The sequence below is a fragment of the Schistocerca gregaria genome, chromosome X (genome assembly GCF_023897955.1).
Source record: "Schistocerca gregaria isolate iqSchGreg1 chromosome X, iqSchGreg1.2, whole genome shotgun sequence".
NCBI lineage: Eukaryota > Metazoa > Arthropoda > Insecta > Orthoptera > Acrididae > Schistocerca > Schistocerca gregaria.
Genome location: NC_064931.1, coordinates 389,268,151 through 389,390,046, shown reverse-complemented (window position 1 = coordinate 389,390,046; position 121,896 = coordinate 389,268,151). Strand labels below are relative to the sequence as shown.

Here is a 121,896-nt window from a genome sequence, read left to right as displayed (position 1 = left end):
AAACATTTGTTGAGAAGTAAGATGATATGCAGAAAGTAAGCAATGTCCTGTTGGTGCCCCATGTGTTTATACCATGCCACTCCCTTTTTGGTTTCAGGCCTCTGCTTATGTATCATTGTTACAACTTTGCGGTCTGCGTCTGTATGTAAATACTGCATTTTCTGTCAGTTAAATTGTAGCATCGCAGAGGAAGCGAGGTCATTAGAAAAATATTACTGTCTCAGATCTGATAATGATGGTGAAGGAATTGGCTAAAACATTATTCAAGGAATCATTCTAAGATTAAACTAGGCTGATTTTGGAAACTAGAATAAAGTATAAACCATGGCAGTTTCAGATGTACTTGGACTCCATTCCTCTCATTTTACTGGTGTGTAAGCACACCCAGTGCACTTGGATCTCTTCTGTGGCCAAAATCAAAATTTTAATATTCTTTTCAATCATAACAATATAAAATTTAATTTGAAATGAGTCTTACTCAAGTAACTCTCTCTTATTTCTCATAACCAGTCAAATATTTTCATAAGATCTTAAAACTATCTCTCTTTCTCATTCCATTCTCCCAAAAATATCAATCAGTTATGAGGAAATTGGCACACTGTAGGCATCAAGTCAGTAAAACTGCTGTTATACTAATACTTGCACTGAAACTGGGGGAGATGAGAGGCAGAACACAAACACAGTGTATATTCTTTAAGCATAATAAATGGAGCACACAAAGCAGAACAAACATATGCAGTTCAGTTTTAATTGATGAAGATGTCAAGACAAAAAAACCATCACATATTTATTCTACAAAGTAAACAGCTTATTTGTGTTCACACATCATAAAGAGGCATTAAAGAAAATTACAAAGTTGATAACACATTGCACTGCGTTCCATTTGCCCATGGATTATTTTGTAGAGCAATATTAGACATCTTAGACTGTATAAGATTATACAGGCTTAAATGCCATATACAAAACTTGAAATATAATTAGCTCCACCCAGACTAGTCCACAATTCTTGCTTTGCCTGGCTCTCTTGGGACCAAACAGATCAACAACTGCAACATTTATACACATAAAATATATAGTGAAGCATGACTGAAATACCTCTCTGTTGGATAAAGTAAAAAAATAGAAGTTAACATTGCACAGATATTATTTGACTATGAAACCTGATGATCTACTTCTGAATGTTTTATTGAGTACATTTGCATGCTGTGATTGTCCAGGTGTGCCTGCTTTTTTATAAAGCATATTTTTCGGGGGCTGATGTGAAGGGTGATGATAAAACTGTAGGCTATAGCAACAGACACATTATGTTTGCTAAGCATGATGTATATTTTTCATTACTTCTGACAGCTGGATTTTTTCTTTGTTTAAGGAACACTCCACAGTTTCTTATATAGACTATTTGCTTTCCTAATCAATTAATGTACACTCATGGGAGTCAGCTCAACTCACTTCCCACAAACTCCTCTGCACACTAATGTGGTGTTTGCGGGCGGGAAGGAGCGCTGGTCCCCAGAACGAATCCGCCCGGCAGATTTGTGTTGAGGTCCGGTGAGCCAGGCAGTCTGTGGATGGTTTTTAGGCGGTTTTCCATCTGCCTCAGCAAATGTGGGCTGGTTCCCCTTATTCCGCCTCAGCTACACTATGTAGGTGATTGCTGCGCAAACAAGTTCTCCGTGCACGCATACACCACCATTACTCTCCCATGCAAACATAGGGGTTACACTCGAATGGTGTGAGACATTACGTGGGGGGTCCATCGGGGGCCGAACCGCACAATAACCCTTGGTTCGGTGTGGGGCGACGGAGGGGTGAAGTGGACTGCGGTAGTCGTCGTGGGGTTGCGGACCACTGCGGCTGTGGCGGGGACAAAGCCTCTCCATCGTTTCTAGGTTCCCGTTAACATAACATAACAATGTGGCGTTCCTGTGTAGGGGGACTATTAATAAAACTGCAGGGATGTATTACTGACTGGAAATGGAGGAGGAGAGGTCCTATGAACATGTGCCTGGAAATGCATCATTGGCATGGTAGATGGCACTGATGGATGACAGTTCTTCTGACCATATGCCATGTGTTCCTCATTAGCTGTGTGAGTGATGCAGTATACCGTAAGCAGCAGAATGGTCCAGTATTCATGTTGGAAACAAGCCGAGATGGTGTCTGTGTACAGCCAAGCAGATGGAAAGGGTCGAGAGCCTGCTCACCTATACCGAAACAAGTATCCTTACAGACACCAACCACATCAAACAATGTTTCAAGCCCTGTTTGAATGTCTGTGTGATCATGGATCCTTCCAGACAGATGAACATGCATGGAGGTGGCAGACTGTGCGTACACCAGATTTCGAGGACCGGGTTCTACAGGATATTGAGAAAAACCCTAGTACAAGCTCCAGGCAAGTGACCTGCCATAATTGGTAAGCCAAAGTATGATTATGTGTATCCTGCTTGACAGCTGCTACTATCCCTGCCACCTGCAATCCCACAGAGGCCACTTTGAACATCTGTTGTGATGTGGATGCAATGCAGTTCTGTACTGTGTTCCGTGATGATTTGTTGTCATTGCACACACACACACACACACACACACACACACACACACACACACACACACACACACACACACACACACACACCATCCGTTTCAGACATATGTTCACAGGGCCTTTATTCTTCCATTTCCAGTAATCCAGTCCTGCAGCTTGTTGGTTTTATTAATGTTCACTCTGTATATCTAGTGCTGACATTATCAAATTGGGTTTGGACTCAATAGCTACATCTAAAGTCAATTGCATCCAAATTTACTGTCTTCACAGAGGATTGTTTCATTATATAATTATCTACTGCAACACTGATTGTGTTCTTACGTTTTGCTAATTGCAGATGTCCTCATGCTCCCAACCCTACTTTACATGTATTGAAGTTATGTCTGTTTGTAACAGGATTTTGCTGTAGGCAAGCAAGTGTACTACACAAATGCACTGTAATTGTACAGTTCCCCAATTACTTGTTGTTTACTGAACTGAAGGTAATAGTCTATATGAGTAGTTTTTCATTATGAAAAAACTTCAAAGATTTTAGAAATCCCGCGTCTTTCAAGCCCTTTTTCAATAATATTCACCTGTTGAAGTTATTAATGCGTACATCCAAAATTCTATAATTTCACTTCATTTATTAATTTTCCCTTTGCATTATAAGTTGGAAGACATGAGGTCTCTAGTCATGAAGCATCTGCTGCACTAACAGCTCAAATTTTGGTAGCTAGTTCATGTAGCTCTATAAAGAAGATGCAGTTGATTCAGTTCATTGCATATGATACCTGTCATTCACTGCTTATCAACAGAAGATATAATACTGTTTATACTGTACAGAAAATATAATTGGTATTCATGAGATGTGAATCGATTAAAATAACACAAGAACTATTGTATTGTCCATTTTCGCACTCCTTTTACATAGCTTTGTAGAAAAGAAAGCACTTATCACCTTAATGTGGCATAATCTATAATGTCATCAGTATAAATTTACCCAATGCAAATGCAGTACATTATTCAAAATGCAGAGCCATCAAATATCTCTTCTTATTTCCTCTGTTTAGTGCTTTTCAGATAAAGCTGACAATGGTTTACTATTGTTCATTTTTGCTTTCCCTCACTGTTTACCTAGTGTTGGAAATGTCGACACTGAAGTACGCTTCATACATAGGCCACTTCAGCCAACAGTTTTCAAATGGTCACATTTACAGTTTCAAATCATCAGTCATAATAAGTTTAGTAGAACAATATTACAAAGTAATATATAATACACTGTGACTGGCTGTTCACTTACAAATTATTAAAATCTTCTCTCTGAAAGTTTATGAAGGAGTTCTGCCAATTCAGAGACTTCTAAAATGCAAACACATTACATTTGTCTCACTAATAGGAAATAGCAGGTAATACGGAAGCTTCCATCTTGTCAGAAAATGGAACACACTTCATTAAAATGTGACATACTGAAATGTGCACATCACAAGCACAAGAAGCTGGTATGTGTTCCCATAGGAAGGAAGCCATGGGTGCACAATGGATGCTTTGTAGTGTTGCAAGGTGACTGAGAAACATTTCTTTCCATTCAGGTGGCTCGAGTGACGTGTGCCACAGATGTGTGGTGAATTTCACTGACTGTAGAACATCATGTCTGCCTTCCAAGCACTCTTGCTCCAATCAGCTCATGGTCTTGTAACTCCACAGTGAGATCAGGAGATACAAGAGAACAGTACATTCATTGCAAACATGCTTAAATGTTCATCAGTCAATTTCATTCATATGTCCTGGTACCAAGCAGAATGATCCCTCCTTCCCAGAGCTGTTTTAAAATCACCTGGGGACCATAGCATTGGGACTGAAGGGTTCTTATTCATCAATACATTCTCATATTTTTTTCAAATGTATCATTTTGCCTCCATATAATATTTAAGGTTGCATCTAACAAAATTTTATTTCACTAGTGTAAGTACTATCAGGTGCATGCACCCTGATTTTTGAAACATTATCACAGCAACAAAATTAGCATCACTTGAGAAACTAAAATACCTGTCACAGTTGACTTTTATTAGCTCCACTCACATAGAAAAAAAAAGGAATCATGATTTACAAATAGTAAGTCTCTTCATCACCAAACTGAAATAAAATTTTTGGACCACTACCTACTTCTTATATGTATACATCAAAACTAAGCACATGATCAGCATGCCATTATTTATATTTTCACAAAATGAGAAGCGCTGCTTCAGACTTCTACCATCGTTCAAATCACCACAAACAGAAATGGAAGTTGCCCACCACTTCAGATGCTGACTTGCTAAAATTATTATCAATTACACTGAAGTGCCAAAGAAACTGGTACAGGCATGTGTATTCAAATACAGAGATATGTAAACAGGCAGAATACAGCACTGCAGACAGCAGCACCTATATAAGACACCAAGTGTCTGGCACAGTTCTTAGATTGGTTACTGCTGCTACAATGGCAGGTTATCAAGATTTGAGTGAGTTTGAACATTGTGTTACAGTCGGCGCACAGCATCTCAGAGGTAGCGATGAAGTGGAGATTTTCTTGTATGACCATTTTATGAGTGTGCCATGAATATCAGGAATCTGGTAAAACATCAAACCTCCAATATTGCTGTGGCTGGAAAAAGATCTTGCAAGAACAGGGCCAATGACGACTGAAGAGAACCATTCAACATGACAGAAGTGTAACCCTTCTGCAAATTGCTGTAGATTTCAGTGCTGAGCTATCAACAGGTGTCAGCGTGCGAACCAGTCAATGAAACATCATTGATATGGGCTTTCAGAGCCGAAGGCGAACTAGTATACCCTTGATCACTGCACAACGCAAAAATTTACGCCTCGCCTGGGTCCGCCAACACAGACATTGGACTGTTGATGACTGGAAACATGTTGCCTGGTCAGATGTATCTCACTTGAAATTGTATTGAACGGATGGACGTGTATGGGTATGCAGACAACCTCATGAATCCATAGATCCTGCATGTCAGCAAGGGACTGTTCCACATTTGGAGGCTCTGTAATGGTGTGGGTCATGTGCAGTTGGAGTGATATGGGACCCTTGATACATCTAGATATGACTCTGACAAGTGACATGTAGATACACATCTTGTCTGATCAGCTGCAATCGCTCATGACCAATGCGCATTCCTACAAACTTGGGCAATTCCATCAGGACAATGCGACACTCCACACACCCAGAATAGCTCCATATTGGCTCCGGGAACACTCTTCTGAGTTTAAACACTTCTGCTGGCCACCAAACTCCCCAGACATGAACATTGTTGAGCATATCTGGGACACCTTGTTACATGCTGCTGAGAAGAGATCTCCACCCGCTCGTGCTCTTGCGGATTTATGGACAGCCCTGCAGGATTCATGGTGTCAATTCCCTCCAGGACTACTTCAGACATTAGTCAAGTCCATGCCACATTGTGTTGTGGCACTTCTGTGTGCTCGTGGGCGGCCCTACACAATATTAAGCAGGTGTATCAGTTTTTTTGGTTTTTCAGAGTATTACTCTCATTAAAATGTAAAATATGTTGAATTATACAGCAGCGATTTTTAAAACTCTGGATAGAATACTGTGAGAGTCTTCATAACTCTGTAACACACATTAAAATGTTATGACACACCAGTTAGGAGAGAATGATCTATGTTGTGCTCAATGGTGTAAGTTGGAAACTTAACAATGCAACATCCAGCAGCACACTTGCGTACCTGAATGGGTTAAATGTTAAAGCATGCTGGAAAACCATACAGAAATGCTTTGAATTGTGGTAGATAAAGATGCTGTAAGGGCACACAGTGGCCAAACTCAAAATTAATTACAGTAACATAAAATTTGACCACAAAAACAGTGCTAAGTGAGCTACATTATAAATAATCTTGATTCAAATAAATAGCAGTTAGAGTGTTGGAAGATCCTGATTGTCAGACAATTTTTCTAAATAGTCTACAGTGTTTGATTTGAGTGCATATTAACATAGAATTTTACATGAGCTTTTTTTTCACTACAGGTATGTAAAGCAAATGATTTCTTACCATAATACTGTGGTGCAAGTTCATAACAACGCACAGCAGACCACAGTGAAACAGAACATGTACAAAAATTCTAGAGCCAATTTGTAATATGAGAGATGTAGTTTAATGAAACATATTTATGTTGAATGTATTCTTCAAACATAAAAAATACATGAACCTTTATGTTCCTGACATATTATTTCCAGATCTTCCAAAACAGTGCACAGTCATGCTCACTTAGTCCTAAACAATGTAATTATTTTCAATTCAAAACTGTTAGCTGTTAATTTTGTCCCAAAAAATAGAAGACTGCTGAATGGGGTTCCCGCCAGCATGCGGCTTGTAGCGTATGCTATCCTAATAATTCGCCTCTGCTCCTTTCCCTACCATTGTTAGCGGGTTGAATTGGAATAATTGTGTCAGAGGTGGTTTGGACTGACTCTTCTGGTACATAAATACATTGTATGGCTTATGAAGCAGTCTTAGGGTCAGAGTACATAAATGTCATGACAGTCACATCTCAACTGCACTAATGTCCTCAAAATCAGATGTAATTGTGCAAACCTCATAGTAAATTAAATGAGCAGTCAGATCTTAATTCAATCAGAAATAAACATGGATCAGCTGTTGCAGTGTTTAGACCCACAGGAGTGTAAACAACACAGCTGCAATGCTAATTCAAAACAATATGCAGACTGATTTAAAAACCGGATTGGAACAACACTATATCTTCCTCTCCAAAACTTTCTAAAATGAGTCTTGATAGCCATGGTGGCAAACATCCCTGACCTGAAAAAGGAGTGCAATTTGGTCCACATTAAGGATCACTAAGTCATGCTCAAAGCAATTTCAAGAGGACTAATTGCTTATAGACAGTTTATGATGAGTTCCATTCATGAGTGAGAAATAGTATGACACACCAGTAGGTATGGAACTCTCAATTGTCCAATATCAAACTGTGCAACTTCTTGATGTTTGTACATGTGGTTGCTCATTTGGGATGGTCTTCATATGAATCTACATCTACATCTACATCCATACTCCGCAAGCCACCTGACGGTGTGTGGCGTAGGGTACCTTGAGTACCTCTATCGGTTCTCTCTTCTATTCCAGTCTTGTATTGTTCGTGGAAAGAAGGCATGTCGGTATGGCTCTGTGTGGGCTCTAATCTCTCTGCTTTTATCCTCATGGTCTATTCGTGAGATATACGTAGGAGGGAGCAATATACTGCTTGACTCCTCGGTGAAGGTATGTTCTCGAAACTTTAACAAAAGCCCATACCGAGCCACTGAGCATCTCTTCTGCAGAGTCTCCCACTGGAGTTATCTATCATCTCCATAACGCTTTTGCGATTACTAAATGGTCCTGCAATGAAGAGCGCTGCTCTCCATTGGATCTTCTCTATCTCTTCTATCAACCCTATCTGGTACAGATCCCACACTGCTGAGCAGTATTCAAGCAGTGGGCAAACAAGCGTACTGTAACCTGCTTCCTTTGTTTTCGGATTGCATTTCCTTAGGATTTTTCCGATGAATCTCAGTCTGGCATCTGCTTTACCGACGATCAACTTTATATGATCATTCCATTTTAAATCACTCCTAATGCGTACTTCCAGATAATTTATGGAATTAACTGCTTCCAGTTGCTGACCTGCTATATTGTAGCTAAATGATAAGGGATCTTCCTTTCTATGTATTCACAGCACAGTACACTTGTCTACATTGAGATTCAATTGCCATTCCCTGCACCATGCGTCAAATCGCTGCAGATCATTCTTCATTTCAGTACAATTTTCCATTGATACAACCTCTTGATATACCACAGCATCATCCGCAAAAAGCCTCAGTGAACTTCCATTGTCATCCAAAAGGTCATTTATGTATATTGTGAATAGCAACGGTCCTACGACACCCCTGTGCAGCACACCTGAAATCACTCTTACTTCGGAAGACTTCTCTCCATTGAGAATGACATGCTGTGTTCTGTTATCTAGAAACTCTTCGATCCAATCACACAATTGGTCTGATAGCCCATATGCTCTTACTTTGCTCATTAAACGACTGTGGGGAACTGTATCGAACGCCTTGCGGAAGTCAAGAAACACGGCATCTACCTGGGAACCCGTGTCTATGGCCCTCTGAGTCTCGTGGACAGATAGTGTGAGCTGGGTTTCACACAATCGTCTTTTTCGAAACCCATGGTGATTTCTACAGGGTCAATTTCTAGTCTCCAGAAAAGTCATTACACTCGAACATAATACGCGTCCCAAAATTCTACAACTGATCGACGTTAGAGATATAGGTCTATAGTTCTGCACACCTGTTTGACGTCCCTTCTTGAAAGTGGGGATGACCTGTGCCCTTTTCCAACCCTTTGGAACACTACGCTCTTCTAGAGACCTATGGTACAGCACTGCAAGAAGGGGGACAAGTTCCTTTGCGTACTCTGTGTAAAATCGAACTGGTATCCCATCAGGTCCAGTGGCCTTTCCTGTTTTGAGTTGTTTTAATTGTTTCTCTAGCCATCTTGTCATCTATTTCGATATCTACCATTTTGTCATCTGCGCGACAATCTAGGGAAGGAACTACAGTGCAGTCTTCCTCTGTGAAACAGCTTTGGAAAAAGACATCTTTAAGAGAAATGTGGTCACATTTGAATTCAGGTGCATATTTTGTAACTGTTCAAAACAAATGGGTGGACACTTCAAGAGCTTTCTCTGACTCTGAAATAATTTTTATTGGTTATCAACTGCCCAAAACAATTCAAATTATGATGACAAGGTACTCTGATTTACCCATTTGAATGAGACATGCACAACAGGATTACCACCAAAGGTTGTACAAATCAATCTATTCTAAAGATTAAGATGACACTTCACTTACACAATTGTAAAATATGTGCCAACATAATAAAAACTGAAATCAGCCTCACAGGAACCACGAAATTTACAATGAACACACACACTTCTCACAGCCAGTGGCTTTAATAGGTTTACAACTGGTGATACATTATAAATTTATGTTTAAATAAATGAACAATTATTTTTCATATTTAAATTTATTGTAGCTCTGTCTCTCTTTTCATGCTGGTTTGCATCCCTCAACAAAAAGTCAATACTGCAACACCAACAACAGTGACTGCAGGCAATAACAGAGTACAGACAACAATAATAATTTAAACTGTGAAACTAAAGTGTTAGTGTGTGAATATGAATAGTACTTCTTTATGCCTGTGAAACACTATACATGCTACTCCTCAATGCTGTAAAATGTAAACAGGTTTGTGTGCATGGATATGAGTTGCACATATATAGCCAGTAATGTAATTTTCTGCGCAATATAATTGCCTTCCACACAAATAAATTGCTGAATAAGTGTTTAGGAGTTACATGCAAATGGTTTTTGTTCAGTGGTCATCATCACATCTTTTCAGGCAAACAAAATGCAAACAGTCACTAAAATTTGTTTATGTTCCTTTCTTCTTCGCATACCCCTAGGGAACTTAACATTTTTAAATTTTTATCCCCTAACAATACATAAGCTTAATCAGTTATGTGTTAAGAACAAATTAATCCACAGCAATATATTAATCACTTTTAAATTACGAAAAGAAAAATTAGTCAATTCATAACATAATTAAATCAATATGTACAAGGGCTGTTCAAAAAGTAAGGTGACTTTTCAAAAGCACACCAAGTTCGATGAAATGTCAAAGTTTTGCTAACTGTTTTTTTTTTTCCTATTACCGTGGTGAACTGCATCATGAATTTTTGCCTCAAGGTCGTTTTGGTCAAATTATGCACCATTTTCGAGAAGCAATATGCAAAAAATGTCCAGAATTGTGGAAAAACAATTCATGGCTTTTGCATCACAACAATGTACCTGCTCATTCATCGTTGCTTGTGAGAGATTTTTTGGCCAAAAACAACACGGCAGTCATGCCACAGCCATCATATTCACCGGATTTGGCCCCTTGCATCTTTTTCCTGTTCCCAAAACTGAAGAGACCTATGAAAGGATGAAGATTTTCAACAATTGAGGAAATAAAAACTGCATCACTGGAAGTACTCAAGCCTGTACGAAAACATGCTTACAAGAATTGCTTCGAGGATTGGAAGAAGAGTTGGCACAAGTGTATTGTATCTGGGGAGGGGGGCAGGGGGATTACTTTGAAGGGGACAACATGAATATTGATGAATAAATAAATATTTTTTCATGAAAACGTAAAGTCACCTTGCTTTTTGAATGCACCTCATATAATGCTTATATGAACTTTGATGTACCCCATAGGAAGGGCTTTTCCCAGGGGATATATGTACCCCAACTGTATACCACTGCTCTAGTTCAACTAATGAAAGCACTACAGCATGATTTCAGTCAGAAGAATGAATACATGGTTCCATCAACTAAAACACTAAAGAATGGTTTCAGTTGAAACAACTAACACATGGTCCAACTGACAGGAGAATTAGAATGGTAACACTTGAAATGGAAAAATGAGTAATTCAGACAGTATGCAAAACTGCAGCAAAATGTGTTAACTGTTTCCATTCAGTTGCTTGCACACACTGGTTTCAACCAAAAGAAATGTATGAATAACAGTCCAACTGCTACATAAAACTACAACCAGCTGAACTGATTGTTTTCATTCAGTTGCTTCCACAGACTGGTTTCACTCAAAAGAATGACACATCTGACACATAAAACTACAGATGAATAAGTCAGCTGTTTTCAATAACTGACTGTTGATTGTTTTCATTCTGTTGTTCTCATCACTACTGCGATACAGCATTAGGAGGCTTCTTCGGTGTTGGACAGAAGGATTAACACTGCTCTAAAACTCTGATATACACGGTCTTTAAAAAAGTGCAAATTAAGTGACTTAGCTCTTTTAGCTTTACTTGATCTGCTTTCCTAATCAGATGATTAACTCTTTTATGCACAAGGATATGAGATAAATTTCAACCCTTACTGCACAAGTCTTGTAGATGCTGAAAATTTTTATAAATAACTAGTGAAATGTTATACAGTTACATTAGACTAAGAACATTAATAGACATTATGCCACTCTTCAAGTCATGTGAAAGTAATGTATGCAATATTTGTTCTTGCAGGAATGCAGAACCTGCCACATCTAACACTTTCAGTAGTGTGGTAGTCTTGGAAGCAGTTTTTTCCTAAACAGAGAGGTACCTGGCACACACAACACATCCATTCAGTTTGTATCTGCTTTTCCTTTGTGCTCGAATTTTCACATCTTCATCATGAAGTAACTTGAGGCTGGTGTGCTGGACTTTATTGTCATACTTTTGGGCATACAAGTTTTCTTTTTGCTAATCTACACAGGACTGCTCATACACCTGCTGTTCCTCCTTGTTGCAACCACTGCACTGTTCACAAGACTTCTAGACACTTCCCTAACAAAGTCCACTATGTGTGGAATATGAGAGGACACACAGTTTTGAAAGTCATTAGTTTATTAAAATGTACGGTGGCAGAATTTTATGAATAGGTAATTTGTTGACTCTTTAAGGGATGTGGTAAATGCTTACATCTGAATGGTGATTATGTAGACAAGTTATCCAAATGTTTACTGTTAAAAATTTTTAAATGGATTTGGTTTAACTATTCCGGTATTTAATTTATAGCTATAGCTTCTGAGAAGCTCTTATATTTCAAATTACAAGCATTGTAGCCAAATTTCATGTGGTCACTATAACAGTCATTAGTAAAACGCATCCTATTTCATTGAATATGTCCTGGTAAGTCTTTCGGGGCAGGTGGTACGACATATGTACTACCATTCCTCCTTGCTTAAATGGATGATAGTACAAAAGTTGTACCACTTAACTGGGAAGTTCTGACTCATCCAGCATGAAGTTACATTTGTCGAACCACCCATTATACGTAATGTGGTAGTTCCCACTATGACCCAGAAGGGTCAGAAGTAGCAATGTTTCAAATAGTCTGTTAGTGGCAACTGTTATTCTCTGTGGTGAGCACAGTGAAATCTGGCAACCTTGCTGGTCAAGGGAAGGTTTGGCAAGCACAAAGGCAAGCAATAGAAACTCTCGTCACATGCAGATGGGCATTATCTTGCTGAAATATAAGACTGGGATGGCTTGCCATGAAGGGCAACAAAACGGGGTGTACAATATTGTCAACGACCTGCTGTTCTATAAGGGTGCTGTGAATGACAACCAAATGGGCTCTGCTACATGATGAAATGGCACCCCTGACCACTACTCCTTGGTGTCGGGCCGAATGACACACAACAGTCCTGTTGCTATCCTACTCCTGTCTGGTGTGTTTCCAGACATGTCTTTGGCCTGGAATCCAGCTGAATGGAGTAGAATTGTCTTTAGTGATGAACCCCACTTCGAATTGAACCCTGATGACCAACGAAGAAGTGTCTGGAGATGTCCCAAGCAGTGGTGGGATACCAACCTGACTGTTGCCTGCCATAAGGCTCAACAACCAGGAGTATTGGTCCAGAGTGACATTTTCATTTCCTGCTAGGACCCCTTTGATTGTCATCCTCAGCACCCTTACAGCACAGTGGTACATCAACGATATTCTACACCCTGTTTCATTTCCCTTCATGGCAAACCATCCTGGGCTTACATTTCAGGAAGATAGTGCCTGTCTGCATGTGGCGAGAGTTTCTACTGCTTCTCTTTGTTCTTGCCAAACCCCACCTTGGCCAGCAAGGTCACCAGATCCGCCCCAATTGAGAATGTTTGGAACATTATGGGCAGGGTCATGCAACCAGCCTGGGATTCTGATGATCTATCTCGCCAGTTATACAGAATTTGGCACAGTAAATATCAGGAGGACATCTAACAACTCTGTCCACCAATTCCAAAGTGATATAATTGCTTGTATATGGGCCAGATGTGGACCAGTGCATTATTGACTTGTTCCACTTGTGAAGCTCTTTCTCTTGAACATATCGTCCAATTTTTCTGAAACTGTAATCATTTGTTTATCTGTTAAAGTACATCACATCTATAAATTTCTGTCCCATTTGGTTAATTCCTTTGTGGCGTCTTTTTTTCTTCGTTTGCTCACAAATATGGTTGCTGGTAAACAGAGCCTGAATGTTATGTAATATCAAATTAAGAAATATGTACATAAATATGCAACCAGAAGTGCTGTAATACATAAATAATGATGTAATGAAGCAATCATATGTAAAATCCATAATTTTATTTTTTGTCACAAAATATAAGTTCACAGGAAAGCTACTCAAATATCTATGTTACAACTTAATCAGTCCACTTCTGCTACAAAGTAATGAAGCACAAGTATCTCCAATTCAAGTCACACTGGAATGGGATGCACAGTTATTATAATATACCTTTCCAAATATTCTGTTGCTATACACAGTCTTCTGCCTGACAATATGTTTTGCAAGAAGTAAGCGGTGAATATTTTTAGAAAGGGATTGTGCTAGGAATAATATTCTCAGTGGATTCTACAATTTCATCATTAAATAAGCGAAACAAAATAACAAGACTTGAATATCCTGAGTTCTTATTCAGCACTGACTGCAGTTTACTGGAAACTACACCACCCACTTCACCTAGTACAACACTGACCTTCCAAACTGCATTTTCCATTATTCCCACAGTCTCTTGGGGAGGCGTACTTGAAGTCTCCAGTTTCTTGATGCTGTGAGGAAGGCAGCTGAAGTGAATTGCAATGTACGAAACTGAAATGAGCACTTTAGAACTGTTGAATTCTGACAAGCATTTACTCACAGACACTGCAAGATCAGAAGGAAAGTTCTACATCACTGACTTCACAGCTTCAGAGTACTTACTGTAGAAAATCACAGCTTCAGTCCATGTCACCCACCTTGCTATCAATGTCTCCAGAGGCAGAGGTATACCATGTAGCTGCTGATTGTAGTGTTGCACACGATAAAGACATTCTGAGGAAACCTTTGTTGCTGTTATCATGGCATTTACTTCTGGGAATTGGTGTCTCTCTCTCTACCACTCATTGCAACGCATGAGCCACACATGTAACATGCACTAAATTTGCATAAAATAAGTTAAGCAACATGTCTGGAGCTGCATCTGCATACATCAGTAGTACCCTCTCTACTTTTACACCCTCTGGCCAAAATGACTTAAGTCCATCATTAATGAATCTATCAGTAGTTAAACTATTTGTTGCCTCCAATGGTTCACAATAAATTAAATATGATTTAGATGCAGCCTCAGAGTCCAACGTACACATAATTAGATTAGCAATGACATGGCCTACAGCATCCGTGATCTCATCAGCAGACATCCATATAAGTGATTTGCCAATGTCAGCCCTGATTTTTTTTTTTATTTTTAATATGTCCATATGGCAAGAATCTGCGTAATACTTCCTTAGAGTGGACTTGTTGGGAATGTTGAGACTTCAGTATTTCTGTAAGAAATGCTTAAATTCAGGTATTTGAAGTTTGTTGCAGGGCATGTTTCCCACAAGCAATACGAAACATGTATTTTTTGTTGTTGTTGTAAAATTCACTGTTAAATGATGTAGGCTGTCCCTGCAACTGTGTAAGAAGAGCCTGTTTCTTTTCTTTGAAGAGATCTGTTGTTTATTCCTAATGTGCAGACTGATTCAAAAATCTTGGTCAGTTTGAGATTTCATGATACATCCCGTATGTTTATCACAAGTTTGGCAGAGGACTATTTCACCATCGGTGGTTAAAGCACTGTCAATAGAAATCAACTTTTTCAGCTCTGATTACAACAAAGATGCAATTGGTGCCATGGTTAACTAAAAAGCAACTAACTGTTACACATCGGAAAGTGTTTGGGAACAAGAAAGGAGAGCATTTAACCAACTCATTGTTGTCCACATCAAACTTGTGAAATTTAGCTTTGAGTATAACTGAATGGATGACAGTATTAGAAACACAATAATAAAACTTAAAATTGTTGTTCCTTTCTTGCTATGTACTGAAAATGCAGAATTATTCTGCAGAAGTATTAAAATATGTAAAATTATGTAGTATAATGTGAAATTTGTGTTTTATCCCAAAACATTTAATTTATAACTTAGCAATAATGGCTCTTTTGGTGTAATTTGGCGAGATTTTAGTTTTTCTTGTAAGTACATATAAAGGAACAGAATATATAGTTACATGAAATCTGAACTCTACTGGTAAATATCACTATTTCACATCATATAATCACATTATATCCCTATTAGACAATAATTTACTATAAAACTAAATTAACCCTTTCGCTATTGTCCATATTGTGTGTTTTGCCACTGTTGAACAGTGTATGTAAATATAACAATGCTTTCTGGAAACGGACTGAGAATATCTCCTGGTAAATTGTTCTACTTTTTCACGCCACTGTTGTTCCATGATTTCACACTTATTTTGTACTTACAGTTTTTTCTTCCCTTACATATTCCATTAGTAGACAATTTATCTCCATTGTTGTTCCATGATTTCACATCTATTTTGTAGTTACAGTTTTTCCTTCCCTTACATACTCTCATTACTGACCAGTCGTATGTCCTCCCAGGCATCCTCATCCAAGTGTCCTTGGCAAATTCCCACAAGTGTTGCTCTTATCCTTCTCTGTGCAAGACTTTCCTATTTAAATTTCTTAATTTCTGTAACACTAGTTGTTCTCCTGTAATCTCTCATTATATACCTGTCTGCCCTCCATTACACACTTTATCTGCTTTGGCAGATAAATAGATTTACAACATAAAGTTATGGAATTCTTACCATCATCTCTTATTTCTCTTATGAATATTTTGATGAATTTTAGCTCTTTGTACTTGAAAGGCTGCATGTTCATTGAAGCTGGTTAGAATTACAATCTGTGCAACTGAGCACATTGGGAGAAATAGAGGTCAAATCCATGTCTGAGCATTCAGATTTATGTTTTCCTACACTGCTTCAAGTTAATTCTGGTATGGTTACTATGTAAAGGACACAGTTGATTTCCTTCCCCAATACAACTTGTGTTCCATCTCAAATGACCTTCTTGTGAATGGGACATTTAAACACTAATCTTATTTCCATCTTTCAAACTTATTCAAAACTACATTCCAGTCCAAATGCAGAGGGCATTTCTGATTCCACCAAATGATAAGACATGTCCATAGTAGTCCTGAAGACCTTGGAATCTATGTAACAGTAGCCTGACACATCATATCTGTAAAGTGACCCATTTATTCGTGCTTGATGTATCGACAGTGAATCCAGCTGACTTCGCTGCATACCCATTTTGCGGGGTTTCTTTTGCGTACTGCTCCATTGATCTAATGTATCTAAACAGGGAAGTAGTCAATGAGTTGCACTCCAGTGATCCTCCCCATTAAGCAATGTTGCTGAGAACACAAGAGCATATCAAGATATCAGTGGCAGAGACCCAACAGCAGGTCTGAAGTGTGCGCTCTGCTTCAGGTTCAAAAGACACAGATACTCTGACAAAAAGAGGCTCTTGATAGCATAGCTCAAGAACCAGGTTGTAGTGAAGCCCCACAGTACATGATAAGCATTAAAATTCCCTCAGAGGAGGAACAGGCAATGGAACTGTGTCATAACAGAGCCTCATTGTTGAGTGCAAAAAAGGAGCAGGCAAAGTGAGCACACCACCACTTTCTTTGGAACATGCATGGATGCAATGAATGCCTGTACCTTAGTAGACACAAAGTTAGGAATAATATTTATCATTTATAAAGAAAGCCACATCATATTTACTCTCTCATCACTGAAAGTTTGCTTTCAATGGAAAGTGTAACCTTTTAGCAAAGGGGTGTCAAAGTATACAAGTTTCTGGCAGATACAAGAACATATATCTTCTATGTGACAGGGGTCTCATTTCCTACATGCATCCTGATCCCATTAATGTTCTACTGTAATATGGTGACCATTTGATCAGTGAAATTTTTCTCTGTCTCCCTTCTCCCTCTACTTGGAGTATTTGCAACAGATATGGTGGAACAAAGTTACCCTTTGGTGCCCTCAGACACACTTCCAATTTTACAGCCCTAGCAGATAAGTCTTCTTTAGACATAAACAGTGTTCAACTGGCTGATGGTGTTCTTTTGAGTACTGATATTTGAATTGGAGTTTTTTTTCTGGAGCTGTCAGTGGTCTCCTATGTGTAACACTTCTTCCTTCCTTTGGCAATCTGGTTACTGCTGCATTGGCATATTCCATTTTTTATGTTGTGGGCTTTTGAGCAAAATCACTTTCATGCACAGGTATTTATGCTGGCATTATTTGTATCTCTCTGAGTGGATATGTCAACTCTGTTGGGTTTTCGTCATTGATCCAACAGATGTCCCAAAAGTAGGTGACTGTTCTGTTTCATAAACTTTTGTAATTCCAAGCAATATGGTCGCCAAGTAGACCACACAAGAAGATAGTAACGAGTACGCATTCCTGGTTTGTGAGTGGCCCATTCACATCTCTAAAGCCACCTAGCCATTGCACGAGAATACAATGTGACTGAAATATTAACATCTTCATTGACAGATGGAATTTGGTACATATCGCCACACTTTAAGATGAAGGAGGCATGTCCTAACATATTCTTTTAATACAGGTGAATCACAAGTTAGTATGGGACATATTTGAAAAGTAAGTACTGTTTGGTCCAAAAATATATATAAAAAAGGCTTTTAGATGTAGTTTTTGTTTCCTTAAAATCTACTTCACTTTTCCACATAACCGCCATGCATATCAAAGCACTAGCTTCTTCAACTTATTTGCATTGAAGTTCTCCACCTTGGAATTGACAATAGAGGTCCTGAGTTCACCACCTTTAAATGATTCCTTCAACTGCAAGAGGAGATAACAGTTATTGCAGGATCAGTGGATGACAATTTCTGCAGTGAGTGGACATGGACTGTCATGGAGGGAGCGGCTATCCCAGGTGACTGACATATGTACCATTGATTTTGGATGTCCCACCCCAGCTTAGGGAGCATTTTGCAGAACATGTTAGCTGTATTTGCTGACCCACCTTCCATTAGACCAACCAAAACAAGCCCCACTTTTATCTCAAAAATGGTAGCCACCATTTTATGAATCAAGATGATTACTTGATTTATTGTTTAGTTTTTACAAAGCTGAATGGTGCCACTGCATTGACTGTTGTTTTAATTCTGCATTGATCAAGGATTTCCACATCTCAGCATTCATGTGTGTGAAAATAAATCTTCTCCATCTTGCCAATACTGCTCCACAAAATCTTTGCTTGAGATTCTTTGCTGTATATTTTGGTTGATAAGTATTTCTGATATTCACCTTGCACACAATGTGCAATATGAATAAATTCATCAGGCAGAATACAATCATCAATTGTTCCTTTATTTTGCAGCTTTTGATACCAATGTTACACAGTTTCAGTATTACAGATACTAACTGAAGCACTCAGCTCTTTGTCCTGCATACTTTTAGATCTACTTTTGAAGTCTCAACAACATTGCCTAACCTTCACTTCACTCATAACACTGTACGCCCAAAACTTTGCACACCATCTGATAACTTCGAGTAGCTATAGATTCTTTTGCATACAGAAATTTAATTACAAAATGCCCCTTGGGAATGGTGGGAACAACAATTTTTTAAGCCCTTGTTTACTTTCACCAGCTGTCAGACAACTACTAACTCAAACCAATGACTTCTGTGACTTTATAAGTAATCAACAGATGGCACTGCACTTGTGCAACTTTGCTTATATTTAAATGTTGACAGCTCAAAACAAACAACCCTTACTTTTTGAATACACCTCGTGTAAAGGTAGATGTTTACTTCAGCTTCCAATTCAGTATTCTCATCATATTTCACAACTCTAACACTTCCCTTACACATTATTTGTAGAAACTAAGTATGTTGTGTTCCTAGAAAACAAGAGAATAATCATGCAGCTGCTTGCATTTCAGAAGTCATTCTACTTTCTGCTGGGTAGAAATTTCAATTAAAGCACCATTACATAGCCTTTATATGGTTTTCTGGATGTAAAATGTGGATTGTTTCTCAGATCTACCCTCCTCTTCTTTCTCTTCACTATTGTGAGAGAGAGGAGCTCTTTCACTGTTTATATTCTTTAGTGTGCAATGGAGGGTTACCCACTTGAGCCTTTTTTCATGATTGGGTGTTTCAACTCCAATACAGTACACCCACACAGTTGGAAATTAATGGCCAATTAGTGTCCATGTGAAGCTAGATATTATGAAGTGACTACAGCACAGCATTAGATACTTGAACATGCTTACTACAACTGTTATGTAGCAGGTGTCCCAGAGCTCTACCACTAACAACTGTTTTCCTTGCACAGTCATCCACCTCCTTAAGCTGATGGCACACCTTTAGGTTGAGAATTTTTTGTATAAAGGTATGTACCATCTTCATGATCTGGTTGCTTCAGCCAAAATTCTTGTTCCATGCATATGTAAAGCTCCAGTGGCACACTGCATAGTGGCACCTGAAGCACATCATTTATCTGGGGAAGAGGAAAGGTCTGGTGAGTATACAATGGGCTTCAGTAATGTCACTAATCCCATGAATATATTCTCCTCAAGAAGTTAACATATTATGTAACTAAAGATCTTGCTGGTAACTGTTTTTAATGCTATCTATCTAAAAGGTTGCAGCGTGTTACATTAAGAAACTCAGGGAGTGTACATAATGACAAAGGTGCATCCGTTCTTGTAACATATAAGACCTTCCATCATACATCTTACAAGCAGAAATAGTTCTCTTTACTGCCAATACAAATTTTATAATTGGGCATAATGGAATAACTTCAACAATTGAAAATGTAAATCATGTTTTCTTCAAATTTAACAAATGGCCAATCACTTAATTTAGACAAAACATAATATAAGCTATTTGTTATTGTACAAAGTCTAACCACACCTTTAGAAATAATGTGCAAGGGTAAATTGCTAAATGAAACAAAATATTCTAAATTCTTGGGTGTTAATATAGATAATAACCTGAACTGGCAATCACACGTTATAGATCATCTAAAACATCTTAGCTCCGCAATTTTTGCATTAAGGATAAAATCGGATTTTGGAGACAAGAATGGAAAAAAAGATGACTTCCTTTTTCCACTTACATTCACTTGTGGCATCATGTCCTAGGATAACTTGTCATTGTGGAGTAGTATTTGTCGCACAAAAGTGTATAATAATGATAATGTGTTGGTGCCTGCTATAGGAACTATTGCAGACTTCTCTTCAAACAGTTGGGAATACTGACAACAACTCCACAGTGTATTTACTCCCTTATGAAGTTTTCTGAGAACAATCTATCACAGTTTGAAAACAACAGCAACTTCACAAATATATTAATAGATGGAGAAATGAATTTACACTATCCACTAACCAGCCTTTGGGTGTCACAGAAAAAAAATGTGCTTCAAAGTACTATACATTTGGTTGAAAAAAATATGTTTGTCTTCAGGGTTTCAAAGTAAGTGTGTTCCACCAGTTGCACTGCAGCCATCAGTTTCAACTGCACCAAGCTGTGGAGTAGTTTTACCTAAACAAATTGCATAACTGTTTCAGAACTTGTAGATGAAGTGTCTAATATATCCATTATGAACAAAACAAGTAAACAATGCAGACTGAAGAAAATAGGAAATGTACTCTTCTTCCCTGAACTTAGAGACTGATGAAAGTTTTACTACAACAGCAGCATTAAATTTTCTATAACACACACATCATAAATAAGGAAGCATGGAAATTAGGTTTAATGTCCCAGATGTAACTCAAAACAGAACACAGTGTCAGAATGCACAATGATGGCGAATAAAATTGCACTTGTTCATTACAAAACCATTCACCTTAATCAGTTAATGGAAACAATTAAAATCCTATGTCTGTATGCCACAAGAAATGTGAATCCCACTACTTCTGTACACATGGTATGCTACACACAGGGCAGACTAGCATTCAACACCCATTAACAACATAGTCATTAGGGACTGCCCACAAGCTCAGACTTTCGCCTAGTACATACGAACACACCACCGTCTGCCACTCACTCTTGAGTGAGGAAGAACAGTCAGATGTTGCCAATCTGAATACGTAGTGACAACCAAGTCACCATGGGATTCTGACAGCACCAAAAATGTCGCAAGTCTCCTTACTCGCACCCTGATGTCACTGCAGCTTTGAGCAGCAGACAGAAGCATGTTGACCTGACAAATATGGCTTCCAGGTGCGTACAGACGACAGTCAATTCTTCTTGTGTCTGCTCACAAGCACAGTCCTAGCTATATTGTACTTTTTTTTTTTGAGCCATTTCAAGCAAAGTATTCATGTAGATGTACATATTTCTAGTGTCAAATGTGTAGCTATTGATGGATGCACAGAAATTGACAGCCCAGATGCAATTCATAACTTATGTAGGAATCACACTGCATTCTGTATGAATGTTGAGGAAATAACTGAAGAGTGGTAGTGTAAATATTTTTCTTGGAAGTGCATACCAACTGCTGCTGCAATCCTAAAAGCATAAATAAGATTGGTAGACTGCCACCTGCTGAAATTAATATATTGAGTGACTGTATTTATGGTTATGCAATTTATACTTTTGTTGAAAGTTTGTAGTGACATCATGCAAATAAGTATCTCCCAGTGAAATTGGGGTTATCTTTAACATTCATAAACTATATTACTCAGGAACACTATGGATCTATGTTGGGTAAAAAGGAACTCAAGGAGGTAGTCATACAATTCCAATAACATTCTTCCTTTATTTGGAAGCAAGCAACTGACATTGATACAAAATCACAACAACAAAATTAATTGAGAAGATTATAAAAGGCAGCTTTAATTTTAAACCAGAAATGAGTTACATAATTTAAAATGTTGCAGTACATCAGATCACTCTGAGTAAGTTGACAGTCATGATATGTCCTTTACATATGCCTCATTAGTTTGATTTTATACAAAGATGTCTTTATTTAAGTAGGTTTCCAAATCTGAAGTAAGACCGGAATGTTCCCTAACAGATGTGATGCGACTTAGTTCAGCTGCTGCTCATTTGCATCTTGTTCACCCTTCTGAAAGTTGACTGGCATCGTGGCCTTGGAAGCTGGCAGGAGTTGGTGGACCTGGTGTACTTTGTTCTGCTCAATTACTACTAACACTCCTCACTGTGTGCTATTCACAGAATAGGATTTTTAAAATAAAAATAAAATAATTGACCTTAACTTTATTCTGATTATTTCACCATTGAAATATAAACAGCTGAAATTATAGCCATTAACATGCACTGCACACAAATGCCATGAGGTATACTTTTATCAAAATTTTACTTCACTACAGTAAATAGACAAATATCCTGTGTGTACAATAACGAAGTTATATTCTATTAGATTTACAAGAATAGTGCAATGAGCTAACCTTGTGTTTTGTTACTGATGGTAGCTATCATTCCAGTATCACACATGCAACTTTGCCATTTTCTTCTTGTGTGCACATTTCTCTAAGTTTTCATCAGCCTATTAAATTGCTTCAGACCGCTCTCAGAAATATTACTTTTTTTATGCACTAAGTTTCAGCAAGACACAAATTGATCAGTCTTCAACAGTTGCCAACTTCTTAGGGGGAGAAAAAAGAAAAAAAAAAGCAAACAAGATGGACCAAAAGCAGTTTTAAATTCCATTCTTTGTGGATGGCAATAAATGTGCACAATCATTGTCTCTTGTATGCACTTTTTCTGAAGTGGACAGTAATACATCTGTAGCCATGGTACAAATGTAAATCAGCACTCGTTTCAGAATATTTCAAAATGTTTTGCAACATTGGTAGAAAAGGGGGAAGTATTTATAGAGAAAAACAGGTTTTAAAAGTGGGTATTTTACTTACATATTTTTTGCATTCATAGCATTTGGTTAATATATTTTATGCAAGTTCTAATACAAAAGTAGTTGGTGTGTGAACAGTTACTACAGAGAAGTATATGGGCTTTCTATGAATCAAGTGAGCAATGCTTTGGCCACAGTTCCAGGCAGACTTCCTCTGGTGATAACATGAGTGGTATCATTGCAACCCTATGTCAAGGATTTGGAAAAAGTGGAGGGGGAGGGGGGGGGGGGGACAGATGTAATGCTTCAAGCTGGAAGGATCTGATTACAATTTATACTGGTTCTCACAGCATGATTTGGTAGAAGTTACTACTGGGAAAATGCTGCTAAGACATTTATTGGAGACATCTAAAAACTACCAGTGCTTCCTGCTCCTTGAAGTGTTATGTTTATTACAGCACAAGGTGTGTAACTTGACAAGTTTTGTTGCCTATTGCTCACTGATATCTATGACTGTAAGAGTTTGTCATTATTATTACATTTACTGTTTGACAGGGGTTTCGTTATTTCAGTGGCCTTTCTGATCTTCTGTGCCCTTTTTACCGCAAATGAGATGATTAGGTAAGTTGTTGAGATGCACTTGTCTTCGAGATTATATGAATGTACATGCACAAAGACACCCTATGCTAACGGCCCCCTCACTTCTCTGTAATATACTAAATAATACAAACAAAAACTCAGAAAATACTACAAGAACAAGAGCAAATTTTTATAGCTTGAGAAAATGAGAAACTGATGTTTTTTCATATAAATTAAAGAAAACTATTTTAAAAAATATGTTGTGCTACTGTCTGTACTTAGGAACAGTATCAGTTACAACTACCACTGCACCTTCATGCCCTTAGACATACACACTAACGACTTAACACTACATGCTCACTACAATCATCCTTGAGATTAATTATAAAATGAGAGATCTCAAGAACGTTTTGTCAACTGTATACTACGTTAACATGTGACGAAAGCTCAAAGTTTCAACAATAAAATTGAGCCACATGGAATGAGTTTTTAAAGCTGCGCAACAATTTTTAACATTTTGTTTCTGTGCCCTCTACCAATCAGAAGTTCCACAATATGGGGAGTCAACATAGTGCAGATGCTGTACAGTACTTTTAAGGTATTGGAAATTTAAAATTCGTTTTTGAAGCTAAAGTTTCTTAAATTATAGTTTTGATATTCAATTTTTGTGAAGATACAACAGAAAAAGAAAGGAAAAAGTTCAGGAGCGAAAAACACAATGAACAGATACACAGTTCCAAACTGAATTGTTCCTGTGAATTTTCCTCCAACACGTTTTGACTGCTGATATATACTCCAAATCCTCTTCCTTAGCACTGGTATCTTTGTGAATAGTGTAGTGCATCCTCTTCATGGGCAGACCTGTCATAGAACAACTGTCGAATGCATTAGTTGTATCCTGCCTTTGAGACGATCCATCTTGTGAATCATTTTTGCAGCAACTTTATCTGCTTCCACAAAGCCATAATGAAAACTATTTGTCAGAACAAAAGGGCATCATCAAACTGGACCATGTATCACAGAACATGTTGAAGACATCCTCACTGAGGACTTCATCAGCTACTGTTACATAGTAGTCAGATGTGTTGTGACAAATCTTGTTTGGAAACAAAGATTAAGCCATGCCAAGTACAAGTGATTTACGAGAAACAGAAGTTTTAGACTGGCTGGTACACTGTTCTAAGTTGTAGGAGAAAGATGGAGCATGTGTCACTCATTTCGAGACTATCCACTATTCAGAAAAGAAAAGAGCATTGTGTGTTTGCTTATGATCTATTTGTCCTAAACGTTGACTATGTCTTTGCAACACAATGGATATTGTGTCTTATTTTTAATTGTACATCTTCAAGTCACAAAATGATCCTACAATCGGTTCCAGCTTTTAAAATAACATTAAACATTCTTTAGAAGCTTCCTGGTCCCGATTTGGCAACAGCTGAAAATATCACCACTATGGGATATGCAATCATCAGGAGACTGAGGCAATATGCACACTGTCTACAGATGAGATAGAAGTGTCACACATGGATTTAAAATTCCATTTACGTCAAATGATGCCATTCCACCTGACCAAAGATAGGGAATGCCCTCAATGAGAATACTTTGCTGTTTGTATGCAAGTGATCTTTAAATGACCCAAATGAAATGGTGTTTATGAGCAGTGAGTGGCATTTTCACTTAAACTGGCCAGTTAATAACTGGAACTAACATTTTTGGAACCTTTAAAAGCCTTACATAGTTCATAACAATGAAACTGTGACAGTGAACTCCAAATGTTATCTACACATCCTGAACATTTTCTTTCAGCCAGAAATGCAGAGTGAATGAATAAACACAAGAGTGTTTATTTTCAATAGGATGGTGCAATATTATACACTGCAGAAGCATTGATGGCAGTTGTAAGGGACAGTTTCCAAAGACACTTCATTTGTCATTTCGGCGACATGCTGTGGTAATCAACACGCCAAACTACCCATCGTGACAATTTATTTTGAGGATATCTGAGAGTGTGTCTATGTCAAAAAACACCAAAGCCCAATGGAATTGGAAGCTGACCTTAAAGGAGAATATAGATTTGATCACGCAACGTTTGTTGGGCCATGTTATGAGTAACTTCTGACAGAGTTGAACACAACATATTATTCGTGAGACTGGCTGCTACTTGGACAACATGACCATTTAAATCACACAGCATGTGTTAACATTTGATTCATATAAATTATAAGTTTTTCCTTAAACATCAAAATACTTTCATTCATTTGAAAGACATCAATTTTCTAAAGGTCACCCCCTCTTAATTTGATTTTAGATTGTCCACAGACTAACATTCCTAAACCCGAAAGTAAAATATGATATCAACTTCCTTAAAAAATGCCAAGAAAAATATTTTCCTGGTAGCAAACTTGCTGTAATACTAATTACATTCTACCATGTTCTTCAAGTTTACTTATTTTTGGTTGGTGGCTTTGTGGGGGTTGAAGGGCCCAGATTACTTATTTTCCAGTACCAATCAAGTCATTGGCCGATATTATTCTAAGTTAACATTTTCATATGTGTATGCATTTTAATACTGTATGCAGACATGCTGTGGGGGTACTTATTTTCCATAAAGTGTGTTAACACCATATGGCACACAGACATTAGTTATTAACAATACTAACACAAGAAATGCATATGGACAGAATCTACAAAAATCTCTGCAAATTTTTCTACAATCCCAGATGGGAAATTGATTGTTAGTCATCTTGTATGGCAGCTATAGCATTCTTCCAGGACAGGTAACTTCCCCACCATGAGCACGGCTCATTTTTCAGTTCAAAGACCGACTACACCTCCCCGGAGTTTCCTTCCCACTTCCTTTATGCATGCAGACAAAAACTTGCCTGAGTCCATGTTTATATAGTGGTGTTTTTTCAGTTTAAGTGAGCATTTATTAGAAGTTGTTAACTGAGATTTTACATAAAATATGTTCCTATGAAAAATGGATGTGAAGTGTTTGATTTTTTAAGTGTAATGGTGTCAGTGATCTATGTAGTGTTGCTGGGAAAGGGACTGGTTAGGTAAATGTGGCACCTTGCTGCTCTCTATTATTGACCGCAAGTCGTAAGTAAGTGTTGTAGCTGATAGGTGGTGAATTAATGACTGGCCAGAAAGTTACTTCTATCATAATTAATTTAGTTACTGGTAAACCACATAAATATCCTCCATCCAGGAATTGCTGGCACTTGTAAAGTGGGCTGCAATGAGTACAGCCATTTACCACACAGTCACAGTGTATCTTCCAAGGTGGACGTGAATATGTCTGATGGAACAGACCTGATCATGTTAAAACCTACAACAATAATCTGCTGTAATGTGTTGCTTGGCATATGATGAAGTATTTAAGTTCCAGAACACCCAGGTGACCTACTCCGTTGCAGAGGGAGACAGTTTAACCCTCTGTGCCTCTTCAGATGTTGGAAACGCTGAGACTGAGATGAAGCATTTGATACCCTTCCCGCTGTGAAAAGTATTCAAGCCATTAATAGTGGAGACAATGAAATTAACGTTGTTGAATACATGTTGACAGCATGTTACACTTTGACCAATCTCTTCAGTGTGATAGACAGCTGACACCTCCAGCTGTTCAGCTTTTTTTTACATTGCATTAACAATTGCAATTAAATACTCAATAAACTGAAAATAGCTCCATTATATAAACAAGAACTCAGTGAAGTTATTTTGTCTACTCACGTTAGAAAATACTGGGGAGGTGTAATCTGCGCACAAACTGAAGTGAGAGCACTCGTGAAGAGCAAAACTGCCTTTCCCACAATAATGCTACAGCTGCCATACAGGATGACAAGAATCAATTTTTCCTCTAGTAGTGTAGAACAGGGCGCAGATATTTACGTAGAGCCTGTCCACACAAATTTCTTGTGTTAATATTACTAGTAACTCATATCTGTATTTCATGTAGTGATAACATATTTTGTGGACATGAACAACCCCACAGCATGTCTGCTCACTGTGTTGCCAGTGATTGATAAAGCACACTGCGGAAGGGTTGGTATAACTTTGTCACACACTACACTTGCTTCTTTTGATGTAGTGGGATAGAGAATGCGGGGATGATCTGCTTGCTGTTTAGTTTGAGTATCTATGAAGGAGAGTAATGCACAACCACAATCTGGTGACCTGTCTTCCCTTATGCTTTTACTCTCTCCCTCACCCTTCCTTATTCTGTCACATACTGAGAATGTATTTTATCCGTCAATATTTAGTATTTGTTGTATTAAATAGCTGTTCTATTAAAATACTAGTTTCGTTAATCTGATTTTTGCATCCTCTGCATCATGAAAACTGTTAGTCTCAGAAAAGAAATATAGTTTAAGGATCATTTTTGCTAAAAGCCACAGTTTTCCAGTTATTCCAGAAAACCATCGAAGGTGACCTTTGGAACCAACCCCCCCCCCCCCCCTCCCTGCCCCCATTACCCTGCTCACACTCTACCAATCAGTATTTTTAGGTATGCTGCTCACAACACTCCCTCCTACCACTGAACAAATGCTTAACTAACAATTTTTTTCCTCTTAATTTTGCTTTGTTGACTGGACTATATTACAACATGAGAAAATTCAATGCTCTGAGCATAAAGTTGCCTGCAACAAAAATAACATATTTCAAGGCAGACATCCCACTAGCATAAAATGTATGAACTCTTTGACAGTGCAGTAAACTTAGCTTGAATAAATTTTAATATGATTACATACAAAAACCGAAACTACTACCAATAGTCTGCCGTAACCCCAAAACAAAATAGTATATAGATATCAAACTGATACCTATTATTATTCTTTTATGTACTAAACATCAGTAAATAAATCTGTGGACTCAGCCAACATATTGACAAACTTTAGGTCACTCTTGCAAAACACAAATTCCATGGAAGTTTCTCAGACTGTATCATTTTATATACAACTTTTCAGCATTAATATCTAGTTAGATAACTTATAGCTGAATATGGAAAGCTTCATATGCACACCCTAGCCTCACAAATTGTAATTTCTGAATGAAACCAAAACTTTATGGTAGAACAAAAGCAACACAATGGGCAGTAGATTATCTTCTCACTAAATAAGACTTTTGAAAAGAGAGCCAGATAAAATTAATGAAATATTTTAATTTAAGTAGATTTAGTTTTGTACAAACAAAACTATGCAACATAGTTCAAGAAATCCTTAATCAAGAGAAGAATATTGTATCACTGTGCAACTGCTGATTTGTGCAACAAAAATACTTACGGTATGAACTCATTTTCATTTTCAAAAATAAAAAACCACACATACAGTAAAATTAAGGAAGGGGGAAGAAACAACCACTAAATGAAAATGTACATAATCTTTATCACGATCTAACTAATACATATAAGTACACCAACAAACAGAAAATATTTCAACATCACAAAAAAATCAGTCAGCTGCCTTTTTAAAATGTAGCTACTGCAACACAAAAACTTAGAATCTAAATAATAACTGCAGACAATTAAAATCAAAATTAATACATCTAGTACACATTGATCACAATTAATACATTCAGTTTTGCTTACTAACACAATACAGCCCCACATAGCACACAGTTCTCAGAATAACAAAGGGTTTATACAGGTACTATTTACATGATACATACATTGTACATAAATATACATTTAATTTTTAATCTTAGATGGGTAGCCCCCAATTCATTCCTCTTAACTTGATTTCTACTATACAACACTTATCTCACATTTATATTTTCACTGTCTCTAGCATCAGATGTGTTAATTATTCTAGCAAGGGGTTAATTAATTTTTATGGTTTCTGTTAATTTTGAGGTGGGGTACCTCACATGGATTAGCAAGACCTCAAGACTTATTTATCATGTACTGAACAAGGCACATGGTTTACTACAAATCCAATTCAATCACTTCCAAACATTTTCTTATGCTGTACCATTTTGAATATGCTTGCACCAGACAGAAAATGTGATCAGAAATAGGAAAGAGGATGGTGACTAATAGATTTATTAATAAATAAGAAACAAAACTAACACAGATATCTCTTGGATCCACCAGTTATTAGTCAATGGCTGGGTATCCTGTCACAGTTGTAGAACAAGTCGTCAACTTTACTCTGTTACACACACACACACACACACACACACACACACACACACACACAAGGCCTATTTTTGGTTGGGCTATAGGGTCCCAGAAATAAAATACAAATGGTTCCAATTCCCAAGTTCCAACTAATGGTTTTGAGATATTTCCATTGTTAGTAAGGAAAATATAACAATTGGTAATCCCTAAAATATTCCCATTTGGGAATACCCCTTCATCAGATCACTGGGATTTTGCTGAAAAGACAGCAACTCTAGAATAAACATGTCTTAACAGCTTGTCTGTTTTTCACTGTAGGCAAGCATGTAGGAAAATTCATCTTAGATCAACTGTATGACTTTCCTCTTGGCTACAGCTTCAAAGAAACAAAATACCATACAAAGAAGCAACCAACATAACTTTAAATGTTACTTGCTGACTCAATTATGAGGAATTGCTTAAAATGGTATACTGGCTCACTTTTCTATGCAAACTGAAGGGATGACATCTAGATGTGCATCACATATGGTAGCATGTCTGTGGTCCTGGAATCAGTTTTCCGGATGGATTGAACGAAGTGCAAGGGGCGTAGCAGGATGTTCATGGTCCCGAAGTCATCAGTGGGTTTCCTTAGAGTAGGCAGTGACAGTGTAGGGGGGGAAGTAGGGAACTACTTTTGTATCGCTATTTATCTTGTGCAAATTATGTATGAAGAAAACATTGCACAATAGGGACCAACCGAAAGAGGCAGTGCAGTTGTTGAAGTGCTAACATCATATTCAGAAGGTTTGGGAATTTTTTCCTTTTTTCCAGCCATTCTGATTTAGGTTTTCCTAAACCATTTCAGGCAAATGCTGGGATGGTTCATTCATCAAGGCCATGGCCAACCATATGTCCTATCCTCAAAGCGTACTTATATATTCTGTGTGTATCTGTATTTTTTGAGGTTCCTATTATCATTGTATTTTGACAAATCCTCTATCATTTCAAGATGATCCCTGGATGAATAAATAAATGACATGCTTTCCAGAAGTAGCAATTTTTCTTTGTTATAATGAAGCAGAAATGATTCACATGCCACACCATGTGAAAATTAAGGTGACACTATACTCAGTCCAATTCAATATGAACATAGTAACTTCAAAATACAGGAAAGGAAAGTACTTACATTCATTTTTTAAAATGAAGATTCTTCAAAGCATTACCATTCCTCATTTATACTGACTCTTGTCAAGATATCCAGTAATTACATTGTATGTTGACACTTGTCTGTAAAACTGCTATAATACACATTCTTCCCATCAGATCACTGAAGTTAAGCACCATCAGGCATGGCCAGTACTTAGATGGATGACCAGCCTTTGCAGCAGAGGCAATAGGAGGGGTAGAGGTGTAAGGTCCCTGGTCAATAATCTTCGTGCTAATGGTCTGGATTGAATTAGAAACCTCTCCTCAATGTCTCATGAAGTGAGAGCATGCAACACTGTTGTGGTGATCTGTCCATCGGATGGGGTCGTTAAGCTCGGTGGCCCTCTTGCTGCTCTTCGAGAGGAGTAGGCTATGTGCCAGCTCCGGGTTTCTCTCTCTCTCTCTCTCTCACACACACACACACACACACACACACACACACACACACACACACTTCACTCACTCCAGTCACCTACACTAAACATCTACACTTACACAGACAGCTCTTATACTTCATATAAGAAAGGTGCCTGCACCTTTCCTTCAGGGTCTCCCAGTCATTCATGTTCTATGACTTGACTTTACTTTGCTTTGCTTTCTTCCTATGTGTATTAGTTTTGGAGTCATTTCTTCTGTCATAACTACACACTAACACAACTGAAAAGTTATTTTCACTGTAAGAAAGACAGAATCACTAGTTTTTAGGAACTGACAACTAAAATAATAATGCATTTCCTGAAATAATCTGGGGGTTCATTTCTTAGTCACTATCTCTGTATAAACACCTGGACTCAAAATACGAATGCCATCTAAATAAACAAGATAATACTCATTAGAAAATCAATTAATTCTAGAAAACTTCTTTATTAAATGCAGCATGTGTGCCCCGTTCTCCATGAAATGTCAAGTGCCTTGTTGGTAGCCGTCTCAGTGCTTCTAGAATGCTTTCACTCAAATATGAATAATTTTTGGTCTACTGTCAGACAGCAGACACACAAAGCCACTGGACTCACTGCTACCGAAAATGTTGACTACTCTAACTTATTTGTCATGATCACAACAGTGCATTGTTTGTTCAGCTACAGTAGAAAGGAAGTTTAGGCGTTAATGTTATTACAGACAGTTCAACAAGGGAGTCGTCGTACCTTCCATGTAAAGGCTTGAAAGTTTTTACCCTCCTAAAGTAAGGGCTAACAAACACTTTTTTAAATATTAATTCACGAACTTGTATGTTCCATACATGATCAATTCAAGCCAAAAATTGGAGGCGGCATACGTTCAGGAGGGAAAACTGCAGAAAAGCATACAGCATTATATGCCCAATAATTCAGTTTCTAAGGTAAAATTGCCTGTATGATTAATGACAAATTATAAATACATATCTTATGTCAAGGGCATTTCTAAATGATGCTCATGTATAACACCAAAGGAGGATGAAATTAACAAATTAATGAAAAAAAATCAGAATATAATTTAAATGTGAGATAATGATGAAACATGTTTGAAAATTGCAGCTGTCACAAAGTTTTGAAATTATTTAGCTGAAAAAAACTCATGAAAATAAATTTCTTCCCCCTAACTGAAGTTTTCCTCATTATTAACTTGAGATTTAAAGTGAGTGGTCATATGTCTTCCAAGTTTGTCTCTTCGGGTGAAGCTAAGATCACAATATTCACACTGATAAGGTCTGTCACCACTGTGTGTTGTTTTATGTCTTGTCAGTTTATCTCTCCTATTAAATGCAGCTGAACAAATTTCGCATACATACGGTTTATCAGAAGAATGTATTTTTAAGTGTCGATTAAGTCTGTCTTTTGAAACAAACGATTTATCACATAAGTCACAAGGCCAAGGTTTAACATTCGGGCACGACAATTTGTGCGCTGACAATTCCTGACTCGATGCAAACTGAACGCCACAATCTTTACAAAATGAATGGGTCAACTTGTGCAAATTTATGTCCTCTTCACGCGTAAATACTCTAGAACACTCATCACAAACATGAATAAACTGGCGCCCAGAATGAATAGCTTTATGTCTTGCAAGAACATCCTTTCTTGAAAATGATGATGGACACTCATCACAGATATATGGTTTCTCTGTGTGGACTTGTAAATGATTATGAAGTTTGTCTTTACTGCTAAAGGTCATTCCACATGTTTTGCAACTCCAAGGTTCTGCTGCACATAACATTTTGCAATGTTCGGTCAACTCGTCAACCTCCGTGAAAGTCTGACCACAATCTATACAACTATAATGAGTCTTTAGATGATTAATCATTTCTTCTTCAGTTCCAAATGGTTCCTTACATTCTCGGCACACGTGAACTGCAGAATTGCTTTGCTCTGATCTTTGCTCTGCAGCCGACTGCATATCAGTTTCACTTTCTGAAGCTGGTTGCGTATCAGTTTCACTTTTTGAGGCCTGTTGCATATCATTTTCACTTTTCGGAAGATCTCTTTCGAGTCTGCGCCGAAGAGCTTCAGGGTGGAATGCACTTACTGGTTCAAATTCTGTTACCAACTGCCCATCGGAGTCGATACCTTCATTGACAAATAATATTGGAGCTCCCTCGGCGAGATCTGGCGAAGAACTGCCAGGAGTTCCCTGATAATGCAACAGAAGAAAATGCTTTTAAGAGTGTAGAACAGAACGAAAGTAATAAAATAGAATTTCACTAGTTCAGCTCTCAGATAACACTGTTGCCTCTTCCACATTTAACACTGTGTTTTACAGTAAAAAACAGCTATCAAGGGTAATGGCAAGGAGGTAACAAGGCACTGTCTTCCAATGTTAAACTTTAAGTATCAGTCTGGCTTGACAGGAATTCATCACAGCTAATTCTTTTAACAACAATTTGGACTGAAAATGGCAAAAAATCATGATTAAATTCAAATTTTCTTCATTTCAATGTGTTTGAGGAGATGTAGCTAAACAGAATTACAGTTCCATTTTAAAATTCTTACAAACAGTCTGAATACTATCAGTACTGCTGACTGGATCTGTTAGCTCCTTGGTCCTTCCCTCAACACTGGTCACATTTCAAGATAGCTCTAGGGCAGCACAAACTTTTCTTATCTGAGAGTGAGCCTTAGATCCTGCAGTGCACAAATGCACCACAGCACTACATTTATTTTGTTACATTACTGCCATTACATCCTTTTTTACCCTCTTCTACTGAATTTATTTAGAGAATCCACCATGAAATCCATTGGCTGAATAAGCAAATTGCTTTCTTTCAATTCATTTTATGTTCTGTACTGAAATTTAGTTCTCTGGAGCTACGTATCTGAAAACTGATAATTGCAGCATCAAACTAAGAAATGTGGATTTCTTATTAATGAGTGCCATGTCAACAGAAAACACAATATTAACGAGAAGAAGAAACATCAACTTACAGGCATTATGGGCACATATGTGATCTATAAAACTGAATTATTTTAAACATAAATTCAATGCTATAAGAGCTTAGTCAGCTGAATTATTTGGAAGAAGAGAATTGCAGCAAATATTTATTTTGCTTGGATTTAGCAAGGCTTCAAGCTATAAGATAAACACCCTGACACTTTTTTGGCTAGCATTTACAAAACTTTCTCAGAATGATGGAAACATTATGGGTAATATTGACTTTTAATTACATAAATGAAGATCGACAACACATTACTCTTTACACTTAGTATGAAAAAAAAAATCACACACATTTATATCCCTTAAATCAGTAAATACCACTGAAAAAATACAGTATCCATATGTATTCTTCTGCTCACAATGGAAGCAGTAATAGTAACCCCCCTCCCCCACAAACACAAACACAAACACAAACACAAACACACACACACACACACACACACAAAGGAGGGGGGCTAAACGAAAGATAATTTCCACCTGAAGTACAGTAAAACCCTATATTAATGAACCTAGTGTGCATAAATTCGTGCATTAAACAAGTATTTCGGTTGGTCCCGGTGAAACTGTCACAAGGCCTATGTTACTGAAAATCATCTATAATGAACACTGCCCTCAGAAAAAGCTGCTTTTAAGGAATAAATATCTATAGCCTGTGTTCAAAATTACTTTACGATTGACTGGTGTGAGAGAAGTAGTAGGGGCGGGGAAGGGGGGCGCAGAGGAAGCTCACGCAAGAGGCATGGACTGCATTCCACCAATCCCACGATGTGTCTGCAACAACCACCCAAAGCTGTCAAATTTTCTACATCTACAAACATACTCCACAAGCCATCATATGGTGCATGGCGGAAGGCACCTTGTACCATCACTGGTCATTTATTTTCTTGTTCCACTTACAAACAGAGTGAGGGAAAAATGACACTCTACATGCCTCCATATGAGCCCTGATTTCTCTTATTGTCACAGTCCTTATACAAAATGTACATTGGTGATAGTAGAAACATTGAGCTTCAAAAGCCTGCTCTACATTTTTCCAACAGCAAACCTAGAAAGGAATGTCGCCTTCCCTCCAGGGATTCCCATTTGAGTTCCAGAAGCATAGTTGGGATGAAGTAGGAAAATTCTGTTCTGCACTGATCTCTCGTTCAAGGTCCAGACAAGAGACTCAAAAGTTAAATGGTGTCTCGTTGCTCTGGGTTAGCAATGTAATTGACAGATTTGCTGCAGCTCTGAACACAAATGAAAACACTACTGCAAAGATTTGCACGGAAATGTTCAAGAAATAAAACAATGCTGGTAAAACACGCTTGAGAAAAAAAACTGCAGTATTGATAAATGGATTACCAACATAGATTTGTTTGCTGAGGATGTGAATAGTTATGTTTATGATTATTACTGCAGAAAGGAAAATCCAACACCCATCAACTTGTTGGTCACCCCAAGGAATCAAGTCTTTTTTTCAAGGGAGTTGCACAGTCCCCCCCCCCCCCCCTTCCTTTCCCTTAAACAACAACAGTAATAGTTACAGTGATACTTCCACAGTGATATTCAAGCATCTAGCATAGCAACAGGAGTGATGTCAGTGGAGTTTTGTCCTTATCACCACACAAATTAAGTACAGGTAGACACAGCTGCACGTCCGAAGTGCCCAATTTACAATGGTAAATAATGAAATATTTTCGTAAGTTTTGACATTTTGATAAGAAAGCTTCATCAGCAACTGACTCCAAATAAAATTCTTCTCAGGAATTCAGTCCATATCATGCAAAATAAATATTACTGGTTACAATATAACTGCTGCAATTCTGAAGTTATGTTTTCTGTATCATTTCTGTTCTTTCTCCCAAAATGGTCGGCGTATTTAAGATGTGTTTCCTTGCTGCGGTAAACACACACGAATCTTACACTTAGTTATGTCATAAGTAAGTAGGTTAATCAGAAAAATTAATAACAGGTTCATTATAAATCTAGTGATCTGTTTCTCATTACAAAATCATACGAGTGACCACTTAGTACTTGACGTGTGAGCAGACCATAGTACATCACATTTAACTGAAATTATCTTGTGTTGTGTTAGAAAACTCCGAAAGATTTCAGTTTGGAGTAGATGACGAAAATTTGATAACATCAGGAAATGTATTTTTTGTGAACTGTCAGCCTATCGTATTAATAACAGGAACAGTTTGTGAGTTTGAGTTGCCATTTCGTGAGGGACATGACAACTCTAGTCTGTACCTCCACATGCTTCAGCAGAACTGTCAACTCTAAAGTAACTTTGTGGTGACAGTAACAGTTTTTTTTAAAAAAATTAGTTGGACCTAATGAGGACAAAATTAAGTAACTTATCTCTTCCTTTTGTTCTCCTTTCTTTCTTTTCTACAGTTTTTCATTCTTTGCCTGTGTTGTTATCTTCTTCCTTCTGTCCATATTAAACCCCTCTTTCTCTTTGTTTTCTTCTGGAAACACTTGAAATTTTACTTTTGCTCTGAACTTTTCTCTTTCTCCTATTTCTTCCTCCATTGCTTCCATTTCCCTATAGTCTGCTTTAGTTTCTTTGATCCCCATTGATGTTTTCGGGTTTCTGTCAAAAGAGTTAAAAATTCTTTTCGTTGTTCTTTTTTCATTTAGCCTTTTTAAATGTCCATAGAATACAACTCTTCTCTTCTTGTTGTAGCTAACATTTGTTCTATTCTTTCATAAACTACTTTATTGTTTCTTGATTTCCTTTTCTCATTGTCATATTTTGGTCCAAAGCCTTTTATGATTATTTTCCGTTCCTTCTTTTCTATTTCACCTAATTTTTTGGCTGTACTTAATGAAAAGCATTCTAAAACGTGAAAGCATTCTGGCCTAATGACAGTGTCGTAGTTCTGAGTTTTGCACTTATGGATGAAGATTTCTTGTTATTTTTGCGTGTTGAAGAGCCACTTCGATTTTCCTTGCTCATGCTAAGTTAGTTTCTTTGTATAAAGCATTTGGCTGAATTACATCAACAAAATATTTAAATTTTGTAGCCCTTTTTATTCTTATGTTATAAGTTTCCCCTCATTTTGGTGCCGCCCCCCTCTCTCTTCCCCCCCCCCCTCTCCTTTTTCTTCAAAATGATACACATAGACCTGCTTTAGGCACTTTCTCTTGTAAAGGATTTATCTACATCATTGCATCTTCTATAGATCCAGGTAAGATTGCAAGATCACCTGTAAACATCAATTATTTGATTATCCCATTTTTGTCCAACTTACGATTTAAATTCTGTCTTCTTCTGTTATTTTCCTCTATTCCCTGATTATCTTTTCGAGAACACAGTTGAATGACAGTGGGGATAATCCATCTCTTTGAGTTAAACAAGTTTTGATCTCTCAGAAGCCTTGGTGGCTTCATCTGAAAATTTAATTCTGCAGTTTGTATTTGTTAGTGTGTCACTTCTACTAATTTGCTGTTACCTCCAAACTCATTTAAGGTGTTGAGCAATGTTTCCCTGTCAATCAAATCAAATGCTTTTTAGAAGTCTACAAATCTTATACAAATGGTTTTGTTTCTTATTCTTCTATACCTAATTATAAATTTCAAATTTAAAGTTTGTTGCACACAGGACCATCCTTTTTTGAATCGTCCTTGCTACTCTGCTAACTTCTTTTATAATTCTTTTAAAAGAATTTTGTAAATCACTGGAAAGAGGGAAATCCCTCTATAGATGTTGGGTCCGTTTGATCTCCTTTTTTGTGGACTGGGTGAATTAATGTTACTTTCCAATCTTCTGGTATAGCTTCTGTTTCCCAGACTTTCTGAAAAACTCCTTGAAGCTTTGTGACTGTTCCACTATTGATATGTTCAACTTCCACCATGCAGGCAAGTTCTAAGTTTGTGTTAGTGCATCCTATATTTTGTTTTAGAAAGTCTGCTCCTGGTTCCTAACAATTTAACAGCTTCTTGAAATAACTTGTTAATATTTCATTCTTTTTGGTTGTTTAGGGCTAATTTTCCATCTTCATTTCTAAAGCACAAGTTATGTGGTTTGTACGATTGGAAACCTTTTTCTGTAAAGTTTTGTAATAGTTCCTGACATTGCCCTTTTGTAACTCTCAGAATTAGTGATAGCTGGTTCCTTTCAAACTCCTTTTTCACTGCCCTTATTGATTTTGATGTTTGAAATCTTTGTCTTCACTTGTTCTGGTGGATACCATTTCTGCCAAGCCAGTTTTGTAAACAGTAACACTTGTTCACACTGTTCATTTCATCATCTGTGCTTTTTGCATCTTGAGTGATGCTGTTTCAAGGGGCTGTTTTGACTAATTTTGGTTTATTTTCCTTCCAGTCTTCTGGGTCTATATTTAGCCATTCCTAAAATTTCTGTTTCTTCACTTTCAGAGGTTCATGACGTTTGGTTTGTGGGGCACTCAACTGCACGGTCATCAGTGCCCGTAAAAAGTTTCAGTTTTTACACAGATCAATCTAGTCACTGCCACAAATGATGATGAAATGATAAGGACAACACAAACACCCAGTCCCCAGGCAGAGAAATTCCCCAACCAGTCCAGGAATCGAACCCAGGACCCCATGATCTAGATGCAGCATTCAGAGGTTCAGCATAAATTTTACGAATCGTATGCCCTTATCTTGTAATCGTTGTATGTGGGATAAACTTCATTTTTATTGTGGTTAGATACTGATCAATTTCTATATTTGCACCCATTCTAACTTTTATGTTCATGATTTCTTTTCAACTGTTAAATGACAGCTACACGCTCAATTTGAAATTCTCCTCTGTTTGTATTATGTGATTGCCTAGTTTTCTGTTTCCTCAACAGTTTTTTGAAATTTTTGGACATTAATTTGAGGTTAAAGCCTCTGCATAGTATTATTTGTCTTTCCCCATTTTTATTTGTTCTTTTGTGTGACAGATATTTTTCAACCGTTTTTACAACTTATTTTCTTTTCCAATCTGCACATTGATGTCCCCTAATAAAATTTTAACGTTATTTGATGGAAACTTTGACATTTCATGTTACAGTGATTCCCAGAAGCTTCCAACCTTTTTGGATGCCTCTTATTTTCCTCATTTATCAGAGCATGACACTTTATTAAGGTGTACAACTCATTTCCGCTTCACAAATTAACAATCTAATCTTTCACTTGGTGAATAATAATCTATGACTGAAATTACTGTCATTCTGTTTACAATGTAGCCTGTTCCTAGATATGGAATGGCTTTTCCCATTGGAATGACAGTCTTTGTTACCTTTGAGAATCCTATGTCGCTCAGATTTTGTCTTCATCAGTGTATTTAGTTTCCTGAAGAGGCAAGAGTTTTATTTGGTATTTGTCTAATACTTCATTTAGTTTTTCAGTTTTCCAGTTTTCAAAAGTAAATTTATGTGTAAGGTGCCAAGGAAGTATTTCTATTTTGTCCTTAGTTTACTTGTAGGGCTTCCAGAACATTGTGAGTCCTTCACTTTGTGTGTTATTCTGGGCTCCTCAGAATCCAATGGCCAGGTTGTGTCACTTTCTGCAATGGTAGATTTCCTTTTTAGGTTACCTCCAGCAGTAGTCCCATTTTAAGAAATTTCCGTCACATATAACTTATCTGATATTCTTCTTGGGGAATTGATGTTTGCCAATTCACACTTGAAACTAAGATTGTAAGTCCCAGAGTGTTTGTTATTTCGGCTGCCCCTCACATGGGGTACTGGTGATGACTAAATGCCACCTGATATGGGTACAGACATTTGCATTTTAGTTTGTAGCCTTTATATTATCTTTATAAGCAGCTATGCCTCTTCTGTCGGTTCCGCTATACAGACGACCATCATCTGTGTCTTCACTGCCACTGAGTTTGTTTATTAAATTTCATTTTTAATTAACTTCATAACTTGTATAAGGGTTTGCTGCTGGTTCTTTTACCTTCAGACAACAGTATCTCCTAAGCATTTGTTACTGAGGATAGGCAGATTGCTTTTTCATCATGAACAGGATGTGAGATTTTTATGTTTATACTTCATTTGTGCAGATGTGAGATTGTTACGTTTCTAGTTCATTTGTGCACTAAGGTCAAGAAACTCTTTTGAACATTTTTCTTTCAGATTCAAATTTCAGAATACAGAAAAACAGATTGGGCCATGATATCAATACAAAATTAACACAATTATTTCAATTACCATTCCCTGTGGAGAAAAACATTAATCAAAATGAACATTTTACAAGCTATGAACACATTGAAGTTTTTTAAATGCTCACTGTGGTACACAATGGTTGAAACAAAAGGTGATGATTTCTTGAATGACAGAAAATAATCACATATGCTTTTACCACATGCGATATTTTATGACTTTTTAAGATACTCTTTCACACACCAGATGGATGCAAGATGTGTGATGCTCTTGGTGAAGGAACAAACTAAAAATGGTGGTACGAGGAGAATAAGAGAATAATAAAGAACAAAAGGACTGATTTGCAGGTATTATTTTTAACTGTGCAATGACTTAATAGTGTTACAAGCTATTTTTCTTCAGATGAGTGAAGTCTTGCAACATCAAAGCAACTGGAGTGACAACTGATGTCAGCACACTAATCGGGAAACAAGAATAAATTTTTTCCTCCTTTTTTTTTAAAAAAATTTTTTAGAGTTTTTCTTAACTATCAGGTTAATGCTGTATCATGAATTGAATGGAGCACTTGAGCAAGCACAATGCCCTCCTTTCCATGAGCAAACACAAGGCCCTCCTTTCTGGGTGAATTATTTACATCACGACACTGGATGGTGATTTTACACCTGACTTAAAAATGGAAACCTGCTAAGTTTGAGCTAAGTATATTTTAGTTATTAGCTTGTGATTGAAGTGTATTTACACAACCTAAAACCAGTCCAAGTTGTGAATCACTTCTTCAGTGTAACTGAGCTAAAGCCCTATTTAAGGAAAAAAATATTTTAGTCCCCAAAGATGTATTAAAAAAGGGGTTTCACTATATTGCAGGACTAATATCAATCAGAGTGTGTGTGTGTGTGTGTGTGTGTGTGTGTGTGTGTGTGTGTGTGTGTGTGTGTGGGAGGGGGGGGGGTCTTTGACACTCAACAGTTATATTAGTGTCCTATTGTGAGGTAGTGAGAACTCAGCCTGGAAGGGTTGCAGAAGTATTAAGATACAGTTAATTCACTTTACTTTTTCCCTTTCATTACCTTGTAATTAAGGAAACCCTATACTGAGAACACACCTTTTGTCAGTGTGAGAGACAAAGATGAAGGATATTTTATATTATGTCAAGACAGTATACTTGTGAGCAAATGTTGACGATGAAACTAACTTTTACACGATATGCTACTGCTAAGTAATCTAGCTCAATGAAATTGAGATCATATATAAAAAGAACTACTATGATACAGAACAGAAGGTAATTGAAAGAAATATGCAACGAGACAAACAGAAATGACACTTTTATTCACAGACAATAATTATGAGGCCTGTTCAAAAAATTCGGAACATTCATAATTTCACGCCAATGGTGCATTGGACTGAAATGCGGTTGGGATCCCTGCACACACCCGTGTTTAATGTGTAACTGCCGGAAGTTTCATCACTGTATGCCTGTTAGTTATTGTTCAGTGCTGTGTTGAGTAGAATGTTGCATCACACAATTTGTGAATTTTGAGATGGCAGAGTTACAGGAGCAATGCATCTGCATTAAATTTTGCGTGAAACTCACAAAAACCTTTACATGGTCACACCAAATGATGTAGGAAGCCTACGGTGATGTGTGCTTAAGCTGTATACTCAGTGTCAGAAACAGTTCACACGGTTCAAAAATGGCGAACAGAAGTAACAGATGATCCTCATTCAGGATGCCCTTCAACGCTCATGTCAGGAACATCAATGAAATTGTGCATGCCAACTGAAGACTGACAGTCCAAAACATTTAAGAAGAATGTAACGTTTTTGTTGGATCATGTCTTGTTAGAAGGAAACAGGTCTGAAATGTGGCGAGACACTTCATAGCTCTTGCATCACGATAATGCACCCCCACACTCATCTCCATTGTTGCACGACTACTGCACAAAAATGAAATCGCTGTGCTTCCTCATCCTGCGTGCTGTCCAGATCTGGCCCCTGCAGACTTTTTCCCATTTCGAAAGTCGACAAACCCATGCAAAGGAGATGATAGATGACATAAAAGAAAATTTGCAGACAGCACTTTGCATGATCCGGCAAGATGCGTATAAGACTGTTGCTGGAAGTGTAAACATTGTTGGGAGCAGTGTATCAATTGTGGAGGAGAATATTTCGAAGGAAGCCAAGCACACAATAAGTGAATGGTAAAAGTAGAAATTTTTTGTAGACAATGTTCCGGAATTTTTTGAACAGACATTGTACACCGTAGTCACCACGATTCAGTATGGACCCCCTGGGCATTATAAGCAGAGGGACAAAGTTCTTAACAGAGTGTGTGATCACCATGGCCAGTCCATTCGCTAAATATTCTCTTGCTCCAAGAGATCCTGCATGTGCATTGTTTGATGTAGTCACGCATTGTCCTCCCCGAAAATGAAGTAAGCATCAAATGCAGTTCTGCAAGCATACACACGAGGAAGGATTTGGAAGTCAACATGCACAGTCAAGATTATGCCTTCCTACAACGTAACAACTGGATCAACAAACTAACTTGTTTGACGATTTTCATTAGTGCATTACGTGTTCCCACCTCTTGCCATGTGGGGTACATCCATCATTGTTGAACTTCATCATTTTGGTGGTCCAGGGTGATAGCACTGGAGAGGCACGATTACACACAGACCTCCTGACTTCAAAACCTATGAATACAGTAAACTTGGCACACAAAGTTATTGTGGCATTCTACTCCTTCCTCATGTCCATCTTTTTATGGGTGCATTCAGCCTTGCTTTCATTTTTATGGACGATAATATAAGACTGTACTGAACAGTGTGGAATGGAGTCAGCTGTCCATTTCCCCAATTTAAATCTCATCCAGCACCTGTGGGATGCACTGTGCAGATGCACTGCAGCGCACCTACATGCATGAGCAACCATCTAGCAGTCGTCAACTGCACTGGTTGAGGAATTCAACACCCTACCAAAATAACTCATCAACCTTGCGACCAGCAAGGGAGCATGATGCAGAACAGGCACTGCTGTGCATGGTGATCACACACCCTATTAAGAGCCATGTACCGGCATCTGTAATGACCAGGAAACCATCAGGAATTGCTTCTGTTAGTCTCACTGTGTATTTCTTTCAATTTCCTCATGTACTACATTGTAGCAGTTCTTTTCACGTAGTCCAAGTTTCACTGAGCTACGTTATTTGGCAGTGACAACATGTAAAAGTTGCTTTCATCCTCAAGTTTTGTACAATGAGTACAGTGCTAAGTTTTGACATAATCTGATGTCATTCCTTTATCTTTGTCTCTTGTACACTCTACCCCTATTTCCACCATGAAATGGAACACCCAAAGTCCAAAAGCTAGGATTACTACTTTGTACCATAAGTATCTACTGAATAAGTGAGGTGGCACAGTGGTTAGCATGTTGGACTCACATTTGGGAGTACAATGGTTCAAATCCCCATCTGGCCCTCCACATTTAGGTTTCTTGTGATGTCCCTAAATTGTTCCAAGCAAATGCTGGGATGGTTCCTTCTCAAGGGCACAGCCCATTTCACTTCTCATCCTTAAACAGTCCATCCTGTACTCCACCTCTAATGATCTCTCTGTCGACGGCACGTTAAAACTCTAATCTTCTTTCCTTCCTTCTTGTTTCTATTGACAGTAATAAGAGTATCAGCTCCTGAAGGTAAGCACTTGCTATCCACTATGTCTCCTTGTAATACTCCAGTTTTTGCAGCAGAATTTTCTGTTCAATACAAATAACATTACTAAATGGATAATGCTGCGACTGTTCAACAACAAAATTTATACTATGTGACCGAAAGTATCCGCAAACCCCTAAAAACATACTTTATTCATATCAGGTGCATTGTGCTGCCACCTACTGCCAGGTACTCCATGTCAGTGACCTCACTAGCCATTAGACATTGTGAGAGAGCAGAATGGGGCACTCTGCAGAACTCTCAGACTTCAAATGTGGTCAAGTGATTGGGTGTCACCGAGTAATACACGTGTACGCGAGATTTCTGCACACCTAAACATCCCTAGGTCCACTTTTTCTCATGTGATAGTGAAGTGGAAACGTACAGCACAAAAGCACAAAAGCGTACAGGCAACCTCGTCTGTTGACTGACAGACAGCAGACAGTTGCAGAGGGTCGTAATGTGCAATAGGCAGACATTGATCCAGACCATCACACAGGAATTCCAAACTGTATCAGGATACACTGCAAGTACTATGACAGATAGGCGGGAGGTGATAAAACTTTTATTTCATGGTCGAGCGGCTGCTCGTAAGCCACACAGCCTGCCAATAAATACCCAACAATGCCTCGCTTGGTGTAAGGTGCGTAAACATTGGACAACAGTGGAAAAGTGTTGTGTGGAGTGACGAATCACGGTACACAATGTGGTGATCCGATGGCATGGTGTGCATATGGCGAATGCCCAGTGAACGTCATCTGCTAGCATGTGTAGTGCCAACAGTAAAATTCCGAGGCAGTGGTGTTATGGTGAGGTCATTGTGTTTTACAGAGGGGTCTTGCACTCCTCGTTGTTTTGCATGGCACTATCACAGCACAGGCCCACATTGATGTTTTAAGCACCCTCTTGCTTCCCGCTTTTGAAGAGCAATTCGGGAATGGCGACCGCATCTTTCAACACGATTGAGCACCTGCTCATAATGCACGGCCTGTGCCTGAGTGGTTACATGACAATAACATCTCTGTAAAGGATTAGCCTGTTCAGAGTCCTGACTTTAATCCTATACAACACCTTTGGATTTTGAAAGGCCGAGTTTGTGCCAGGACTCACCAGATACCTCTCCTCAGTGGAGCACTCTGAAGAATGGGCTGCCATTCCCCAAGAAACCTTCAAGCACGTTACTGAATGTATGCCTATGAGAGTGGAACATGTCATCAAGGCTAAGGGTGGGAGAATACCATATTGAGGTGCAACGAATGTTTAAGTCATTTTCAGCCAGGTGTCCGGATACTTCTGATCACATAGTGTACATCATCAGTAATTGTTAATGAAATGCTTCTTATCAAGAGTTAAGTCTATACAATGAATAAATAATATCAATTTTGCAGATCTTAGCTTGTCACAGCTCTAAATGATTATATTATCTATATTATTCAACACTTTAAGTTTATATTATGTAGCGTAATTTTTCATACAAAAATTCAGTCATTTTCCAGTCACTGCAGGATTTCTCTCTCTCTCTCTCTCTCTCTCTCTCTGTCTGTAAGAGAGAGAGAGAGAGAGAGAGAGAGAGAGAGAGAGAGAGAGAGAGAGAGAGAGAGATCCTGAACCTCATTTATTGTTATTGATAACAAAACCTCAATAAGGAATTTATGTTGCGCAATGCCAATGAGTAAATCGGTTGGGATCGCTGGAATATGGGGAATGAGATACCTCTCCTGCTGCTGGATCTGTAAGGACAGTTGCTCAAATGATACACTTTCGCATAGTTTTAATCTGCAAACTGGTACGCTTACAAAGTTTTTGGACAATCCAGATTTCATAATAGTATTCTAATCATAAGCTGATAAGACATAAATACAACTTTCCTGTTTTCTGGTACTACCGACTTAATTAAAAAAACAGCACCTAGTTGTGAATCCTAGTTTTGTCTAAAGTTACATGTAAGAAGAAAGCATATACAGAGGAAAAGAATTTGTCTACATCTACATAGATACTCCACAAGACACCATTCGGTACATGGCAGAGGGTACCCTGTACCACTACTTATAATTTCCTTTCCTGTTCCACTCGCAAATGAAGCTAGGGAAAGTGACTGTCCACACACCCATATGAGCCCTGATTTCTCGCATCTTTGTGGTCCTTACACACAATGTATGTTGGTGGCAATAGAATTGTTTTGCTGTTAACTCAAATGCCAATTCTCTAAATTTCCTCAATAGTATTTCTCTAAACGAATGTCGCCTTCCCTCCAGGGATTCCTATTTGATTTACCGAAGCATCTCTGTAACACTTACATGTTGTCTGAACCTACCAGTAACAAATCTAGCAGCCCGCCTCTGAATTGCTTCGATGTCTTCCTCCAATCCAACCTGGTAGAGATCCCAAACACTCGAGCAGTACTCAAGAATAAGTTGCACTAGCATCCTATACATGATCTCCTTTACAGGTGACCGATCTTACCTAAAATTCTCCCAATAAACTGAAGGCTATCATTCCCCTTCCCTACCACAGTTCTCACATGCTCATTCCACCTACTAGTTGTGAGATCACCTAGACTATGAGAAAGAAAATGAAGCCATACTTTTCACAACACAGCATTTTCTTTCTCAATTTGTGTAAACAGAAAACCTGAACATCAAAAAAAAATTTAAAAATAGCTAGCCTGTCTGAATGTTTATTGGAGTATCATGTAAAAATTGAAAGTTGGGAACTTTTCAAGGTTCTTGCTAACAACTTTAAACAATGACTTGTCTTTATACAGCGTAAGTCGCTAACTGTTACCACCTAGAATAATATCGAAAGTATGATAGTAGCTGAAAAGTTTGTGGGGCAAATGTTGCATAGGAAAACGAGGGCCATAATATGGCGTCATTTTTTAATTTTTTTTTTTTGTTGCTAGGTGGGGTTGCTTCAGAAATATGAAGGTCAACTTTGTTTTTTTTTTTTTAAATGGGATACTATAGTTTGGTACTTATTTTCTGATAGCAGCTACCGAGACAAATCTAATAATGTGCAACAGTAACGTCAATGAAGGTCAAAATGTGGCACGAACGTCCATTTACAGAAGGTGTTCGAAGTGATGACCATTGGTAGCAATACAGTGCTCCAATCTTATCATGGATTGAGTGGTATTCCTTATTACTTCAGTACTTATCAAAGCACACTCTCTGACAATTCTCTCTCATATATCTTGCTAGTATTAAATATTCGCTAAATACGGCGTAGCCATCTACTGTGCCACTGATATGCAAATGCCATTCGACGGTTTCACAATGCAACATTAATAGGAATGGTAGGACTAGTATCGTAAAATCAAGCGAATGTGAATGATGTATTACTTCACAGAACAAGTCGATATGCTTCTCATTTATGGAGAATACCAACGAAATTCAGTGAGGGATAGAGACTTATACGCTGAAAGATATCCTCAATGTACTCACCCTACATGTCTTACATTTAAATAGGTGTACGATAAACCGAGAACAACTGGATCTTTAACATATCGGATACGTATCTGGCAAAGGAAGGTTACTAATGAGGAAATGGAAATTGGCACTATTGCCAGAGTGGTTCGAGATCCTTGTGTTAGTTCGCGTCAAATTGCAAGGGAATCTCGCACAAGACAGAGTAGTGTTGTTCATGTTCTGCATCACCATAAATATCATCCTTACTGTATAGTTTCCACCAAGAATCAAACTCACACAGAGGGATGGCACATTTATTAGTTTGACTTTATTTACTGACGAGGCTACATTCATGAACCATGGAAATCTTAATTTGCATAACATGCATTATTGGGCACCTGAAAATCCATGTTGGCTGTGGCAAGTTGCATACCAAAGACTGTGGTTGGTGAATGTACGGTGTGGGATTCTGGAGGACAGAATTATAGGCCCCTATTTCATTGAAGGAAATCTTAAAGACATCAAGTACACCACATTCCTGCAATAAACATTAGGTCTGTTATTGGAAGAAATACATTTAAGAACAAGGAGCAGAATGTGGTATCAACATGATGGGAGTCCAGCACATTTTTCCTTGATGGCTACAAATGAGTTGCAGAGACAATTCCCAAATTGTGGGATTGGACGAGGAGCAGAAGTGTCGTGGCCAGCTCGTCCGCCAGACTTGACGCCTCTGGATTTTTTCTTGTGGGGATTCATAAAAAACATTGTTTATAAAGATTTTCCATCTACACCTGAAGATCTGCAAGAGAGCTGTCAGAGCATGTGCTTCGATAAGTGCCAAAGTGGTAAGGAATACCATTCAATCCATGATAAGAAGATTGCAGCACTACATTAATACCAATGGTCATCACACTGAACACCTTCTGTAACTGAATGTTTATGCCACCTTTTTGATCTATATTGACCTACAAAGACCTTACTGTTACACAGCATTGGATTCATCTCTACAGCTGCTATCAGAAAGTAAGTACCAAACTATAGCATCTCACTTAAAAATTTTTCGGCTACTATCATACTTTCTGAGTTATTCTTGGTGGCAATGGTTAGTGATTCACCCTGTATAGTAGTACACCTAACCAAACTATTCCATAGTTTACATTATAGCCACAATCATCAATTTAAAAAATGAAATACTTCTGATTTAGTCATCATTCACACAAACACTACTTAAAGGGAAATAACTTGTAGTCCAAAATCCCAGAAAACTCTAGCAGGATGTCTGTGATTACTCACCCCATAAAGAGATCTACCATCCACTGAAGACTGCATATCATGCTGTAACAATATAAGCAAAACATTAGGCTTGAAGCAGCAGCAAATACAGGTTGCTGTATGTTTACAAACCACTCACTCACATAAACTACCAAAGGAACTTTTTAGGTAATATTGGGGAGGGGGGAGGGGGTTGGGAGGACATGATTTAGGGCACATATTCAGGAACAACTGACATTGTGGAATGGCAAAAACTGTACACTAGCATATTTACAACTAATTAAATTTATATGGCAGACTGAGCTACAAACCCAGTTCTCTGTTCTTTCGAAAGCATAGGACTATTAATGCATGTTCCATGTGTGCATTGTGATGCAACTCAGAGTTTTAATTTATCACTGGACATTGCACTGCCTGGCAGAGGCCAGAGTATGGACTTACGCCCTGGTCTGGCACAGTTTTAATTAGCACAAATGATCAAAACAAAAACTTCATCATTTTGCCGTAGAAGACAGCCTAGTTTCATACATTCAGCTATGACATAGTAAGAAAAAGGATGCACAACAGGGTCACAAAAAATCGGATCAAATCATCATTTGCGATACAGGTTCAACAACATATTCAACTAACACTTTAATCCAAAAATTACTCTCTTTGGATTTTAACGCAACATATAATTTCAGTTTTACCCAGTGTTAAAAAAAAGAAGAAAAAAGATATTTCATCTACTTTAAAAAGATTTGACCAGATCTTTCACCTACACCTTCCTTCATGTCACTATTCTACCTGTTACCATACTGTTACGACATGCCCTCCTAATGTTCATGAGGAAACTGGAGCATTTTATTTTTTATATTTTCTGATGTTCTCCTATTTAAATGGCTTCTCTCTCATTAAAAATGTTTCATCAGGTATTTATTTCAGCCGAGAATAATAAATCATCATTTAGCTCACGAAGTATTACCTACAAGCAAATATGCCGATATTCATTCACATAGAAGTAACTTTTTGGTGGTAATGAGGCGAGAGGTTAACTAAAGGTTTTTAAAAATTAAAACACTTAGATCTTAAACCAGCAAAAAGACTGTTCAATGATAACATAAGTACGGACTGAAGTTTTCAACAACAGAAAGTGTACTTTGAAAGCAACAGTAGGGAACCCTTCCACTAAATTCTGGTACTGAAAGTGGAATGTGTTTCCATTCTTCCTTAACATACTTAATAGCTGTTATTGCATTTTTAGCTGAACTGATCTGGCACATAGCTGACACCGGTTCGTCCCAAAGATGCCTAAGTTTTTGAACAACTACCCTTACAGCATGTTTCCGTGTAGCGAATACTTTGTATCAACACATCGAATTGCCTGAGGCAAATATTCCATATGGCATCAAAGAATGGAAATATTAAAATTAAACCAATTTTATGATGTTTCATCACTAACATTAGTAATTATACATAGAGCAAATGTTTGTGAACTCAATCACTTGAGAGTCTCTATAATATGAGATTTCCAATTTAAGCCCTGATCAATATGTACACAAGCAGGAATTTTGAATTATCAGTTTTACATCTACCCATTCCCCCATGCTGTGTTGTTATTGATGATGAAACATCTTGCCTTGTACAGAACAGACTGAATTGAGTTTTTTATAAGTTAAATGGTGCAGCATTTACAGAGAATCAAACAACAATACTTTTGAATATTGTATTTCATTTATTGCTTGTTCTCTTGTTGCATCTCTTCTGGATTTGGTTACTACATTTGCATCATCAGCAGAAAGCACTAGTTCTGCATTATGAGTGTAAGATGGAAGATAGTATACAGCAAAAACAGGAGTGGCCCTGATATGAAACCTGTGGAATTCCAGTAGTAAACTGTCCTCATTCAGAAAAATATTCGTCGTGTGGGCAGCATGAGCTATCTAACATGGCCCTTTGATTTCTGCCAGTTAAATAAGAAGTGAACCACGTAGCATACCTCAGAAGTCAAAATTTAAGCTTCTCCAAAAGAACATAGTGAAATTCACAGTCAGATGCCTCAAGCTGTGGTTCCACCGTGGCAGCTGTGGTGGGACAAGCACTGCAGCAGTTCCTGTGCATCTGTCCAATGAGACTCTTTACTGTAACTGAACACAACTCTTTTCAATGGTGTCTCCGCAGTCACACTACATCTGACACCGAAGCAGCAACTGACAGAACTATTTGGCATAAATATAATTATCACAAGTTCCACAACCAGTTAGAGTAGGCAATTGTGTGTGACTAACACACACATTTGTCAGAATGACTTCTTTTATTCATCACAAACAGGTAGTGAGAGCCCACAGATTTATCATGAACTGTGTACTGAAATTTAATTCCCCTGCATGTAACTACACTTTATCCCACAGGTACACAACTAGCTCAACAAGACCTAATGGTCTGGACTCACTAATAGTTGCAGTGACAATTACTGAGTGACCTTCACTATTCCACTAAATAATCATGATTGTCTCTGACACTGTTTGGTTACTTTGGAATGCATGTAGTTAACCTAGTCTTAGACTACCAATGCACTCAAAAATGCCATCTGGTTGCACAATAGTCATTTTACTCTGTTCACCAGCCATTTTGGTGTATTCCTTTCAAAAGCTGCCCCCCACTCCCTTTCAGTCAGGTGACTCTAGGTTTACCATTTTCTTGCAAAATATCCTGTGAACCAAGGATGAAGAGCAACAAGAAGATTCATATCCCTAAATTTCCAGAAGGCATTTGACACAGTTCCCCACTGCCGAGTGTTAATGAAGCTTTAAGCATATAGAATATTTTGTCATGTATATAGGCAGCTCTAAGACTTCTTAAGTAATAGTTCCGCGTTGTCCTGGACAGGTAGTGTTCATCAGAGACAAAATCGTCAGGAATGTCTCAGGGAAGTGTGATAGCACTGCTCCTGTTCACATACATGACCTGATGGATAGGGTGAGCAGCAATATGCAACTCTCTGCTTATAATACAGACAAGTAGGTAAAACAATCCTATAAAGTTCGAATACAGTATTAATGGTGTGCTGCTTGACACAGACATTTGCAGCTGACTGCACAATTTCTCCAATGTCACTGATGTACATATCGCATAAGGAGTGCGAAAACAAGTTAAGAAAAATTTGGGTTCATATGGAGGCATATACAGTTTTTATTCCCTCATTCCACTTGCAAGTGGAATAGGAAAGAGAATGACCAGTAGTTGTACAATGCACCACGTGCTGTCTTGGTGGTGCACACACATACATATAGCATCAAATAAGGAACTGGTTGCAAGAAATAAGATTGGAACCCAACTTCTCATTAAGTGGTGCAGGAGGGCAAAGGAGTAAAATTAAAAGTGTATGACTAACAACAGCCACATTGTTGAGCTGAAGTGCATTAATAGTTCATAGAATTTTCAAAAAATACTTGAAACAAATGTGACTGATGGAGGTCAGTACTTATAGAACGATGCTCCCTAAATCAGGGCTTTAATACCATTGCTTGTTCATGTTAATCTTTGAAACAAAATGAATAAAACTGTACCTTGAGGCATAAACAACTGGGATTCTGAGGGTTAATAGCATACAGCTGCCCACATAGGTTTATCACATTGTGTTTATTTCATAACAAAAGGCCCTATCAACATCAGTGAAGGAGCAGTGACTGGCACTGGTGTAGATGACATCACATATTTCGTGATAACATTCTTAACTTGAGTGAAGAACAGCAATGTGCAAAACTAAAAGGCGTACTCAGCAGCATAATATCAATTGGATTTTATCAACTGTGAACAGTATAAACTTTCAACTGGTTAATATCAAGCAGTTCATACTGAAAACTAAGAAAGGTTACAGTACAGCAGTAAGTTACATCTACTTGAGGAGAAATACTGGAGTCACAATGCTCTCATCAAAACTGCTGTCAAACGAATTATTATAGCTATTTTTGTTTGTGACAGCAGTTATTATGAGGGATCAGCCATCAACTCAATGTCTATAGTTAATATAAAATTTTGCTTTCTTGTCAGTCACAGAACACTCAAAAAAACTTCCATTTTTCCATGTAACAGACCATATTAAGCGTATGATGAAAAATTCTGGTAAACATTTTATTGCTTGTTCCCTCTACAGGCCAATTTTGATAGTAGCCATTAGTATGAAGTGCAAAACACTGGTTTCAACGTCTCTTTGCCAGCACTACATGAGGAGGATGGAGTTCACTATCCTCACTATACTTCGCTGCTATGGCGGGCTTGGTACAAAAATGAGCTACAGTTTGATTGAAAATTATGTGTTTTATGGTTTGAGTGTGATTGGCTGCTGGGATGACAGGGGAGGGGGGATGCAGAATCACCAGGCAGCATGAAGTATGCTATTACTGGACATTATCATTGCTTGTTTGTTACTTACATGTTCCATAGATAATTTGAATGATTCTTTTATCAGAATGGTGTGGAATGAGTCAGCTTACAGGATATGTATGCAGGATTAGTGTTAACATTAATTAACACATTTTTAAGTGCTACTCGTGCAACTACACTTAAAAACAAGTTTATTTTTATTTTTAAATGAGCTATCAGTTTTTAAATAGAAATCTTACAGGGGATAGAATGAGATGGCCATGAGAAATGATTTTAGGTTGTATTTAAAACTTGCTACTTGTCAAATTTTATGTTATTCAGCAATAGATTTTAAATATTTTTGCTGCACACTGAATTCCTTTCTAAGCCACTGGCACCCTTAATAATGGGTAACAAAGGTCATTTTTCCCCTGTGTCGTAGGTATGGACATCACTGTTCTCCTCAAATTTAGTGCCTGCTTTTTAACAAATTATACTTTGTGAGTGAGAGTTGTCCCAGAAAATTATTCCATAAGACATTACTTAGTGTAAATATGCTAAATATGACATGAGGATGATTCATTTGCTTCCAAGACTAGCAATTATATGGAGAGCGAAAGTAGCTAAACTTAAGTGATGTACACCCAAAATTTTGGAGCATTCTACCCTATTTACTGATTCCTGTTCATGTGCTACATCAGTTGTTGTACTATTTTCACCAACTGCGACATAATCGCATATACAAACAGTGATCCGATACTGTAAAATGCTTTTTTATTTCAGTCTCTGATCACAATATGAATTTGCAAGCACACAAAAAAACTGCAATAGGAATGCATTTAGCAGAAACAGGCCACACTGTGGACAATATCGAGAATTGTATGCGTATTTTACACAGGGCAGAGAAGGGTCGCGCTCTCGACTTGTTGGAAATTTACAAAGCCAAAAGTCATGAGCCAACTAGTGTGCTCAATGGACAAAGCGATTTTGTACCCAACGCCTACTTTGCTTCATTTGAAAACATACTACAATAACCTAATAATGCCTCGCGGATTTATACCTAACTTTACTTGATGAGTTATGTTGAGAACAGAAGGCATTTGCCTTACTTCCAGACAGTAGTCGCTCTAATCCTGTAACTGATTATCTCCTACCTACTCATGGAATGTATAGCCAAACTACATAATTTTATTTATTGAATGCTTATACGTTGTTTAAACGTTTTCTGTGGGAGACATGTCACGATGTATGTAAAGCCTTCTATTGGTTAAATTCTCACGATCCGTGCGAGCCTGCGTAAGATCCTAGCGGCCAACTCAACAGAGGGCACTGTTCATTGATCTGTCTCTCTTTCAGCTGTCATATAGACATTTTATCTTTCATAAGCAATTTATAGGTTACCACAGGAAATTTATTACACTATATTAATTGTTGACCGTAAATTCACCATAAAAAAGGGTCAGATCTATACTCTTTCTATATTTCCTTTTAATAATTTTACATGGTAACTGCATTCATCTTTTAATGTATCACAATTGGTTTCTATGATACTCATCAATTTTAATAAGTCTGCTACATGCATTTTATTTAATGTGCTTTTATCAGATTCTGTTTTTACGCAAATGATGACTACATATAAGCAAGCCCACAGTAGCGTCATCTAGGTAGGGTATAGGCGAACAGGTTTCTGGATGCTACTGTACTTCAGTAGCTAGTTGGCAATAATCACTATGTGAACGATGTGGCCTATTCTACATCAAATTTTAGATACATGTGACGATGTTATGCTGATTATATGTTTTGACGATGCCATTATGGCCGTATCACTATAGGACATTATGTAAAAAAAGTATGTTATAGCATATTCTATTTGTACATTTCCCTGTTTGTATGACAGTATATTGTGATACATATTGCTGTTTTATGTTAAAAGACACACTGCTCACTAGATGTATATATTTATATATTTTAGATCTGAGGATTGTCAATACAGACTGAAACTGGTCATCGTCTCAAGAATTCATATTGTGATCAGAGACTGAAATAAAAAAAGCATGTTGTACTATTTGTTGTACAGAAGTGAATACAGCGTATGTTCTCAAAATTTAGGAAGAGACCATTTTCAGAGAACCATACAATAATTATTTGAAAAACACTGTTAACAATCTATTATCTTGCTTTCCTCCTAAAGGGATTTATAACAACACTATTATGCCCTGCAAAAAGTGCCAATTCTGCTTGTCGAATGTTAAGAAGAAGGACATTCACACATATAAGGAACATAGTCTGAAGTTTCCATTGTCTGAATTTTATTTTTTCTGTGAGTGTAACATGATCTCCATAATCACATGCCTTGTAAAAAAAAAGTGATGTTTTATTATTTAAGGCTTGTAGTGTGAGGGTATAAGCAGGATTGTCAGTCAAGCAATCCTTTTGGAATCCAAACTGTGGGACATTAAATAAACTGTTTATACTTAATTTTGAGACTACTCCTGTGCAAAATTTTTCAAATATTTTGGAAAATAATATCAGTAAAGCAATTGGATGATAATTACTTGAGTCTTTTTAGTCACATTTCTTATGAGAAGATTCAGCAATATCCAACACAACTGTGACAATACATTTGTAGCTGCAAATTTTCAAAGTGACTGTGAATCAAGTGGATAAACGATCATGACATTACAAAGAGTTACTTCAAATAAAAGGGTGAACATTTTTGCACTAGCACACGCGGATGGCTAAGATCCTCCTCCTGACAATTATATAGGCGCTTTGGGCTCAGTTCCCATGCTCCACCATACCTAAGCTTCAGAAAACTTTTACTGATGTCCACAGGTCCATCTTAACTGAACAAAAACATGTTTGGCCCACAAAAACAAACTTCTCACAGCTCAGGACTAGCCAAATACTACAATGGGTAAAACCAAAAATGGGCATATGCCCCAAGTTTTATTTTGAACATGCATTTCAAAGGTATAAACAAAAATACAGACAATTTTTAAATATCCCTTAATACTTATAGGCAACATGGTGTACTAATAATTTAGACCTACGGATGATTTCAGTTGGCAGCCACAGGACACACAAGGTAAAATAAAAAGTGCATATACACACTGAGGTGACAAAAGTCATGGGATAGTGATACGCACACATCCAGAAGGTGGTATTATCGTTTAAACAAGGCATAAAAGAACAGTGCATTGGTGAAGCTGTCATTTGCACTCAGGTGATTAATGTAAAATGGTGTTTGACGTACGCTAACAGCCAAGCAACACTGCATGAAATAACTCCAGAAATCAACATGGGAAATAATACATGGGACATATCCGTTAGCATACCATGACGAAATGGGGAATTAATGGGCTGCGGCAGCAGACGACCGATGTGAGTGCCTTTGCTGACAGCACAATATCACCTGCAGTGCCTCTCCTGAGTTCATGAACAATTTCAGTTGGTAAGAGCTTTGGTACAGGTCCCACACACCGGTGGACCCAAATTGGCAACAAGGTACTGTGCAAGCTGATGACGGCTCCATAATGGTGTGGGACGTGCTTACATGGAAGGGACTGGTTCCTCTGGTCCGACTGAACTGACCACTGACTGGAAATAGTTACGTTGGGCAACTTTGAGACCATTTGCAGCTGTTCATTGACTTCACTTTTACAGATGACAGTGCACCATTTTGCAACTGTTTGCAACTGATCTGAAGAACATTCTTGGCAATTTGAGAGAATGATTTAGCAACCCAGATCCCCCAAGAGCTCAGTTTGTGCACAAAATCCTGCACCAGCAACACTTTTGCATTTATGGACAGCTATAGAGGTAGCATGGCTCAATATTCTGCAGCGGACCTGCAATGACTTGAGTACATGCCACATTGAGTTGCTGCACTTCACTCCACAAAAGGAGGTCCAACATGATTATAGGAGGTATCCCACGACTCTTGTCACCGTCGTGTAACTTAAATAACAACAAAATCCGATGTAAGTCATTTCCTAACCTAAACATAATATGTATGTATTTATTTCAGAAAAATGAAAGACTAAGAAACCAGAGGATGCTACAACTGCGGTGAAACACGTTTGGGTGTTAGTGTTTTGTGTACATGCAAAAAGTTAATTATCATTCTTCTGCTTCTTTTAAGCTAGATTCATTTCCCCAGGCACACCTGTCACTGAAATTTTTCTCCTCCATGAATATGCTGGAGAACTAGGTTTAACGAAAGCCTTGACTTATCAATCACCACCAGCACTATTTACTATTTTGTCCAAAATTCTTGGTCTTGATTTTTCGTTACTTATCAATGCAAGAAAATCCTCAATACAAACTTCTGTCATTTCCCAGAGTACTGTCAGCTGTCACACAACAGATCTAGTGGACTGACTGTTTCATTACATACTTTGTTTCAAACATGCATTTATTTGCTACTATATTAATTTCTTGCATCCAACAATGCCAGAAAGTTATACGGTGATTGACAAATATTTGTAACTGCTCTAATTTTCCATTAAGATTACAGTATCTTCTTGAATTAATTTGTGCCGTCTGGCATCTGGAAGACTGCAGCAGTCACTGTCACTCAACTGGAATGTGTTACCTTAATTTCACTGGTATATGTAGAACATGCACTGCACTTGATTCAGCCTTCATATAAACATTCACCAATATTTCTTCATAACTCAATAATGTTTTCCCTATTAGAATGCGACATATAAAAAATTGATACTTGCCGGTTTCATTGGGTCAGTCCAACCACCAGATGTATTCGATTTTGTACAATCCCCAGGTGCATTGGGATCAATGACTGTGATAGCTATCACCTCAGGCCCCTTTTGCACCAAGAAAGTTTCAGGCCCCTCAGCAGGAGCAGCATTGTGATATCCAATCAGATTCTTGGCCAGCCTTGCATCAAGATTTACATCAGGATTTGTTTCATTCATCAACTTGTATACAGGGCCCACAAATTGCTGAAATTGTGAGATTTATTAAATTTACATGTTGTTAAGGTAAACAGCAACAAAATTAATGCAAGTTCCACACTGAGTTAACTTAAAGTTTATTTTCCAAAAAATATAATAAATTTAGCAAAATAAAATATTAAACTACTCTCCCTAACTTATGTTCAACTCTTGAGTGATTGATCTTTGGTTCACTTTGTCAACTGTAAGCCAATCACACTGATTTATATTCGTAGGTCCCAGCTGTCTCCATCCTTCAGACAATGACTATCAATAAGATCTCAATTGACAGGGTTCACCTTTCCAACACCATGCACTTAAAGAAGTAGTGACGATACAATCAGCAGACTTCCTAATCAACTAGATGTGGGTTTTAATTGATATAGCTTGAGAAATTATAGTGTCAAACTTAAGGAGCTAAAATCTGCATCATAAACACTGGTCTGGCCAACTCCCTGCCACTGAACTCCGAAATTAGCCAGAATTAAGGACTTGTGTTCAGGTGAATATAGGGTATAAATACAAAATCAAATAGAGGTAGTGTAGGAGTAGGTTTAATAATGAATAAAAAAGAGGAATGTAGATAAGCTACTATGAAAATCATAGTTAACACATTATTGCAGCCAAGTTGGACACGAATCCCACACCCATCACAGTAGTACAAGTTTATATGACAACTAGCTCTGCAGATAAGGAGGAGATAGAGGAAACGTATGAGGAGATAAAAGAAATTATTCAGATAGTTCAGAGAGACGAAAATTTAATAGTCATAGAGGACTGGAATTCGATAGTAGTAGGTGAATATGGATGGGGAGAAAGGAATGAAAGAGGAAGCTGCCTTGTATAATTTTGCACAGAGCATAATTTATCATAACTAACACTTGGTTTAGGAATCATGGAAGAAGGTTGTATATGTGGAAGAGACCTGGAGACAACGTAAGGTTTCAGACTGATTTTATTATGTTAAGATAGATATTTTGGAATCAGATTTTAAACTGTAAGACACTTTAAACTGTAGGACATTTCCAGGAGCAGATGTATACTCTGACCACTACTTATTGGTTATGAACTACAGATTGAAACTGCAAAAAGGTAGGAATTTAAGGAGATGGGTCTTTGATAAACTGGAAGAACCAGAGGTTCTAGAAAATTTCAGAGGGAGCATTAGGGAATGACTGACAAGAACAGGGGAAAGGAATATACTAGAACAAGGATGGGTGGCTTTGAGAGATAAATGGTGGAGGCAGCAGAGGACCCAGAAGATAAAAGGCAAGGACTAGTAGAAATTCTTCGGTAACACAAGAGATACTGAATTTAATTGATGAAAGGAGTACATACATAAATGCAGTAAATGAAACAGGTGAAAAGGAATACAAACATCTCGAAAATGAGATCCACAAATAGTGCAAAATGACTAGGAAGGGATGGCTAGAGGACAAATTTAAGGATGTAGAAGCACATATAACTAGGGGTAAGACAGATGCTGCCTCTAGGAGAATTAAAAAGACCTTTGGAGCAAAGACAACCACCTCTATGAATATCAAGAGCTCAGATGGAAAACAAGTCCTAAACATACAAGGGAAAGCAGAAAGATGAAAGGAGTATAGTGTGTGTCTATACAAGATGTCCTTCAGGGTAATATTTTGGAAATGGAAGAGGACATAGATGAAGATGAGAAGGGAGATACAATACCGCATGAAGGATTTGACAAAGCACTGAGAGACTTAAGTCAAAACAAGGCCCTTGGAGCAGACAACATTCCATTAGAATTACTGATAGCCTGAGGAGAGTTAGCCATGACAAAACTCTTCGATCTTGTGAGCAAGTTGTGTGAAACAGGCAAAATACTCTCAGACTTCAAGAGGAATATAATAATTCCAATTCCATGGAAAGCAGGTGCTGACAGGTGTAGAAATTACAAAATTGTTAAGACTTTCGTGGCCACTTGTTGACAAACTGCTTATTTGCTTCTGTCTCGGGTTCTTCGGCCGACGTTCGTGTGATGATTTTGCTGACGTTTCGCCAGCACGAGTGGCTGGCATTGTCAAAGCTTCACCCTCCATTGCCGGAGGTGAACTGGAGCCGGGCTCGCGGCCGCAGACTATATGTACCTTGCGCGCCAACGTCCGAGGGCTTCTCCGCGGTCATTTCCGGTGCGTTTCTCCTCTTGCTACCTGCTACGGTCGTTCTCTGCAGTACGGGAAGCCAGGAGCCGTTTACCTTAAGGCTTTCTTCTTTCTTGTTGAAGCTGTTCCCGTGTTTGTGTATTTCTACAGCTTCTCTGTACAAGCGGGTGTGATAGTGCTTCTCTACAGCCAGAACTTCCGTGTCGGTGAATTTTATTACATGTACCTGGTCGGTCTCACTCAGTGCGTGTTCTGCCACGGCCGATTTTTCCACCTGTCCCAACCTGCAATGTCGCTTATGCTCTTTGATCCTGGTGTTGATTGATCTTCCAGTCATTCCGACATAAACTTTCCCGCATGTGCATGGTAAGCGGTATATTCCTGACATTGCAAGTGGGTCCCTTTTATCCTTTGCCGATCTAAGACATTCTTTGATCTTCCTTGTCGGTTTGAAAATTGTCTTTACGCCGTGCTTGTGTAATATACGGCCGATTCTGTCCGTCACTCTGGGAATGTATGGCAGAAAGGCCGTACCCGACATTTCTTTTTCTGGTTTCTTACTTCGCCGGTGGTTTGGCTCTGTTACACTTCTAATATCATTTGTGGAGTACCCATTGCTCCTCAGAACACTTTCCAGGTGTGCTGGTCACAAGGGATGGCCAAAACCTGGGACATAGCGTGTACCGAAAACCGACGCACACGGACCGATATCTGCACAAACTGCCGAGCCAGAAAAGAGGCATGATTCAGACGCTCGTAACGCGAGCAGCACGAATATGTGAGCCGCAGCACCTTAAACGCGAAATGCAACACCTGGAAAGTGTTCTGAGGAGCAATGGGTACTCCACAAATGATATTAGAAGTGTAACAGAGCCAAACCACCGGCGAAGTAAGAAACCAGAAAAAGAAATGTCGGGTACGGCCTTTCTGCCATACATTCCCAGAGTGACGGACAGAATCGGCCGTATATTACACAAGCACGGCGTAAAGACAATTTTCAAACCGACAAGGAAGATCAAAGAATGTCTTAGATCGGCAAAGGATAAAAGGGACCCACTTGCAATGTCAGGAATATACCGCTTACCATGCACATGCGGGAAAGTTTATGTCGGAATGACTGGAAGATCAATCAACACCAGGATCAAAGAACATAAGCGACATTGCAGGTTGGGACAGGTGGAAAAATCGGCCGTGGCAGAACACGCACTGAGTGAGACCGACCAGGTACATGTAATAAAATTCACCGACACGGAAGTTCTGGCTGTAGAGAAGCACTATCACACCCGCTTGTACAGAGAAGCTGTAGAAATACACAAACACGGGAACAGCTTCAACAAGAAAGAAGAAAGCCTTAAGGTAAACGGCTCCTGGCTTCCCGTACTGCAGAGAACGACCGTAGCAGGTAGCAAGAGGAGAAACGCACCGGAAATGACCGCGGAGAAGCCCTCGGACGTTGGCGCGCAAGGTACATATAGTCTGCGGCCGCGAGCCCGGCTCCAGTTCACCTCCGGCAATGGAGGGTGAAGCTTTGACAATGCCAGCCACTCGTGCTGGCGAAACGTCAGCAAAATCATCACACGAACGTCGGCCGAAGAACCCGAGACAGAAGCAAATAAGCGGTGTAGAAATTACCAAACTATCAGTTTAATAAGTCACGGCTGCAAAACACTAACACGAATCCTTTACAGAAGAATGGAGAAACTTGTAGACGCTGACTTCGGGGAAGATCAGTTCGGATTCCGGAGACACGTAGGAGCATACGTGGCAATATGACCCTACAACTTATCATAGAAGATAAGTTACAGAAAAACAAATCTACGTTTATAGCATTTGTAGACTTAGAGTAGACTTTTGATTATGTTGACTGGAATATTCTCTTTCAAATTCTAAAGGTGGGACGAGTAAAATACAGGGAGTTAAAGGCTATTTACAATTTGTACAGAAACCAGATGGCAGTTACAAGAGTTGAGGGCATGAAAGGGGTGTGGTTTGGAAGGAGGCGAGACAGGGTTGTAGCCTATCCTCAATATTATTCAATCTGTACACTGAGCAAGCAGTAAGGGAAACAGAAGAAAAATTTGGAGTAGGAATTAAAGTCTGGGGAGGAGAAATAAAAATTTTGAGGTTTGCCGATGACATTGCAATTCTGTCAGAGACGGCAAAGGACTTAGAAGAGAAGCTGAACGGAATGGACAGTGTCGTCAAAGGACGATATAAGATGAACATCAACAAAAGCAAAATAAGGAAAATGGAATGTAGTATAATTAAATCAGGTGAGGCTGAGGGATTTAGATTAGGAAATGACACACTTAAAGTTGTATACGAGTTTTGCTATTGGGGAAGCAAAATAACTGATGATAGTCAAAGTAAGAAAGATATAAAATGAAGACTGGCAATGGCAAGAAAAGCATTTCAGATTAAGAGAAATTTGCTAATATCGAGTATAGATTTAAGTGTTAGGGAGTCCTTTCTGAAAGTATTTGCATGGAGTGTTGCCATGTATGGAACTGAAACAAGGACGATAAACAGTCTAGACAAGAAAACAATAGAAGCATGTAAAATGTGGTGCTACAGAAGAATGCTATAGATTAGATGGGTAGATCATGTAACTAATAAGGAGGTACTGAATAGAATTAGGGAGAAGAGAAATTTGTGGCACGACCTGACCAGAAGAAGGGATCGGTTGGTAGGACACATTCTGAGGCATCAAGGGATCACCAATTTAGCAACTGCAGTGGGGAGTGTGGAGGGTAAAAACCCTAAACTGAGACCAAGTGATGAATACACTAAGCAGATTCAGAAGGATGTATGTTGCAGTAGCTACTTGGAAATGAAGAGACTTGCACAAGATAGAGTAGGATGGAGAACTGCACCAAACCAGCCTTTGGACTGAAGACCACAACAACACACACATTACAATTTTGAAGTGGATGCAGGAAGGATGGGCAATGTTCAGAATCAGCCCTTCCACAGAACTAAATTACATACGAAGGGTCCAGGAAAAGAAAGAGCAAAGTCCATTTTTAAGTTTTCACTGGTATATATGAAAGTATACAACAGACCTGATATTCCCTACCTATAGTGAGGGGGTGGGGGAAGGGGGGGGGAGAGGGGGGGAGAGGGGGGAGAGAGAGAGAGAGAGAGAGAGAGAGAGAGAGAGAGAGAGAGAGAGAGAGAGAGAGAGAGAGAGAGAGAGAGAGAGAGAGAAGGGTATTATACAGTACATGAGCTTCAAAAAGAAGCTGAACAGGGAGACAAAGAGGTCATGCCATATCAAACGGGGGAGAACGGTTTAGTACATAAAGTGCAGGTCTTTAAAGTAAATAATGATACAGGTTGCAGCCAGGACAAACAGTTGTCAAATATTTTTGTAATTACATTCATTCTTGGCACATTAAGCTAGGTGCACAGGTCAGTATATAGTGCACTAACATAGCTGCAGTTTTGTGAAAATACTGATATGGAAGGTGCCTGTACTGGAAGTACGGAAGGTCACCAAGTAAGAGGGAAAGAAGTATGGTCTCTTATCTGAGGTAAACGAAAAGATTAATGTCTCATGAAATGGGAGAAAATTGGCAACGTGCTTGAAGATTTAAAAATGCAACTTACAAGTACACAGTTTGAGGGCACTCGCATCTACAACTACTTGAAGTGTGTAAAGGGAATTTCTAAACACCCTGTACAGACACACACCTAAAAGGAATTTTGGTATTTCCTTTTAGTATCACCACACAAGTGTAGTACCTATAACACATATACAGCCACAGTAAAATGGCTGAAAATGCAAAAACAAAAGTGCAGTGAGCTATCAGAAATAAGAGGTATTGAGACTGAGAAGGAGAATTTAGAAACTTTAAATGATTTTTTCACAACTTGCAAGCTAACATGTTTTATGAAATGCGGGAGAAAACAAAGCTGAAAAAGCACAGAAAATAAGGCCATATATATGCATTTCGGCCATAATCTGCCTCTGCCTACAACTAGGTCTGCTTACACTACATGGCAACTACCTATGTATGCTTTCAACATCCACTGGTTATCAAATGCAGAGTGTACTTTTCCTTTATCCTGAATGTGTTGATAAAAAAGGTAGTTATGAATCATACATCTTGTTGCAATTGACATGGCTGTGAAAAATCTCAATATATGTAAGAACTACATATTTATTCAATTTTTGCAGAATTTGGTTAGAATAGAGACAAAATTTGACACACTAAAAGTAACATCCCAATAAGAGGACATTCCTATTTGGAATAGGATAAAAACATGGGACTTACAAAACAAGAAAGCTTACGAAGAAGTTCTCAAAGATTGGATAGATATGTTCGCAACAGCTTTGTCAAAGCTTTCTCCATTTAATGTTATTGAAGTTACATCTGAAACTTTTTTTTTTCTTAATGGCAGCATTCAAGCTCTTCTACAAGTAGAGGTGTATCTTCATAGACAGAACTTACCCAAGGCTTGTCAGATTCAGGAAAACTTATTATGGATCACGGGTGACTGCTGCTTTGAAATCAGCTTATCCAGCTGAAGAATCCAATGCATTACAGTTTCGATTTGCCCGAGTTTTCTTATACCAGTAAGATTGTGATATGATCTCCAAACCTTACCTAACTTTTACTATGGTATAGTACCACATTCTAAAATGTTTTAGTTCACATTTTAAGACTTGCTATCTATCGCTTCTTAGACATACCAGTAACCAAAGGTTTTGAAGGGGGAGGGGAATAATGTCAGTTAGAAGCACAAGAATATTCTGACAGTCTTCCAAGTGTTTTAAAGCTCTCACAATAGACAATCTTGTACTACTTTTTAAATATAGTTTGTTTCAAGTGATAAAGGAAAAAACAATGCTTATGCTACCTTCAATTCAAGGACTCAGCCCCATCTCTCATTGAATAAGGTACTCTTACTCCACTTCTACACAAGTAGTAATGAAAGTTTGAATAAATATGCAATAATATTGTTACAATTACTAACAAAGAGAGGGGCTGGCCAGTACTTACTTCAGCTCAGTACAGCCGATAGAAACACAAAAAACAACCGAAAATTTAAGCTCCTAGCTTTCGGAATAAATGTTCCTTCATCAGGGAGGAGAGAGGGGAAAGAAAGGGAAGAAAGGAAAGTGGATTTAGTTACTCACAACCCAGGTTATGAAGCAACAGGGAAAGGAAAACAGGGAAGGTAGCAAGGATGGAGGCATGGTTGTCAGAGAATCTTTGGCTTCCCTCTGACAACCATGCCTCCATCCTTGCTACCTTCCCTGTTTTCCTTTCCCTGTTGCTTCATAACCTGGGTTGTGAGTAACTAAATCCACTTTCCTTTCTTCCCTTTCTTTCCTCCCTGATGAAGGAACATTTATTCCGAAAGCTAGGAGCTTAAATTTTCGGTTGTTTTTTGTGTTTCTATCGGCTGTACTGAGCTGAGGTAAGTACTGGCCAGCCCCTCTATCTCTTTGTTAGTAATTGTTTCACATCTTTATATGAGATTTTCCATTAATTAGTACAATAATATTGTTATATATTTATAGAATATTACTTAAGATTTCCAATTTTGCAAAATAAATGTCAATCTTATAGAACTGTAAGGTGTAGAAAAGATTTAAACAGAAATATTAAAGATCTGTAATTGTTTTTAAACCTGGACTTAGCTCATTCTTATCCTGGACCCTTCATATGTAAGTTACAGGATATTACTTCTGGTACTTAGGAAACGCTAAAATCACATTTTGTTTCCAGAAGATACACAGTCGGTGTAAAAATGCAGATTACAGAAACGAAATCCAACAATACAAGACTTATGAGCACTTTAAGATCCAAGCAACATTGATCAAAAGTCAGGATTGAACGTTTTCCTAGCTTGCATCACATTTTGTATTTAATTAGGTGCTTGTACTTTCTTACTCAAAATCCGAAGTTCTGGTCTTCGCATGTACTACAGAGGTGAGCAGATGGTGGTAAAAAGACATTAGATCTCAACTCCTTAGAGAGAGAGAGAGAGAGAGAGAGAGAGAGAGAGAGAGAGAGAGAGAGAGAGAGAGAGAGAGAGAGAGAGACAAATGGATAAAACAAAGTAATGTGGACAGGAGAGATGGTAGGCTATGACCTAATTGAAGGATTCATCCTAGAATTTTCCTGAAGGAAAAACTCAGAAAACCTACATCAGGATGGTCAAATGAGAATCCATCCTCCTGAATTTGAGGCAGTCTCAGCAAACCCACCACCTCATTTGGTTGTAACTAAACTACAATTCTCTTTCATATATACACACTTGGAACCTATGCATTGCTCACACTTGACTGAATTAAAACATGCCAATGCTTCTCTCTATGATTTACATAGAGGGCATTCCACAACTTCAAATGCATATGATACACCAAAACAGTGCAAATTTATTGAATGCTGACCAAAAGCAAATGTAAAAAGAATTTCTGTGCAATTCAGGGCCGTTTTAAAAAGAATAAACTAGTTGCGTGTTGATTTGTTACTATGGCTGAAGCTACTTCATCTGCAGCTATGGTTATGACCAGTGTTCTTTATAATTAAAAAGCAGGCTACTTTTTTTATTGATTATGCTGCAGCAGATGAGAAACTGACTTGTGACCACTGCCAAATTCTTCTGGACCTGGTGGATGGAAAAAAAATAAGTACTGAAGATGAAAAATCATCCTTCACACTTGAAAATATCAGAAATTTGAAAAGAACTATGGAAGATTGCAGTTTCATATCAACAGCGCAATTGGAGGCACAGCACTTGGTCTGAATGGACATGAATGGGGACCAAAACCAGCATTTTCCTTTCACAATATACATCCCGGTATTTAACTTTATGATCACTTTACGTCTCAGAATGTATATCAATCAATCAATTTCCTCTTTTAGTGAAGTAATGCCACAAATTTCTTTTCTCCCCAATTCAAGTTAGTACTTCCTAATAAGTTATGTGAGCAAATCATCTAATCTTCAGCATTCTTCTATACCATCACATTTCAAAGGTTTCTATTTTCTTTTTGTTCGGGCTGCTTATGTCTATGTTTCACCCCTGTACAAGCCTACTCTCTAAACATCTTTGGGAAATACTTCCCAAGCACTAAAATTTACAGTTGATGTTGACAAATTTCCATTCTTCAGGTATGCTTTTCTTTCCAGTGGCAGTCTACATTTTATATCTTCTCTAATACAGCCATCGTCAGTGCTTCCATTACACATTTTGCTTTTCTGGGCGTTTGTCGCCTATCCTCCTCCTAAGACACTGTCAATTTCTTTCAACTGTTCTTCCAAGTCCTTTGCTGTCTCTGACACAATTACAAGTTCAACGGCTAATTTCGAAGCTTTTTATTTCGTCTCCCTGGTCTTCAGTTCATTCTCCACATTTTTCTTTGGTTTCTTTTACTGTGTGCTTTATGTACAGATTGAACAACATCAGAGAGAAGCTACAATCCTGTTTCTCCCTTCTCAAACACTGCTTTCCTAGTCATGCCCCTCAACTCTTCTAACTTCTGTATGGTTTCTGTACAAGCTATATATAACCTGTTGCTCCCTGTATATTATACCTGTTGCTTCCAGTATTTTATCACTGCAGCCTTAAGAATTTCGAAGAGAGTATTTCAGTCAATAATGTCCAAAGCCATGTCCAAGGCTTCAAATACCATAAACACTCACTTGCCTTTCTTTGATCTGTCTTCTAAGTTAAGTCTAAGGGTCAGTACTGCCTACATATCTCCAGAATCCAAACTGGAATAAGGTGATTGATGGCACACGATGTCTCATCACTTCTCTGAATTTAAATTCACATTTGTCATAATGGGGATAAAGATTCATTTTACAGGCAGGCAGAAGGGAAGATGATAAGAGGCACAGCAGTGTGGTATTGGTCCTAATGTTACCTCCAAGTGCGCAGGGCTTTGTGCAGTGACAAGTGCAATAAGACTAAATTAACAGTGTATTCTATTAATCCAACACATCTTCTGTCATTACAAAGTGGTGTTAGACAAATAAATTACTGACACTGACGTGTGTATCAAATAATTTGTGTTACATTTTAACATCTTACAGTAGGCAAGATACTGTAAGACGAAATTTTAAAATGGTCATGACAAATACCTGAATACTTCAAAAACTGCCACGTGAAATCTGCTATCAAATCCCATAGGTATGACCATGATCACCTATTCAACACACATCTAGAGAGACTTCCCCTGATAATAAAGGCAGTAGAGTCAACCTGTTTATAGCATTAATTTTCTTTTACCGTAATTTACACAATGAACATGTAACTCCAACTGGATCCCTATTAAATTTCTCTGAATCTACTAGTGGTCGGAGCAAAAAAAGAAAACATGGAGAAAAAGCCTACATGCCTAAAAGAAGTGCATGAAATATAATTTACTACAGAGGCACCTAATAACAAGGGTGTAACCTTGAAATACGTATGGGACTTTTATCAGTAGGGAGACTTGTTCCTCCCATTTCTTTGGCCATTTAAGGGCATTAAAAATGTCTGCTGTTGTCATTAGGCTATTGTTTCTTTCCCTACATTTTTCAGTGTTTTACTTTGCAGCTGTGATTGTAACTGTTGTTGCTATCTAGTAAGAAGGAAACTAAGATTTTTCACTGAACTGACTTATTTTGGTTGTTGAGTAGTTTTCGGGTTTCAGGCATATTGTCCTTAACTCTGACGTATTTACAGATGACGAATTTTTGTACGCATATACAACAGACCACTTAGAATCTGTGAAAGTCAGTGATTCTCCAAAAGAGTGTTTCAGTACCAACACTCTCATCTTACAGAATTAGACCTAGCCTTACTGCACACAAGTCCTTTAAAAACATAAGCCCACACCTCAAGGCAGCAGCTCGCACTACAACTAGACGAGGAAGGAAACAAGTGTCCACAGCAATCCTAACAAATAGTCCAGTACAAAAACTCGAGGAAGCACTCAGAGCAAGAAATGCAAAAAGACAAACTTGTGGGAAGATGTACGAGACTGAATTTATAAAACAAGAAACAAAAGAATATGCCTAAACTTCTGAAAGTGAAGAACTGTTTTCATGTGTATGGTAAGGACTTTGGGAGTTTGAGTAGTAGGGCTTCTGCTGAAATTTTTGAATGATGAACCAGGCACTGGAAAGTGGATAATTGCTACCTTTTTTTTTTTTTAAAAAAAAAAGAAAAAAAACAACACTGTGTGCAAGAGATTATCAATTTTCCTAATGAAGAGAATTTCACCACAAAATGTGTGAGACAGATAGAGGACTAATGGTTCAAGTGGTCAGAATGTGAAGATATGTGTGACACTGAAAGAAACCAAATTCTGTGAGTGATTCTTATCTACAGTATTTTCTTCAAAGAATGACAGAGCTGCTTAATATTCAATAAATAGTATGTTCATCTATAATTTTGTCATTTTAAATATTTCAAACACAGGCAACCATTATTGATCACTGTATGAAGTATACTTTTTCTTTGTATGAATGTACTTTATCTTATACATGATCTCAGATCACTAAACTCCACGAGTTTTTGGATATCTCTTAAGAGGTTTTGTACGCTGCACAATGCACTTTATCAATGCCTCTAAAGACCATGAATAAATTTGTTTCTTAAGGTTCTTACGTTTATTACTTTTGTTAGTGAGCCTCAGTTCCATCTTTTACATCTTACTGACAAAATAAAATTGCTTTGAATACTGAATTACTTCTTTTATTTATTACAATAAAGTGGCAAATCATGTCTCAATAAAGAGATGCCATGTCCCAATATTGCGGGACTTTATCCATTCTGCAAAACTTCAGTTTTTAATTTTTTATGATACTAAATTGCAAAGGACTGAATGAAAACTAAGGGCAGAAATAATTAAAAATTAATATTTATTACAAATTTAACTTCTTTTTTAAGTTTATACCTGCCATTTAAAAAATTAAAATGTAAAAAATGGATAAGTCTCACCTCTCTCCCCAAATGGCAATAAAAAATAAATTAAACAACTGCTAAGTTAATGTTGATGGCTACAGTTCACCAAAAGTGAACATGTCTGCCCCAAGATATTCAATGAACACTACACTAACAATTCAGTTATATGCATTCCCAAACATTGCTCTAAATAAAAGTATACAGCTAATGGTACAACACACTTTAAATGGCTAGCAGTGACTAGAGACCAATTTATGTAAAAGTAAATTACATGTGCCAGAGATTTTACACATTAAAAATACCAATAAGCAATTCATTGTTGGCATGGTAATTCTGTACGCCTATATACATATAGCACAACATCCAAACAAAAGATGGAGACCGCATATAGCTTCTATGAAAAGAATAACTGCAGTGATAAAAAGCATCTGTAAGAGCTAATGAAACAAACAGTTTTACAAAATTATGAAAGCAATAACTCTGTGCTTAATATACTTCATGATGAAACAATTATGCTACAGGGTTTGAACAACTTCTACAACAAAAAATTCAGTTTTACATACACGATGATGTGTCGCTCTAGCTTTCAGCTTTCGAAGTGTCCAGTCTGATGCCCGACATTTTTCCTTGAAGTTATACATAACATCCAAGAGCGAGGCACATTCCTTACAAATTTCAGATGGCAATCCATCACCTTCCACAGCCTACAAGTTGTAATGTTATTTAGTCAACAAATGTTTACAACTAATTAATACATTAAATAATTATCAAGGGAAAAACTAATTATTACAAATGACAAGTTACTCAGCTATATGCACACCTACAGGGCTTAAACATTGGTTCTTGCAACAGTATAGCATCACTAAAACAACTACTTTTGACAATATGGATATCATTCTGCCAGCAAAGACCTAATATTATACTTTGCAGACAACCCTTATATTAAACAAGACAGGCATGCTAGCCGAGGACATTCAGCTCTCTCTTGTAACCCTTATGAAAACATTTACGAAAAACATTATTGACTGAAAAATATAAACAAACGAACTGTCTAATACTGACCTCTATGGCAACACATGCTGATATTTTATTTGCAACGGTACGGTCAAATTCGTCAGTGGTTTCGAAGATGGAAATCAAATCTTCTGCTCTGCTCATGCACAGCCGACAGATTTTCTCCATTATGTTCAGTTATGGTACACCCAGTGGTAGAAAATTTCACTTTTTCTATGGCTTTAGGTCTCTCAGCAATAAAAACATTAGGTGAAAGCTAACACTTTATCACCGACAGCACACTCACGTTTACTAAATAATTTAGAGTATACTAATAATATAACTATTTGCTTCATAACTAAACAAACAGTGGATCTAAAAGACAAACGGGTTGAGGCCAAATAAAATGAAACATAAGGCCTTAGTAATCGACGGCGTACCGCTCACTTCCCTCTTAAATGAGGGCAATTTTTGGTGATTACAGCACTAATCATTCACGATTATTTACATTTTAGCGAGAAACACTTCGTATTCTCTGCAACAAACACATCCTATCCGAACCACCCGCTGAAACACCAACACTTTAGGTCCCCTCTACATAGCATTGCGGCACCGCCGAGAAACACGACTCGTCTCAAACAAGTGAATCAAAAAGCTTCAGCACCAGTAGAGCCAACATCATGGAGTCTATTTACCTTTATCAAGATATATCCCTCTATTTCGGCGTATCGATATTCTCCTGCGCCAATGCGACGAGCTGATTAGAACTTCAATAAAGTTCTCTAGCATAACATAATAAAGTAATAACGGAATTAGTTGGCACACCGTGAAAAAAGAAAGGTGTGTATTGTTGTGGAAAGCAACTATAATTAGTACCAAAATTTCACAAAAAAGAGACAATTTCTAAATGCATAGGTCAAACAGCATGCAGCAAATGCAATAAAAATCATCAGAAATACAACGGGGGGTAAGACAAGCCGCTTGTTTTGCTCCTGAGGTTATCCACCTGTCACAGAACAGCTGTCGCCTGGACCGCATTTACCCGCAGGCGGTGTTAGGCTGCAGCCTAGAAGCCCGCACAACAGAAATTTAAAACAAAAAAGTCATCGTTTTAATTCTGTGATACGGACCTTCATGAATCATAAAAGACATCGGCGTAATTATTTGGTATGGGATTATTCGGCTGAACTTTTGGAGGGGCAAGCAGCAGTCACCACTCAAAGCACCACGTCAGATTCCCAGTGGCACTCTATATAAACGCGTGGCACTGCTAATGGGATATCGCTAAAACTTTTAAAAGAATGGTTAACGACATTCTGGCAGTTTAAAGTCAAAGGTAACATCATTTGTATGAAATGTAGATGCAAACCAAGCAATAAAATTGTCATTTTAACACACATTTTTTGGGAAAGTAATGTATTTTACTTAAATATGACTACATTTCGCATCCTTGTGACGTTCGTTTTGTTATTTTGCATTTACCCAATAAAGATTTTTGCTTATACTTACAACACATTATTTTTAAAACTGGTATACTGCGCAGAATTTGCTCTCTCTTTGCCGGCCGCGGTGGTCTAGCGGTTCTAGGCGCTCAGTCCGGAACCGCGCGACTGCTACGGTTGCAGGTTCGAATCCTGTGTGATGTCCTTAGGTTAGTTAGGTTTAAGTAGTTCTAAGTTCTAGGGGACTGATGACCACAGATGTTAAGTCCCATAGTGCTCAGAGCCATTTGAACCATTTTTTTTTTGCTCTCTCTTTTTTTGCTGCAGTTGTTTACAGCGGTGCTGATGTTAGTTTTTTCATTTTTGATCTAATTAATTCAATAAATTGTATAGTGTTTTACACACTTAACTAACAAATTTTGAATGATGCGGTATAGGTTTTAACCTATAATTGCTATAAAATGCTATTTTTGCGGGGTAGTTATCACAAAATTTCTCGCATCAGGGGCTATAGATCCCAAAAATGGCACTGTTTGTTGTTATAAGTCGTATGATTGTTACAAAATCGCCATTGTCGCGACAGCGAGAGTGTGTAAAGTGCGAATTACGAAGTAAACGTGTAATAGAAGGGACAGTACGCGAACAAACTGTGAGGGAAGAAGGAGAGAATTTTGAAGCATATGCAACAAAGGCAATTTTTAAACCTACATTTCGTTACTCAGTTTCCCGACAACTGAATTGTTGCAGAGGCTCGAACTCTTATCATTTGCCTTTCACGGGCCAGTCTTATTCAACAAGGCCAACCGCAAGCGTCATATTCATTGTTCAAACAACTGCCGAAATATCGGCGGTTGTCGAAGACATCACCTGGCTGTATTCCTGTAAGTTGTTTGAAGATTGTATACACTATAACAAGCGCGACTTCCACTCAACACGTAATGCCACACCGCATCTACTTGCTATTGATACCCCAGATTTGTCGGCCAACGGTCTTGCCGCACTGTTAACAGCGGTACCCGTCAGATCACCGAAGTTAAGCACTTGGCTAGCACTCGGATGAGTGACAGTTCGGGTCTACCAAGCGCTGTTGGCAAGCGGGGAGCACTCAGTCCTTGTGAGGCTGATTGAGAAGGAACTTGACTGAGAAGTAGCGGCTCCGATGACGAAAACTGACAACGGCCAGCTTCAAATGGCTCTGAGCACTATGGGACTTAACATCTGAGGTCATCAGTCCCCTAGCACTTAGAACTACTTAAACCTAACTAACCTAAGGACATCACACATATCCATGCCCGAAACGGGATTCGAACCTGCGACCGTAGCAGTCGCGTGGTTCCGGACTGAAGCGCCTAGAACCGCTTGGCCACAATGGCCAGCACAACGGCCAGGAGAGCGGTTTTCTGACCACATGCCGCTCCATATCCGCTGAGAATGTCACCGTTGGGCCTTCACAGGCTCTTCCAGACGGAGTTCGGCGAAACGCTTTCCTAACTTGCATCACATTTTGAATTTAATGAGGTGCTTGTACTTTCTTACTCAAAATCCGAAGTTCTGGTCTTCGCGTGTACTACAGAGGTGAGCAGATAGTGGTAAAAGACATTAGATCTCAACTCTTTCGAGAGAGAGAGGGAGGCGAAATTAAAATCACAGTGAAAATTCGGCGATGCTTTGAGCAGATGTGTTGCTAAATGTCTTTAGTACGCCGTGTATCGCGTCACGTCGTACTTCTCAACTCTGAGCTTACAATGAGCCCTTAAATATGCCTAGAAAATAGTGTCTCCCGCCAAGTGCGAAGTCCTACTGAGGGATTTGATTTCATGCAGTCCACATAACGTAACTGTCGTGGGTTTTCTTCTTCATGACAGTTCTAGGCCCCACACTGCAGGGACCACAAAGACTTCTGCACCGTTTTCGATGGAAAGTGTTCATGCACCCACTATACGACCCGGACTTGGCTCCCCCTGATTTTCATCCTTTCGCTCACATGAACCACTGGCTATGAGGACAGCATTTCGGCGCAGATAACGACCTGCAGAACAGCATAGGAAATTGGGCGGTAATCACTAATGGTTCAAATGGCTCTGAGCACTATGCGACTTAACTTCTGAGGTCATCAGTCGCCTAGAACTTAGAACTAATTAAACCTAACTAACCTAAGGACATGACACACATCCATGCCCGAGGCAGGATTCGAACCTGCGACCGTAGCGGTCGCTCGGCTCCAGACTACGGCGCCTAGAACCGCACGGCCCTCTCCTGCCGGCGCCTTCACTAACGAGGGCATCGGAAAGTTGGTACCACGCTTCGACAAATGTCTAAGTCGGAGCAGTGACTACTTAGAAAAGTAGCTGGAAGGTGTTGCTAAATATTGCAGATAAATCATTTTTAATTTTCACTTCGGTTTTCATTTTGCGACCGATCGGAGGGGAAAAAAAAAACAGTCGTCGTGGTAAGATGTTGTATATACAATTGCAGAAATTTGGTGCCATGTATGTAGCGTTTATTGCAAAGCTTTCATTTTTTCTATTAAAACTGTTGATACGTTTAGGAATTTAAATAGCATTTCTTCCGCGTGTGGTAACTGTCGAGTTAACCCAGGATTTGCAAAGTACGGACATGAATCAGAAAGCTACCACCATTTAATGATTATTCAGCCATGACATAATTATTTGATATATGTCTGTCTCTAATCTCACTGGCAGTTCAAAACTCTAGTGTTTATACAGTATCTCAATATTTCAAACGCTCACTGAATTTCTTCGTCGGTTGGTAAATACAATGTACGAACAGTGCTAAGTAATAATCACACACTGACGGATATAGAAAGTGTTACTCCGTGAACACCTTGACCGAACGTTTCCAAACTGATACGCCAGTATTTTCACACCATAGTGATTATATTATTAAAATTTCATCCTTATGTACAGTTATTTTCAGTACAGAAAAAAAAGCCATTCTTGCAAATGAAGGATGGCATGACTTCATGGTGGCTGTTGAGTGTATCTAGCGTTATGGAACTTTTCAGGTGGAGACTGCAATACAGTTGCCTAGAGCATGTCCACGTGTAGCTTATCGCCATTTTCGGACTTCGAGAAAGCTCGGATCGCTGGCATGAGTGGCATGGTGGCATTATACAGACAGATGTACTCAGGACAGCAGTGTAGCAAGGAGAGTGAGAATGGGTCCTTCCAGGTCTACACCACGAGAAGATAACTGGATTGTTCGACTGGATCTGACGAACAGACAGATGACAACAGCTGATATTCAGAGAGATGTTGCAGACTCAGTGTCACCACAAAATCTCGGAAACAGATTAGTGGAAGCTGGCTTGATATCTCGAGTTACCATGCGTCGTGCTCTGCCGTCATCATATCACAGACAACAGAGACTTGCGTGGTATACAGTCAGCGGCTCGGCCATTCTGTGCTGTTTAGCGATGAGTCTTGCTTCTGTTCGTGGAACTCAGATCAACACCAACGTGTCCGTGGACGACCTGGTGAAAGGTCTGAGGGAGCAGTGATTCCAGAAACCTAACCCTCTCCAAATCATGACGTCATTGTGTGGGATACGAGATTTTCACTCGCCCCTCCCCCCTTTAAATAAGATTTGGTGACTTTTGCTTGACCCCCCTTCCCCCATTTTGAGCTCACAAATTACATTTAAGGGACCTTAAATCTTTGAGAAGATTGTTCTTATTTTTTGCGTTGATTTCAGAACTGGGCTGACAAATTTCACTAAGGAATAAAAGTATTGAGAAGAATTAGTTGCCGGCCGCTGTGACTGAGCGGTTCTACGCGCTTCAGTCTGGCACCGCGCGACCACTACGACCGCAGGCTCGAATCCTGCCTCGGGCATGGATGTGTGTGATGTCCTTAGGCTAGCCAGGTTTAATTAGTTCTAAGTTCTAGGGGATTGATAACCTCAGAAGTTAAGTCCCATAGTGCTCAGGGCCATTTGAACCATTGAAGAATTAACTAGGCCCGCCGCACACGGGGCGACTCAAATGAAACGCGTTGCCGACGTGTGCTGGTAATGGGCCGATTGCCGATCACTTCATGTGTAGTTGAAGAGGGCTCCAGATATGGCGCGACTGCAGAGTGACTCACCAGTAAATCTCTTGCAAAGCGTTGCCAAATAGATGCAAGCGAGTCGGTGTCCGCGTTGCCAAGCGGTATGCGTTCCGTCGTGCCATCGAACACAGCACTGTATTGGTTTAATTTGAAAATGAACAATCAGGTTGTGCATACTAGCTTTGTACGGGAAGTGGAATGACATCCCATTTTATTTAATTACAAGCTACCACGCTACTGCAGGAGGATTTTGACAGGAAGCATAGCGTGAAGTGGGAAAAATTCATATGACGTGTAGTATACTGTACATTTATTGTTTAAAATAAAATTTCCAGCATGTCACTGGACGAAAATGTACAAAAATATGTACATCGTACCGGAAATATTCTTTTGTGTGACCAGCAGCTTGTTCCGTTCTGTAAAACTAAATTTTCAAGTGGAAACGAACAACTAAAACTGCTGGAAAACGTCATAAAATCCACAAATCTCCCATAGGTGTAAACATAATGGTTTTCACATACATTTAATGAGCACAAACTATAATCACTGCATTTCCACGCATACAGAGTGTAACTAAATTCCCTTTACAGACTCTGAGGACAGGTTCCTTGCAACAAAGGAAAAAAAAAATTTTTAGTAAACTTGATGAACTATGAGCACTTGTTCATATTCAATCCTGTGAAACAGCTCTTCTCCTGCAAGCTCTTTGTTTTTCGTACTTTGGAAGGAGGCAATATGGACCAAAACAAGAAAAAAATGTCGTGTTTTGTATGGGCTCTAAAATGCGTAATTTAAAAGATATGAGCACTTGCTCATCTTCGCTTCTGCGAAAGATATCTCTTCTATTCAATAACTACTCATAGCTCTTAAGGAGTACATTTTAGAGTCCTTGTTTACGGGACGTTTTTTATTTTGGTCCATACCACCTCCTCCCAAAATATGGAAAGCAAAGAGCTTTTAGCAAAAGAGATATAGATTACAGTATCGAAGATGAAAAAATGTTCATATCTCTTAATGTATGCACTTTAGAGCCCATCTTTGCCAGACATTTTTTTTCTGGATTTGGTGTAAGGACCCTGTCCTCAAAGTCTGTAAAACGAATTTTGTTACATTCTGTACAAATTCCAAGACATTTGGATTTTCAAAATAAAAATGACGCTCTGTTATGCAGCCATGAAAGTTCAATTACTAATAAACTTCAGTTTATGAGGACCCTAAAGCATTAATTTGTGGTGACCAACTGCTCCTACTCAACTGATGAATTTCGAGGTAGGACCGACTGATGTGTAAACGTTACTAATAATATCAAATAATGTCAGTAGGCTATTAGTACAATCTGACATCGGTACAAATTCAGTGCACTAATGCGATCACTGAAAATAAGTGTTGTAGAATTATGTTTCAATTTGATGATGCATGGCTACAATAGTCGAAGAATTATCATATGCAACTTAGTGTACTGAACGTTTACATATTCTATGACAAGTTATTTACAACCTTTTAAATGAAAAATATTTAAGGCTTTTTTCTCCTTATTCCGCATCCATGAGGACTAATTCAATTCGAATCTGCGGAAGGTGCACAGGCACGTGATGTTTAAAGCTTTCCCGGCGTACTTATTGTTCCATAAAAACACAAGAATATTTGCTGTTGTTTGTAAATTTTTGTTGTGTATTCTCGTTTTTCAGACTTGTTCTGCATCATGCAGGATCTCTTCACTATTGGAACGAAAAGAACATCTTACGTAATCTATGGCGGAAGAAACCGACTGTGCCAAACCACTGTGGCACGGTTTCGTCATTCTGTAAAAAGCTATGAATACCGAACTGTGCCTTTGACATATATTATTTGTTCTCACATGGTTAGGAAGCTGGTTTTATATCACAGTTTCTAAAATTCTCGAAAGCGCTGGCAATAGTGGAATTGGACGAAATTTGACGGTATTTCTACATCTACTTTTTTAAACAGAGATTTAACTTCAATATTTTTCAACCAAGCGGAAAATGATTCATTTATACATGACCGGTTGCAGAAATAACTAAACATCTTACTAAATCCAGAAGAAAACTCTTTAACTAACTCTGATATTATTTTATCATAACCAATAGATTTTCTTCATTTTAAAGATTTTTTGGTAGAAGTGGAACAGAGATGCTCAGGGAGACTAAATGGAAATCTTTGGAAGAAACGCGGCGTTGTTCTCGCGAAACCTTACTGGATAAACGTAGATAACGGGTATGGTGCAGCATCATCGTATGAGATGATCATGATGAAAATATAATAGGTTAGGGCGCGCACAGTGGCGAACAGATTGTCACTTCTTCCTCACTCAATAAGCGAATGGAATAGGACGCAAAAAGGTAATATTGATATGAATTACGCTCCGCCAGGCAACACACAAATGCTTGCGCAGTGATGTAGGCTGGCAAGGTCGGAAACAATCTGTACAATGGTAGCGAACGTGAAAATCATGTATGCCGAGTGCTACGCAGCTTGTATGTATTTGATAAAGGACGTCTTGTTGTACACCATGGGTTGCATTTCAAAAGTATTTCTTTGCCAGGTCTATGTTTGGGAATGCAAGCAATCATGACTGATATTTGATACAGTGGATAAATAATAAATAAATGCATATCTATGTCGATAACATAAGGACACTTTGTATACCCTAAAGTAGAAAGAAAGATTACTTACATATCGCGCACGTCTAGATCAAACTAAGTGCCAATCATGAGCAAAATCTGTGTGGTGATTATAAATGAAAGATTATTAGAGAGATGGCCATTGTCATTCTGTTTAGCGTAGTGCAGTTTTATAACACGTACTTTTAGCGCGAGATAATGGACCCTATTCCGGTCATGTATCCATGGTTATGTATAATGTTACAATTATAGTTTTCACATTTTTCGGAGTTCTCTGATTATAGATCGACATTATTTATAATCATCGTAAAGATTTAATACCTGACAGGCAGGTCATTCGATGTAAACATGGTTCAAATGGCTCTGAGCACTATGGGACTTTAACATCTGAGGTCATCAGTCCCCTAGAACTTAGAACTACTTAAACCTAACTAACGAAAGACATCACACACATCCATACCCGAGGCATGATTCGAACCTGCGACCGTAGCAGTCGCGAGTTTCCGGACTGGAACGCCCAGAACCACTCGACCACCGCGGCCGGCTCATTCGATGTAGACGTGCTCTTTTTCTTCTTTAGTGTGTAAGAGGTGTTCTTGTGTTATCGCTAAAGGTGTGCATGCATTAGGTGATCATCCTATAAATCAGACGCCACTTAAGACGTTTTATGTGCGCCAGAGAAATAAATAGTTTTGAAGTGCTGCCCAGGGTGTACAACTAGACACCCTTTAGAAAGTCGCGGACATGTTCTCTCCCGCCAGCTGGGTAGTGTACTGATTTCCTCAACCTGTTGCACACATTCCACGGCTTCCACGCTGCTCCTCTGGTAACGGCAACTTTCTCCAGTCACGAGTTCACACAGACGCACTTCAAACTGAAACGGTGCTTTCACCATGAATCATCCTTCATCTGAATTATTGACTGTGCCCAGCAGTATGACAAAACTGATTATTTCTGCTTTGTATAATCACATGAGGTCGCGCCCTATAGCAATTTCCCTTTTAAATGGGTCCGGCTGTACTGTTTGCTTTCACACGTGAGTTCTTAGTGGCTCAGGCAAGGTGTCAGGGTTCGGTTCTTGGACGGTAAGGGGTGGGGTGGGGAGGGGGGGGGGGGGGAAAGCACGATTTCTTACAGTCTCCCCCTTTCCCCAAATCTAACCTGTCGCCACTGATGCCTACGATGATAACAACAATAAAAACATCAATATATACAAAATATTTTAATATAATAAGTTGTTTACAGAGTACATCGCTATGGAATGACTTTCAAGAAATTCCATTTCAGAAGAATCCAGTATTTGGAAAGCGTCTGCCCAAAAATTTTAGAAGTACATGTGTCATGCGATTCTGCATCTCTATGTCTATATGATTACTCTGCAATTCGCAATTAAGTGTCATGCAGAGAGTTCATCGAACCATGCTTAAGCTTCTTCTCTACCGGTCCACTCTTGAACAGCGCGCGAGAAAAACGAACTCTTAAATCTTTTCCGTGAGAGATTTAATTTCTCTTATTGTGATGCCGGCCGGTGTGGCCGTGCGGTTTCTAGGCGCTTCAGTCTGGAACCGCGTGACCGCTACGGTCGCAGGTTCGAATCCTGCCTCAGCCATGGATGTGTGTGATGTCCTTAGGTTAGTTAGGTTTAAGTAGTTCTAAGTTCTAGGGGACTGATGACCACAGATGTTAAGTCTCATAGTGCTCAGAGCCATTTCAACCATTTATTGTGATGATTACTTTTCCCTGCATAGGTGTGCGCCAATAAGATTTAAGAATTATAATAACAACAAACTCACACAATTCTGACATCAAAATTTACGTTATATTAAATCAATGTGTCCTTTCAACATCATCAGTATTTCACGTAGCATTACTATCATGAACACGTATTTAAGCACGAACATACAGACTAAGGACAAATAAAAAAAGTCAGGAAGTGTACTGACAGTTATTCACGTATGAAAAACGGTTGACTAAAATTTTATGGGCTTGCTAAAAGAATGGTACCGATCAGATTAACTATACATGTTGTGGAATTCTACGAAGCCCCTCCATCTTTTCCTGTCCTACCAGGTTCCTCTTTCCATTCTACCTCAGTCTTCGCATGTCTTCACCAGATATTCCTTCACTCCCACGATCCATCTGTCTCCCGGATGGTCTGCCGGTGTGGCCGTGCGGTTCTAGGCACTTCAGTCTGGAACCGCGTGACCACTACGGTCGCAGGTTCGAATCCTGCCTCAGCCATGGATGTATGTGATGTCCTTAGGTTAGTTAAGTTTAATTAGTTCTAAGTTCTAGGCGACTGATGACCTCAGAAGTTAAGTCGCATAGTGCTCAGAGCCATTTGAACCATTTGTCTCCCGGATAGGTGGGTACACTGAAACAGGGCCGTCCTTTACTTGAAGGTTATAGACGTAAAATAACTCATGAAACTGTAACAACAGATGCAAACATTGAGACACTGCACACTGTACTATAAAACGGCAAGGCGTGGAACTAATCATAAGCTTTAAAGCCGGCGAGTGTGGCAGTGCGGTTCTAGGCGCTTCAGTCTGGAACCGCGTGACCGCTACGGTCGCAGGTTCGAATCCTGCCTCAGCCATGGATGTGTGTGATGTCCTTAGGTTAGTTAGGTTTAATTAGTTCTAAACCGAGGGAATTGATCCATCAAAACCTCACAAAACATCAGAAGTTTAGTTTCTGAGAGAACTTTCTGCATCTTTTGATATGAAGATATAGAATTAAACAGGGGGATGGCTTTTCTTCATTACTGTTACGCTTGTGTCTGGAGAAAATGATTAGAAAATAACAACTTGAAATGAAGGGTATTGCCTGACGTCTCTAAAACAAAATTCATCTTGAGTGCCTAGCATACGCTGATGACTGGAGCACGGATGTCAATACAAAAGCATGTGTGCATGTTTTGTCCATTTGGGAGTAAGTGCATAATTAGGAAATTATTTTCTATAAAATAGTATGAATGTAGAGATTTGTACGGCATACTTTAAAATTTTTGTTGCTTCGGTCTGTATATTAATACAATAACTTGCATGATAACACCTTTTCTTGATTTTTGAAATTAATTACGTAAAAATGACTTGAGTGATTTTTCGGATTTTGTTACAGTCTATAAATTTCATATTGCCCTGAAGTGCCATAGTTCGACTCGGTAAATGTAGGTAGAAGTCAATATACTTCGTGCCTTCTCTCACTGCTGCCAGTCCTTACTATCTACGGGGAGTGGTACGAATTATTGTATAGTGGAGACTCGGTTATCCGGACCTCATTTATCCAGCTTCGCGATTATCAACCGGGAGCAAATATCTTGATAGTGTATATGTGGTCATTTCGTGCACGGACATGCGCTCGTACTACCCGACCGCGCCCCGCGCGATTTGTAGCCCGCGCGCGCATTTTATTGTTGTTTGAGTTAGACAGCGTGCGTTTCATTATTGTTTGAATTAGACAATTGCCGATCGCTACGCCGTGTTTCATCTGTGCTTAAAAATGTCAAAGCGCGAGAGAGTGGTGTTATCGCTTAAACATTAAACAAACATTACTGCCTCGTAAAAAAGTGAGAAACTGGTTGTTAAGTTAGCTGATAAGTATGGCGTAGGTACTTCTACGACAAGCGAGATCAAAAGAATACGGATTTAATTTCGAATTACACATACAAATTTGAGCATGAAGACGGGAGTAAAAATCGAGAAGTGGTGAGGAAACCGAAAAATGAATTTTGGAAGATGCTTCGTACTGTTGGTTTCTACAAATACGATCAAATGGGCAACCGATATTTGGTCCTTTTCTCCGCCAAAAGACATTACAGTTAATTAAAAACATTTCGAATAAATCACTTGTGGTAAGTAACTGATGGTTGTATAGATTTAAATCTCGTCATGGAATTCGCGAATTGGAAATAAAAGGCGAGGAAATGTCAGCTGATGTAGATGTAGATGTAGATCATTTCAAAAAAAGAATTAGAGGAAAATGACTATGTGCAATATCAACGAAGAGAGTGCAAAATGTATTTTCTGTGGCTTTATGTTCTACTTTGGCAGGAGCAAACATACTATATGAAAAACTGACAAATCCCACATTCAGATCATGTTTAGAAAACTACATAAAACATGGTATCATATGCGCAGTATGTGAAAAAGTACTTTATATAAAAGTCAGTTTCTACGTGTATCTATTCAAAATACGAAAAAAATATGTTGTGTCAGGGAACTGCAGCAATTTTATATGATAAAATTCTTGTAAGAATATCTGCGAACTGAATGATCTTAAACTCGCCTTAGCTTTCATATTAACTGTTATTTTTCAGTAAGGCGTTACATAAAATTCGAAAGGACTTGGAAACCTCAAACATACGGGCCTCTGTTGACGAAAATACTGACTGTATAGGTCAAAATGTAGCAAACTTTACAGATGGAAAATTAAGTGAGGGTGGACCGGAACAACTTCTTCTAGTGTGCTGCAAAGCTTTGCGTAAAGCAAACCACTCTACGATCGCCAGTTTCCTTGATGAGGGAATACGCCAGTAATTCTAAACAGAAAAACATTTGTATAGCATGTGAACATTTCAGCACGCCCAGGTGCCACTGTTTCGATTGGTGGATGTTGGCGGATTACTACCTATCTTTCTTATCCAACAGTACTGTATTTGTTAAGTCTTTGCACAAGCTTAATTTAACTTCATATTCATTACTTCAAAAAGTAAAATATTTGCACATGAGCTTTTTCATTGTGCGTTTTCGCGTCACTTCGTTACTTCCCAGTTCAGTGTGACTTTTCTACTTTAGGGGAAAATCGACACCAAGCGGATGTTATCAACATTGCACGAAGTGATGGCAACTGAATCTACCGCACCATCCCTTGCCGTTCGATAGCCTATGAGCCTCTTCTCTGTACCAACAAACCAAGCACTTTGATTTTGTTAAAACATTTACAGATTGTAAATGCGGACAATAAATTTAAATAAAAATGATCCTATTGTTGTTATAAAATGAAGACCGGGAAAGCAATTAAAACATTTCTAACTTAAAGCTCGTTACATGTTTAACTCATGCGTTACATCGTGCAGCTGAAACCATATGTCTAAAATATGACAATACGAATACGCAATTGTTAATCGCATATGGGCTTTATTACGATTACTGGTTTCGGCATTCTCTATCTTCACATCACTTTATTCTTTAACAGCTCGATACAAAATGTATTTAAAAGTTGTGACATGTACATGCTGTAAAGAAAAAAACTTACGACTGGAGACGTTTTGTATTGATAAGGGGGAAGAATTGACCTGAAGACGGCTAATGCCGAAAGCAATATCACACTGAAGTGCATATTCGATTAATAACTAAAAATAATTGTAGTGAAAGTGGTACCAAGATCTCTAAATGTGATGTTATGTCTGTCTTTGAAAGAACATGATTTTTTGTGGTTCATATTGCGTATAGTAGCCTCCACTCCAGATGTAAAGTTTTTTTACGATATTCGATTCGTACACTTTCCGATAAATACAGATAAGTTTCCTTTTACGGAAATCGTTTCAGTTTACTCCTGATGCATGCAAATATTTGGAACGGAGATCCTACTCTTCACGTGAGTTACACCGTTAAACTTCCTTTGCGCAACTGAAATTGCCAACTATTTTAAGATCTTTTTTAAAAAATTTATCTAGTGCAGTCTCACTAATTCAGACTAATTTTGAAGGAGAGGAAGGCGCGGGCAAGTCCCAATCCGAATGACTGAGATCCAGAATTTTAAAAATGGATTCTAAAATATATGCAAAGCTTTCCACCGCAACCTTTACTTCTACTTCTCTTACAGGAAGTGCGACAGAGCGCTGTTTTTTGTAGCAAGGTACACAGCATTATCTTTGGGGGTTAGTTTCTGGGTAGCTCCCCTTGTTCTCTTGCGATTTTTCTTAATGTTGTAAAAAAGTTGACTCAGAAATGCCAAACTCTGTGGTAACACCTGGGCAGAAGCACAAGTTTAGATTTTATCAAGCAACGCCGTTTTATCCTCTAAACTTAATGATTTATATACATTCTCCTAAGATTCATCTTGATTAGTGCTTTGTATTGTACGACAGTTTCATACACTTTTAAGTGATCATGGTGACTGAATGTAACACAGCTATCAGCTTCAGCAAGCGAAATGAGCAGACTTTGACGGCCACAAGTGAAACAAATGGGAAGCGACGGTATGCAGTCAACATTTTACAGTAAATGAGCCTGGCACGAACGATGTCCTCTACAGTAAGGCAGAGTACCACTTCGCGATAAAAATCCAGTCCGAATTATAGCTAATTCCAAATTAGTGACAGTTCACTCTATTTTAGCCTCAAATGTTATCACTACCGGTTTCGACTTCTTACAAGTCATCAACAGACGATCTGTTTAAAAATAAAGGAAAGGGGGATAGTAAAATATTACGAAACTAATTTACAAACGAAACCAGCTTCTACACACCACTACATACAGATGAGTATTGACGTTACTTTGATTCGTGATTTTGGTTCCTAATATTTTACCGTCCTCTTTCTTTCTTTTTAAGTAGATCGTCTGACGGTAACATAAATAATAAGTCGAAATCAGTGGTGATACCATCTGAGTAAACAGAGACTAAAAATTATGATATAAAAATTCCAAAAGTCACTGTGTTCCCCTAAGGCAGTGTCTAGTCTGAATAAATTGAAAAACATTGTATTACACAACAGAGAAATCTCTGACGCGTACATTAGGGCTACATTATGATAGTGATAGACTGATTTGTAGCGTACATCGAGATCTAGGGTAGGTTAGAACGTGACAGTTTGGTTGTGCACTGCTGAGGTCAACGAAAGTGAATGCGAAAGCAAGGTTGTGGTTACAGACTGATCTGTTGTGTAGCCCGAGGTCTAGGTTGACTGAAAGGTGACAAACTGTGAGTTGGTGAGCCCAACAAATACGAATGTTATATTTATGTTGTGGTAACAGACTGATCTGCAGCATAGTCCGAGGCCTAGGCTGGTTGGATGGTAAAATTTGGTTGTGAGATGGACAAGCCAACGGATGTGAATACGAAACAAAGGTTGTGGCAAGAGACTGATCTGTAGCGTAGCCTGATGTTTACATTGGCGTCATAATGAGGGCACTTTATCATCATTATCGCAAAAAAAAATGGCTCTGAGCACTATGGGACTTAACTGCTGAGGCCATCAGACCCCTAGAACTTAGAACTACTTAAACCTAACTAACGTAAGGACATCACACACATCCATGCCCGAGGCAGGATTCGCACCTGCGACCGTAGCGGTCGCGCGGATCCAGACTGTAGCGCCTACAACCGCTCGGCCACTCATCTTTATCGCAATTTTCGTCATAAAAATAAAATTGCAAATAAATTCTGAAAACCGATAAGTATTTAGTTGCGTATTATGCACATACATCGTTCATAAACTACGATAAATGGAAACTGCGTAACTTTCACATACATTAAAAAAAAACATATAGAAACGGGAGAGTAACACGTCTCTCAGTCTTTCACAAACCAGTTCGCACGCTTGTCGCATCACCTAGTGTTCGTTAAATGGGGACTACTCATTTCCCTTCCTGAAAAGCGGTTGTGCTGTTTCCATGGTCGAAGTTGAGTACGTTTTCCTATACTCGATTTTGGTGAAGTTGTACCGTTACATGGAGCCATTAACTCACATCGAGAATTGTTCTTTCACATCCTACAATAGAACATTCGATTCATTGGTGATCATTCTACGACGTACGCCACTCATCTAGTCCAATGCGCTCCCGCCATGTTTGGCTTTCGAGCGGCACCGTCAGTGGCTTAGATCAAAAACGCGGCAACCGTCACAAGAGACCTATCCGCGACCGACAAACATGTACACATCGCGTAATTTGGCAAAAGGTAAGATCGTTACATTATACCTGATTTATAACGAGAGTTCAATAGCCTTCAGACGCAGCGTTTTCAGCACATTTCTACATCCAAATGCTGCATCATGCCGTGATAATATAACCATTGTAACAAGCACACGTCCATTATTTTTAATTCTTTCCACATATTACGGTTCTCTATCCACCAGGAGTAAACACTAGTACTACTGGCTAATGAATTAATGATAAATGACAAGCTCCTCGATGTGCAACCGGTACGCTCTTTCGTTGTGATTGTAGACTCTAGCATACATATCAAACCAAGCTTTAAGGCATTCTATAAAGGAATCACGATGGAACTTCGAGTGTTGAGCTAAGAGACAAGGTTAACAACTGGAAACGTAACGTGGCAAGCCGAAATTTTCGATGCCTATTCTTTACTGATTTAATTTAATTTAAATTACGTGGCACTTACCTTATAATTATCTTCAATCCGCAAAAGTGCACTAAGAAATGCTCTTGTTACAAAACAAGCAGACAGGCACACAAAGCACAGAATTTCAGAAGTAATTACACACGCCATCATGGCAGACTATAGCAGCGTAAACAGTGTACGTAGAGTCAAATGGCGCCTAAACCCACGAGTAAAAGTTAACCTCTGGAAGCATAACAAGAGAATATTGTTATTATAAGTAAAACAAAATAAAAATACAAGCATCACTTATGTACTGATAGACCACTTATATAGTGATAGACAGATCCGGACGATGAAATTTAACAGCGGAATTTTTAAAATTAGAAGAAATAAATGGTTACTTACACTGAGAATGTTGCATCCTAATACTACTTACAAACGCCATCTTAACACACAGTTCTAACTTTGATACACCAAACCTCTTCAAATGCGCAGTAAGTTGTTAGTCACTGGAGTCGATCTCAGGAAAAAATCGATACATTAGAAGCGAAAAGCTCTCACTTTTGTATTAGTCTCTTTCTGTCTGAAGTTTTTATAATTTTGTAAGAACAAAAAGAAGTGCTAATCAATCGCCTTATTCTATTTATCTCATGTTCCATTTACACAGACAACTTATTTTAGAAAGATAGCTTGAACAGAAAGGATATTATGGTATTTTTCATTTTAATGTCAGTATGGTCAATCCATGTCCGGTAGTGTACAGTAGCGAAATATTTTAGCCATCATGCAAGGACTGGTTTTCAAAATTTTGTCGGTGTAATATTTCTTGAAATTCTCGATCTGACAAATTGAAAAGATAACACGTATCTTTGTTACAATAAAACTGATCTTAGCAAAAATATCTCAACAATCCCTTAATTCTTTCTGGAATTCACATCAAGCGGTAGTTCGTTGCACCAGCTGTAGTTTGAGTATGTTGTGAAATGCAGCTTTTAATTGTCGTGAAATGTCTCCTGTCCCTTTCAGGGGCCGTAGGAAGTATACATTCGATCAAATACCATTGTTTTAAAGGCCAGTGGAAAGTATGCTTACCACCAAAGTAATACACGTGGGAAGTATACTTTTCACAACATTATTGTCGTGAACTGCAGGAAGCATACTTACCGTCGACTTAATTGTCTTACTACACTAATGCGAATATGTCTTACCAGCTCTGACGTGCGTGACATTTTGTGTAAGTCCGCTGTGTCAGGTGTGTAAAAAACTGCTACAACAATCAGTTTCAGTTTGCCGTGAGATCTACTGTTGTCACTTTCTATTCGCAACATATTGTTTCGTTTCCACCGTATGACTTACTGAGCATTGTTGCGTTGGTGTGAGCGAGCAGAAATCAACAAATTTTCAAATCCGACTTGTAACCAGTGAGCTTCTTCAGATGCTTAACCCTCCAGCAGGTGCGCCTGTGTATGAAGTGTCCCAATCAAGAGTAATATTGCTATTTTATAGTTGTGAGCCCGTACCTATTCCTTCATTATTGCGTCAGTAAAAAGAGTAGTAAGTTGTGTTGTCATATGTCCAAGTGAGCAGCAGTAATATAAACAAAACAGCAAGCAAGGGGAGAAAAATTGTGCGGTCCGTGCAAGAAAATGGCCTAGATTCCGAGCTAGCAACACAATAACACAATGAGGCAGTTATCTACGTGATAATTTATAATCAAATAAACGGTTGACAGGGGATGCAACTGTGTTGTTTAATGCTTCCAGAGGGTCATTACTGCACGGTAACACTTGGGTGCAGCAAGAGTGTGAAACAATGAAAGGTTTATTTTATTATTGTTTAGTTAAATAGTGATTTAGCTCATACAGTTTTATCTTATTTTATCTTTATTTAATTAAAATAAGTTTAAACTGTAATTTTGTTCACTCGTTTACCTTGGTAACATAAAGACAGCTATTCTTTACATGTGTACAAAGTGTGCCGTGCGATCGCCTGTGTTACGAAAATCGGTGCGCCCGCTCGACGGTTACAGTGGGAAGAATACTTACAACCATAATTTTGGTTGTAAGTCACAAAAATAAGATTATAAAAAGTTAAAAATAGCCAACTGATCAAAATACTAGTACTTGGCGTAGTCGCTACAAATATGCGCCCAGGAAAGTGTTAAATTCCTGTTTAAAGCTCAGCTGATCTCTTCACATATTTATGAGTTGATAACAATACAGTTAATTTGTTTATTTAAATAGAGAAGCTTCATGAAACCCGCCAGGTTAGCCGTGAGCGCTAATACGCTTCTTCCTGGACTCGGGTAGGTGCGCCGGCCCCGGATCGAATCCGCCCGGCGGACTAACGACGAGGGCCGGTGTGCTGGCCAGCCTGGCTGTGGTTTTTAGGTGGTTTTCCACATCCCTCTATGTGAATACCGGGCTGGTCCCCACGTCCCGCCCCAGTCACTCGACTCACAGACATTTGACACACATCTGCAATTTTCTATGATTTCCACTAGACGCAGACAGACGGGGTTCTCTGATTCCGTCCTGGGGGTTACGGGGTAGCGGAGGGGAGGGAATCCGGCCACCCCTTCACATTAACATGCCAAATCCGACTTAACCACGCCAACCCCGCGCTTAATGCAGGACCAAGACGCAAGTGATAGTAGTAGAAGCTTCATGACTTATTTATTTACCTTTGTAACATATTGTTTCATAACAAATGGACAATAAAACAGAAACAGTGAAGATGTGATTTTTATATCAAACTAGCTGAGTAGCTGGCGTTGCCCGAGTATTTATTTATTCCAATCATTTATCAATCCAACTTCTTCTTCCCCCTCTCTGTCCATCTCCACCACCCCCTCTCTCTGTCAACCTGTCCCCCCCCCCTCACTCTCATTCCATGTTCTCCTGCCCCTCTCTCTATCCATCTTCTCACCCCCCCCCCCCCTGTATGTCAATTTAATCCTCCTCCCCTCCGTCCATCTGCTTCTTCCCCCTCTTTTAATCTCCTCCTCGCCCCTTTAATTCCATCTGTTCGTTGGCTGCCACTTACGCCAACTCAACTATTTGAAAATGTTTCCAGAATGAGATTTTCACTCTGCAGCGGAGTGTGCGCTGATATGAAACTTCCTGGCAGATTAAAACTGTGTGCCCGACCGAGACTCGAACTCGGGAACTTTGCCTTTCGCGGGCAAGTGCTCTACCATTTTTTTTTAATCTTCGACCCAGCCGGGAATCGAACCCGGGCTCTTAGGATTGACATTGTGTCGCTATGACCACTTTTTTAATTTTTTTTAATTGTAAATTATTTCCTCTGCAAACCTTTTTTTTTCTTATATATGGAAGAAGGCGTCTTTCAGTTACGACAAACAAAATTAGAATGTACATCCGTAGCAACAACAGAACAAGAGTTCCTTATGAACTATGCAATAGAATTTGAAACTAATAGTGTGATGATAGATAATAAAGAAAGAAAAATGTAACCAAATCCCGCACGCCATTCCATGTGCATGGCCCTTCGGCGTACAGAACCATGTACCAAATTGGTAGAACATATCGCAGCGTGTGGAGCCCCATGAAGGCGGTCATCCTCTGCCCGGTACTCCCCAACTGTGAGGGGGGGTCATCGAAGACACTGCGCATATAGTTCGCAAATAGTTGTCGGTATCGGGGTGTACACTCAAGTGTGCTATGACTGCCCTGGAGAAATTGCCAGTAATCAAGCACCATCTTCTCGTCATATCGAAACAGGTAGTATATGGACATGCCTTTAAACCATGTGAGTGCGTGAGTCTTCGCAGGTGGGAAATGAGTATCCTCTGGACAAAGGAGGAGCCGTGGCTCAATTGTGTAGCAGGCGAGGATCTTCTGCACTAGCAGAAATACCTCAAACGCCGATCCACATGTTAAACGGTGTTCGTCAGTATCCACGAGGTGGCAACGTGGGCAAAGGGGGGAATCCGTCATCCCAATAGCGTGCAGCCTTTGTCGTGTTACAACCTTCCCGTTTACCACCTGGTACCACGCAGCTCGTACCCGCGTGGGGAGGAACGGCTTCTGGACCGCTCTCCACACTGCAGGCCGTACGGTCGTAGGGCTCTTCCTCTCAATCACATTGCGAGGGATGGACCTTAGCAGCAGTCTGTAAACGTCTCTCGCCTTGGGAGTGCGAGTGTTGGGAAGGTCTGGGTGCACGTAACTATACTCAAGAATAAATGCCGAGAGGTGTGAGAGTGAGGGTGTTATGTGCGCAACCGTGACAGGTGGCAGAAGAGACGCCGGCAGAAATTCCTCTAACAGACGTCCCGTAAGGGAAGCATCTGTGTGGGTCCACAATTTCATCATTGTGCACAAGTATAATGCTGTAGCCCTCGCTCGTACATTTATAAGTCCCAGTCCGCCATCAAGCGGAGGGAGGGTGAGTGTTTCGTAGCGGACTTTGAATAGGTGTCCGGCGGTAAGGTAATATCCAAACGCTGCTTGCAGTCTGTGTGCCATCGCTGTCGATATCGGTAGGACCTGGGCCATGTGGATCAACTTAGTCGCCACGTGAAGGTTGAGGTATTCCACACGCTGTAGGAGGTCCATCCGTCGAAGTAAGTTCCGGCGAACTTCTGTGCGTATTGCCTGTAGTAATCGTGCATAGTTCATGGCAGCCGTGCGGCGAACATCCTGTGTAAATGTTATGCCCAAGAACCGGATCTTGTTAACTAGTGGGAGTGGAGCTAAAGCGTCCTCCTGTAGACATCTCCCAATGGGCATCGCTGCCGACTTGGCCACATTCATGAGGCTGCCCGCTGCCAATCCATAGCGATTGATCCATTGTATCACCGAGCATACCTCGTCACCAGATCGGACAAGTAATAGAAGGTCATCAGCATAGATCCTGCAGTGAAAGGTGTGATCCCTCAATGACATGCCCGAGAGCCTATTTTTCAACCCTCCGACAAGTGGTTCGAGTGCGATCGCGTAAAGGATCATGGAGAGTGGGCATCCTTGGCGAACTGATCGTCGGATCGGAAAGGGACCCACAATCCGTCCATTTACCAGTACATGGGATGCAGCTCCACGGAAAAGGTGCTGAAAGATGTCGAGAAAGTCAGGCGGGAAGCCCATACGGGCCATAACGGACAGAAGGAACTTGTGGTGAACTCTGTCGAAGGCGTGGTCGAAATCAATGGAGATCAGAGCAGCTCGAAGGCGACAGGATGTGGCGATGGCTATTAAATCCCTGCATTCACTGGTTGCCGTTTGCATGTTGGTCACTCCGCCCTGTGTCGTTTGCTCCATTGGGAGGAGTAGGGGCAGAAACTTCTTTATGCGGCTGGCGAGTAGTCGGGTGAAGATTTTATAGTTCGATCTGAGCATTGTAATGGGCCTGTAGTCCTCGACCGTCCGACCTCTGGAAGGCTTGTGTATTGGTATAAGGAGACCTTCCACGAATGCAGGTGGCACGTGGGACCCAGGGTGGTGGTGGTGGTTAGTTTTTAACGTCCCGTCGACAACGAGGTCATTAGAGACGGAGCGCAAGCTCGGGTTAGGGAAGGATTGGGAAGGAAATCGGCCGTGCCCTTTCAAAGGAACCATCCCGGCATTTGCCTGAAACGATTTAGGGAAATCACGGAAAACCTAAATAAGGATGGCCGGACGCGGGATTGAACCGTCGTCCTCCCGAATGCGAGTCCAGTGTACTAACCACTGCGCCACCTCGCTCGGTGGGACCTAGGGGTCATCAGTTCTTGGTACATGATGATCCATCGGGGCATCATTAAATCGCGGAAAGTCCGATAAAACTCGAGCGGCAGTCCGTCTGGCCCGGGAGATTTGTTGAGTGTTCCCTTGTTAAGCGCGTCCTCGATGTCGTCCCGTGTAATTCCACCTAACAGCGTCGCCGCTGCTGCATTGTCGAGGGTGTGCGACACGTGCTGCAGTATGTCGTGATCGTCCGCTTCCCCGTCCTCTATATTGACCTCGTCGTAAAACCGGAGATAGTGATCTGCGAAGGCCTCTGTAACCGCCGCCTGAGTCATTACGACCCTACCACCTGGCAATACGAGGTCCGTGATCAGCTGCTGTCGGCGTCGGCGGCTGTCGAGCACGATGTGATGGATAGACGGGTTTTCTCCTTCCGTTCGGTCTTGACGTCGCGTTCGCACTACGACCCCCTCCAAACGTTTCCTCGTAAGAGACAATATTTTACCTTTGATTCGGCGGCTTTCCATTTGTTGGTTTGGAGATGGTGGTTGGCTGTCGAGTTCGCGAAGCATCGTGTAATAAAAGTCCAATGTGTGACGATGCCAAGCTGCGATATCTCTTCCGAATTATGTTAGCACACGCCGAAACGCTGGTTTTGCACAGTCCACCCACCATGCTAGAGTCGATGGGTATCGGGGAAGCAGACGTTCGCAATCCAGCCATGTGTTGGCGATAATCTGACGGCATTCCGGGGCTTGAAGACGTGCCACATTCAGCTTCCAGGATCCTCGGCTGCTCCATATCCGCTGCTGTTGTAGAGTGAGTGTGCATATGAAAGCGCTATGATCGGAGAAGGCAAGCGACCAACGTTCGACGTCCAATACTCCCGGCACTAGAGCTCGTGAGACATAAATGCGGTCTAGGCGACTGACTGAGTGACTAGTAAGGTATGTCGGCCCGCGACGGTCACCGTGCACTGTCTCCCACTTGTCGGTGAGAAGCAGATCTAGAACCAGGAGCCGAAGTTCTTGACAAGTCGAGAAATGTGGGACTTGGTCTTTGGGGTGGAGCACACAGTTAAAGTCGCCGCCGAAGATATATTGATCGAAGCTGCTGATAAAAAGGGGAGCGATATCCTCCGAGTAGAACAGCGATCGTTCGCGGCGTTGGTCAGTTCCTAATGGAGCGTAAATGTTAATGATGCGCGTGCCCAGTGCTGTGATCGCCAGCCCCCTTCCTGATGGAAGGTAAGTCACTTCTTCGATGGCAATTCCGCCGCGAACTAGTATTGCCGTACCGCTGTCATTCCGGTCCACCGGTGACACATATGTCACATAACCGTAGAAAACGGGGAGGGCCACTATATACACTTCTTGCAACAGGGCAATGTCAACATCCGAAGAACAAAGCATCTCACGCAGCAACTGGATCTTCACTGCCGTTCGTATCGTGTTTAGGTTAAGCGTGGCGATAAGATAAGCTTGTTGCCGAACCGCAGGTGTTAAGTTATCCATTAAGACTGGAATTACCTATAACGCTTCTGACTGTATTGACACCTTCGCATCCCCCCAGACCTCACCTGCAGTCGTTTCTAGAGAGCCGGCGCCAATGGCGTGGGCCCCGTTGGCGTGACTTGCATGGTGCCGTCGTCGTCGTGGTCATCCGCCCACGTAGGGGAACTCAAAGCAAGATCGGCCTCCCTAGCTTCCTCAGGACACGGCATGGGTGCTTGCACTCCAGAAGCTGGTGGGCAGCATCTGTCCTGCATATCGGCATTCGATTTTGCCACTGTAGATATATGTGGTTTGTCCTCAGTTCCGGTCGGTGGTGCCACACTGCAGCAAATGGAGGCTGCCTCTGTGGTAACGTCGTCATTGAAGGTGGAGTCGTCATCCTCTGGAGGCTGTGTCGCATCCCGTTCGGAAGTTGCTCTACGCCTCCGCTTCCGTCGCTTCGGAGAACGTTGCTTCCTGGCGTGTCCTTTTGTGTCAGACGATGGCAAAGATTCACGACGTTCGGGCACAAAGGCAGCCGTAGGCACAATAAGCGAGTCGACGGCCATGCTATCGTCATGTATGTTGTTATCCGTCGACGAGGGAGGCGGCATCGGAGTTGAATCAGTAGCTTGTGGAACGGGTGTGTCACCATCGCCCTGTACTGGAGCATGGAGCAGCGACCCAACAGTGGATGTCGGCTGTCGTGGTGAAGTGGTAGCTGTCGTGAGGACTGCTGCATAGGTCACGGGTAGCAGCGTCGGCTGCGATGGCGGGTCCGCGTCAGCCGGCGGCAGTTGAGTGATTCGGCGTTGGATACCATCTGAGCTACCAAAGCACGACTCACGCCCGGTCCTCACAGCTTTCATATCAGCCCACACTCCGTTGCAGTGAAAATCTCATTCTGGAAACATCCCCCAGGCTGTGGCTAAGCCTTGTCTCCGCAGTATCCTTTCTTTCAGGAGTGCTAGTTCTGCCAGGTTCGCTGGAGATCTTCTGTAAAGTTTGGAAGGTAGGAGACGAGATACTGGCAGAAGTAAAGCTGTGAGGACCGGGCGTGAGCCGTGCGTTGGTGACTCAGATGGTAGTCCGGCTTTCGCCGCCGTGCAGTGCGGACATGTTGTTTCCGCCCGCGGAGCGCGCGCGCTCGCTGTTGTTTACATTTCAGCGGCCGTCACTTACGTGTCGCTTACTTGTATTAGAACCATGGCCAACCGTTTTAGAAAATCAACATTACGATTCACCAGCTGCAACGACTACGCACGACCAAAGGCCTTGGAAGTGGAACGCTTCCTACGCGACGTTGCTAAGATCCCAGCTTCCGACATCTTGGGCATATATTTGTCCATATTAAGCAGTACGGTGTACGTCAAAGTCGTCAGTGACACGGTATGTGAAAGAATTCTTCGCGGCAAAAACCATGGATTACGCTTTTGCCACGCCGACGGCAATGTCGGAGCGGTCACTGTCGACCACGCCGGCTAAGGAATGTGCACCATAGAGTTTTCGAACTCCTGTTCGAGCTCCCAGCGGAAGACGTTATCGCGGCTTTCCGCCCATATGGCACCGTACATGGGCGCACTGCCGAACGCTGGGCGCAATTCCAAACACACCCCGTTCTTAACGGTGTACGGCAGGTCACCATCGATCTCCATCGCCACGTGCCATCTTACCTGCAAATTAGCGGGTGCCGCGCGGTTGTCATATACGACGGCCAACCCAAGACCTGTTCCGGGTGCGGCAAAGAAGGCCACCTCAGATCTGAGTGTCTTCAGCGACGAATCACCCAATTGCCAGCCGCTACCGTGGCACCTCCGGCTCCGAAGACGGTTTTACCGATCACCTACGCATCGGCGCTCTCTTCTCCTCCCACCGGCCGCCGCCCGTCGGACCATGTACCGGTGACTCTTGCAGCTGCTACAGGTACCGCCGGGGCTGACACGTCGCTCTCAAAGCCTGACGTTACTTCAGTGCCACTACCAACAGCGACGACTTCCGACCCCTCACCCGCCATATGGACGCCCCTTCATTTGACGTTCCCGCGACGGCCTTCCTCTCAGAGCGACGCGACTCCCTACCGTCTTCCGACACGGAGCGACGAACCCGCAAACAAGTTCAACTACACTCCTGGAAATGGAAAAAAGAACACATTGACACCGGTGTGTCAGACCCACCTCGGGACACTGCGAGAGGGCTGTACAAGCAATGATCACACGCACGGCACAGCGGACACACCAGGAACCGCGGTGTTGGCCGTCGAATGGCGCTAGCTGCGCAGCATTTGTGCACCGCCGCCGTCACTGTCAGCCAGTTTGCCGTGGCATACGGAGCTCCATCGCAGTCTTTAACACTGGTAGCATGCCGCGACAGCGTGGACGTTAACCGTGTGTGCAGTTGACGGACTTTGAGCGAGGGCGTATAGTGGGCATGCGGGAGGCCGGGTGGACCTACCGCCGAATTGCTCAACACGTGGGGCGTGAGGTCTCCACAGTACACCGATGTTGTCGCCAATGGTCGGCGGAAGGTGCACGTGCCCGTCGACCTGGGACCGGACCGCAGCAACGCACAGATGCACGCCAAGACCGTAGGATCCTACGCAGTGCCGTAGGGGACCGCACCGCCACTTCCCAGCAAATTAGGGACACTGTTGCTCCTGGGGTATCGGCGAGGACCATTCGCAACCGTCTCCATGAAGCTGGGCTACGGTCCTGCGCACCGTTAGGCCGTCTTCCGCTCACGCCCCAACATCGTGCAGCCCGCCTCCAGTGGTGTCGCGACAGGCGTGAATGGAGGGACGAATGGAGACGTGTCGTCTTCAGCGACGAGAGTCGCTTCTGCCTTGGTGCCAATGATGGTCGTATGCGTGTTTGGCGCCGTGCAGGTGAGCGCCACAATCAGGACTGCATACGACCGAAGCACACAGGGCCAACACCCGGCATCATGGTGTGGGGAGCGATCTCCTACACTGGCCGTACACCTCTGGTGATCGTCGAGGGGACACTGAATAGTGCACGGTACATCCAAACCGCCATCGAACCCATCGTTCTACCATTCCTAGACCGGCAAGGGAACTTGCTGTTCCAACAGGACAATGTACGTCCGCATGTATCCCGTGCCACCCAACGTGCTCTAGAAGATGTAAGTCAACTACCCTGGCCAGCAAGATCTCCGGATCTGTCCCCCATTGAGCATGTTTGGGACTGGATGAAGCGTCGTCTCAGGCGGTCTGCACGTCCAGCACCAACGCTGGTCCAACTGAGGCGCCAGGTGGAAATGGCATGGCGAGCCGTTCCACAGGACTACATCCAGCATCTCTACGATCGTCTCCATAGGAGAATAGCAGCCTGCTTTGCTGTGAAAGGTGGATATACACTGTACTAGTACCGACATTATGCATGCTCTGTTGCCTGTGTCTATGTGCCTGTGGTTCTGTCACTGTGATCATGTGATGTATCTGACCCCAGGAATGTGTCAATAAAGTTTCCCCTTCCTGGAACAATGAATTCACGGTGTTCTTATTTCAATTTCCAGGAGTGTATGAGGCGTAAGAGGAGGCGCCGTACGGTCTGCTCCAGAGGCCGTCCGACCCGACGAGGCCTCGGAGAACCTACACGACGATACGAATGAGGACAACATGATCCCGTCTGTGGCTGTGTCGATGCCTAATCTACCGGCTCGCCCAGATGCTTCTGAACCAATGGACTCCACCGCTGCGACTGCCGCTGAGACGTCCGCCGCCCCTACGACCGACGTGGAACGTACGACCATCACAGCGACAGCGCCTTCAATGGTGTGGAGTGAGGGCGTCGATGAGGACCCGGATCACACGCTGGGGACCGAGTTTCCCCAGACGGCAGCATCGTTACGCCTCTGATAACGCCGTCAGGTGTCGTAGGGCACGACTCGCCGTTGCCTCGCCCCTCTTCATCCTCCGCCGGTGGAGTTCCCCTCCACGGCGGTGTACGGCTCCAAACCTACCGAATAGCGACGATCAACACTAACACCATTAGCTCACCCGGGAAACTTCAACTGCTGCGAGAGATGATATGGGCGTCGGACGTCGATATCGCACTACTACAGGAAGTACACTTGGCCACACTTCCAGACGTCGCGGGATGTAACACTTATCCTTCTCCTGGTGACCACCTGGTACGCGGCGTAGCCATCTACGCCAGAGAAAGCATTCCAGTGACCGATATCACATACCTTCCATCTGCCAGAGGTATGGCCGTCACCGTCATGGGGACGCGTATCATCAACATTTACGCTCCGTCAGGCTCCACCCGCAGACGCGACAAGGCACTCTTCTATTCAGAAAAAATCGCTCGTTTGTTTCTCGGACGCTGCGACCATTACTTGCTTGGGGGTGATTTTAATTGTGTCTTGCACCCTAACGATCAAGTGCCCCACTACAACACCTGTCAAGAACTGCGTCTTGTCGTCCGAGATATGTTGCTCCGCGAAGTTCAGCACGGCGACGCGCCTGGACATACTTACCAGACGAGTCACTCCGCGAGCCGCCTTGACAGAATTTACGTCTCTCAGGAACTCACACCTGCAGTCCAAGGTGCAGAACTTTGGCCCCTGGCCTTTTCGGACCACTGTGCCTACATCTGCAACATTCTCTTCCCCAAGCAAGTGGTCTGGCGTAGTCGTGCACCATGGAAGCTAAACACCACCCATCTTCATGATCCCGAATGTCTTCAACGTATTACCGAGACATGGGCCACCTGTGAACGTCGCTTACCTACATACTGCACGACCTTTACCTGGTGGCTAAAGTGTGCTAAACCTTCCATTAGACGTACTTTGATTCAGTATGGAAAGGAAGTAGCTGCGTGGCGCCGGCACACTACCGACTATTTCTACGCCGTTCTTCGCGACCTGGACGCCCAACCGCCCACCGCCGACACCCAGAGGGAACGCAGCAGGATTAAGGCGCAAATTGTAACGTTGACACGCCGTAGACTGCAGGGGGCTATGGTGCGAACCCGATGTCAAGATTCGGCGGACAAGAACATCCCACCATGCATCATATCGCCTCCGATAGGAAACATCGACGACAACAACTCATCACCGAGATCAACACCTGTCACGGCCAGCACGTCACTTGCCAAGCTGAAATCGTCAGTGCCTTTGTCGACCACTACCGCACAATGTACCAGGAGGAGACTACCGACAACCACGCTGAGGAGTCTGTGTTACCACACGTAACTCGCACCCTCACCAGCGACGAAGCGGACGAGATGATGGAGCCAATTACGCTTGACGATTCCACGATGCAATCCAAAAAGGCGCTCTGAATAAGTCACCTACTGTCGACGGATTGCCGATAGAATTTTATCGCGCTTTCCTCACACTAATGGCGTCACGGTGGACAACAATGTTTCATGAACTGCTGACGATGGGGAACGCCGTACCGCCGTCCTTCGTCACGGGCATTATTATACCCATCCACAAACTGACACCAGGTGTGACGACAGCACATTACCGTTCCCTGAGTCTGCTTAAAGCAGACTATAAAATTTTTACACGCCTACTGGCAAGGCGATGGCGCAAGGTCCTGCCTAGCATTCTATCCCCGGAACAGACAACTCCGGGCGACTCAGTTAATATACAAACGGCCACAGGAGAATGTCGCGATTTAATTGCACTGGCAGCGGCGTGCAGAATCCGCGCCGCAGCGGTTGCCATTGATTTTGACAGCGCATTCGACAAAGTACGGCATCTTTTTCTGTTCTCAGTGATGAACCGCATGGGTTTTCCACCAGCCTTTATCGACGTGATCCGGCGCCTGTACGGCACCGCCGAATCGCTGATTCAGGTTAATGGCCGTGTGGCGGGACCAGTGGCGATCCGGCGTTCCGTACGGCAAGACTGCCCACTTTCGACCCTACTCTATGCCATAAGCCTGGAGCCACTCATCGGGAGTCTGACGAGTCACCTTTCTGGTCTCACTTTGCGACAGCACAGTTTTCGATGTCGTGCGTATGCGGACGACCTCCTCCTCTTAATCCGTTCACGGAGTGAAACACACACGGTACTTGATTTGATATGAACGTACGGCACTGCAGCGGGCAGTAACATGAATGTGGCTAAATCCGCGGCGATGCCCATTGGACACGGCCTCTCACACGACGACTTAGCACCTCTCCCGTGTGTCCAAATCTACGATTCCTTGGTATCATTTTCACCTCCACCGTGCGCCGCTCCGCTGCCATCAATTTTCGGCGTGCACTCCAAACTATCCGCACGACGGTGCGACAAAATCTTCTCCGACGACTCGATTCTTTACAACGTGTCCAATACCTCAATCAGCATGTGGCGTCCAAAATGGTCCACATCACACAGGTCCTCCCGCTACCATCAACAATTAGACCCAGCCTCCAGGCTGCCTTCGGATACTTTCTTACGGCCGGTACGCTCTTTAAGGTCCGCTACCACACGCTCACCCTTTCCACGCGAGCGGGAGGCCTCGGCCTTGTCAATGTGCGACTCCGAGCGGCGTCCTTGTACATGTCCACCATGCACAAGCAGAGGCACGGGGGCACCTCCCTTACGCGCAGCTTGCTGGAAATTCTTGTGCCCGCGGCCATAACACCACCAGTACCAGTCGGACACATCAAGCACCATCTGACGCACATTTCTGGTTTCATCGTCGACTTCAGTTATGCTCACACACACTTACCGACCACGCGTTCTCCTCGACCTAAAGATTTTTACACCCCACTGCTTCGTTCCATATCCAGCAACAATACTGAACTGAGACATCTGTCCAAGCGGTGGCCCACGGTTTGGCGTCATATCCACCAGCCTTTTCTTCCCTCCAACGTCCAGGCAACATGGTACCAAGTCGCAAATGAAAAATTCGCCACAAATCATCGCCTTCACTCCATCGGACTAATGGACTCACCGCTTTGTTCCATTTGCCACCTCGTGGACGACGATGTCCATCAACTGACTTGTGCTGCCACCAGTGACGTCTGGAAAATTGCCGGACAGTTCGTTGCCTGTTACCTCCGCGTTCCGCCGGACTCGATTGAAAATGTTTTTACCAGAATAAAGACTGTAATTCCAGAATGGTGTTGCAAGAGGCGCAACAGAGGACATTGACAGACTGAATTAAAAAAAAAAAATACTCTGCATATTGCGATTTGGTACTCGCTCTATGTTGTATGATTGGTTTGAAAAACTCGGACTCCTTCTCTGAATGAATGCATTTTCTGCGCATACAATACGTAGAAATGAACAATGCAGATTAGTGAATCGGTGCCAAACGGAAGTATTGCGCCTTTCCTGTTAGAAATGATGAAAAATAGAACTCGTAATACAATAAATATTCACATAAACATGTGATCTGGCGGACTAACACGAAAGCAACGCATAAAAATAGCTCAAAATAAGCTCAGTATTAGGAATTCATTTATAGCTACAGCCCACGATACTTACAGGGGATAAGCAAAATAAGGTGAATACCTGTACTTGGTAATGGTTTATTAATTAGGGGTTGGATCCCCATTTGCTCGTAAAACAGCTGCTATTCTTCTTGGAATACTGGCATATAATGATTGCATAGTCTCCAGTGGAATGTTACGCCACTCGTCGATCAGAACCTCTTCCAACTCCTGAGACGGGGGAGGCGGATGCTCCGGAGTCCACGCTCCATTACCGCCAAAAAGGGTTCGATAATGTCAAAGTCCGGGGACTGTGCTCGTCAGGGAAGACGTCTGCAGTTCAGCTGCCTGCTCATCATACCACGATTGTACTGTCCTGACTGTGTGAATGGGTGCATTATCGTCCTGAAATATGGCATCATTGTTGGGGAGCAACGTTTGAATCATGGGGTGCACCTGATCACCTAAAGTATTCACATAATCGTTAGATGTAACACGGCCTTTGAGGGTAATGATGGGACCAGCAGAATACCATGGTATGGCTGCCCACATCATCACACTTTCCCCTCCATGCTTAACCGTTGGAGTCTAGCAACCAGAAGTGCAGGTTTCTTTTGGCGTTCTCTAGAAGTAAACCGGGCCCGATGTTGGAAATAACGAGAACGTTGATTAGTCGGATCATATGACGTGTTTGCACTGATCAGTCGCCCAGGGTTTGTGCCCCGGACACCATGTTTTACGCTTCTTTGCGTTGGTTTCGGTATAGCAGCTCGTCCATGAAAATTCGCTTTATCTAGTTTCGGCGGACAGTGTCGATAGATTCGATAGATACGGGGTCTCGAAGATCGTTATTGAGCTCTGTAGTCACTTTAGCCACCGTAGTTTTGTGTTGTTTTGAGACAATTCGTGCTAACGTACGATGGCCTCTGTCATTTAGTTTCGATTTGCGCCCACTATTGCGTTTACACGTTGATGTCTTTCCATGTTTTGTCTAGGCTGTCGTGACTGATGAAACAGTTACTCCTGAAACATTCAATGAGTTGGCTGTCTTGGTTACTGATGCTCCAGCTGATCGGGCCCCCACAGTCTGCCCTCTTTGGAACTCTGTTACATCTTTCATTGCACTTCGACCTCGGCCTCTGAATGCAAATGCGAAGTTTGCACTACTCGTAGACAACCTACACTGATGCCTAGTCCGTATTGAAAAGGCACACACGTGCCTTACCCGCGTTGTTGGCCATTAAACACAACCATCCCATTACTACCACTGTTCACATTATTTTGCTTATCCCCCGTACATTGCGACAGCTCGAAGTAGAACGACAAGTGTGAACAGCCAGTCTTCTCCTAGCTGCTCTCTAAAAAATTTGAAGGCTGCATCTTCTTTTATTACCCAAGCATTTACATACAAAAACGTTCACATTTATATCGATACAAAAATTGATACTCACAAACGGAAAATAAATTATTTAGAAAGGGGTATTACACATCTCCTCCTCGCCCTCTCTTTGTCAATCTGCGCCTCCCCCTGTCTCTGTCAATCTGCTCCTCTGGCCTCTCTGAGTCCATCTCATCCTGCCCCACCTCCCTCGTCATCTCCTCGCCTTTTCTTTCTATGTCCATCTCCTCCTCTCCCCCCTCTCTCTGTCCATCTTCTCCTCTTCCCTTTTGCTGTTAATTTTCACCTCCCCCTCTGTCTGTTCATTTCCTCCTCCTCCATCTCTCTACCTATCTCTCCCTCCACCTCTCTCTGTCGATTTCCTCCTGTTTCCTTTCTCTACCCATCACTTCCTCTCCCCTCTCTCTGTTCATTTCCTCCTCCCCTATCTGTGTTCATCTCCTCCTCCTATCTGCGCCTATCTCCTCATTCCACCTCGCTGTCTATCCACCTCCTCGTCCTACCTTTTCTCTCGACATTATCACACTCACCCCAATAGGAGGCTGGTTGCTCTCACCCCTACAGTATTTCTTTCCAGACTGTAAGTAATATGTGTACCAAATTTGACTGAAATCGTTCCTGGGGCTTAGGACGAGGTTTTTAACTGTGGATTTGCTCGCATACCCAAATGTCAAATATATTTCACACATATTTAACATATTTCCATATTTGTACACGTACTTCACCTGTATTTCCAGTAAATCGTTTCCTGCAGTTCAATGGTATATGTGCCTACTATCTGCGAAATGTGTTGGGAATAGATTTAGTAGTAAGGAAGTAATAAATTAAAACTTCATGCATGATTTGGCAGTTTCTCACGTATCTCAATGTTTATGACGTCATATCTCCTGAACTACATGTCTTACAATGGCATAGTTTTCAACGTACATTCAGCAGCATATGTCTTGCGACCAGAGTTAGTAGTAAATAAGTAATGAATTAATACGTGATGCGTGATGCAGCAGTTTTTCCTCGCATTCCAGAAGTTGACGTCTTATCTCCTGGTCTATGTACCGTGCAATGACATGTTTTTGTAAGTTCATCCAGCCGCAAATATGGATACGGTATGCGAAATGTGTTGCGAATAGAAGTGGTAGTAACGAAGTAATAAAGTTAAACGTCTTGCATGATGCGGTAGTTTTCCACGCATTCAGCGTTTACGACGTCATATCTCTTGAACAAAGTGCCGTACAAATTTTTCTGGTACATTTAGTGGTACATGTAAATACTGCCTGTCTGCAGAATCAGTCGTACATAAGTAATAAATTAAAACGTTATGCTTCATGTGGCAGTTTTACTGCATGCACAGCTAAAAGATAGTAACCGGTAAACTTCTTTCCTTTCTTCATTGTGTGGGGATCGTCAGCGACAAAATGTTTCGTAAAGGTTTGAAATTATGTATAAATTTTATTGCAAGTCTGTAAGTGCTCTCATTCTCAAATACTGAATGACTGAAATATGGGTATTCTCGCGTCGTGTGCTACTCTGCTTTTTCACTCCTACTCCTACCCCTTTGATAGGTGGCTGGTTTTTACCCCCACAGTAATTCATTCCAAACAGTAAATGTTATGTATACCAAGTTCGATTGAAATCGGTCCGGTGTTTAAGGGCATACAGGGTGTTACAAAAAGGTACGGCCAAATTTTCAGGAAACATTCCTCACACACAAAGAAAGAAAATATGTTATGTGGACATGTGTCCAGAAACGCATACTTTCCATGTTACAGCTCATTTTATTACTTCTCTTCAAATCACATTAATCATGGAATGGAAACACACAGCAACAGAACGTACCAGCGTGACTTCAAACACTTTGTTACAGGAAATATTCACAATGTCCTCCGCTAGCGAGAATACATGCATCCACCGCCCGTCGCATGGAATCCCTGATGCGCTGATGCAGCCCTGGAGAATGGCGTATTGTATCACAGCCGTCCACAATACGAGCACGAAGACTCTCTACATTTGGTACTGTGGTTGCGTAGACAATAGCTTTCAAATGCCCCCATAAATGAAAGTCAAGAGGGTTGAGATCAGGAGGGCGTGGAGGTTGTGGTGGTGGTGGTGGTGGTTAGTGTTTAACGTCCCGTCGACAACGAGGTCATTAGAGATGGAGCGCAAGCTCGGGTGAGGGAAGGATTTGGAAGGAAATCGGCCGTGCCCTTTCAAAGGAATCATCCCGGCATTTGCCTGAAACGATTTAGGGAAATCACGGAAAACCTAAATCAGGATGGCCGGAGACGGGATTGAACCGTCGTCCTCCCGAATGCGAGTCCAGTGTGCTAACCACTGCGCCACCTCGCTCGGTAGCGTGGAGGCCATGGAATTGGTCCGCCTCTACCAATCCATCGGTCACCGAATCTGTTGTTGAAAAGCGTACGAACACTTCGACTGAAATGTGCAGGAGCTCCATCGTGCATGAACCATATGTTGTGCCGTACTTGTAAAGGCACATGTTCTAGCAGCACAGGTAGAGTATCCCGTATGAAATCATGATAACGTGCTCCATTGAGCGTAGGTGGAAGAACAAGGGGCCCAATTAAGACATCACCAATAATACCTGCCGAAAACGTTCACAGAAAATCTGTGTTGATGACGTGATTGCACAATTGCGTGCGGTTTCTCGTCAGCTCACACATGTTGATTGTGGAAATTTACAATTTGATCACGTTGGAATGAAGCCTCATCCATAAAGAGAACATTTGCACTGAAATGAGGATTGACACATTGTTGGATGAACCATTCGCAGAAGTGTACCCGTGGAGGCCAATCAGCTGCTGATAGTGCCTGCACACGCTGTACATGGTACGCAAACAACTGGTTCTCCCGTAGCACTCTCCATACAGTGACGTTGTGAACGTTACCTTGTACAGCAGCAACGTCTCTGACGCTGACATTAGAGTTATCGTCAACTGCACGAAGAGTTGCCTCGTCCATTGCAGGTGTCCTCGTCGTTCTAGGTCTTCCCCAGTCGCGAGTCATAGGCTGGAATGTTCCGTGCTCCCTAAGACGCCGATCAATTGCTTCGCACGTCTTCCTGTCGGGACACCTTCGTTCTAGAAATCTGTCTCGATACAAACGTACCGCGCCACGGCTATTGCCCCGTGCTAATCCATACATGAAATGGGCATCTGCCAACTCCACATTTGTAAACATTGCACTGACTGCAAAACCACGTTCGTGATGAACACTCACCTGTTGATGCTACGTACTGATGTGCTTGATGCTAGTACTGTAGAACAATGAGTCGCATGTCAACACAAGCACCGAAGTCAACATTACCTTCCTTCAATTGGGCCAACTGGCGGTGAATCGAGGAAGTACAGTACATACTGACGAAACTAAAATGAGCTCTAACATGGAAATTAAGCGTTTCCGAACACATGTCCACATAACATCTTTTCTTTATTTGTGTGTGAGGAATGTTTCCTGAAAGTTTGGCCGTACCTTTTTGTAACACCCTGTATATGGAACATAAATACATACATTTTTATAATTTGTAAGGATACGGATGTCACAGGATATCCAGCGATAGGCGCTGCTTACCTTCGTAAGAATAAGTAACATATTCTGTCGAAGATACTTCGTGACTGAAGAGAATACATCTATACTCTCCAAAGCAAATTACGGTGTTTTTATTTATTTATACTTTATAATTACTAACTACTGTTTGAATAGTTAAAATAGGTATAAAATCCACTTACTTGTGTATCAAGGAAAGTGTGTATAATATAAGGAGCAGTCAAATGAAAACCAGACAGATAAACAAAAGTCAATAAACCGTTTATTATTTCAAAAGTAATCGTCATAAGTGTTAATACGTTTATCCCACTGTGAGACAAGACAATAAATGCCTTCTCGGCAAAATGTTTGCGGTTGTCTCTGGAACCATGATTGTACCGAGGTGCGCACCTCCTCGTCCGAAGCAAATCGACAGCCACGAATGTCTTTCTTCAGGGCTTCAAAAATATGAAAATCGCATGGAGAGAGTTTGGGACTGTATGGACGAGATGTAAGGGCTTCCCAACGAAACTTATATAGCGTAGTCGAAACAACCATAGCAATATGTGGGCGGGCATTTTCCTGCAACAGAATGTTGCCGTCCGTCAACATTCCTGAGGGTTTCGACTTGATGACACGCTTTTCCGGAGCTGGCGTGACTGTTGTTTCGACTGTGGTGCAGAAGTTTCGCTGGGAAGCCCTTACACACGCTCCATTTAGTCCCGATCTCTCCCTATGCGATTTCCATATTTTTGGAGGCCTGAAGAAAGACACGCATGGCCGTCGCTTTGCGTTGGATGAAAAGGTGCACGTCTGGGTACAACAACGTTTCTATAAGCAACCGCAAACATTTTCCCATAGAAATAAAGATGCCTTATCATTTAGCTACAGTGTCAGCAACTGGAAGTAGTTAATTCCATAAATTATCTGGGAGTAGGCATTAAGAGTGATTTAAAATGGAATGATCATGTAAAGTTTATCGTCGGTAAAGCGGATGGCTCTGAGCACTATGGGACTTAACAGCTGAGGTCATCAGTCCTAAAGAGGATGCCAGACTGAGATTCATTGGAAGAATCCTAAGGAAATGCAATCCGAAAACAAAGGAATTAGGTTACAGTACACTACTTCGCCCATTGCTTGAATACTGCTCACCGTCATGGGATCCGTACCAGATAGGGTTGATAAAAGAGATAGAGAAGATCCAACGTAGAGCAGCGCGCTTCGTTACAGGATCATTTAGTAATCGCAAAAGTGTTACGGAGATGATAGATAAACTCCATTGGAAGACTCTGCAGGAGAGACGCTCGGTAGCTCAGTACGGGCTTTTGTTGATGTTTCGAGAACATACCTTCACCGAGGAGTCAAGCAGTATATTGCCCCCTCCTACGTATATCTCGCGAAGAGACCATGAGGATAAAATCAGAGAGATTAGAGCCCACACAGAGGCATACACACAATTCATCTTTCCACGAACAATACGAGACTGGAATAGAAGGGAGAACCGATAGAGACACTCAAAGTACCCTCCGCCACACACCGTCAGGTGGCTTGCGGAGTATGGGTGTAGATGTAGATGTAGAAGGGACTGGCCGTCTCGTCTCACAGTGGGATAAGTGAATCAACAGTTATGGTGATTACTTTTGAAATAGTAAGCAGTTTACTTACTTTTCCCGTCTGTCTCGTTTTCGTTTGATTGCCCCTTACACCCACTACTTGCTATTTGTCAATGCTACAAGAAACTAATGCTCCAACAGAAAAGAAAGAAAAACCGAACTACCTCCTACCACTAGAAAACTGCTACGGCCATCATAATCAATTACCCAACCACTTGAACTACCCTCTGTAGCACTGCTTTTGTGACTACCATTAACATACTTCTCTCATTGTAGAACTACTGGTTCCACCATGAAACCACTCCAGTCAAGCACTTGCTACAGCTAGAAAACTACTAACGACGTCTTAACCAATTATCCGCTATTCGTACTCCTCTTCGTACAACTAATTTTGAGACTACTATCGATACACAAATACACTGATCGGCCGGAACATTGTGACCATCCACCTAATGGCCAGTATGTCCTCCGTTGGCACGGACAACAGCGGCGACGCGTCGTGACACGTGAGCAATGAGGCTTTGGTAGGTCGCTGACGTTCGTCAGGATCACATCTGCACACACAAGTCACCTAATTCCCGTAAATTCTGGGGAGGGGGGCGATGAGTTCCAACGCCACGATGAATAACATTCCAGATGTGTTCGAACTGGTTCAGATCTGGCGAGTCGGGGAGCCAGCAGATCAGTCGGAGCTCGACATCTACATCTACATGACTACTCTGCAATTCACATTTAAGTGCTTGGCAGAGGGTTCATCGAACCACAATCATACTATCTCTCTACTATTCCACTCCCGAACAGCGAGCGGGAAAAACGAACACCTAAACCTTTCTGTTCGAGCTCTGATTTCTCTTATTTTATTTTGATGATCATTCCTACCTATGTAGGCTGGGCTCAACAAAATATTTTCGCATTCGGAAGAGAAAGTTGGTGACTGAAATTTCGTAAAAAGGTCTCGCCGCGACGAAAAACGTCTATGCTGTAATGACTTCCATCCCAACTCGTGTATCATATCTGCCACACTCTCTCCCCTATAACGCGATAATACAAAACGAGCTGCCCTTCTTTGCACCCTCTCGATGTCCTCTGTCAATCCCACCTGGTAAGGATCCCACACCGCGCAGCAATATTCTAACAGAGGACGAACGAGTGTAGTGTAAGCTGTCTCTTTAGTGGACTTGTTGCATCTTCTAAGTGTCCTGCCAATGAAAAGCAACCTTTGGCTCGCCTTCCCGACAATATTATCTATGTGGTCCTTCCAACTGAAGTTGTTCGTAATTTTAACACCCAGGTACTTAGTTGAATTGACAGCCTTGAGAATTGTACTATTTATCGAGTAATCGAATTCCAACGGATTTCTTTTGGAACTCATGTGGATCATCTCACACTTTTCGTTATTTAGCGTCAACTGCCACCTGACACACCATACAGCAATCTTTTCTAAATCGCTTTGCAGATGATACTGGTCTTCGGATGACCTTACTAGACGGTAAATTACAGCATCATCTGCGAACAGTCTAAGAGAACTGCTCAGATTGTCACCCAGGTCATTTATATAGATCAGGAACAGTAGAGGTCCCAGGACGCTTCCCTGGGGAACACCTGATATCACTTCAGTTTTACTCGATGATTTGCCGTCTATTACTACGAACTGCGACCTTCCTGACAGGAAACTGTGTTCCTCGAGCCACTCCATCACACTTCTGGTCTTGCGACATCGCATTATCTCATTGAAAAATGCCACTTCCGTCGGGAAACACGATCATCATGAAGCAATGCAACCAGTGTACGATACTCCTTGGCCGTCATGGTGCCTTGCACGAGCTCCACTGGATCCATGGATGTCCATGTGAATGTCCCTCAGAGCACAATGAAGCCGCCGCCAGATTGTCTCTGTTCCGTATTTCACGTGTCAAGGAGCTGATCCCCTGGAAGACGACGGATTCGCGCTCTCCCATGGGCATAACGAAGAAGGTATCGGGATTCATCAGATCATTCAATGCTCTGCCACTGCACCAACATCCGGAGCTGATGGTCACGTACCTCTTTCAGTCGTAGTCGCCGTTGCCGTGTTGTTAACGTTGGTACATGAATGGGTGGTCAGCTGTGGAGGCCCATCGTTAGGAGTATTCGGTGCACTGTGTGTTCAGATACACTAGTACCCTGCCCAGCCTTAAAGTCTGGTGTTATTTCCGCCACAGTTCGCTGCCTTTCCTGTTTTACCAGATTGCCCAACCTACGACATCCGACATCTATAAAGACGGGTAGATACCAAACCCCACGACCTCTGGACATTGTTTCACTTTGGTTTCGCCACGTGTTGAAGACACTCACCATAGCGCTCCTCGAACACCCGACAAGTCGTGCAGTTTCCGAAATGCTCGTGCCGAGCCATCACAGTCTGACCGCGGTCAAACCTAAATAAATCGCGCTCCTTCTCCATTCTACCCACGGACAGCACGCTCACTAATTTACATGCACCGTGTGTGTGTCTGACTAGCAGCCGTTCCTCGCCAGGTGATGTTGCTGTCTCCTGGACGGGTTTATATCGATAGTAGGTCGGTGGTGATAATGTTCTGGCTGATCAGTGCATGTTCTACGTGATCTGTTCGCTAGAGCTGAGTCAGCATAAGACGTTCCACGGCAGTTAGCAGCGCCGTTGTTGGCTTTCAGTTGCGTAGCGCTATAGACTGCAGGTGAAAACAACAGTCATCTTTATAGGTGCGACAACACTGAAGCGTTGTCTAAGAGGTGTCTACAAAACTAAATAACGTGATTGGTTGAGGTAAGCACGCGAAGCCGCTGCATCCGGCGCATAACGAACTTCTTACGCCGACTTGACTATGCACGACGCTTCGCAACTGTATCGATCACCTTTCAGATTTAAAGGGGGACGGAATCACTCTGGGCTCTGTTAGCTACTGCCTTATGGATCTCATGAAGAAAATGTCCTCATTCGTCATAAGTGATTTAGGAACGTAGTGGAAAGTCGTATAGAGAACCAGCCGCACAAACGCGCCATTGTGCTACACGTATGACAGGAGGACCATCCCTCCGTGTCTACTTTTGCAGCTTGGACACTCCTAATAGGACAAGGGGAAGGGTCAGGATAAGAGAAGGGGGTGGTAAATATCTGCAATCGAAGTGTTAAGGGTAGCACTTACATACTGGTTCGACGATATTGATTACGATTTGTGTATTTCTGTGTTTTCCAAAACTTTTCAAACAATAGCTATTGCAGCATTCGGCCCTTACTCGTATAAAAGCTGGGGTATCACACCATCTCTAATAAACTCTTCGGTGATGGGGCATTAAAAGATTGTTGTTATTGTACGGGAATGTTTTGCATTTTCTTGGTCAGTAAAAGATGGCTCTGAGGACTATGGGACTCAACTTCTGAGGTAATCAGTCCCCTAGAACTTATAACTACTTAAACCTAACTAACCTAAGGACATCATACACATCCATGCCCGAGGCAGGATTCGAACCTGCGACGTAGCGGTAGCGCGGTTCCAGACTGGAGCGGCTAGAATCGCTCGGCCACCCCGGCCGGCGTGAGTAAAAACAAAGGTAGCTTAGTGTTAACATTTTGTCGACATCAAGGTCATTAAAGACAGTACAGTAGCACAGTAGCTTAGCTGGGCGAGGATGAGGAAGTAAATCGGCAACTGCTTTGTTAAAGACACTATGCCGGCATTTTTTTGAAGCCATGGTCCTCTGTAGGAGAGGGGAGATGTTAAAGCAAGGGCTGTCAAGAATTCAGCATGAAAGCAGTGTTCTTGATTGCGCATCGTAGCTGGCTAACCTGGTTGCACACTTCTCCCATCGCCATGCCACACTGTCTGAGCTTGAGGACGGGGAAGAGGGGAAAACTGCGAAAGCGCCACATTTAGACGGCAATGCAGTTGCACTGCATACAACTAGGTTTCATATTGCCCAACAACTCAGATCGTAAAAAAACAAATTTTAATTATTTTTTAATTATTTTTAGGGCACTGAAGATATAATATATTATTTTTTGTCTGGAACAAACTGTCGGCATACCGTCAGTCACGGACAATTTCACAGATTTTCGCACTCAGGCTGCGACGTAATCGTGACTTATTTAATTACATAATCGAAAAAAAGCATTTTGCACGCATACGTTGACTGAAATATTTTATTACGTTTGTAAAATCATTATGAAGAAGCGGAAATTTTTATTGAGGAAAAAAACGTAGATATCATGGACAGTTTTAACGTAACAGAATTTGTCTTTTAAATTGGAATTACATTGCAAGTCAATCAGTTCCATCTGCTCATGTTTAGGGTTGCTTTCAAGTGAAACGGCAAATGGTCTAGAAAACAGCTAGAAAAAACAGGTGTAAGATTGGCTCAAAACGTTTAGAAAATTATCCGTCTTATTCTTTCAAGGACACAGTGAATTCTTCAAACTTTGCAATTTATTTGACGCTACCGAGCTTAAGGCGATGGGCAGTGTTTTTTGACGGAATTTGTTTCTTTCACTATGCGATTTTCTTTTTAAATGCTTCGCCATCAAATCAGAAATAAGTTGTTTCTCACACTGAAATGTCTAACTGTGGACAGTGTACAATCATGTCCACTTAAAATGCGAGGTTCACAATCCATTCTGGATGTTCTCATTTTCGTTCCTGCCATCCTTTTTTCTTCATAAACTGAAAATAGCGAGTTTTAAATCGATAAATTGTTCCAGGGATGACCCTCGACTTGGGCAACGTACTTTGCAGTAATATGTAAAGTCTCTATACGCTTCGTTCAAGTCCATCGTTAACTGTTGCATTTGATAGTGGAACACTGTGTGTAACTGCAGAAAATGAACTGTTCGTACCACCAACTCCATCACGTGCTCCATGCTCGCAAATTTATCACAAAGTGGTTCTTTAAGTACAGACCAGCGAATCTCGCCTGTCAGCCATTGTAACTGTTTGATCTTTCATCGTCAACTAATTCTTTAAATTTCGTTCTGCAGGAGTTGTCATATTGTTCCATAACCATTTTTTGGCACCTGTCGATTATGCAACAGTTTATCTATTATGTAATATTTAGAATTCTTGTCCTTCTCTTCAGTTGTCCTCATTCATTTTCAAAGGCTTCTGACTACACATCGAGACTACCTCTTTTCGTGCAAACAGCCGCTGGAACCGCGAACTTCCTTTATACTACGAAGAAATAGTGAAGGGTGCACAGCAGTGATATCATGATTCTGTCGTACTGAACCAAACATGTCACACCGCAATGAAATGTCGCGCTGTTCCTAGTACTTCCCAGAAGGAGCGAGCAACGCAGAGACACACTGAGCCCCGGCACGCAGACTGCTCGCTGCGGCTGACCCTGGATAGAGGAGGAGGGGCACTGCCCCTTCTGAGATCTGGGTTACAGATTTATTAATTATACAGTTTCTAAGCATTTTTACAAATAAATTGTCTAAACTGTAGTTTTAGTGTTACTGACAGCAACTAGAAGCATAAGGACTCTTTAGGTAGACAGGCTGTTCATGGGAAATTATGTCGTTAGCTCGTGGCAGCAGTGATTCGTAGTCCTGACGGATGTGAACGTTGCAGAATAACGGTCCCGAATCATTTATTTGATACTTTCTGCACAACTGTTACTGAGTAGCAGTTCTAACAGTCAGCACAAACTACACTGATGCTCATAAATTAAGGATAATGCTGATACATGGTGAAACAACGCTCTGATGGGCGGTTTGCGGTTTTAAATCACCTCGGGGTATGACCATGCGGTGCATTTGACCTGCGGTCGTCGCACGGTGGAGCTGGCAGCAGTCCAGATACGCAGAGGTGTGTTGGTGCATGTCAGAGTACGATGCAGCGAGCACGTGTGCAGACGTTTTCAGACGTGCTAATGGTGACTGTGTATTGAAAATGGCTCAAAGAACACATACTGATGACGTTATGTGGGGTAGAATACTAGGGCGACTAGAGGCTGGTCAAACACAGCAGGTCGTAGCACGGGCCCTCCGTGTGCCACAAAGTGTGATCTCACGATTATGGCAACGATTCCAGCAGACAGGAAACGTGTCCAGGCGCTACAATACGGGACTTTCAAAGTGTACAACACCACAAGAAGGCCGATATCTCACCATCAGTGCCCGCAGACGGCCACGGAGTACTGCAGATAGCCTCGCTCGGGACCTTAACGCAGCCACTGGAACAGTTGTCTCCAGACACACAGTCTACAGATGACTGAACAGATATGGTTTATTCGCCAGGAGACCTGCAAGGTGCATACCACTGACCACTGGTCACAGGAGAATCCGTAAAGCCTGGTGTCAAGAACACAGTACATGTTCATTGGAACAGTGGTCCCAGGTTATGTTCACGCACGAGTCCAGGTAAAGTTTGAACAGTGATTCTCGCCGGGTGTTCATCTGATGTGAACCAGGAACAAGAAACCAACCCCTTAATGTCCTTGAAAGGGGCTTGTGTGGAGGTCGTAGTTTGATGGTGTCGGGTAGGATTATGATTGGTGCACGTACACCCCTGATTGTCTTTTACAGATGAACTGCAACAGGTCAGGTGTATCGGGACGTCATTTTACACCAGTATGTCCGCCTTGTCAGAGGTGCAGTGGGTCCCACCTTCCTCCTGATGGATGATGACGCACGGCCCCACTGAGCTGCCATCGTGGAGGAGTACCTTGAAACAGAAGATATCTGGCGAATGGAGTGGCCTGCCTGTCCTCCAGACCTAAACCCCATCGATCACGTCTGGGATGCTCTCGGTCGACGTATCGCTGCACATCTTCAAACCTCTACGACATTTCAGGAGTTCCGACAGGCGCTGGTGCAAGAATGAGAGGCTATACTCCAGTAGCTGCTCGACCACTTGATCCAGAGTATGCCAACCCGTTGTGCGGCCTGTGTACGTGTGCATGGTGATCATATCCCATATTGATATCGGGGTACTTGCCCAGGAAACTGTGGCGTTTTGTAGCACATGTGTTTTGCGACGATTTTGTCAACTTATCACCAATACCGTGGACTTACAGATCTGTATCGTGCGTGTTCCCTATGTGCCTATGCTATTAACGCCAGTTTTGCGTTGTGCCACGTTGTGTGGCACCACACTCTGCAATTATCCTTAGTTTATGAGCATGAGTGTGTAGCTGCCCCCAATTTCCAACAGGAGAATCCCTGTACCAGCTGCACGGCTTAGTCAAATAGTAGTTTACCATTTATCTGAGGAGAAAGAGGGCCCACCATGCCATTCAGGCTAAACTGTAATAATTCTACAGTCCGAAAAAAATAACTGTTGTGCCACACTGTAGAAATATTCATCTGTACTTCATTTATGGAGACAAATGCGTCAATTAAAAGAAGAAATACCGTTTACTGGGCTATGAGGACGTTCAATAAGTGATGCAACATTTTTTTTCTGAAAGCAGGTTGGTTTTATTTAGGAGTCCAATATACCATAATATTCCTCAGTCTTCTGGCTCCAAAATCCTATTTTTCAACAGAATCTCCGTTCCATGCGACAGCCTTACGCCACCTTACTGGGAGGGCCTGTATGCCCGCGTGGTACCACTCTACTGGTCTACAGTGGAGACGACGTCCTGCAGCATCTGTTGCATCACTAGTCTCCCCGTCATCCATGTACATCTTCCCGCGGGGTCCACACTTGATTGGACCAAACAGACGGACGTCAGAAGGTGCGAGATCCGGGCTGTAAGGGGGAGGAGGAAGAGCAGTCCAATGAAGTGTTGTGATCTCCTTTCGGGTGAGCGGACTTGTGTGAGGCCCTGCATTGTTATGGAGAAGGAAAATTCGTTTTTCTGGCGACGAACACGCTGGAGACGTTTCTTCAGTATCCTGAATGGAGCACAATACACTTCAGAGTTGATCGTTGCACCACGAGGGAGGACATCAAACAGAAAAACCCCTTCAGAGTTCCAGAAAACCATCGCCAAGACTTTATGTCCGAGGTGCTGCCTTTACACTTGAGGGTCCGCCTTTGAACTTTTTCTTCGGAGGGGAGGTGGTGCGGCACCACTCTATAGATTGCCGTTTTGTTTCCGGTTCGAAGCGATGAACCCATTTTTCATCTCCTGTGACGATGTTCAACAAAAAATTGTCACAACCAGGTTCGTAAAGGGGAAGCAATTCCACACAGATAGTCCTTCGTTGATCCTTATGGTGGGTGGTGAGAAACCACGCGAGCACACCCATTTGAGTACCCCAGCTGGTGGACGAATGTGTCATCGCTACCAACAGAGACGTCCAGTTTAGCAGCCAGGTATCTGACTGCGATCCGTCGATCACATCGAATGAGACTGTCGGCACTTCCCAACATTGCAGGAGTCATGAGACTGGACAGGTTTGCCAGACCTTGTTACGACGATGATGAACGCTTCTCCCAATTGCCAATCGTGCTTTTTTTCACCACCAGGTCTCCGTAGACATTCTGTAAGCACCTACGAATATCTAAGAGGCTCTGGTTTTCCGCCAAAAGAAACAATGGCATCTCTCTATTTGGAGCGCAGATCCGTTACAGAGGCCATTTTGGTGGTTACTTATAGGCCGTCACCAATCGGAACTTCATGAAACCAGAGAAGCTGAAGCGGGAATATCCAGCTAGTCACACAACAAATTTCGCATTTTTTCAACAGAAATTTGCCGAAGAAAAAATTGTTACATTAGTTATTGAACTCCTCTCGTAGAAAAGTGAAAAAAGTGTGAAATTTCAAGATGTTCTCTACAAGAGTTGAACTCTTCTCAAATTTATGCAGTGCAACATAAATTTTGCAAGAACGTTGGTGCAACGCAGTGCAATATGCATCTGCAGAGGTACGAATTTGCAGTTCAGTTGGCAAATCTGCACAATAGCGTGTCAAACTTCGTGGTTGTAATTATATGAGTATATAATCTGAGACTGCGACGGTGTGCTAATGAAAATCACGTGTTGCAACCATCCGTAAAGGTCTTTGACTCGTCTCTGCATTGTATGGTTTGTGGTTGCACTCGTCGCTTTCTCAATAAAAATTTTATTTAATTGCCGCATGTAAATAATATTCCCCAAAAAAGAGTTTAAGGTTAAAAAATGTTCACTGGTTATTCATTACTTGCACGTAACACACTCCTCGAAATTGAAATAAGAACACCGTGAATTCATTGTCCCAGGAAGGGGAAACTTTATTGACACATTCCTGGGGTCGGATACATCACATGATCACACTGACAGAACCACAGGCACATAGACACAGGCAACAGAGCATGCACAATGTCGGCACTAGTACAGTGTATATCCACCTTTCGCAGCAATGCAGGCTGCTATTCTCCCATGGAGACGATCGTAGAGATGCTGGATATAGTCCTGTGGAACGGCTTGCCATGCCATTTCCACCTGGCGCCTCAATTGGACCAGCGTTAGTGCTGGACGTGCAGACCGCGTGAGACGACGCTTCATCCAGTCCCAAACATGCTCAATGGGGGACAGATCCGGAGATCTTGCTGGCCAGGGTAGTTGACTTACACCTTCTTGAGCACGTTGGGTGGCACAGGATACATGCGGACGTGCATTGTCCGGTTGGAACAGCATGTTCCCTTGCCGGTCTAGGAATGGTAGAACGATGGGTTCGATGACGGTTTGGATGTACCGTGCACTATTCAGTGTCCCCTCGACGATCTCCAGAGGTGTACGGCCAGTGTAGGAGATCACTCCCCACACCATGATGCCGGGTGTTGGCCCTGTGTGCCTCGGTCGTATGCAGTCCTGATTGTGGCGCTCACCTGCACGGCGCCAAACACGCATACGACCATCATTGGCACCAAGGCAGAAGCGACTCTCATCGCTGAAGACGACACGTCTCCATTCGTCCCTCCATTCACGCCTGTCGCGACACCACTGGAGGCGGGCTGCACGATGTTGGGGCGTGAGCGGAAGACGGCCTAACGGTGTGCGGGACCGTAGCCCAGCTTCATGGAGATGGTTGCGAATGGTCCTCGCCGATACCCCAGGAGCAACAGTGTCCCTAATTTGCTGGGAAGTGGCAGTGCGGTCCCCTACGGCACTGCGTAGGATCCTACGGTCTTGGCGTGCATCCGTGCGTCGCTGCGGTCCGGTCCCAGGTCGACGTGCACGTGCACCTTCCGCCGACCACTGGCGACAACATCGATGTACTGTGGAGACCTCACGCCCCACGTGTGGAGAAATTCGGCGGTACGTCCACCCGGCCTCCCGCATGTCCACTATACGCCCTCGCTCAAAGTCCATCAACTGCACATACGGTTCACGTCCACGCTGTCGCGGCATGCTACCAGTGTTAAAGACTGCGATGGAACTCCGTATGCCACGGCAAACTGGCTGGCACTGACGGCGGCGGTGCACAAATGCTGCGCAGCTAGCGCCATTCGACGGCCAACACCGCGGTTCCTGGTGTGTCCGCTGTGCCGTGCGTGTGATCATTGCTCGTACAGCCCTCTCGCAGTGTCCGGAGCAAGTATGGTGGGTCTGACACACCGGTGTCAATGTGTTCTTTTTTCCATTTCCAGGAGTGTAAATAGCAACCTGATGAAAAGCTCGCCATTGTAGCTAGTTAAACCTAAAGTGAATTGTGTCCCCATACAGTGGTTAGAAAATCACTGTAAATTACAAATAAAAAGCTGTAATATTTCAGGCTTTGCAGCCATCATATTCAGGTACAAGAAACTCTTCTTTGAGAAGTTGAGAAGGCAGCAGTGGGAAGATGACGTGGTGTGAGATACCAGTAACAAATGGTTTGTTCAGTACGAGTATCGTGAGAAAGACTGCGTAAATTGTGGTCCTTCTCTGCGATTGGTTGCCGCGTTCGGAAATTGCGAGCGAAAATGACAATCTTCTGTTAATAATATTAGACATACTAAACAGTGTATGTACTTGCATTTCAAATTAAGGCATCTTTCAATAGCGTCCTATCGTTCTATTATTTCACAAGTATTAATAACCAGCAGAAAAATAAACAACGGCTAAACGAATAGGCAGACGAAGCACTTCGGCGATCTTCGGACCGCGTCTTACTTGAATGGCGGGCGGAGTGGTACGGGTGTACGATCGGCGCTGGTTCGGCAATATCGGAGGACTCGTATGTGTCTGCCGCGGCGTGTCAGTTAAGACTTTATTAGCAGTTTATGGTTATTTGGATATGTAGCTGACAATAGTGTGATAATAATTAGGGAAATACGCAGTGCATTATTTTGTTGAAGAATGAAAATTATTTGTGAATCTAAAGTGGAATGTAATTGTGTAGTTTCTTGTGTATTACCAATATAAAGCGAGTGGCATTCCATATAAACAAAGTAATTAGAAATTTAATTATTCACATAATATCAATTCCTCGCTAAGAGTTTCTTACAGCCTCAAGATTCACTACCTTCGTGCTGTTTTCTGCGCAGGGGACAACTGTAGAACACTGCAGGTTGGTGAACATTTATTAGAACTTATGCATTCCACTCAGGGAGGGGGAAGCACATGGGCACTTCACGTGTACTGCAATCTCAGTACAAATGAGATCAGTAACTCGTCATCTGTGGTAACACAGAGGAGGTATGAAGGAGAGAAATTTTCTAGAGAAACGGTTTATGATACACACGTATATATCACCCGCTCTCTCTTCTCCTCTCTCTTTCAGCTTGCCGTAAAATGCAAGTGTCAACAATCCCGTAATATTCTAAGTCCAGACTGGCAGAACTCGTGATAAACTTAACTTCCAGACGACACCCGATGACGTTATTTTAAGTGCCGACATAAGAAAAATATTAAAGTTTCAACTCTGAAAAGTAGAAGAGTCAAACCCGCTGTAGAATTGTTCTAAGTTCTCGCATCTACCTTCGCGAAATCTTCTAACAAAGGAATATCATCAACTTGACCTCATATTTTAAGGGGGGAAAGGCACACATACACGATAGCAGACCCAGAACGTAGGCCATAATTCTGACAGAACGCAGTTTTGTCCTTCTGAAGGTACAGCTTTTAAACTTCAACGCAAAATTTTGTTTGTCACTCGCTCTGCCCCACTGCAGCCGCTTCATACCCGAGAGCGGAGTGCTGTATATTCAAGTGACAATCATAGTTCTCTTATTAGCGGGATGTTGAACTGAAGGTAAGAACGTAAAACACAGGGGCGATGTTAGCATCTGAGCTCAGTAGATTTAAATTAGCTTAAGATGGGGTAGGCTATATGAGAGAACGAGTTGTGATGAATTGGAAGAAATGCATTGAGAAGCTACAAGAAAAGGGTTTGGCCAAAAAAGTATTTTGGAAGAGGATATGAACAAAAAAGTAGGGTTTAGGTAGGATTTTATTGTAAATAAATGATGAGGTAATATAATCGAAAATAAATAATGAGGTAAGAAATATGTGAACATATAAATACAGAAAGCATGCTTGGATTGGATTTTTTTGGTGGAAACAAATGTTGAAATAAGACGAAAGATCTATGGAATGAAGTTTTGGATTGGACTGCAGTACCAAATGTTACACTGAAAACAAACCCTGCCCTTTTCTCTTGTGTTATGCCGCTATGTGTTTGTGTACCCTTGTGTATTTGTGTTTTTCCTGTCTTTATGTGTTTAGCTGATGAGAGTTATGTTGTAGAATTTTTCTAATACTATGTTATTTACTTTGTTAAGATGTTTAGCCATTATTTATCTATTCTGTTTTGTTGCTCATATGTGAAGTTGATGTTTTAAAAGTTATTCTAATCTTTCATGTATGTACTTATGTCACAATTCTTGTAACACTGATGTGCATGTTTATTTCTATTCTTTTGTAAAGCCTATTTTACTACAAATGTTATCTGTATTGT

The 121,896-nt window shown here is 41.0% G+C and overlaps 1 protein-coding gene across 4 annotated transcripts; it reads right to left on the bottom strand.

The window, feature by feature from the left end:
* Positions 1-832: 832 nt before the first annotated feature.
* Positions 833-72,149, bottom strand: LOC126298775 (zinc finger protein 875-like). Of its 4 annotated transcripts, none has more exons than XM_049990230.1 (6): positions 71,575-72,128; positions 71,076-71,216; positions 58,247-58,483; positions 49,194-49,235; positions 44,221-44,534; positions 33,792-33,873 (listed from the first exon to the last, which is right to left on the bottom strand). In XM_049990230.1, the coding sequence occupies exons 1-5, from the start codon at positions 71,692-71,694 to the stop codon at positions 44,493-44,495; spliced, it is 582 nt and encodes a 193-aa protein (XP_049846187.1). In that variant the 5' UTR covers positions 71,695-72,128; the 3' UTR covers positions 33,792-33,873; positions 44,221-44,492. The 4 variants fall into 4 exon arrangements, with proteins under 4 accessions (XP_049846186.1, XP_049846185.1, XP_049846187.1 ...); XM_049990231.1 differs by having other exon boundaries at positions 44,221-44,440; XM_049990229.1 differs by lacking the exons at positions 33,792-33,873; positions 44,221-44,534 and adding an exon at positions 833-1,046.
* Positions 72,150-121,896: the final 49,747 nt, after the last annotated feature.

Coding starts and splice junctions, on each gene's coding strand:
- LOC126298775 (XM_049990228.1), bottom strand. CDS start 71,694: ATGGAGAAAATCTGTCGGCTGTGCATGAGCAGAGCAGAAGATTTGATT. Junction 49,236..58,246: donor GGACTGACCCAATGAAACCG/GCAAGTATCAAT, acceptor ATATTGTTACAG/CATGATATGCAGTCTTCAGT. Junction 33,874..49,193: donor ATGGTAGATCTCTTTATGGG/GTGAGTAATCAC, acceptor TTGCATTATCAG/GGAACTCCTGGCAGTTCTTC.